General features: G+C 34.1%; 12 protein-coding genes and 1 long non-coding RNA gene across 17 annotated transcripts; 6 read left to right on the top strand and 7 right to left on the bottom strand.

The window, feature by feature from the left end:
- The first annotated feature begins 3,856 nt into the window (after window positions 1–3,856).
- Window positions 3,857–7,221, top strand: LOC147411321 (protochlorophyllide reductase, chloroplastic-like). Its single transcript, XM_086447301.1, has 5 exons — window positions 3,857–4,012; window positions 4,178–4,276; window positions 5,211–5,748; window positions 6,469–6,827; window positions 6,914–7,221. Exons 1-5 carry the CDS (start codon window positions 3,959–3,961, stop codon window positions 7,067–7,069), a joined length of 1,206 nt encoding a protein of 401 aa, XP_086303427.1. The 5' UTR covers window positions 3,857–3,958; the 3' UTR covers window positions 7,070–7,221.
- Window positions 7,222–8,584: 1,363 nt separating this feature from the next.
- Window positions 8,585–17,989, bottom strand: LOC147411320 (uncharacterized). The gene is made up of 18 exons (XM_086447294.1): window positions 17,630–17,989; window positions 17,405–17,530; window positions 17,193–17,318; window positions 17,041–17,103; window positions 14,297–14,404; window positions 13,648–13,725; window positions 13,207–13,299; window positions 12,888–12,974; window positions 12,287–12,388; window positions 12,072–12,191; window positions 11,907–11,969; window positions 10,414–10,547; window positions 10,233–10,314; window positions 10,042–10,100; window positions 9,877–9,922; window positions 9,156–9,256; window positions 8,999–9,068; window positions 8,585–8,889 (listed from the first exon to the last, which is right to left on the bottom strand). The coding sequence occupies exons 1-18, from the start codon at window positions 17,837–17,839 to the stop codon at window positions 8,818–8,820; spliced, it is 1,740 nt and encodes a 579-aa protein (XP_086303420.1). The 5' UTR covers window positions 17,840–17,989; the 3' UTR covers window positions 8,585–8,817.
- Window positions 17,990–23,283: 5,294 nt separating this feature from the next.
- Window positions 23,284–30,154, bottom strand: NPQ7 (antigen receptor-like protein (DUF565)). Its single transcript, XM_086447284.1, has 3 exons — window positions 29,968–30,154; window positions 24,516–24,703; window positions 23,284–23,892 (listed from the first exon to the last, which is right to left on the bottom strand). Exons 2-3 carry the CDS (start codon window positions 24,686–24,688, stop codon window positions 23,448–23,450), a joined length of 618 nt encoding a protein of 205 aa, XP_086303410.1. The 5' UTR covers window positions 24,689–24,703; window positions 29,968–30,154; the 3' UTR covers window positions 23,284–23,447.
- Window positions 30,155–32,337: 2,183 nt separating this feature from the next.
- On the top strand, window positions 32,338–33,938 carry LOC147411318 (uncharacterized protein At4g19900-like). Its single transcript, XM_086447273.1, has one exon. It carries the CDS (start codon window positions 32,493–32,495, stop codon window positions 33,834–33,836), a length of 1,344 nt encoding a protein of 447 aa, XP_086303399.1. The 5' UTR covers window positions 32,338–32,492; the 3' UTR covers window positions 33,837–33,938.
- Window positions 33,939–39,881: 5,943 nt separating this feature from the next.
- Window positions 39,882–43,979, top strand: LOC147411317 (uncharacterized). Its single transcript, XR_015179761.1, has 2 exons — window positions 39,882–42,372; window positions 42,569–43,979. It is a non-coding gene; the product is annotated as an uncharacterized LOC147411317 (long non-coding RNA).
- Window positions 43,630–45,823, bottom strand: LOC147411316 (lanC-like protein GCL2). The gene is made up of 6 exons (XM_086447257.1): window positions 45,580–45,823; window positions 45,302–45,480; window positions 45,080–45,191; window positions 44,877–44,993; window positions 44,482–44,796; window positions 43,630–44,085 (listed from the first exon to the last, which is right to left on the bottom strand). Exons 1-6 carry the CDS (start codon window positions 45,730–45,732, stop codon window positions 43,747–43,749), a joined length of 1,215 nt encoding a protein of 404 aa, XP_086303383.1. The 5' UTR covers window positions 45,733–45,823; the 3' UTR covers window positions 43,630–43,746.
- An 8,552-nt stretch (window positions 45,824–54,375) lies between these two features.
- LOC147411315 (RNA polymerase II C-terminal domain phosphatase-like 1) lies at window positions 54,376–72,031 on the top strand. Of its 3 annotated transcripts, none has more exons than XM_086447233.1 (17): window positions 54,376–55,105; window positions 56,941–57,417; window positions 59,326–59,536; window positions 59,685–59,842; window positions 59,974–60,044; window positions 60,211–60,316; window positions 60,664–60,741; window positions 61,339–61,917; window positions 62,037–62,100; window positions 62,467–62,573; window positions 62,684–62,737; window positions 65,923–66,019; window positions 69,025–69,248; window positions 69,361–69,447; window positions 70,020–70,085; window positions 70,176–70,250; window positions 71,016–72,031. In XM_086447233.1, the coding sequence occupies exons 1-17, from the start codon at window positions 54,851–54,853 to the stop codon at window positions 71,037–71,039; spliced, it is 2,733 nt and encodes a 910-aa protein (XP_086303359.1). In that variant the 5' UTR covers window positions 54,376–54,850; the 3' UTR covers window positions 71,040–72,031. The 3 variants fall into 3 exon arrangements, with proteins under 3 accessions (XP_086303359.1, XP_086303369.1, XP_086303356.1); XM_086447230.1 differs by having other exon boundaries at window positions 54,377–55,105; window positions 62,440–62,573; XM_086447243.1 differs by lacking the exon at window positions 60,664–60,741 and having other exon boundaries at window positions 62,440–62,573.
- Window positions 72,032–73,018: 987 nt separating this feature from the next.
- Window positions 73,019–76,800, top strand: LOC147411314 (clathrin light chain 1-like). The gene is made up of 3 exons (XM_086447199.1): window positions 73,019–73,678; window positions 75,808–75,961; window positions 76,044–76,800. Exons 1-3 carry the CDS (start codon window positions 73,182–73,184, stop codon window positions 76,545–76,547), a joined length of 1,155 nt encoding a protein of 384 aa, XP_086303325.1. The 5' UTR covers window positions 73,019–73,181; the 3' UTR covers window positions 76,548–76,800.
- A 695-nt stretch (window positions 76,801–77,495) lies between these two features.
- LOC147411313 (cold-responsive protein kinase 1-like) lies at window positions 77,496–86,925 on the bottom strand. Of its 2 annotated transcripts, none has more exons than XM_086447222.1 (7): window positions 86,730–86,925; window positions 83,045–83,139; window positions 81,669–81,781; window positions 81,102–81,312; window positions 80,766–81,003; window positions 78,992–79,142; window positions 77,496–78,176 (listed from the first exon to the last, which is right to left on the bottom strand). In XM_086447222.1, the coding sequence occupies exons 1-7, from the start codon at window positions 86,789–86,791 to the stop codon at window positions 77,844–77,846; spliced, it is 1,203 nt and encodes a 400-aa protein (XP_086303348.1). In that variant the 5' UTR covers window positions 86,792–86,925; the 3' UTR covers window positions 77,496–77,843. The 2 variants fall into 2 exon arrangements, with proteins under 2 accessions (XP_086303348.1, XP_086303341.1); XM_086447215.1 differs by having other exon boundaries at window positions 83,045–83,171; window positions 86,730–86,889.
- A 22,772-nt stretch (window positions 86,926–109,697) lies between these two features.
- LOC147411312 (CBS domain-containing protein CBSX5-like) lies at window positions 109,698–111,872 on the top strand. The gene is made up of 2 exons (XM_086447186.1): window positions 109,698–110,163; window positions 110,659–111,872. The coding sequence occupies exons 1-2, from the start codon at window positions 109,817–109,819 to the stop codon at window positions 111,497–111,499; spliced, it is 1,188 nt and encodes a 395-aa protein (XP_086303312.1). The 5' UTR covers window positions 109,698–109,816; the 3' UTR covers window positions 111,500–111,872.
- Window positions 111,873–118,034: 6,162 nt separating this feature from the next.
- Window positions 118,035–127,144, bottom strand: LOC147411311 (glycerol-3-phosphate dehydrogenase SDP6, mitochondrial-like). 2 transcript variants are annotated; one of them, XM_086447175.1, is made up of 7 exons: window positions 125,875–127,144; window positions 121,129–121,602; window positions 120,307–120,638; window positions 120,004–120,164; window positions 118,834–119,092; window positions 118,316–118,619; window positions 118,035–118,225 (listed from the first exon to the last, which is right to left on the bottom strand). In XM_086447175.1, exons 1-6 carry the CDS (start codon window positions 126,209–126,211, stop codon window positions 118,317–118,319), a joined length of 1,866 nt encoding a protein of 621 aa, XP_086303301.1. In that variant the 5' UTR covers window positions 126,212–127,144; the 3' UTR covers window positions 118,035–118,225; window position 118,316. The 2 variants fall into 2 exon arrangements, with proteins under 2 accessions (XP_086303301.1, XP_086303295.1); XM_086447169.1 differs by having other exon boundaries at window positions 118,035–118,619; window positions 125,875–126,301; window positions 126,621–127,141.
- Window positions 127,145–129,017: 1,873 nt separating this feature from the next.
- Window positions 129,018–132,822, bottom strand: LOC147411310 (uncharacterized). Its single transcript, XM_086447158.1, has 3 exons — window positions 130,748–132,822; window positions 129,617–129,707; window positions 129,018–129,390 (listed from the first exon to the last, which is right to left on the bottom strand). The coding sequence occupies exons 1-3, from the start codon at window positions 132,593–132,595 to the stop codon at window positions 129,200–129,202; spliced, it is 2,130 nt and encodes a 709-aa protein (XP_086303284.1). The 5' UTR covers window positions 132,596–132,822; the 3' UTR covers window positions 129,018–129,199.
- A 5,890-nt stretch (window positions 132,823–138,712) lies between these two features.
- Window positions 138,713–142,528, bottom strand: LOC147411309 (expansin-B3-like). The gene is made up of 4 exons (XM_086447147.1): window positions 142,209–142,528; window positions 141,811–142,117; window positions 140,092–140,221; window positions 138,713–139,354 (listed from the first exon to the last, which is right to left on the bottom strand). The coding sequence occupies exons 1-4, from the start codon at window positions 142,369–142,371 to the stop codon at window positions 139,160–139,162; spliced, it is 795 nt and encodes a 264-aa protein (XP_086303273.1). The 5' UTR covers window positions 142,372–142,528; the 3' UTR covers window positions 138,713–139,159.
- Window positions 142,529–143,184: the final 656 nt, after the last annotated feature.

Genomic DNA, 143,184 nt, shown 5'->3' with positions numbered 1-143,184 from the left:
AACAAGTGCTAGAAGGGTTATTTTTTGAATTTTTTTCAAAATAAAGAATATTATTTTCATATAAATTAAAAAAACAAAATCATTATTGGTCTTACACATATATGTCATCAATTTAGCTTGCCCAAACTTTAGTTTCTATTGTGGGTTAAATTAAAACTCAAGGATTCTAATTTTATATAGAGAGAGTATACATCCCTCTCCCACGCAATTAATTTTCTATAGTCATGTAATTCAACTGTCTGTCGAATTTTGAATAATGATCACTTATTTTATGCATGTGATCAGCATTGGGGATGTTGACGCCAAAATTATTCATTGTCGAGCTTAATACAATTGTTTTGCATTTAAAAGGGATGTGAAGTTATTCATCATGTTCATAATTTATTTGATTATCAAATGAAATTCTAGATCTTATTATTTCTTGATTGGGACAGAATCCTAAAAGATTATACTAAGAGAAATGGTCCAATAACTGAATGATTCTTGAACAATGAGTTGATTGGCCTGTCGGGGCTGGCTGGGGTCCATTGCCTCAATAATTCAATGGAGCCTACCCCCCAACATGATACACATAGCTCACCAAACTTATGTCTCCAATGGTTAGACTTTGAAAATAAGCTCTAACAGTTCCCAATATATCATATGATTAGACTTTCCAGTTAAATTATTTGATTTTGGTGGAAACTTTGGTTGGTGTGTGATATTGGAAATCTTAGAGGAGAACACATGCAATCCAATGTGATCCAACATTAGGCATTTTTGTAATCTTGTGAGTTGGATTGCGATTTTTATTTTATTTTTTAGGATAGTAATCAGGGTTAGGCGAACCCCAACAAAATTTAAAAGGAAAAAAAAAAAATAATAAAGGATTACAACCTAACATCCTCCCTTACAATGTCAATCAATTATCTTGGAAGGGAACTTGGATTTAGCTCAATCTCGCTTACACCATTAAGCACATTAGGAAGAAAAATTGGCTGACCATACTCTCATTTTCCAGACATTTAATTTGGATATTTTTATTGAGTTTAATTAATTAACTCGAAGAATTATGCTAGATGAGTTTTAGTACCAAGACACCTTGACATTCATAAAGAGCTAAAACATAACTTTACAATTTTCAAGATAATTTACATTTCTTAGAAGAAAAATTATACCCCTTTGGTTTCGAGGGACAAAGGAGGCAAAGTTAACTGAAAGATGATTATCGGTTCAATGACAATATACAACCTTACTTTTTCAAGGTAAGAAAGGTAGATGAAATGTCTCGATCCAATGTTCCTAGTGCCCAATGTTCCCAGTCCCCGGACTCAACTCCACTTGGGAAACTGTGGGATTGCTTCCATATATGTTGAGGATTGATGAATTTGGGGGTCCAACTCAAAATCAATTGGCAATTAGTGGAGATGCCCAGGGGCTTATAAGGAGTCCGATGTGGGACTAAACTCAACATCCCCCCGCACATGTGGGCCGGACTGAGCCAAAGCACGTAGACACATAAACTAGGTGATGTGGAGGAGAGAAAGACCCGTTCTAATACCATGATAAATTTAAGAGTCTGACTCAAAATCAATTGGCAATGAGTGGAGAGGCCCAAGAGCTTATAAGGAGAGAGTCAAAGCAATGAGTGTTCGATGTGGGACTAGACTCAACATGGATGTAACTAGGAACCATGGACGACAAAACCATGATCAGGATGCAAATCCAACAAGTAAAACAGAATCAAGGGCACCTTTTCCCCGAACCGGAGTGGGCTCAGCTTGAAGGGGCCATGTGTATGTGTGTGTTTGTTTTTGGGGTTAGGGTTTTTAATGATTTTGCTATGAGGTTCCTTACAACTGAAAGAGTGGCAGAGGTCAAAGAGTTTGTAATCTTTATCATTAATAGTGGATTTTTTCTCTCTCCTCGTGAGTGTAGGCAAATAGTGGATTTTTTCTCTCTCCTCTGTGAATGTAGGCAATTTGCCGAATCACATAAATCTTGTGTTCTTTGTGCCATTGTTTTTTGTCCTTATTTTCGTTGCTCATGTTACACTTCTGCACAACATTTAAGTCAAGATTGATGATTTCTGCATCATATATAGGGTGGGCACTTAATAGGCCAGGTTTTGTCCTGGCCCATCATGGATCAGGTTTGGGTAGTGTTACAAAGGTCCTTTACTAAATGGGTCAGACTCAGTCCAATTCATGTTTAGGACCAGGTAGTTCTTGGACATAGATATTGTTAATTGTGGACCAGGCGTAGGCCTTGGAAGAGAATATTGATGTACGATTACCATCAGGCTTTTGGCAGTCGGACCTAACCCACTGATAGTCCTATGTATTGGGCTCTATGCAACCCACAGTTAAGACTCTCTTACCATCAATGTACATCTGATAAAGCTTATGTGAAGGTTGTCAAAAAGAGAGGTACTAGTGAATCTATGAAACTTGTCCCAATTTCTGAATTTGGATCACAATTATTGTGAAATAATTTTTAATGAAGTTTCTAATGGGTCGGGACCAGTAGACATATGGAAAGGGAACTCATATGTTCACTCACAATCCTCACTGTGTACATGACATGTGAAATCCAAGGATCGGGATAGTAAAAAAAAGTATCCAGAGAATATAACTTGAATCTCAAACATAAATTCCAACGGTTGGATTTAGTGTTTACATGGTTGGGATTGTGTGTGAATGAATAAATGAGCTCACTTTCGCGAGTCTATGGATATTTGGACAATTTTTACATGATTACATGGCATTTCAAAGGAGGTAATCTAAATATTGACGAAAATGTAGGGGGTCTTAAATTAATACAAATTGCCACGTGGCTTATAATAAAGAGGTCCTTCGAAATTTGAAGTGGGCGGTCACTTCAAAGTCGGACTCCGAATCTTCCGTCTTTAATTGGTCTCATGTTTGTTCTAAATTTGGAATTCTCTATCTTTTTTTCTTATCGATACAATATTTTTCCTGATTGGAGAGAAATTGATTTCGAGATAGAATTCCACCTTTTTTCTAAGTTCTAACGTCCTTGTCGTGACTCATTAAAAAGCACATTATCTTGACTGTTAATATAAAAAATCCAATGGTTGGAATTTATATGTATCCCGAAAATGAACGAAATGTTGATACTCATTCCAATGATCTTACATTACACTAAATGAACATCACATTGTGATTCAATAGAGAGTTGATAAACTAACTCAGAAAAAACCGCTCAAAATTCACTCACTGATGTGGCATGTGTACAGAACCATAGATCTTTTTCTTGGGGATACACACGGAAAAAATATCTATGGTTCGATCCACACATCAACGTAAGCGAGTGGTTTTTTTTGAGTCAGCTTATCATTAATCTTCAATAAAAGACCTGAATATTGAAAAGGCTAAAAGATGGAGAAAAAAAAAATCCTTAAGAGAATTATTGGTGGAAGACCCTTTCCAAATGATCATTTTCATATAATATATTATCCTATATTGAACTGGACCACAATCATGACACAAAGCCCAAGCCCGGCCCATCAACACCCACTACTTATATACGATTGAACAAGATATGGGTCTCCATCTCAACCCATAACTGTTTGAGACAGACACTACAACGCTTTGGGTTACGAGCCTCTAAATATCTAAGACGAAATCCAAACAACCAAATCCTAGCCCAAGCCCGGCCCATCAACACCCACTAATTATATACGATTGAACAAGATATGGGTCTCCATCTCAACCCATAACTGTTTGAGACAGACACTACAACGCTTTGGGTTACGAGCCTCTAAATATCTAAGACGAAATCCAAACAACCAAATCCTATTGGTTGATAAAGTTGACGTGGCAGCTTCCCTAACCAAGAATTATCTTATCCTCTTCTGCTCTAGATATCCAAACAGCAGACTACTTTGTCCCATATTACCCCAACCCACCTTATATAAACAAAACAAAGATCAAACTCTTAATTTTAACTTGTACACATGGCTCTCCAAGCGTCCTCCATCCTTCCTTCTGCTCTCTCCATCATCAATGAGGTTTGTTCAAACTTCAAAGATCCCATTTTGTCAAAGAAACTTGTGTGTTTTGTTTTTGTTTGGTGGTTTAGTTCAATTCTTACTAATGGGTTAGCCTTTTTTTGTAATACAATTGTTATTTTTCAATAATGTTGATTTGGTATTAAAAAAAAATTATGTTTGCAGGGGAAATCGAATTTGTCTCTAAAGGAAAATGGGTTCTTTGGGATTCCAGTCAATGACCATCTGAGGTCTGAATTCAATCCCCCTATTTTAAAGAACAAGGTACATTTATCTCTTCTTCTTCTGTTTCTTTGTGTAGAAGAACCATTAGTATTTTTTTTTAATTCTTGAAGAAGAACAATGTGTTAGGCTCTGGCAGTAACAAATTTTAGTCTACTTATCCTGAATTGGTTTTTTCTTGATCCAATAAGGATAAATCCCTTTCATGTTGTTTGTATGACAATCTGTTTATTGTTTGTCTTAAAGCATTGAAAGTTTATTATGTTGTAATAAATAATTCGAATCCAAATTTTACATAATATTTTAATCCAAAAACTTACATACTATTTTCTTTAAAAGGTTCCACATTACCTTTATAATTGATATTGGAAATCTTTCAGTTAGTTACAATGTTCTTTATTTTCAAAAAAAAAAAAAAATTCTTTTTACTAAGGAAAGATACTTCAGGTTTCAAACTCATAGTAATTATTCATACTTTGGTTCCGTCGGTGCAGTTTGCTATTATCATCATGATTTCAAATGTCGGGAGTTGTCTCAGACCAATCAACTCATCTCGGATGAGATAAACCATTTAGCTCGGTATACAATTATTTATTCAAATATATTTATATGAAAATAATTATATATTTTTATAAAATAAGATAGATTAGAAGATGTTTAGTCATAAAATCATATTTTATTAAGATGATATATACTTCAATTCTATAAAAAGTATCATTTTTTCCTGTATAAATTGGCCAAGTTTTACTGACTCGTCCGAGTCATCTCGTTTATCTCGGAGATTCCGCATAGTTGAGACACCGTGTCTATCCGTCTCGGCCTTGGATGATATTTGAAACCATGATTTAGTAAGTTAATATGCTTAGAACGATCACAATTCAGATGATTTTGTGTAATTCAGTATCAAGGTCTCACGAAACAATCAACCCACTATTCCCTATTAGTGTTCATCTCACTTGGAATGTGCTATGTGCAGAGGGAATTTAACCAAAGAAACATATCGGTTGTAGCCATCAGGGCCCAAACAATGATTACAACTCCATCAGTCAATCGATCTGCCCCAGAAGGGAAGAAAACACTTAGGAAGGGCAGTGTGGTAATTACTGGAGCATCGTCGGGACTGGGTCTAGCCACAGCGAAGGCTCTAGCTGAAACGGGAAAATGGCATGTAATAATGGCGTGCAGAGATTTCCTAAAGGCCGAGAGGGCAGCCAAGTCGGTTGGCATGACGAAGGAGAACTACACTGTAATGCACTTAGACCTTGCTTCACTTGACAGTGTCAGGCAGTTTGTAGACAACTTCAGGAGGTCGGGTAGGCCACTCGATGTGCTGGTGTGCAATGCAGCCGTGTACCAGCCAACCGCCAAAGAACCTACATTTAGTGCCGATGGGTTTGAATTGAGCGTGGGAACTAACCACCTTGGACACTTTCTTCTATCTCGATTGCTGCTCGATGACCTGAAGAATTCTGACTATCCATCGAAGCGTCTCATCATTGTCGGCTCAATTACAGGTCCTCATTTCTTCAAAAATCCTAAAACCCATATGAGGGCAATTATGGGAAATGGATGTCGCCAACCTCTAATACCATATATATATGGATCGTGTTCAGGAGACATTTACAAGTGACAACTAATTTTACATCTCTCAGATGCCATCCATTTTAGAAGATCCAAGGATGGCATCTGGCGGTGTTGTAGAAAATTTTTGAAAAAATGGACAGCATCCGAGTGATGTAAAAATAGTTGTCAGTTTTAGATGTCCTCCGAACACATCCCTATATATATATAGGGTAGCGTTCAATGGCCAACTTTTTGGCAAAACATTTTTCAAAACATGGGTTAGAAGTTTTGGAATGGGCTGATTTTTGGGGAGGATGATCTCCTCACCAAAAATCAGCCCATTCCAAAACTTCTAACCCATGTTTACAAGTTGAAAAATCGTGGACCGTCCATTTTTTGTAAACTGTTTTTGACGGGGTTAGAAGTTTTGGAATGGGCTGATTTTTGGTGATGATGATCTCCTCACCGTAGAGATCATCCTCACCAAAAATCAGCCAATTCCAAAACTTCTAACTCATGTTTTGAAAAATGTTTTGCCAAAAAGTTTGCTAAAAAGTTTGCCATTGAACGTGACCCATATATATATATATATAAAGATTTCTAGCATTCCCTCGAGTATATAACAAACATAGTAAATGTAAAGTATTTCTTTTCTATTGGTGGTATTTTAGGGAACACAAACACCTTGGCGGGAAACGTGCCTCCAAAAGCAAATCTCGGTGACCTACGGGGGCTCGCAGGTGGTTTGAATGGGTTGAACAGTTCGTCCATGATTGATGGAGGGAACTTCGATGGTGCTAAGGCCTACAAAGACAGCAAGGTCTGCAATATGCTTACCATGCAGGAATTCCACAGGCGTTACCACGAGGAAACAGGGATTACCTTTGCTTCTCTCTACCCAGGTTGCATTGCTACCACGGGCTTGTTTAGGGAGCACATCCCATTGTTCAGACTCCTGTTCCCTCCATTCCAAAAGTACATCACCAAGGGCTATGTCTCCGAAGAAGATTCTGGCAAAAGACTTGCACAGGTAAGTAAAAAAGGTGGTGAAAATTGAAGACTACTTGCATGATTATGTATATTACATGAGCTAAATTGCCGTGGTTTTTGGTTCAGGTGGTTAGTGATCCAAGCTTGACAAAGTCCGGAGTTTATTGGAGCTGGAACAAGGATTCAGCCTCTTTTGAAAACCAGTTATCCCAAGAAGCTAGCAATGCAGATAAGGCACGAAAGGTGTGGGAGATCAGTGAGAAACTTGTTGGGTTGGCTTGAAGAAGCACCGAGACACGGTTCAACAACACACAACATCTGGGTCTAGAGGAGTTTCTGCCCACCCTACATTATGTAGGGCTTGTATGGAGTTTTCAGTTGTAAAAGTGGAGAATTTCCGGTTAGTTCAGATAATAAAATCCCTTTTGCAAATATGTGATATATCATGACAATTTAAACTAGAAGAAAATAACACCACAAATTGCTCTATTTTGACTTTATTAATTAAAACCCAAAAATAACCAGATTCAATTTGAAGATATATCAATCTTTATATGTCACACGGTTAACCATTACACTCTAGATTTTTCATAAAGAAAGAGAAGAGCCACCTAGTTAATCATAAAGAAAGAGAAGAACCACTTAGTTAAGTGGTCATAACTTGAAGAGGTTGTGTTCTTATACTAAACGCTAACCGTTAACCACCAACCCCACCCACCAAGCCAAAACAAAAAAGAGTTAGGATCAAAGGAAGCACTACAATGCCAGTTTAACCGACTACTAATTTGCAATAAATTGGTTAGAATAGCTACTGCAATTCAAAATGGATCCTAGTAATGCAGAACCCACGAGAAATGTGACAATCAAAGTGCGTTTCAGTGACCTCAATTAAGGGAAATTTTTAATTTTTTAAGGGCTTCTATGGAACTATGGGTAAAGAATTTTAAGCTTCTCTTCTTCATGTTAAAGAAGCATTTGTTAATGCGTTTTGATCACACTTGTATCTTCAGCAAGACGACAAGGAGTTTCTGCCTTCGGAAATTTTAATAATTATAATTATACTCATAAAATTTAAATAATTATAACTATACCATCATATTTATTATTCATACAATAATCCAAATTTTCACAAAACGCAGATCCTCTCCAACATGATTACCAAGTGATAATTTGTCCAAACTAGTGTTTCTAACCTTCCCAGTCACATAATCCAATAGTAATTCCATATAGGATGAGGATCCCACGTGAAGAAAATGCTTTCCATGAATCCTTATGATCATATTAACATTTGCTCAATATCCGTCCACTATGACAATCGTCAAACCAACTTTCCATCAGATAAAAGAATTTAACACTGCTGTTGGACAAAACCATTACAAATCTTTGCTTCGGAGAAAACCAACCATTCACAATTTTCCAAATGGCTTAGCTATTGTGCTTCTAAAAGGTCTAACAAACCATGCAAGTAGCTAGCAGTAGTAAACCCACCAACCCCCAAAAGACCATCAATATGAGGTTCAACAGTGTCAGCAGTTTCACTTCTCATCCCTGGAGTTCACCCCAAAGATTGGATACCACATAACAAGTTGTTCATGACCTCACAACTTTATCAACACATCTTAACAAGGCAACTTTATAATATCTTCGCACGGCCACCAAATTCAGGCAACAGTACCTTTAATTTAAAACATGGAGTAACAATACTTGATGACGGTTTCACTCTGGCTCTTCAAGTCAAATATATAATTCACCATATTTATGTTTGGAAAGTAGAGAAAAACCATAAAACCAACAATATGACACAAGTCAAAAGGTATTTTTAGATAGAGATCGAGAATGTTTCATTACTTAATGATACAGTAGTAGACAATCAGTCTGAATTCTCTCAAGAAATTTAAGTTGGTAGAATAGAATAGCTAGGCATTAACAAAAGCCAATGCCAGTAAGATATGCTGAGAAAAGCAGACACCAAGGAGAATGGATCCATACATGACTGCGTGGCAGCATGGGCAATAAATATACCACAACTCCTAAAACTTGAAATCCTTCTTCTTTGATTTCCCATCCTTCTCCTGCATCTTCCGTTTCCTCTTCTTCTCATTCTGCATCAATCCCATCTCAATTATAATTTACTCAGTGAAATAAAACAATAAATAAAGCCTGTTGAAAAATAAAAATAAATAAACCAATAAAAAAAGGGCAGAAGTGCACCTCTGCAACCATGTCACTGAAATCCTCCCTCTGGCTACGCAGCTTCTCCTCCTCTCTTGCTTCCTCGTATCTGCAATTATAGTCAAATATTAGACACCAGTTGCTCTACAGAAAATACTAGGTAGTTGAAAACAATCCACATCAGCATCGCTCTTACTTTGCAGCCAAAACGTTGTCAAGATTCTCCACGCCTTCCAACTCTTCTGGTTTAAGAGTGACATCCACTTTATCTGACTTCTGGCCTCGAAGAAGATCAACCTGCGCAAGAAATATCATGTGGAGAAGAAATTAAACAAAAGAACACAAAAAAGATTCTAGGCATGCAATTTGTGAATGATCAATCCCACTTATAAACCCACAAATAAAACTCGTAGTCAAAATTGGGAAGGATAATTGGATTTAACATAAAAAAGTAGTTGGCAGAACCTCAGATTATTTTGTTCACATTGTGCATTTTACTAAGAATTTCCTTTCTGAAGATGCTTACACTCCTGAATCCCAACAACTAGCCTAGTTAAAAAAAAAATTGCACATATGGTGTAATGCCACCACACATGGAATAGCAGGATATGAGCCACATTTAAAATGCTGTCATCTAGCACTATAGTAATATATGCAATATGATTTATATCAAGCATGTCAATTATCTAGTCAGCAAACTGTCACTGAATCATCATTTAATAGTCGGGAAATTCATCATTCAATGCTAATGACCACAGCCAATATGGCTTCTTATAACAGCCAGTATCAAATGCCTCATTAGACCTGTTGGAACTGGTTTGGAATATCCTTAACACAAGGTGATATTGGCTCAATAATTATAAATTATCATGGTTAAAATAAGCAATTTTCTTTAAAATACTGTCAAAATTCCTTACCCTTTTGGCAGCTGTCTTGTCCTGGGCACCACTGCCAACCACATACCTGTAAATCCAGGAAAAGGCGTCAGACATATTTGAGCCCCACAAGCATTCTAAGAAGATCGTATAACAGATAAATCTACTCTAAAAATAAGTTTGGAGTCAAATAAATGGAATACATACGTGTGAGTTGTTCCAAGTAAGGTCCCGGGAGCAATCTTTTCTTCTTTTTCTTCAAGTACCTACATAAGAAGAATAAGCATAAATATATGTAAAAAAAGAAGAAAAAAACTATCAATATGCAAATGAAAAGAAGTACAAATCATAGAGATTGAGATGCATAATGGCACAATGACGGTAAATGATGTGCTTACTTGATAAAGAGGCCTATCAGGCTCCTTTCTCTGTTGCTTTCGGAGGTCAATGACATCTGGTGTCTCGACACCAGTCGGAGTGCTGAATAAAGAAAACAGTCAATAAATAAATAATAATTATTACAGTCCAATGGAAGTGATGGAGAACACCCCAAGAAAAGAAAGAAAAAAAATCCAGGACCTTGAAAGACTATCTACAGATTGAATGCCAGCCTCCAACTCTTCTTCCTCGATCTGTTCTTCCTCTTCCTCTTCTTCCTCTTCCTCTTCTTCCTCCAAATCACCCCAATGCTTGCTCCTATCAATAGGTTCTTCCTGAAATTGACAGCCAAAAAACCAAAAGGTCGTGTTTAACGAATAAGAAGAATACTGAATTGCCGATTGTTCTCTCATGCACCCCAATTCAAGAATACAACAGCAGCTAATTATGCATCTACTAAGGAGGACCTGTCATGTTTAACAATCTTTCTTCATAATATATCATCCCACCATGGTATTGAATTTCAAATATATCCACAAAATATTTCCATTTCCATGGGATTCGAGAGGAAATTGTATGGAAATCACTATTCATTTGGCAAAATATTGTTTTTAAAATTTTTAATAAAAAATATATTCTAAAAAAGTAAAAAAAATTTTGTTAAGTATAGATAAAATTTATTAGAATAGCAAAATATAAACTTCTTGTTGAAAAATACAAAGCTAATTCCTATCACTATGAATAAACATTCGTTTTGCTTTTTTTTTAACTTATCTTCAACAGTCTAGTTCCTTTCCACGATTTTTTTTCCTCTAATGAGCTCTTGTACAGTACATCACCATCCTAACACAAAGTTTCATTATGTGTGTATTTTTTTTCCATAGACTCGGAGCTCTTTCGCTATTCATCCCACATTGTTGTACTATCTGCCTATAAATTCCACCTTTCTTCCTTTATCAATTTGTTTGCAAAAGCCAACGTCTTTTCTCCTTATAGGTTCCACCACCTTATTCTTCAACATCCATTATTTCCAACTCTCTTCCATCTTTTAATGTGAACATCTCACATTTCTTGCCTGTATTAGGTTGTTAAACTCTCTCCATGGAATAACCCTACAATGTCTATGTATTGATCATTCATTTATCCTATATATAACTTTTAATGAAGGCAGGTTTTGAACCTTGGTTGGGATATCAAACTCACAAATTTTAACCAGCTTGTCAAGTTGGCACCTTCTTTTTGAAATGTGTCAGCTATTGTAAGGTGATATGCTGATGTGAATTTAAGTATCGCATTTTCTATCTCATTTATTTCTTCAAGAAACCTTTAAAAAATTAATTACAAAATCGAAGGAAAAAAAATCCCACCCATTCATTTAAGTGTTTTACAAGGTAATGTCATAGAAACATGCACCAACGTGCATGGGAATACAAATTGATCTATGGTAATTTGATGACTTACGCATATTTTTCATATATGTTTCATCATTTTCTATGGTTTCAATTAAAAGCACCCCAATGTTTCCATCATTTCAACAATATTTTCATCTTTTCCATGATATTGTATTAATTTTCAAACTAACAGAAATATTTCTATTTCCAAGCTTTTAAAAAAGGCATCAAAATCATATCATGAGGTCCAGAAAAGTTAAAAAATTTCAAAATACAAGTAGGAGAAAAGATACGAGATAATACCTCATAGTTAAGCGGTTCTTGTTGTTGAAGCCCGAAAACATCACCATATAAAGGGCGCCCATACTATTAAAAAAACATAAACATCAAAATGTTAAAACAAAAATTCTTTGAACAGTAACAAAAATGATAATACAGTCAAATTCACAAGAGAGTAGGAAAACTGACTTCATCAACGGGAGGTTTACCCCAACCTCCAGGATGAAAACCAAAGCTAGCTCCAGGAGGAATGGGAGCATTCAATCCAGGAATTTTAAGGTGCGGATAAGACGGGGGAGGACCATATCTCTTTTGACAGAAAAAAAAAAGAAATTAGTTAATATAAAACTGAAGTTGGAAAAGCACAAAAAAGATGACAGCATACACAAGCTAGTTAAATTCACCTGCATATTGATGAGCCATGGGGGAGGAGAACCCTCTGGCATACCAAGGGCGTCTTTTAGTTCCTGTGACAAAACACCAGGCTTCATCTCCCTTAGCTTCACCTGTACATCCAACAAAAAGAATTGTATGGATTACTAATAATAATAAAACATGTTTCTTCCCCTAATAATATTGCTACATCTCCTTGATGACACACTAAGGTAGTCGAAAATATTCCATGAGATAAGGCAAAGGAAGCTAAAAACTACTTATTCTACAGAGGATTTATAAGTTCCATTCAAAATCTGTCATCATAAATACCCAGCGATCCTTCTACATTTGGCAGAAGGCACAAACAAACCCTGAGATGGCAGTAAAACTGCACGACCATAAACAGCTATGGATAAACTGCGGTAAAAGAATTGAAGCAATCCTTTGAAGACACATTTTCCAATCAATGGTTAGCTAAGAAAAAAATGCAACTGCCTTCCACAAGAAATGACAAGTAAAAGGATGGTTGAGGGTGTTCTAATAACTGGATTTTGCGACAGAATTAGGATATCAAAGGACTTTCAACTTATACACTTGATCAAGATTGAAATGCAAATATAAAAATTATACCTCAAATTCTTTCCCTTCGTGATACAGGTCACCGTGAGTGGTCAGCTTTGGCTTAGTCTGATATTTAAAGAAGGCATCATGGAGAACCTGCAAATGGGAACCACAACCTTGAATAAGAAAATGAGTTGATTACAGTTCCAGCACATGCATTCCTAGTGATTAATTAGATGGAAAACTACTGAAAAGTGGAAGTATGAAATTGCTAGCATTCTAGGAAGGAGAGAACATTCCTCGAAGGTAACACCCAAACAGAAAACCAGTAAAATCATGAGAAAAGTAAACAATAACAAAAAGAATGAATCAAGAGAGAGCCACAAACCTGATAATCAATATCCATCTTTCCCATCTTCGGTTGCATACGCTCACGCTGTTTCTGTTTCAACTTCTTACTGTCCTCTTTTTCAATGTATGCCTACAAGACATAATGAAAACAATGAAAAGAGATTGCAGTAATCATCATTGACAATAGGTGAACTCAAGGCAAAATTAACAGAATCTAGCTAAAAGAAGATATAAAGAATTGATTTAAATGTTCTGAGACAAACTCAAGGTGATACAAGTTCAGCGCAGGATGCTAACATAGTCACCAAATTCTCCAACTTATTGAAAAATTCGCAATTAAACAAGGGGAAGGAAGATATGGATTTTAATGTATGATAATGAAGACGACATTGTGGATTTATTGGGGAAGCATGAAGATGAGAATGACAAATAACTAATATCTACATGTAATTAGACAACTTATGGAATTAAATTGTACCTGTCTTATTTTCTCAATTCCAGTTGCAGCAATGAAGTCAGGAAGTTGAAAAGGCTGTTTCTCAATACCACGCTTTCCCTGCAAAGTAAAAAAAACAGATGAGGTACAAGACTTTCAAAATACAGTTCTTTATTCAATTCTAACCAGCCCATTTATGAGACTAAGAATTTTAATGCACTGTAACGGCCCAGAATATCTGCAATAAAAAGAATTGATTTAGTCCAACCATTATGAGAGCTCCACGGAAAGTTGCATAGAAAAATCATTAGAACCCCCAGTCATCCAATAATCCTTCAATTTCTAGCAAGGAAGGTGATCCAATCTAACCTAAGGCACCTTACATTTTACATTTTACATTTTTTAGCTTAAGTGGCAATATATGCACAGCTAACTACACCCCCACCCACCCTAGAAATTATGTCAAAAGAGAAACCATTCAACGGTCCCCTTCAGTAAACACCACAAGTCCTGGCTCCATGAGTGTTACAGCCGGTCCCCTGCAAGAACCACATATACATATAAGAGGAGTGAACTTATCGACTTTATCTTCTCCCAACCTCTTATATGAACCCCACACACTATATATGCCCATCAAGAATGCATGCAAATGCAATCCCACATTGTATTTATGTCAGAAGCAATGACTCACCTGTAAGAACTTCCTCTTTTGAGACCAATGTCTCGGCACAGGAACAGTATTCCGGTATGATTTCAGAAACACAAGCAACTTTGGGTCCGCCGCTGTTGCATCCCATACCTAGAAACAAATCAGGAAAGCGTTGTCAATGTCAGAAGATATAAAATAGACAAACCAACCAATAAGAATATACCCAATAAATACATGAAAAACGCACACAGCCCCATATATCTACCTCATAAAGTTAAAATAAAATAAAAAAAACTTGAACAGAACCTACAACTGCAAGTAATTGAATTGAATTTACACGATTGTGCCCAGCAAGAGTCAAAAATGTATATCACCTGGAACACAGCATTTTGAAATGATAATTGAAAGAGGAATTTTAACATATGGTTAACAAACAAGTATTACTAAAATTCGAGGGTATGGAGTTTTCCCTTCCAAGATGTAATTGTATCTATCATGGGTCTTTTGTTCTTTTGGTGTAAGGTATTTAAAAAGTTTAGGGGGGTCTTTTTGAGAATCTTATGGGCAAATGGGGTTGTGTGTGTAGAATTGCCCCCATGTAATTTTGGCTGTCAGTCCCTTATTGGTGTTTCTCTTTTGATCACCTTGACTACTTTTCTGTCAGATTGTTTTATAAGTCTTTGATCCCACTCAACCAAAGCAGTTTTTGGAGTCCGCCATCTAGGCCCAAAAGTCCCTTCCATGATCTCCTTTTTTATTTGGTCACTTCCCTTGAAAAAATTTAACTTTGGATAAGCTCATGGTAAGGGGATTCTCTTTTATTAATCTTTGTTATTTCAGTAAATCGAATGGGGAATTGTCTAACCACATCCTTATTCATTGCTCCTTTCCTGGAGAGGTATGGTCCCATTTCCTTTCTCTTTTCTGAATGTCTTTTGAGTCCCCCCTCCCCCTCCCCCCTCCCCCTCCCTCTCCCTCTTAGCCTTATTTCAAAGTTGGCACCTAAGGATTCATCGCATAAGAGAAGAATCCTTTGGTCTCTAACCCCTCATGACGTTTGTTGGGAGCAGTTCGTTGGAACGGAATAGCAAAATCTTCAAAGGAAAGGAACACCCTAAGCATGAAGTTCTCGTTTCCATTATGGATCTTTAAGGATTTTAGAGGAGTCTTCTTTGAAGATTTTTTGTTTAAATGGGACTCTCTTTGTGATTTGTGAGGCTTCTTCTTGTTGTTGGTTTTTTTTTCCTTTGTGCTTTTTCCCTTTGTATCTTGGAGGGCAGCTGCCTTGGCCACTTTCCCCTTCTCTCTTTTTTTTAAGTAAATTTGCTTTTGCCTATCCAAAAAAAAGGTATTACTTAATCCTACTACTTAAGATTTAAATCATTCAATTAGAATCAATTCTTAATCACAGCTGGTCCTACTTCCATAAACATGATGCTTCTTGAACCCAACATTCAGCCCCATAAATCATAGCCGGTTTTCCTGTCGTCTAACAAAATTTTCCTTTAAATCTAATTGGTATGCGTCCAAAAATGCATTCTGAAATATTGAGAAACTGTTGATGAGAAATGGAAACTAGTTTAATTTATTGATGAAGTGATCCACCCAATGGCAAGGATCTTCTCAATTGTTTTTTATCCTTTTTAATGTGAATGTTTAAACCAGATTTTGATTCATTTTTTAGAAAAGATTTTTGTTTGCATAACTATTAGTTTAGAAAAAATGTGTCCATGTTGCATATTAAGATTGCAAGGTAGCTTGTATCGTCATGGTCTGTAACTGTCCACCTAAAAACTTTTCTTATATGATGAGTTACAGAGTAGTTAGGCATATTCTATATTCATTATTTTTCTCCATTGAAATACTTTTCATTATATGATGAGTAATGTAGTTGTTTATTATACATTTTAAATTTCTTAGATATTATTCTGCATATTTTTAACTCATAATGAAAAATCATTATGAATCTTATGATCCAACAATTTCAATCCTACTCCTTACAATTTCTAATGTGATTCAATCCTAACCAAGCTGAAATAAACATTGACAAGTTGCTATAAATATTTCTTTTCATTTATATTAATTATTTTAAGAAGAGAAAGACGTCAAGAACGAGCATTCCCTACCTATAGAAATTTTCCCTAACCATTATTTTTAGTCAAGAAATCCATCTTATCCTTGGTGTAATGAAAACATTGTTGTAGAAAATCTAGAGTCAACCACCAAATCCGTCATGTGATTGACAATAACTATGAGTATCCAAGGTCCCACCATAACCATATACTAAATTAAATTTCCTCAATCCCAAAGTCTTCATATTTTGAATTGACAATTGTGCTGCTTCCCATTTATCTTATAAGTGTTTTTTGCAACCCTACTTCTTTTGGAGATAAAAGTCCCAAGGTCACTTAAGAGGGACGAGAAAGCTTCATGGGTATTTCCACTAAAAGGGCTAATAACAGCAACCACTAATGAAAATTACAACAGTACTTATGCTGCTAAAAGAACTCCAAGATGCAAACTCTCACATATGCTCAACAATGAGACTAATCTACAAATATGTATCTCACTTCAATCTTGGAGATTTAACCATAAGTTCATATCCACTACATATGTGAAAACAACTTACTAAGGTCCAAAAGAACCCAAAGATTTATATAGGCTGACACTTCAAGATCAAAAACCATTGTTACACTCAAGATTACAATAGATGAAAGACGTGTCACATTACATAACAGATAAAAGGAACATATAACAATTAAAGAAAAATCACCAATCAACCATACCTCAACTACGTCTGGCCTCGAACATATTTGTTTCAGTTCAGCAATCTTCATTCGACGTTGAAGCTACAACACATCCCCAAAAAATTGTGTCTTAAATACAAACACAATAAACCGAAAACAACCTAAATTCGATAAATAACAAAAACTCATACCTTTTTCTTCTTATTCGAGACTCCTTTCTCTTTCTGCTGCACATCTTGTTCTTCCTCTTCTGAATCAGAATCTGCCTTCTTGTTCGATATGGCAGTTTGAGCTGCTCCATCCTTCTTATCATTCTCCTGAATACCAATAAAAAAGACCCTAATTTAACCAAAAAGAATCGACATTCAAACATCAATGAAATCCACCTCTTTAAAATCCTCACCTCTAAACCAACACCAGCACTGTCACTGAAGCTGAATTTCTCGAACACCTTTTTGAAATCTTCGAGCAGATTGTCCTCTAAATCCGCTTTTTCGGGGATGTATTCAACTTCAACGTGATCCAATGGCTGTTAATTTCACGCATCAAAGAAGACTCAACAATAAAACAGAGATCAAAAGAACAATTAACCATTAAAAAACCCTAAAAATATAAGAAACGAACGAACCTGTTGTGGATCAGAGTTCTCCTTGGCATCATCGCTCTCATCGTCTTCAGTTTCGGTTCTTGAGAGAGAACTAGAGTTGCTGTGATTCTTCTTCTTCGGCTTTCTTCTCCTTCTACGCCTCTCGCTCTCTCGAGATTTCTTCTTGTTGTTCATCAGTTGGCGAACATCGCCATTAGAGAGCACATTAGGGTTTGCGAGCTCCGCTGTCATCCTTAACCGTACTCCCGAAATTATGATATCTGTAAGAAGTGAGAAGAGATCAAAAAGAGATGAATCGAAGACTGGGGTACCCTTCTCTCTGTCCTCCCAAATCCAATACAGACTCTGAGAACCTGTTTAGGGTAACTGCTCTATCAGATGATAAGTAAGATATAGAATAGACATATAGATATTTATATGGTTTTTAAATACGGTTCAGCGTAGGAAACGACCGAACCCGGTTTGGACCGACCCATCTTTACTTTTTAGGGAAAATTACGAAAAGAGAGTTAAATATTTTAATATTTACAGAATAAAAGAATCTATTTTATTAAAAATTACCAAAAACGAATTAAATGTAATTATACAAACACCCCATAAATTGATAAAAGTAACCCACACCATAGCCAAATTGTTTTATCTTATATGGGTTAAAAGTTTCGGAATGAGGTGATTTTTGGTGAGGATGATCTTTATGATGAGGAGATCATCCTCACCAAATATCAGTCATTCTAAATTTTTAACCCCATCAAAATTGATTTATAAAAAAATTGATTATTTACAATTCTTGAACTTGTTTGAAGTTAAAAGTTTTGTAATGAGCTGATTTTTTGTGAGGATGATCAGCTCATTCCAAAACTTTTAAACCGTATAAAATGTAATAATAACATAAAATAAAATTTGATTATAGTGTGGGTTGCCCTTATTAATTCATGGGGTGTTTATATAATTATCCATTAAAGCTAGTTATTAAAATGTTGGACAGTCCAGTTTTTTAACTATTCCAGAGGCATTTTTGGTAAAGCGACAGTCCAACGACTTAATTCGTTTCTGGTAATTTTTGAAAAAAATATATTCTTTATTGTAGATATTAAACTATTCAACCCTCTTTTAGTAATTTTCCCTACTTTTTAAGAGTTTAGACTTTAGGCATTCCTCTTGCTATCGTGTTTTTAAACTACGAAATATCCCTTGATAATGGCCTTCTATGAGAGACTTACAAAAATGACCAAAACACCCTCTCCTTTAACCTCTTGTCAAAAATCTCTTTTTGGGTGATTTTGACATACCCCTCCAAGTTTTAGTAAATATTTGGGGTATAGCCATATGTTTTCAAACCTATGACATCCCTTTATCCTTAGTCTACTAAGTAAAAGACATTAATGTTACCCTCATTAAACCTTTCTTAATAAACATTTAATCTTTTTTCTCTCTAAAAAAATCCTTCATTTGTAGGCTCTTCAACTTCAAGGGAAAATTTATTTTTTTCAATTCAACCTTGATTTTTTTTTTTTTTATTTTTTATTTTTTATAGACATAAGATTAGTGGTTTAATAAGTGAAATTGGACTAAGGGAGTTTGAACCTAGAATGTAAGAACAACACCCTACACAACTTACCAACTTAGTTAAGTTGACACTTTTGTTCAATCTTGACTTCCATCCATTACCTTTAACCTCATGAAGAAAATCCTTCATTTTTTACCCAAAACCTTTCATCTTTTGAAGATGACAAATTTTGGGAGAAACATCAAGGATTTTTGGCTAGAGTTTTAACTGAGCATTTTGGATGTTAGTCTTTCAAATAACCCAAGGCCAAGGAGTATATATATGTATATGTAAAAGTTGGGAATTTCATTTTTTTATTAGATTTTTGTTTTTGGGTTTTAAGATTTTATATGAGCTTAAGAGTAACTAACTGTAAGCAACCATTGAAATTGTTTGAACGAGTGTTATAATGTTTTTTAATGTTGAGATAATAAGTTGAGTCAAACCTTTGTAATGATTGAATGATGTGTTTTAATCTGCAATTGGGGTGAATAACAATTTAAAATTTTGGGGTATAATATGTAAAAGTTGGGGTGCCAATAACAACTCTCTAAAATAATTGTTTACAAATGGATTTATAGCATTTGAATAAAGATGATCATAGTATTAAATTTTGACATATTTCCACAAAATATATCTAAATATTTCATTTTCACAAGTTCCGACACAAAATTTCATCGACAATTTCTTTTTTTATATATTTCGATGGAAATCATTATTCATTTCATGAAATATTTTGATGAATAGTAAATTTTGACCGAAATTATCTAATCTTAGATATAAAAATGCAATAATTCGATGGAAATATTTCAATGAATAGTAAAATTCGATAGAAATATTCTTTTTTGAAAAAACTTATTATGGTTTTTAAAAAGGACTTATAAATTACACATAGTATTTATTGATAAAAAAAATTGCAAATATCATTCATCCATTGAATTAAATGAATTATGATTAAGCACGCATACAATCAAACATGTTTCAATTAGTTTGATACATTAGCAATTTATTTATATAATTATTCAAAAAACAAGAGAAATATAATAATGCATGAATGTAATACTTAATAGTTTATTCATTTTAATGTCTTACATATTAAGTTGCATGTAGGTAATGTAACATTATTATTCTTATTTCCATTGTTAACCTCTTAATACATGTGAGTATGTGTAATAAAATGTTGTTGATATTCAATTTCACGCTTTACATGGTAGTTTATTGTATTTTAATGATTTGGTGAGTGTGTTTTAATGTCTATTTTATCATTTCCTACGGATTTAATGAAAATTTCTTCAATATTTCGATCATTTCTAATAAATTGTGTTCATTTCTACACTGATTGAAATATTTTCATAAAATATTTTCATTTCTAGACTAATCGAAATAGACACCAAAATCAAAATTTAATACCTTGGAGATGACTTTGTGGGCTTTGAAGATATACATTGTGGGCTAGCTCACAAGTGATTGGCAGTCATTGCCTTGCTCTTCTCAAAACGCACCCAATCAATTACAGGTTATTGGAAAAAAATAAAAGAAAAATTACTTAGAGGACCTTAGTAGAAGGGTTTTTTTTTCTCTAAATAGCCCATAAGTTTTGCATGGTAACTTGATAGGACATTTAGTAAACTTTTTCTTTCTTAATGGTCCCTCGTTACCGTTTTTTTATTTACTCTCGAGTTCACCACTTTTTATTACTGTCGAAGTCGACGCTTTTTTATTTAGTGTCGAGTTCACTAGGAACTTGAGATAACAACTCGTTTAGATGATTTCTATAGAATAATGAGATATTATTAATTCTCTAATATGATAATTACAACAACCCTAATAGGATTTTATAGAAACCAGATCATATTTAGAAATAAACTATATTCCTAATAAATCTCAATTAAATCAATCTAACCTTATCTTAATCTCGATAGATATGATATAGTATACTATAATACACTATATTACAATGTAACATAACTAATTACTCCAATAATTTCAACTAAAAAAAATAATTCTTGATCAATTTTTATCAAAAAATTAAGAAAAAAAAAATGAAAAAATACTAATTTTTTACGTAGATCTTTAAAATGTTTGAAAAATCTCTTGAAAATGACTTTTTTTTTTTCTTAAATCCTTTCCGACGGAGTGGAGCCTCCGAAACTTGATTGATATGTCAAAAATCCAAATTTTGGATGAAAAATAGAAGTTCAAATGGTTAGGGTATTCAATCGTGAAAAATGTGGGAGTTGAGGTCCAGGGATCATTTAAAAAGAAAAAAGTTTACAAACTGTCCTACCAAGCTATTGTCGAAAACTTAGTGAAGCTATTTTTATATCCTTATCCAACTCTATATCCAATTATCCATATCCGATTTTTTACCCACTTATTCTAAGGATATCCATATTCGATTATTCATCCACTTTTTTAAAGCATATATGTATCCGACTTTTACCCAAAGTTGAAGCGGATATCCAAATCGGATATATATACCTCATTATGATGATAATAGAAAAAGCCTTAATTTTAGGTTATACATATATTTGATTGTAAATTTACCGTACTAAACTCTGATAAACATATATTCGATTGGATAAGACGTATATCCATAGCCAACCGTAAAAATGTTCGGATAGAAATAATTACAGTAAATTTTCCCGAATTCTTAATCGGATAAAAAATTTGTACCCATACCCAAACATCTCGAATAAGATGAGTTGGGTGAGCGGATATTATCCAACCCATTGCCAGCCCTACCTATTATCGCTTTGTTATAAATGGTCTCAGTAAGAGGTCAAGAAATGGACCCATTCGGTATTTTTCTTTTAAACTGGCTGCATTTAGCAAATTTCCCCAGGGTGAGCAACAAGCGAGTCTTCATAAATACATATGGAAGTCAAGGGTACGTTGCGAGTATTACAAACTTACCTCGTTATATTTTTTTTTATCGAAGTTTCATTATGTTAGATTACTAGTTTTCTACACAAGATTCTAAATTAATAAAAATTTCATTCCTTAATGATTGAGAACATGACAATTTGGTTTTTATTGAAATTAGAAATTATGGTGGGAACAAAGTATTATGGATGCTTTTGATTCAGATGAGCAATATCAGTTCCTCATCGCCTTCTATGTTTAATTTTGTTTCACTTTTGTAAATTATATTTTCTTCAAAATTGATGGCATTTTCGAAATGTTTTGATAGAACATCCTAATATATACCGAGTTGGCCTAAATGAAACTCATGTAGCGATTGTGTGGGAAAAGGGAGAAGGTTTCTTCAAGCAGAAAATACCATTGATTCACAAAGAGAGAGGGAAATCACAAACTGACTGCAATTGAAATCAATCATGGTTTATGGATAATATGAACACTTATTTATGGACCCCAAACTCATAAAAATAGTAAAAATTATAATTTGACTAAACCTTCCCAACTACCTTAGAATAACTAATAACAATTTTATAGTCTGACTTTGGGTTTTTTTTTTTAATTTTTAAAGTCTGGTTTAAAATGCGTTTTGCAGGTTCAACAATAAACAAAAAAAAAATGTCTTTTTCAAAGATCGCATTTTTCCGTTTTAAACACATTTTTGTTAAAAGATAAAACTCATTAGTTGTACGCCTATGATTTATTTCTTTAGTCTTATGGTTTTTTGTGATTTGATTCATAAAAGTTGTTTTACACGAGATTTGAGGATAACGTCTTAATGTTATTTTTTCTCAATAATATCTTATTCTGCTCAAAAGTTTCATTTATTTATTTATTTTTTTGATAGGTGTTCTGCCCAAAAGATTCACTGATGGTTAAAAAAAAAAATTAGCATCATAGAATGTACAATTATGTGAGAAAACCTTGTCATGCATAGAGGATTCAGTAGTATTTTTTTTCCTCAAAAATATATTGAAACTTTAGAATAAATGTCTAATGTATTCTATGTAATATCATTTTTTATAAGTTCTAATATATATTTTTATCTGTTTTATTTATCATTTTTTCTCTGTTTTGTTCTTGTTTTTTTTAAAACCCGTATTCTGATTTGTTGACTATGCTTCCAATCACAACTATCTCAATCTTTGCTGACCCTTTTCTCAAACCCCTCATGTTGCACGCTCGGTACTCGAATTTTTCTAAACATAATAATATAAATTTTTATAACAATAATCGCATGTAGATTTTACTAATCTATGAAAATCTGGGGGAGAATTTAGTATTAATAGAAACAACAGCACTCATCACCAGCAATGCCAAATAGTAAGAGACGAGACCTTATTAAATAAAGGATTTGTTAGAAGGATCACTATTTCAACTCCCCAATTTGAAAGCATCTACAAAGAGACCTAAACAAACACCAGCTTTCCAGTAATTGACCATAACCACTAAGGACTTAAACCTCCCATTAGACACAGAGGAGGGCTTTCTATACATGAGCATCCCAATCCCCTCGATGGCAGCAACCACAACACCAGCCACCAATACATCCCAATCACCAGTTTGTCCAAGAATAGTTGCTAGTGCATTCGCCGTGTAGAAACCCAGTAGAAGAAGAAAGATTTTCATGGGAAAGTTCTTTCTAGCTGCGTTCAGCTTTTCCAATAACTGTCTCCCACCAGCACCCACTATCCTGCCCAATCGAGTCTGGCCTAGACCAGCATTGTCGCCGTTGAGGCTGTCTTGGCCTCCACCATCAGGAGTTCCTCCTGTGTCTAATGCAAAGGCTATGCTCCAACCGTGTCTTCTTGTCTGACATCTGTTCCAAGGCACAATCAGGAGTCAACGTTATTACTTGGACGATTCTAAGTACCCAGTCTATCACATTAGGGTCAGATGAAAAAAAGTCTATGCAATTGGGCTTAGACCCATAGTTCGGTTTGTTTGACACATTGCAAAGCAACTTTGAGGTCATGGGTTACCCATCAACAAAAAAAAAGGCAAAAAAAGAGGTTAATGCAATTCATATCACATGGACAGTCCTGAGCCATTCCAGCATTAGTGAAATGTTGTACCAAAGTCTTCCTATATTTCATGTTTCGAAAGAAAAATATTAAGAACATGAAATTATGTTTATATTAGCTGGAAGAATCCCAGTTAATCAAATTTCATGTTCAGGATGATTTGATTGATTTGTTTCGGATAAGAATCATATTTAGGTGGGCCTGCATCCATTCACTACCTCAATCCTCATATCAATGTGAGATCGAGTAATCGACCATCCAATATGTGGTCTTATCTTGACAACTGTGTATGAAATTCTACCGTCCCAACCTACCCACTCATACATTCAGTGATCAACCATCTAACGAGAGCATCTAATTACCAAAGGTCCAATAGAAGGTCTGACAATCTAAATGTTCGGAAAATGAGAAACAAAACCTTTTTCTGGGAATTGGTGCGGGCTTTATGCCAAGCTTAGAAATTTGTCCACTGAAACATGGTTTGAGGTTCCAGCTTCGCATTATGCAACATGTCGTAAGAGAGGTGCATGGCCTTTCAAAGCTTTCATCCTCCATTATTGACATGGTTGATTGCACTATAATTGCCCCCATTCTACAGTCCACAAACTACAAAAAGAAATGAAGGTCAAGCTCTGATATGCACATTAAGCAGTAGTTCAAAATCTAAAATTTGGTAGATGTATCAGTTTTGTGGGGAAATCTTTTATTGCATAGCTGACTTTCCAAGCCCCAGGTACTCAAGATCAAAAAGAATTCCCAAGTACTCAGCTGGTGTTCAGAAAAAGTCAGCTAAGTTGACTCAGAAATCCATTCATGAGTCCTGCTCTAATTCCAAACTGTAAGCCAACTAGATGAATCTTTGCAAAAAACAATCAACAGATTACATATGATCTGGCTGACCCACAGTGCTCAGCCCAAGCAAAAATGGGTAAACTAGTTAAAGCCTAACGGAGGATATGGGGACCCACATATTAAAATCAGGCCTCATACAGCATTGAGTTTCTGTAAGCACACAACAGAACACATGAAAGTAAGCAATTCTTCCCAAGGTGTTGCTAAAGGATTGTGATTCAAGGAGTTTTGAGTCAGAAACTGCATAGCAAGGCAATAGAGAAAGGATTAAGTATGGTTCCTTACTATTGTTAAGACAGACTTTTCAAAACTCTTAATCTTGGACAACCTAACATGCAAGAACATCTATTTCTTATAAACCAGATAATTAACAATTCCCATCTAGACATCAAAAACTGACTTTGACCGTTCAGATGCCTCATTTTTTGTGCCATAATAATGAATCATTGAACCATGGACCTCTTCACAATGAGATGAGCATGTTAAGCAGGCTTACAAACCCAAGTGAGCACGAATTGTCTAATTTTGCTCTCTTGATTGGATTGGATATTCCAAAGGAACAGGAACTTCCTTCATTTTGGGGAGAGAAGAAGCTCCTGAAACTGCAATTCTTCAGAAGACAACCCTGTGGTATTTTCTCGGTGAAATGCTAGTGTAATTGATCAAAAACAATGGCCGATTCTATAGCAAATTTATTTTGCTCATGAAAAACTAATATTTTAAGTGAGAGTTTTATGTGAGAGATTACTTACCTTCTATGTTATAGGATTAATTTCACAATCAGTTGAAAGCAGATGGTACATTGCAGTAGATCTTCCTTATTTGAGCGCGAGTTTCAATTAAATTTTTAGACAATGTATTGATTACATTTTTGAACCCTAATGTTTTTGGGGGTAAATTTTATTGAACGACCATGTATAGCCATCGTATTGGTTATTGATAGCGATATATGCTATCGGAAATACTTGAACACTTCTTTTATTATTTTTGACAAACCGGTTATGAACAGTAATACATGGAACAACCTTCAAGAAACAAAGAAACTCCTATTTGCAAGAATGACCACTCAAGAAATCACCAAAATGGATCAGACCCACAAAACACTTTATAGAGTGTGTTTGGAAATGGGAATTGAAGTTACAACTCCCACCTAAAAATTCTAATTGGTTATTTGGTTCACCAATTCCATGGAGTTGCAACTCCAAGAAGGTCCTCAACTCCCATTTTTAAAGGAGTTACAACTCCCACCTATGTGGGTGGGATTAACAACTCCTAGTAAAAATCTTTAATCCCAAAAATCAAGTTGACAAACCTGAGTCATCTATTATATAAATCATTCAACTCACTTTACATTATTTATAATCTAGATTCCTTTTTAAATAATTATAATTTTTTAATAAAATAAGGTGATTAGAATAGGGTATAAAATGGATCGGATTTCATCCGAAATTCGCGTGATCCAAATCCAAATTTAACAGGTTTGGACCCTTGGAGAAGATCCGAAGAAAAATATGGGTTGATGTCCCTTAACCCGAGTCGGATCTGGGTCAGATATGGATCCATTCCTATATCCACCTAGATCGAAATGATATATTGCTTTGAAAATTATCTTTTTACTTTTCAAAATATCTTTTATCTACTACTTTAATATAACATGAATTCTTATAAAATAAATAAATTATTATAGTAAAATAAAAAAATACAACAAATAGAATAAAAAATATATAGCAAAAAAAATGTTGAACAGTCCAAAATTATTAGAACCGAATCAAGTAATTCAGTCGGGTTGGATCCAAATCCAGATTTAAGGTAATCAATATGGTTTGGATATGATTTTAGCTAATAAAATCCAGATCGGATTCGGATACTGATCCGAATAAAAAATGGGTTAGAATATGGATATACTCAAATCTAACACGAAACCAACCCATTTTAAGCCCTAGATTAGAATATGTTTCATCACAAAAATATATTTATTTAAGATAATAAATATTTAAATTACCAAAAATTAATTATTTTATCAAAATATATAAAACCAACCGACTCGGTTGAATTTTATTGACTATGACAATATTTTCCAAGTAATAGAGGAGTCATATCGGATCTCAGTCGAAAGCGAGAACAATTCATTGATTGAATTCCTACAAGAAACCAAACACTGGAGTTCATTTAAGGAATTAGAATGAACTCCAACTCCAACTCCAACTCCAAATCCAAGTAACTACTGTTTCCAAACACACCCTTAATGACATATGCAAATGACATGGTCGCAAATCTAGCAGACTAGCACCCAAGAGGGCTATGGGCTTTGGGGAGACAAACTGCAGTCTCAAAGGCATGTAAATATAAATTATTACCCGAAGATTTTTCCATTATTAACTAATATATTTTATTAGAATGTACATAGATTGCATAAAAGGGAAAGGCATTCCAATGGTGCAAAAGAAACCAAAATATCCAAAAGAAACAAACTAGCCGATTGGAAGCACATAAGTGTCCAAAACTGAAAGATTGGGAATTACAAACAAAGTTGGCTATCTCGATTCCAAAACCCTTTTCAAAATAGACAACCATTCTATTAAGAACGGCACAATAGCCATGCATACTTAAGTCAAAGGTCTACGTTACACATAAAAAATCCAACTCATACCAATAAAAATCTGATTGTTGCACTCTTTACAAACACCCATATATCAAGCAAAAGAGACTATATTCCAAAAAATTCCCCCCACATTAAACAGATCACTTACCCAAGACCAGCACATATCTCCAATATCTCTAGGGAGAATCCATATGATGCTAAACAACAAGAGAAAGATACTCCAAACCTCCAAAGAAAACTTACTCTAACTAAATTAACGACTGATTCACTCCAAGTGGACTTTACACATAAATCAATGGTTGAAAATCATCGCTCTATGGTGGATATGGTGATCCATGAATGGGATTTTGTCCAGTAACACGGTCCAAATGAAGGCCTTTCCATGTGTTTGCTTGTATTTTTCTAGGAAAAATGGACTTCCACCACCGTCCAAAAATCCAATGCATGTTGGATTTCATTTTCCCACCTAAACCCACGGAAAAAATGAAATCATCTCCAAATTAAAACCTTAATCTTTCTCCTCTTCTTCTTCCCCTCAACCACCACCACTGTCATCATCTCTGCCATCGAAGACCGTCACGATCGTCTTCACTGCCTCTCTCTTCTTCTTCCTCCATCACCATTGCCGCCACCTCTCTCTCTCTCTCCTTCTTCTTTCTCTTCTCCTCCTCCTCCTCCCTCAGTCCCACCTCTACTCTCCCCCCCCCCCTCTCTCCCTCCCTCTTCTTATATTTGAAGATGTGGATAGTGAAATAGAGGGGGGTATCTTAAAAAATGGAGATGGTTGGATTTTGGTTCAAACTTCGAAGGCCTCTATTTCTATATTTAGAGATATGAAGACCAATTGGAGTTGCTCATCTCCAACTAGTCTCTAAAACACTAAATATAGAAGAGAAGTTGTCTAAACCTAACTCCAACTGGTATCTATTTTAGAGAAACCTTTTGACATCTTTAAATATAGAGATCTAGAGAAATTTTGAAGGGCTCTCTAAATAACTATTCACCTTTTTAAAATACCTATTTTACTCCCACTTTCCCACAAATGTTTAAATACCATTTTTGTCCCTTTCTCTTTTTAACTTTTTCAAGTGAATGAATAGTGTTTTAAAGGATGAATAGTGTTTAAAGAAGGGGCCGGTTAGAGTTCAAACTGGTAAAAGCATCTCCAACTCATGTCTCTAAATTTTTCTTCAAATTTGAAGAAGATGCTATCCTTCAAACCAATTTGAAATTCAACTGATTCCTCCTCTAAATCACTATTCATTCTCCAAATCAGGTATTAAATGAAAAGAATTGAAAATAAGTAGGGAGAAAAGTTATATTTAAAATGTTTTATGAAAAAAAAAAGTCAAAATGGCATATATGTATAAAAAAAATGGGGACAAAATGGATTTTTAAAATTCATGAATAGTGATTTAGAGACGGGTTCTAAAAATTCTCAATGTCTCTAGAGTTTAAGTCGTGAAGCAACTGCAACTGGTCTCTGTATCTCTAAATTTAGAGATAGAGACATCCAAATCTAGCTCCAATCAGTCTTTAAATCACTATTCACGACTTTAAATTTAGAGACTCTAGGAATTTTTAAAATCCATCTCTAAATCATTGTTCATCACTATAAATACCCATTTTATCCTCACTTTTTTACAAAAATGTCATCTTGACTTCCATCTTTTCATAAAACATGTTCTAAATATAATTTTTGCTCATTATGTATTTTCAATTCTTTTTATTCAATCCCAGATTTTGATAATGAATAGTGATTTAGAGGAGCAACTGGTTGAAGTTCAAATTAGTTCAAAGGAGAGCATCTTCTCTAAATTCAGAGAAGATGCCAATTTTAAGCCAAATTTTAGAGATGTAGGTTGGAGTTGCTCTAAGGCATCATAAAAAGATACATAAACTGGAAATTTTCTCCAGCAAGCAGATCTCCTTTCCACCCTCAAACAATAAATCCCAAATAATTCTAGAAATGCAATGAGCCTCAAATATAGGCCAAAGTAGAAACTGATATATCTCTCTAGCATCTAAAGCAATTTTCGGCGAAAAAAAAAACAAAACCCTCAGAAATACGATGGTTATGAGCACCCAATGGTTACCCAAGATAGAAAATGAGAAATCTCAATGTCTAGAACCCATAAAGCTTCCAAAGAAGACTTCTAGAGACAAAAGTGACGAAATAAACCCTCAAAATGCAGACCCAAATACATCCATCCCACATCAAAGTACTTTAGGGTTCAAGGAGCCCCAATGACGCCAATGCGGCCTTCTTGCGCCTGAAGCGCAATGCAAGGTGCGAGCCTCAATGAATCAAAGGCACAATATATACTAATAAACATAGGAATTTGAGAAACAATGACACTTAGAAGTGAAATAGCAACACAAGTGAAGATCAATAGCAGAAGAAACAAAAGAAAACCTGCTAGCGATGAAAACTGTCGAAGATCGCTTAGTGTTCTCCTCCCAAGCTTCCAACTTTGCTAGGGTTTAGGTGTTTTTGCCAACTTCATGGCGGAGTTCAATTGTGCAGACAGAGAGATGTTAGTGAGGAGAGAAAACCCAAATTTTCTAGCTAACAGGCCCAATTAACAGCAGCCCTACTTACTCATTGCGTCCACATAGTTCAGATGTACAAAACTACCCTTGAAAACTAGTAAAATTGTCAGAAGGCTATTATAGTAATTTGAAAAAATTGCTACGAAGACAATTGGTCCAGAACAAAATGTACCGACAGGTCAATGGTGATAGATCGAACGTGTCCATTATGGAGGATAACGCGAGACTTTATTGAGCCAAAAATTATAGAAAATGACGCTAAAGCAATTCTTTTCTGCCCCCACGTTCTCCATTTTAAAAGCACTTTACTCACTCTCACCCTCTTAGATCTGACGGTTAACAAAGCTAGGCGGGAGTGGGGTCTCAAGAATTTTCAAATCTTTTTCTTTTCTTCGTCAAACCCTCTATTCGGCTCGGCTCGGCTCGTTGCAGGAATGGTCTCGCTCGTGTTAAAGTGCTAAATTTTATGGCACATTAAATTAAAATTTGAATGAAGAGGGCATTAATATTCTTCATATAACCTTGGAGCGGGAATTTAGTTATAAATTTAAATAATGATGAATGCACACGGGGCTGATGTAGTAAGTTCACAAAATCACAAATCTTTTTTCATGTGTATCTCGAAGAAAAATATCTATGATTTTGCACCCTTGCCATGTATGATTTACTGGATGCATTCATCACAATTCTATAAATTTCTGTTTCTTATGTTGTAAAATATAATTGGTGTAAATAATGCAAAAAAGATAATTTATGTTGCCACACCAACACTTATTTTGCAACACACTACTTGAGAAAATTATCTATATGCATACAAAACATGTGAAAGTAAAAAAAAAAATAGAGCCATTGCTCCCGTGAATCCAATTATAGCTAAATGTCACTATCTTTCTTTATCATTCTCTCACTCTTATAATCAATATGTTTTAGAAATTTTTTTTTTTTTCTTGTTAGAGTAGAAATCCAAATCAAAGAACTTGTATAAACAAGAAGAAATTTGAAAAAAAAAAAAAAGGTAAGCCCAATTTTTGGGGAAACACAGGGAGTATCCCTACCTTTGGTGAGACTAATCTCTCTGAGGCCGTACACACTTTCCCACCCAATCACATGTTGTGACAAGTAAGTAACCATATTTACTATAAAAGGATGTATAAAGATTTGAAGTCACGACCTAAGGAGCAAATCCAATTGCTTTATAGCATCTCAACTAACTCTTGATAGGTAAATGACTATCTTTACTTTGGACACCATATTTAAATTCATCGTTTGATGTGCAAATGTCACAACATGAATTTTTTGATATAATGAGTGAATGGTGTACATAAATTAGAGTCTAAATTATTTGATACCAAGTTTGAGTCAAGCAAGGTGAAGGTTGATTTAGAGTATAAAATATAAGTTGAACGTTGAGTCAAAGACAAGTTAACGTTGAGTCGAAAAAAGGAAAATCTCATTATCAAGTTGGCTTGCTTGAATAATTATAGTTTGAACATATTTTAATTTTTCATTACAAAATTTGTTTAAACACATGCTAAGATAAAATATATAAAAAATAACAAATGTCTTGTTATTATTATTAGGTTAATTTATCAAAATATGTGTTGAAAATTGTGAAATTCTCATTTCAAGTCACTATTTATTTTAATTTCAAAAATGTAAATTACCTTTTCAATTATTAGCAGTTAATTGAAGACAAATGTCTCGATTTCTATTTAAATGAAATCTAAAACTTCAATTTCGAGACAAACAAGTTCAATTTTAAATTAGCTTTTTTTAATTTAGAATTGTGATTTTTCAACTTAAAAACTTTCACTCGGTCCGTAAGTAATTGACGTGACAAGGGTACAGAACCATAGATCTTTTCTTTCGGGATGCATAAGAAAAATTAGTAATGATTTTGTGCCCTTACCATGTCAATCAAGTACTCACTAAGTGAAAAAAATTTAATCAAAAAATCATTAGCATTTAATGTAGAGCGTTGGTATTGTCACATCAACTTTTATTAATGCCTCACCAAATCCTATGTAGAGCACCAAAGGATTGCACATAGTTGGTTCAGCGTTACTAACTCTCTTAATTTATTATTATTTATTATAATTTAATATATTTTACCATTTCTGAGCCGATAAGCCGAAGAAACAAAGCCAAGCCGAATAAATCTCTCGCTCTCGCCTTCGCAGCCTTTACTCTTTAGATTAGATTATATATTATAAAAAGCAAGTTTTCTTTTAAATTTCTTATAACATTTTCGTTCCAAAAATATAAAAAGTTTTTGATTTTTTTACCGCGTCAGCCATTAAAATGGTTTTCGAGCTTCTCTGCAACACTCTGCCAATGAAACTGCTCCACAAGGACCAAAATCTAATCTAGAGTAGCTTTGGTTCGGCCATGAACGACCGCACCACTTCTCTTCTTCTTTATTTGCGGAAGATAAAGAGATCTCTTCTCACTCGCGTCTTTTGCTTCCCCACTTCTCTCCTCTCTCTCCTTCTCCTTCTATTCGTCCTCCTCTCCTACACTGTCGCCACCACTTTTTACCTACACGCCCCTTTTCCGAACAAAACTTCACTGGAATTTGACGCATTCTCCCCGGAAAATTTAGTCAGAGAAACATCACGAAGATGGTCTACTTCTTCGTCTTCTTCAGTCATGTACGCAGTCGAAGAAAAAATCCCACCTTTGAAGCTGAAGACCCATTTGCCCCTTTTGCAGAAATCAAACCCTTTGAACTCTTCTTCGACTCAGAACCCTAAATTACTGAGTGATAACCGGTCCGTGTTAAAGACTTTGCAGCCCACACCCCTTTCAAGACAATTTTCTACGAGAGTGAAGAAGTTCTTTAATGGGTCTTCTTCAAATTCTAACAATTCTTCTTGTAAGGTTCGTTTCTTCATGACTTGGATTTCTTCTTTGGATTCATTTGATTTTCGGGAACTATTCACCATCGAAAGCGTTTTTAAATCACACCCCAATGCTTGTTTGGTAATAATTTCGAGTTCCATGGATTCTAGAAGAGGATCCCAATTGTTAAAACCATTTCAGGATCAAGGATTTAGGGTCTCTGCAATTTCCCCAAATTTCGATTATATGTTCAAGAACACATTTGCAGAAGCTTGGTTTGATCGATTGAGGAAGGGAAATGTGGATCCTGGTGAGGTTTCTCTGGGTCAGAACCTCTCCAATTTGCTTAGACTTGCTGTTCTGTACAAATTTGGAGGAATTTACATAGACACAGATGTTATAGTTTTGAAGAGCTTTAGCAATTTGAGAAACACAATTGGAGCTCAAACAATTGATCTTGAGACGGGAAATTGGAGTAGATTGAACAATGCAGTTATGATCTTCGACAAGATGCATCCTCTCCTATTCAAATTTATAGAGGAATTTGCACTCACTTTCGATGGAAACAAATGGGGTCACAATGGGCCTTATTTGGTTTCAAGGGTTGTTTCGAGGGTGAGGGGAAGACCTGGATTTAATTTCACAGTGTTGCCACCACCAGCATTTTATCCGGTCGATTGGAGTAGAGTTCAGAGCCTATTTCATGGACCAAGAAATGAGACCCAATCGAAATGGATATCAGCGAAGGTCAGGCAAATTCATAGCGAGAGTTTTGCAGTTCACTTATGGAACAAACAGAGTAGAAAGATGAAGGTAGAAGAAGGAAGCATCATCGATCGTATAATGTTGGATTGCTGCATTTTTTGCAATTCTTCTGTGTCAGCCTTGTAAGTATGGGAGGGAGTAATCTCTCTTTTTTATCTCTGTCTTTGATTATGGACCATCTCAGTCCATCCCTGATTTAGAAAAAAAAAAGCAACTTTTTTAAATATCATTTGAGTTTCTCTTATTTAGTTTCTTCTACTTATACTTCTTGCATGATCTAATTAGATTTATATAAATAGGAAGATTACCTCACTGTTTCCAATTTCTCTATATAGTCTATTTAAATAACCTGAGTTTGTGGGATTATCTCTTGTATGATCATCGTAAGGAGGAGAATTAATGGATCATTTATACATAAGGAAGACAACAGGAGGGAAAAAAACCAAACTCATCATCTCTATCTTTGAAATTTTGGAACCCTTTGGGTCCATTCTGAAAAATTAGCAATTTTGACATATTATATATATTTTTTGCCTTTTACCATAGCCCTGACGAATTAATTGTTGGGTTAGATGTCTTGAATTAAGGTTCTGGTGGGTATAGATCATCAAACACCCAACCAGGTGGTCCCAACGAAACTCCAATACAGATATTTCATGTAAGGGCTAATATGGAATTTTGGGTTTCAAGAGGAGAAGCCAACGTGTTTTTAAGTCAGGGTTGTAATCATTCTCTCAAATATAATGAAACTCTCTCATCTCTCATCTGTGAATGTAGGCTTAGTCAAACCATGTAAATCTTGTGTTTCTTGATTGTTTTCTTAGTTTTCGTCACATAAATCTCTATATCTAGGGATCCATGCTCAGGTTAACCATTCCTGTAACAATGCACTACTTGTGTAATTTTTTACACAGGTGTACGATTATGGTGTTGCAGTAGTATGACACTATAACTTACATGCATAAGCGGCTTAAATGATTCAATTTCATTTTCTGTAATTTGTATATCATCCTCATACCTTTATTTTGATTGGTAAAGATGGGTTAGTGGTTAGCATAAGAAGTATGGGTTCAAGGGGATTTGAACCTGGGTTGTGGGAACAACTTTCCACACATCTTACCACTTAGCTAAGTGCCACACTTTCTTAAATGATTACTAGATTAAGTAACATCGACCACAAACGTCTCTTTCCCCGTATATATGAAATAGATCAACAATTCGCTCATATATTTTTTTTGTTGAATTTCTCTAATTTCTTATATTTATCCTGCTATGAAGTTATTTTTACTTGTTTACTATTCATTTAGAAAACCATACTTAAGATGCTTACACCATGCCTCACCTCAAGAATTTGCGCATAAAAGCATTATTCTTATTTTTGGATTTGCTTGTAAAGCTAAATTATTTGTCTTCCTTTGGCTTGTTCCATGACTTTGAAGAACAAAAAGAAAAATGTCTTTCTAACTAATTAAAGGGGAGTGGTAACTCATTTGGATTTATTTCTTACATATGGATAAAAAACAAATAAGTTTACTTAGAAAATCCAATTTGTCCAATTTGATATTTGAACTTTGCTTGCATTGGATGTGTATCAGTCTGGTTTAAATTTATAATGGGTTTTAGGAAAATTTAGATCAACCTCAGCCTTGCTTCTCAGATCTGAAGAAACAAACATTTATTTGCTTCTAAATACTTGTTATAAATTTAAAACTAAGGAAAGTCAGGTCAAAAGAGTTGTGACTTTTCTTTTTTTTGGTTGTTTGTTTACGATGATTTTATGGTTTTGTTCTCAGTGATAGAATATGCATAGTTGTTTCGACAGATGAAGCTTTTTTTTTTCTTTAAATTTTATAATTTGTTTGGATATATATTTTTTTATAAATGATTGTCAAGTTGATAGCATGGTTTGAATTTAAAACTCACCTTCACCTGCTAATTACTGACCATTAATCTCGCTTATATTTAAAAAAAATAAAATTGAACTTTTGTTAGATTAATATCTAAATAATCCCCAAGTTTTGTGCAGTAGTTTGATAGGATATTTAGTAAAATTTTTATTTCTTAATGGTCCCTCATTATTGGCATACTCACTGTTTTTTTGGTGAGTTCATCAATTTTTATTTATTGAACTCGATGCCTTTTTATTTAGGGTATGTTTGATTGCATGGAAAGTCACTTTCCATGGAATTTGAAATCCTTGGAAAATTAGTTGTGGAAAATAGGTAGGGTTGGAAAATCAAATTCCATTATTTGATTTCACTTGGATAAAATCATGGAAAAATATGAGAAAAAAGAAGAAGAGGAGAAGGAGGAAAAAGATGACGAGGAAGAGGGAGGGGGGAGGATGTGGTGGCGGCGGCGACGGAGGTAAGTGAGGCAGATGGGGAGAGAACGTGGTGGTGGTGGTGGCGGAAGAGGTGAGGGATGGAGAAGAATGAGAAGAAGAGAGAGAGAGAAGGTGGTCGAAGACGGAGCCAACAGCGACGGCGATGGTAATGACGACGACGGCGAGGTTAGTGTAATGGTGGTGGTGGTGGTGGTAGGGAAGAATTGGGGATGGAAAAACCCACCCATATGGGTGGGAAAGTGAAATCCATGATTTAGTGGATTTTTTGAATGGGGTGGAAAATGAATTTCCATTTCCATGTGCAATCAAACACTTGAAAAATGTCATTTTCCACCCTATTTTTCATGTGCAATCAAACATACCCTTAGTGTCAAGTTCACAATTTTTACTATCGAACCCAACATTGGTAAAACTCACCCATTTTCAATTTTCGAGTTTTTTCGACTAAAATAAATGAAAAGATCATTTAAAAATTGGAGATAACGATTTGTTTGGATGATTTCAACCCATGAAAATGGTTTCTTCTTCCTTCTTAAATCCTTTTCGATAGAATGGAGTCTCCAAAATTCAATTGAGATGTTAAAATTTTAATTTTTTTGGATGAAAACAATGAATTCGAATGATTAGAACATTCAATCGTGAGAAATGTAGGAGATGAGATCTAGGGACTGTAAGAAAAGAAAAGTTTACTAAATGGTCTTTTAAGAGACCACTCAAAACTTAGGAATTATTTTTAAAAAATCCCTCTATCAAGGTCTTTTAAGTAATTTTCATGATAAGTTAAATTTTATTGATGTGAAACAACTATCTTTGGTTATTAACAATATCCCACCTAAACAGAAAGAAAACAAAAAAATCTTAAAAAAAGATTATGTAATTTTTCGACATACCACCCTAGGCTTTGCTGTATATTTGATACTCCTTGGGTTTCAGACTTGTGACCTATCTCTTAACCATGGTTTTCTGTGAGAGACTTGTAAATTTGACCAAAATACCCTTGCATTTATCCTATTGAAATAAAAAAACAAAAAACAAAAAAAACCTTCTATTTCCCACCTCAATAATCAACCCAGAGGTTCAAAACTAGACGACTCTTTCAATATTACTGGGGTATTCAGACTCTGAGCAAAGGTTAGAGACTGTCAAATAAATTAATGAGAAGAAATTAAATATGATTTTTACCACAAAGAACTTTGCCAATAATTCAAACTGTTAAACGTAACGGGTTCTTTGAGAAAAAAATAAATAACCCAAAATAGCCAAATGGATCAAAAATTTCATTCTTAAGTTTCAAGATGAAGGATTTTTTTTTCTTGGTTGTGTGTATGGGGAAAGACCAGGGTATTTCAATCATTTTACATTAATCTCTCATTAAAAAAAAAAAACTATGATTGAGGGGTTATAAATATGTCAAAATTATCAAGAAAGATTTAAATGATGGAGAGATAAACCTAAAGATGAAAAATTTTAAATGATGTTATGGATCTAAGAATTAGATCCGAAATGGGTGAATCAGTGAGTGTGATCTCAATGCCATTCCATTTATATTCTGCACCTAAAAGGGACCCAATCTGATAAGAGAAACCATTCCATTTACAAGTGTTGTTGGTTTCCCCCAACCAACCTGAGGCCACCTATCATTAATGCTAAAAATGAGGAGTATTTTTGTCTTTTAAATCTCATTTGAGCGACCTACCAACTTTATTTATTTCGACCTATTAAAAGGGTGTTGATCAAGGGGTTATCATTTTTCAATAATATTCACTAGAAGTTGACATGTGCTCAAGGAGTTATTTGTAATTTAAAATATTAATTAAAAGGTGATTTTGAAGATTACATAGTAAAAAAGGATATTTTATAATTTTTTAAATTAAACCAACATTATTTTAGAGACGTGAGAGTGCAATTTTCTTGATTTTTTACCAAAATGACTCTGATTATAAATGGGGGCATTTATGACCACTCAAATTTTGTTGTTGAACCACTCTCATTATGATAATAAATATATAAACTAATAATACAATAATATTTATTTATTTTTGGCACTGAGGTGTTTGGGCCTCCTAAAACACCTCGGGGAACGTGCAATCCCCCCACCCCCTCCCCACTAAGTAATTTCTTGGATAAAACCTCGAGGATGACTCCTAAACTGGAATTCAAATTCATGACCTCCACTTCTTGAGGCATGGTCTTGGCCATCTCACCAACCCTTAAATGGTTATTACAACAATATTTTACTCACAAACCAAAGAAGTGGACCCATCCGTGGTCATAACTTATTATTTCAACTTGATTCAAGTTAATAGGATTTTGAGGTGATTCAACCCAAAATTTACTGAAACTAGCTTTTTGAATCATTTTGTCAACTCAATTAAGTCAATCTAAATGGACCAAGTTGAGTCGGAAACTTGACTAAGTTATTCGACTATGTATTATTTATGCGAAGAACAATTTATTATTATTATTTATTTTAATATATATTAGGGGTGTCAATGGTTTGGTTCCTATGAAAATTAGAACCATAATCACTATATTTTTTTTGTTCCAATTTTAAAATAAGTGGACTCGGAATAGGAACCATCAAAAATCACGGGTACCTGTCGGTTCAGGTCTCAAAAATTGAATGGGAAAAAATATTTCAAAACCATTATATAAAAAAAAAAATTCCTTTTAAAAATTAACAAATTATTTGCAAAGATCAACTTAATAATAATTTGTTGCACTAAATAGATGGTTTAATGAGTTCTATTTTCAAAAATTAAAATTTATCACTTTAATAAGTAATAACTTTAAGTTTATATGAAATTTGAAAAACTTTATATGATATGTGTTTATTTTAAAACATAGGAAAACCTCCAACCACGTATAATGTAAAAATAAATCGGTTCTAAGAACCCGCAAGTACCTATCGGATAGAACCTAATGGTTAAGGTTCTTATCGGTTTGATTTCATATTAGACCTGACTCCAATCGGTTCCAATAAAAAGGGAATCAGAACAGGGGTTTTCGATTTCGGTTCCAGGTAAATGGGTACCTATTAACAACCCTAATATATATATATACTTTTTAAAATAATTATAAATTTAATATTTTTATTTGACTCGTTCAAGTTGACTCACAAGTTGTTGACTTGCCTCGATAGACATCCAACTGAGTTGGATGAGTTTGAAAATTATGACTTTTTGAGTTTGGGATTAGGGGTGTCAATGAGTACCTAGTTAAATGGAACCAAACTGAAATCAAAACCAAAAAATCCCGATTATGGTTATCTTTTTATTGGATTCGAACTAATAAGAAGTGGAACCGTTAGGTTCTATCTGATGGGTATAGTCAATTTATTTTATTAGTTCTATTTATACTAAGTACCTTAGGAACCAAACCGGAACTGACCCATTGACATCCCTAATTGGAAGGATGGTTATTTTTCTAACCCAAGTGGGATGAGAATCCATCTTTTCTAAGGTTGAAGATTGTTCAAGATGAAAAACTGAATATTGAGAAAAATATGCAATCAAATGCCTAAAAATTATATTTTTAATTTTTAATTTTTTGAAGCGAAGTTTTTTTTTTATTTCTTATTATTATAGTATATTTACCCAAGAGGTCCGTTTTGAGAGGAAAATGAAGTTTTTTTTTAAAAAAAAAAAACATTTTAAAGATGAGGGCCTTTAGGTCATTTTACTTGTCAAAAAGGTCAAAGGGGTAATACATTCAATTGGTTAAAAAATACAAGGGCAACTCAAATATTCATCAAGAACGTGGAGGATGTGGTTATAAATTTTAAACTAATAAGTTGAAACATCAAACACGTGTGTGGCATCATCTAGTGCGCAAGTCGTTCCCTGGTAAAATTAAAATCCATTCTGTGCAGCAGACTGTGATCTTCATCGAGGAGCTCGAAGAAATCAAGCACTCTCTCTCTTTCTTTTTAAATTTTAGAGAGAAATTTTCTTAGACCTCATCTCCGTTTCTCTCTAAAATTTAATGGAGCTAGGTTTGAGTATGAGACAACGTAAAGTTAGGGTTTTTAACCATTTTTATTTAGGTTTAGGGTTGATTTGTTCTTGTCTGTTTCATTGAAATTTATTTAGTCATTCGGATCTATATCTTCATATTCATCTGTTAATACAGTGGATTTTAAATTTTTTGTTCCTTATTCTTTATTTTGCAAATTTGATATTTAATGAAAAAGTGTGTTTTTTCTTCTGTAAAGCTTTGGTCACCTTTAATTTAGGGCTTTGGGTTATATAGTTTGTTATTATGTAGGAATGCTTGCCTCTTGTAAGTTTGGGATTATGTGATATGGTACAAAAGAAGGTTATTTGTTAATTGGATGGTTTGTATTGATGGGTATATCTATTATCTTTATGTGACACCATCATTGAAGTTAAATTCTTGATTTTTTGCTTACATTGAAATGCTTAATTTTTGTTCCAGAGAGTCTTTTCACCTTGAAATACTTGGATGTTAACTCCAAAACTAATTTTGTCTTCAAAATAATGCTTGATGGTTTAGGATTTGTTATTAGCTTATCTTATGAAATCTTTGATTGTTTCACAATAATTCTAAATTTATGAAAGTTGGTTTAAAGGCTTTTTTTTCTTCTTCTTTTTTTCCACTTTTGATTTACCCTCCATCTTTATATTACACATTTGGTGTAACAGGTTTAGTTTAGGGATTGTTTCATCATAGTTTATTGCCTGAAAATAATTGTGAGTCAGTCTTTCTTGATTTCTTATTGTTTCTCAGTTCTGACATGGCACTCCTTGTTTAATTATTTTGGTGTAGTCTTTTCAACTCTAGTCATGGATAGATCTTTTAGAAATGAAGAACATTAGAGATGAAGAACAACTATTGGTTCTACAATGGCTTCCTTACTTGATTAGAGCCTTCATTAGAACCCATAATGTCATTTTATCCATCATTATAGCCCTCACAAAATGATTGGGAGAACAGCTTACGCTGCGAGTCCACTTTTTTCTCCTTTTTTTTAAACATTTGTTGGACTTTCCCCCACTTTGTCTTGGCTTTGTTTGCTGGTTGGTCGTGTTATGCCATTAGACCTAAAGGTATTCTTCGGAGAATGCAGCCTTTGTTGTGTGTTGGAGTATTTGAAAAGAGTGTAACAAAAGATCCTTTGGGGGCCTTGAGACAAGCTACCCAAAATCACGCTTGAGGTTAAGTTGAGTCTTTGTCACTGGTCCAAGTTGCATTAGGAATTCAAGGGGATCGATGGTCATAGACCGTTGCTCATGCCTTAAAATCCTTATGTATTTTGTCAGCTTTTTCCCTTTTCTTTTTTTTAGGCCTTTCTCTAGTAGGTTTCCCCACCCCCACCTCCATTTTGTACTTCTAACAATTAAACCAATAAAAAATGCGACTATTTAAAGAAAGTTAAAAACATTTTAAACACTTAAAAAAAAAAAAAAAAAAAACATTTTAGACACAATTTCTGACACATTTTAAACACTTATAATGGTGTTATAACAATTTTTGTCCGCTTCATGGTTCAAAGTTTCGTGTGCCATTTTGAAATATTTTGGCAGCACGTCCTCTCTGTTGAGATCGGAACTAAACGTTGAAGTTCGGTCAAAGACCGTTTTGGTTTTCTTTCAACTGAAATTTTGCATTGAAATGAGATTTTAAAATTTGGTAGAAACTCGTATGATTGGTTTTTGAAAATAAATGACAGAATGAAGGGGAAGAAATCCAAGGAGCAGAGAGAGCAGCAAAGGAGTTGGAACAGAGTATCCACATGGTCAAAGTGCCAACTGACCTCCAACAGGAACCATCTCTTACCCTTCCAAAGATCAGAGTCAAGATTTCCCACCAGCAAGCCGAGGAGAATCGCCAAATGGAAGAGTGATGACGATCATCATGTCTACATCACTGCTTCAAATCTCCCTCCAAATTGTTTTAAAGTTGAATGAGTGTTAAATTCCTCCCCTTTACTACATTGAGCAAATGTGTCCGAGTTCCATTTCCATGTCCATTCTAGGAGAAAATCGGGATAAGGGGAGCAAGGATTTGGTGGACGTTCATGCTTCTCTACTACCCTTTTTCAAAGAGGACCATCTTGAGATAAGTAGCACTTTGAATTGATTTGTTGTCGAGAAGCTGTAAACCTATTTCTATATATCATCCTGTATAGCAGCTTGGGATCCTTCTTTCCTTCAAGGACATTATTAAGATATTCTTCTTCCAGACTTCATATGGAGCATTGAATGAAGAGTTCAGCTCAACAAATTCTAAAGTTCAAGTTCCAGCCTTGGTTTTAAATCTCGTATGTATGAGACTCAAGACAAGTTGGGCAAGGTTTGAGAGGATTCCCTACAAGATATTCCACTGGTTTGCATGTCACACAGACTCATCCAATATTATGAAAACTTCATTAAAATCAACTCTTTCAAAACTGTCTTTGTTAATGCTTCTACATTCACCAGCCTCACCGAGTATTTGCAGACCCATCCAATGCATCTATTGTCATAATCTGCTGTCTTTGTTTATGCAGAGCCCCAGCTCAGATTGTCTGTGTCTTTGTTGACTCATCCGAGCCATCTTGGTCAGAGATATATTTTTGAGTAAACCAATTTGACTCATCCAAGTCATCTCAGGATGCCAAATTCAAGTCATTTCAGTCAGCTCTGTAATCTGAGACCACAACCACCATGGCGTGCTAGAAAAATACTACCCTTTACACATATTGAACGAAGCTGTGACACAAGGCGATCCAAGCTTGTGCTTCTGAAGAATATCAACTTGGGAGAGGAATCTGTTTTTGAGAGCACTACATTAATAGCAGTTTCTGTGGTTTTTTCTTCTGCGTAAGTGTTGTACAATACAATTGGCCAGCTCATGTTTGTGTCTAAAACAAAACACCCTTTTGACCACTAATGGATGCCCAAGCAAGTGGAGAAGAGAATTGGAGCAAATTGAAGATATTGAGAGAGAAATTCAGAAGAAAAACAAGGAAAGATATTGCTCTGATTGCTTTAAAGATAGAGAGATCGCTCTGATCAGAGCGGGCAATTTGATGTCTTTTTTGATTTTTTTGGTCTTTTCCTGAACTTAGACCTCCCCTGTGAGTTTATAAATAGGGTAGGATCAAAAGGAAGAGGAGAACTTTTTGGTAAGGGAAAACTCCATCAAATTTGTCCCAAAATATCGAAGAAATCGTTGGATCTCCTCTAATCCTTCTATCTCTTAGTAAGGTTCCATTCATTTTGTTTCTTTAATTTAATTTCCAGCAAGTTAATGGAGTTAAATTCACTAGAACTTCAAAATGGAGCTTTAAAATTCTACAAGAGAATTCAAGAGCTACCCCATCACTTATCCATTATCCTTGTGATGGGAACATGGGGAAAAGATCTCAACCGCTATCTCCCTCTCAAATTTCCCTCAATTTGTTGCCTAGATAGCCCTGAAAAGAAAGAAATGCCCCACACCTCCAATGGTCACAACACCATGGAAGGATCCAAAAAGAGGGATAACAATAAGATGGAGACACGAAACAGCCAACCCAATTACGCATCAAAAGAAGGCGATACCTAGGCAACATAGTACACAATAACGTACAATATATAAGAGTCACACAAGTGATGTTTATTTCTCATATTCATCTACAAGCCAAGTTTTATAGTGCACGAGTATTCACATATATGTCATTTCTCTTTTACATGATGCTGAGTTTCAAAGTTCATAAGCCGGAAACCTGGCCTGAGAAGGCTCGATCATGTCCAATAAGAGATAATCCATACCTCCAACCCCTTCAAACAGTGAGAATGGATGATCGCCTCCATGCATTGTTCCCTCCGATATCAGCTTGTCAGCTCTATCAAGTAGGAAGCAAGTAAAGGCTTTTGCCTGGTACAAAAACTTCATGTTACCTGTCAGTCGATAAAGTGCGAGGAACACATACGTATTTCCACTCACACCGTGGCAAATCCCAACTCGCTTTAACAGTCCTCGGTTCCAAACTACATCTCCAGCATCAATAGCTGCCTGCAGAAACACCTCGTCTCCAAAGACCTGATGATGATAGATCATTTTTTGGTCAATTTGTAGCAACACAATTACTAAAATAGTAAGAGAATTTAATACATCTCTGACTAAGAAGACTCAAAGCAGGGCTTGTGTGCTCATCAATGTCATGGCCTCTCCTTAGAAAGGACATAGGAGCAAAATTACACTTATCAATCCTAACTATTTTCTCAAGAGCTTAACCATAATCGTATTAAACATTGAGGTATTGTCCAGTACTCCGGTCCATTAAAGTCTCAATGCTGAGGCTCATCCAACGGATAGCTTAAACATCAAAATGGGTTACTTTAATAAAAGCATTGGAAGATACCCATTCTTCTTTTTTCAATAAACCAGGATTTTCTTACTTTGTACTCAACTTGGTATGAGGAAAAAAAGGGTTACCTCAGCAGCTTTGACAAGGGTCAGGGCGACCCCAGGGGCACCATGACACCAATGTACAAGGCGATCATTCATGCTTCCCTCACTCGAGGGGTAATTCCCACTTGGTAAGTGATTCTGAATCATGTAACGAAGAATACCCTTGACGTCTTCAACCTCATCTGGTTTCAAATCCATATCCATCAAAACATGAACAATCCCCGCAAGTCCGTGTGCCGCACCCCAATACCTCTTTCCATGCCATTCGTACATCAGCGGGCATCTACCCTTGTTAGATAATCGCCTTCCTTCCTTAATCATTTCTTTTACTACTACACCCTACACAATTTTCATCCAAACCCTATTATCAAATCAACCCATTTATCATCAAGAAACAATTAAATCGAAACAAAGCTTACGGTATAGGAAGAAGGGATCATGCCCTTCCCGATATGATGGTTTAAGAAAGAACATGACCATAAGAACCCAGCTCTCCCATATAACAACTCATTAGGAACATCTTTAGGTAGCTTAATCTGCAAAGAAAAGTAAAACAAACAAAATTTGAATGGAATAAATCTAATTCCCATATTTTTTTTTCCCGAAAAACATACTCAGATACCTCTCTAAATTGTGTTAAATAGTGGTTGAGCAATCGTTCATCACCAGCATGTTTTGCTGCCACAGCACCAAGTGCACAAACACCAGCTCTCCCACATATAAATGTCACATAACTTCCATCCAGAAACCATATAAGAACAAACCCAATTGAGCTAACTTGTTTATACAAGAGAGAGAGAGAGAGAGAGAGAGAGAGAGAGAGAGAGAGAGAGAGAGAGAGTACCCAGAACCACGGGAAGCAAAGTCGCAAGCTTGAACAATGTCAGAACAGAGATTGAGGTCGTTTTTGTTGTTGGTGACTTGGTAGGATTTAAAGAGTAAGTAAGCAGTCCCAAGAGAGCCAGTGTAGAGTGTGAAGTCCCTTACACGTCGCCCACTATGCTCCCATGTCTCCTTCACAATCTAAAACAACAAAAAAACATTGATTGAAAAAAAAAAACACAAACACTTGGTGGCGAACCAAAAAGGAGGATTTTTTTTTTTATGGTTGAGAAGATGTACAGTTTGTTTAAGATCCAAAGCTGCTCGTTTGAATTTCTCTGAGATTGATGGGTAGGGTAGAGAGAGGATCTTCAAGAGAGAATCTCCACTAATTTCTTCTGAGGTTTCTTCGATGAAATCTGGCATTTTGTTGGGGAAGAAACGGTCTGTCATCTTTCTGTTCTGGCGGTTGCTTTTCCTTCTCAATTCTCTTCTCTGTAAAAGAGGTGATTCTCGGACGAGAGAGAGAGAGAGAGAGAGAAGTGGAATAGTGCAAAATGACAGATACGACCCTGAAGTCGAGAAGTGTTTCATCCTTCGCCTGCCACGTGGTTTCAATTGGCTTTTAATTTTTGTTTAAAGGGTGACAAGTGGGCTTGGGCCGATATTTAGTCAGCAATTGTTCTCTAATGAAGCTCTCTAGCAAAAGACCTGGACCTCAACCTCAAGTTTAATGTCCTCCTCTCGGAGGAAAGTCTCATTTTCAGTCGTTGACGCTCAAGTTCACCTAAAAGAGAAGGACATTTTGCAATAAAAATTCCATACATTTATTGCAATGGCTTAGAAAATGTCAATTTTTTTAATACTTAAAATAGGATTATTTGCTATTATAATTTATATTTTTGGATAAAAATGCTCTTTCCTATAATTTCTCTTATAAATCCTTGAAAATAATCTTCTAAATTTTAATTTCGTTCTTTCCAACATTTAATAGAGAGAGAGATCCATTCTCTCTACTAAAACCTACCAAAAAGTCATTGGAGTTCACTAAAGAGACTCTAGATTTGAGAAACAATGGTGAATCTTGTAGATCTACGCATTCTCGTATTCAATCCAAGATTTATTGAAGATTTCCACCAAGATTATTGATATATCCTCTATTTCCTTTATTTATTTATTTTAAATCGTTTATGTATTCTTATAATTTTGATATACTATTCATCCATAATTATATGAATGAAAAATGATAGTAAAAAAATATTAATTTCACAAAATTTTTACGATTTTATTCATACAATTTATCCAACGTCAAACCTTGATGCTAGAATGTATTATAGCATTGAGGCTCAACGGTACCTATTGTTGAACCTCGACGAAATTGTCTACCAGAAGTTTATGCAAGTAAAAAAATATCTACATCACTGAACCTCGACAATAGGTACCATTGAGGCTCGACGGTATAATACATTTCAACGTAGGTTCGACATTGGATAAATTGTAGGAATCGTAAAAATTCTATGAAATCAAACTTTTTTCCTACCATTTTCTATTTATATAACTATGGATGAGAAATATAATATGGTTAAAAGAATATTTGAACAATTAAAAAAAAAATTGACAATATTTGGTGGAAATCTTCAATAGATCATGGATCGAAGATGAAAATGCATAGATTTACAAGGTTCACCAGTTTTTCTCAAATCTAGAGTCTCTTAAATTAACTCCAATGACTTTTTGGTAGATATTAGTAGAGAGAATGAATCTCTCTTTTTCGAAAGTATAAAATGTTGGAAGGGAGGAAATTACAATTTAAAAGATTATTTTTTAAGGGTTTATTAGATAAATTATAGGTGAGGGCATTTCTATCTAAAAATTTGAATTACTGGAATAAATAGCCCTATTTTGAGTATTTAAAAAAAAAAAAAAAAAGTGACCCTTTTTGCCATTACCTTATACCTATGGAATTTTATGCTCAAAGTCCAAAATAAAAACCTCTAAACACATCTTAAGAGGATCAAGTTTACAATCCCTTCTCTACAAACAAAACCTCATTCTTAAATAATCAATTTAGATTGACTACAATCTAAAATCATTCTCTCCAATCAAGCTAGAGACCGGATAGAAGGGAAGTTGTGCCCACCTTTTTTACTTTTCTTTTTTAATAGTAAAATGGACCTATAGATGGCCCTTGTCTACTTTTCCAAAGCTCGGTTGTTAATTAGAGAACATTTTAGTGCACTAATATAAACTTAGATTTGTATCATCCCATCATTATAATCAACACAAATTGCTTGTCATCTTATTTTGTGTATCCCAAGGTACAAATGTCAACTTTGATGTCGATAATGGTGAGAATGAGTATGAGAATTGTAATGAATTCGTTATTTGATGCTAGATTTTTCATATGATTAATAATGTCAGAATATATTGCCAATTGACGATTTTGATAAAAACAACGAGAATCCATCTAGCCTGCCAATGATACTAAGCGATGAGAGAGAACGAGTTCAAATATTTGCTTATGTGATAGTAACAAGAAACTAATGATCAAATTCATGTAAAGATGACAATGTTGGTTTCCTATATCGGGCATTTACGCTATATTTGGTTGAGAGAAATGGAGAGAATAGAAGAGAAAAAAACAAGGTGAGTTTTATCTTTCCAAAAGTGGAGAAAGACCCTTTTAAAATATTTTATAATTCTAATTCTGCCCCTAGATCTCTTTTAAGATATTTTCATAGTTGATCAAATTTCTCTTATGTTAATCAAAACATGGTAGAGAGAAATTGAGTTTTTATTCTCTTTTCTTAGGGTTTCTATTATCGACACTTATCTCAATTGAGTACCAAATGTAGGCACTTTGAGATGGGTGATGGTATGATAAAGACAAACATATAAAATTGACGATATTTGATAATATTGCGGATACGTGATAAATTTAGAGAAGACCAGTGTCAAGAGTATCCTTTAAAAATATAAGGAGGCATCTCAAATGTAACGTCATGAAAATTTATTATGTATATCGAGAAATTAAGTCAATTATATTGATCTGTTTTCCAATTTAGTTTAGAATAAGAATATTAAAATAAATTATAATATTGTCGATCTAAAATAATGATTCGTTAAAAGGAGAATTTGATAAATGAAATGTACAATTTGTGGAATTTTATCATGAATATGATTGAAGAATTAGAACATTTAATTAAACTAAATAAAATTTAAAATTTAATAAGAAACTCTTTTTGTCAAATGGATGCTACCATTAAGTTGAAAAGCATCGAAAAACATAATATAGACTGTTAGCATGTTTAAATCCGAATTTAATAGAATAAGTTACGAAAATATTAATTTTATAAGAAAATTTTATGGCATAAGAGATATTTTGATCGATAGAAAAGATTAATTAGGAATTTTGAAAATTCAAGATACACAATTCAAATTGGTCTAATGTAACAAACATAATGAAGAAAAAAATATATATGAAAAAAATATTATTTAATTTTTTTTATATTATTAAAATATTAAAATAAATTATTGTTATAAAAATTAAATTAAATTATAATTATTTATATAAGAGGGATAGATTTGAAATTATTAAAGTATTAAAGGGGTGAGGTGTAATTAATATAAATAAATTTACTATTATATTATATATATTATGATATAATATTATAATATGTTATAAGTTATAAATCTGTTAACAGATTAGATACTTAGATGTATTCCTTTTATATATTATAATATAATATGTTATGTTATTATATATTATAATATGAGTTGATGTTCATTCATACATACGAGAAGAGAAAAAAAAATAGAAACGAATAGATTTTGATAATAAGTTAATGTACGTTATCTTTTATCGAGATTTAAATATATTTTTGATGTGAATTAGTATTTGCTACTGAATAATAAAACATCTACGACATCGAGATTTACTTAGTCACCAAAATATTTTGTCGAATCGTCAAGGAGATTAGTTAGAAAAATTATTTGAATGTCGTAAGGACAAGTAAAATCTAACTACGAAGGTAAAAAACTTATAATTTCGAATTCGTAGTATAATTTTCAATGAAATATGTTTTATTTCAATTTTGATAATTAGTTTCAAATTTATTACAATTTAAATTCAAAATTTACACATCGAATTGTAAAACAACTTGTTTTATATCTTTTCTTTGATATTTTAATATCGTGAAATAGAATAAATGAATTTGAGTGAGTGTAATCATAAAATAAATTTGTTTAACAATTTGATTTTCATAGAATTTTCATAGTGTTAATTTAAAAAAAAATTTAAGACGTCCTGTATTTGAAAGTGTATTTTCATTGAGTGATAATTTATTAAAAAAATAAAATGTTTAAGTTTAAATTTGAAATCGATAACGAAAATTTCAATTGTTTATAATCGAGAATGGGATTCTCAATTGTTTATAATCGAAAATGAGATTCTCGATTGACTGGAATCGAGAATGAGATTCTAAACTATATGTGTTTGTGTTGAAAAATTTTCAAGTTTATAATGTTTTTGAACACTATGTAATAAAATATAAGATGCAATTAGAATAGTAACCGTGAGACGGTATACCTGCATGTTTACCGTTTTATGATTTACTACTTTCAAAATACTATTGTATGTTTATAATTCTAAAATACCTAGAAAGGTCATTACACTTGTAATTTTATTTTTAATTATTTTAAAATATATATTATTTTTATTGTCCATTAAAGGGACAATGAATGCCTATATAATTAATCGGTAGTTCTTTTTAAAAGCAACCAGTTAATTTAAAATAATAGAGATTTGATATTCTTTCAAGTATTATGGGATATCATTTGAGAATATCAGTATACTTACTATTCGAGAAATTCTTAATTTATTTTTATTGAAAAATAATAAATTATAATATAAATATGGTTTGTAAATAATTAAATTGATTGAGTACACATGCATACCACATATATACGATGAAGCTGATTTATCAAATAATAATTTACAGTTTATAATAGTCAAACAATTGATCTCCATTAGGGATCAATAGCCAACCTGAGTTGAAAAATACAGTCTATCAATTATGGTAAATTGTCAAATTGACCATAAAATTAGAAACTAACGATGAGATCCACACTGGTTAAGTACTGAAGCATTGATATATAGATTTATACTTTTGTATTGATCATGTACCTCGTCATTCTTATCAAATATATCGTCAAGATTGATATTCTTATGACATATTTATGTTTCTTTTGTTTTATTATGAGATTGAAATATTTTGTTATTATTTTATTAAAGATTAGTCTATTTCGAATGTTATTCATTTTTGTTTATTTATTTAAAAATCTGCATTATTTATAATAAATTAGTTTGTTTATCCATTCATATTAGGATTTTTAATTTGAAATGGGAGTTTACTATTGAGTAACTTCCCTGTTACTCACCTTACCAACAAAATATTTCAGATGTCCCAACTATCTAGATGCTTATTTCTGATGAGAAATATTATATAAAGGGATAATATGATTAGAATGATGAACACTATTTCTATTATATGTGGACTGAAATTGGAGTTTAATGGAACTAGTTTTATGTACTTTTTGGACTTTCTTATATTTATTAGCATCATGTGTGTTATGTATTATTGTATATATATGTCTAGAGTGTGAGAGTTAATGTTTATGACATGGACAACTGTCGATCGATATGCGATGTATAGTTGATATATGTACACTTTTGAGTTATAATTATAGTTATATATTTTTTAAGTGATTTATATTTGTTATGATGTGGTGATTGGAATGCAATGAATATATAAATTTTGATTATACATGTATATTTCTACATGTGAAAATTTTTCATTAATCCAATTTTTAAGAAAATTTTTGTTAGAATTATTTGAAAAAAAATCACATCGTATTTTAACTTTGAAGATCTTGATCTTGATAGTTTTTTTTGTTCTACCATCGAGAGTTGGAAAAATCTAGATCGTAAATCAAGGGCGTGACATCAAATGTTCTCAAAAAACACATGACATGTCAAAGTGAGTTATAGCCACACTTTTGAATCCTTATGAAATAAGAATGCTAGCCCCAATTGGAAACATTCTTCAAGGTCAACGTACATCACATACAAACATGGATTTTATCCTAATCGTGCAACTTTATAAATATTATAGATACCCCTTTTAAGTTTTTTGATAGAATTTTAGTAAATTTAAAATTTGATTAAACATCATTGGTCCCACATGAATTGTCACGTTGGAAAAATAATGTCACAATCGTCTACACTTCATGGGGTGTCTTGAGTGCAATTTCGGGGACCCGCACTTTGGGGACCTTGAAAATCCCACAATTTCACTGGATCATGTTGCACTCTCTCTCTTTTCCCTTTCTCATGCGTATGTTTTCTGTTTTTCAAAAATAATCTTATCTCATTTAATAAAAGAAAAAAATAATATCTTCATGTAGCTTCTCTCTCCTTGTGACTTAATTAAGTTAGTCTAACTTAGTAAGATTTCACATCTTACTAAGGGTTATTGAATCCATATGCATCCCCACATTGGCATTCCAACATCACAACAACCCTATATATTTAATGGAAAAACTCCTTAATTTTTTTTTCTTCAAAATCCAAATATTTTTGGCTTGATCAAAGGTTTTGAGAATGGATGTTTACCGAACACCCAAACTTTAAATTAAAATTCAACTGTGAAAAATAAGCAATTTTTTTTTTTTTTTTAATTTTTTCTTTCAAAGTTATTAGAATTTCATTTTCTACAATTCTGTTGCATCAAATCATGTTTTTGGATGTCATAAGGTGATGCGGTTATGAAAGTATTTTTGGTTTGTAAAAGAGTAACGCTAGCTTGGGTAAGTAAGATTTCAAATCCTACTAAATTCATTACTACTACTACTAATAATAATAATAATAGTATTCGGCATGATCCAATGTGTTTAAAATGGCCACTTATTGAGCTTTTAAATTTAAAAATTAAAATTCAACATTGAAAAATAACTAATCTTACTCAGTAGGATTTCAAATCCTACAAAAGGTCCTTGAGCTCACCTTGTGACATACAAAAACACAATCCGATGCTACATGATTGTAGATGATAAAATTCTATGAAATTTTAGAAGGAATATTTTGTACCGTTGAATTTTAATTTTAAATTTGGAGTTCAGTGAAAGTATAATAGCCGTCAATTTTCAAAACATTAGATCAAGCCTAAAAAATTGTTTCTTTCGATTTTTTTTATTTAATTTTTTTTTTTCGTGAAATCTAGGGGTTTGGGTGTTAGATTGTCAATGTGGTGATCTGTTTGAGCTCAAAGACCTTTTTGAAAATATTTACTAAGTTAGTAAGGAATATTTTTTTAATTTAAAAAAATATGAATATTCTCTAATGTATGTGTGAGAGGAGTTTTTTTTTATTATTCACAAAGTCTATTTTAAGGGAAAAAAACAAATGTGAGGAGGTTACTTTAGAAAGAAAGAAAAAAAAAACATGTGAGAGAGGGAAAAGAAAGGAGGGTGCAACGTGATCCAATGAAAATGTGGATTTTCTAAGGGTCGGATTGCACTCCCATGTATCAGGTTTAAATAAATAAAAAAATAAGAAAGTATTACAACTTCAAAAATGGACAATCACTAATCTTCAAATTAAAATTTATTGTAACTATTTTTTTTAATTCTTATCTTTTAAAGTTTTTTAAAATTTTGTTTTCAACATTCCAGTGACATTTATATAATAAAGAGTTGTGATAATTTGACTCCCCCAAGTGACATATTCAATCGACTCCCCTGACGTGAGGTGTGTCAGAACCATAGATTTTCTTTCATCGGGATACACAATCTCACAGATTTATAGGATGTGTGATTGTGTATCCCAAGGCATTAAAGTCAATGATTTTGGCACACCCCGCATTAGGGGAGTCTATTGAGTATGCCATGTAGGAGAGTCATATTGTCACTATTTTATAATAAAATATAATTGTGGGTCCCACTTTAAAATGTTTAATCCAACTACAGCAGAATGAGGTCCAAAGTCTATGATTTTGACACACCGCATTAGGGGAGTCTATTGAGTATGCCATGTAATAAAATATAATTGTGGATCCCACTTTAAAATGTCTAATCCAACTACAGTAGAGTGGGGTCCATTATATTGTGACGTGTCTTCAATCTTAAGAGTGTTATTTCCCCATTGGATAATGGATTTGTTGGTCACAATCCTTCAAAAATAATTATTGCAAAAAGATTTTTTTTTTACTGGTGCAATAATGTTGGATAGAGAGTGTCCAACAAACGGCTTAGATGGAACAAATTTCTTAGAGATAAATACAAAATTCTAAGGATAAGTTATCTTAGGCAATCCCGAAATATTTTCCCATCTCACCCTTTCAATGCTGGATACCTTAATTGTTTTATTTCCAAAACTAATTATCCTCGACCTCTTTAATAAGAAGATATCTAAAATTGGGTTGGGAAAGGAAAAAAAAGGGTTTGTAGATCAATTTTCGTTAATCTAATTAGGTTAAAGGACCATTTACTAGTTTGAAAAATAATAGGAGACACCTACAATAATTAAAAACAAATCTAACTAAAACTATGTTTGAAAATTTAAAGGGGTATCTATAATATCTACTAAATTGTAGGGATGAAAAAAAAAATTACATTGCCTTAAATCTTGAAGAGCGTTACTGCCACACCCACACTGGGATCGAGAATTTGTGGCCGCAATCCTCCAAAAATAATTATTGTAAATGGACTTTTTAGAGCGCAGCGACGTTGGACTGAGAGTGTCCAACAAACGTCCTAGATGTAACAGATTTCTTAGAGATAAATATAAATTCCAAAGGATGGTTATCTAGGGCAATCCCTAAGAAACATTTTGCCATCTCACCCGTTCAATGCTGATGCCATCCATTAATCCCTAGGAAATCTTTATATGATGAAATCAATCAACCGAGTCAACTCGCCGAGTTTTAAATTGTTAGATTCGAAATCTATTACTCATGTAGTACTTACGTCGTATTTGTTTTAGGACTCATGACTCATGACTCGAGTACTATTTTGACTGTTGACCTATATCTTTCTCCTTCTTCCGTTTTCTAGGGTTTTATTTTTATTATATTTATTATTTGCTCTGTTTCCGTCATTCTTCAAATCAAACCCTAAATCATCAAGAGACAGATTCGATCGTCGACAACCAACATCGATAAATTTTCGTACCTGTGGATCGTCATCTCAGACCTAAAATCTCTGAAACACAAAGCAAAAGAATACAAATTTCTTGCTAAAACTGCGTGAAATCGGTTTTAGCTCTGCAGAAAAACGCATGAAAATCGAAACCCTAGATGAAATCAAGGATAATCTAAAGGATCCATGATGATTTGCATCTCAGATGAGAGATAAAACCCTCTTCTTGGACTCTTGAATTATTAACCCATATTTTTCCATCCCTAATTTTGAATCCAGAACGAACTTCAGTTTTTACTGGACAGAAGGACCATCGCAGGAGAGAAACCAAAATTTCAGTCTTGATTTCGACTTTGGAGAAGAAATTGTTTAAAAAATGTTCAAATCGGTGGTTTATTGGGGAAATTCTCTACTTGGAGAAGTAGAGATTTACCCTCAGAACCAGAAAATCGACATGTCGAACAAGCAAATCAGGATCTCTCACTTCTCACAACCGAGTGAGAGATGTCCACCTCTCGCAGTCCTTCACACCATTGCCCGCAGCGGCGTTTGCTTCAAAATGGAGTCCAAGTCGCAGTTGGAAGATTCGCCATTGTTTTCTTTGCACTCCTCTTGTCTCAGAGAGAAGAAGGTATCAAACCTAACTCAAAACGGGGAAAAAAAAAAAAAACCCTAATTCATGCTGAAGGAACCTAGATTAAAATGACATCTGGCATGCATCAAAGATACGTGGACCAATTTACAAGGATCCCCTCAATTTTAATAAGTGAAATTTTCTTCTTTTCATCTTGTCTTAAAAATTAAAAATTGTCTGAAGGGCTTAATTCAATCCAAACAGTACCTGAAGAAAGCCAATAATTCTCAGTTCATACTGTACTTGATAATCAAAGGTTGTTTAAATTATAGTTGTTCTATGGATCTTAGTTAAAGTGAGATTAATTTGCTGAAACTTCAACTTATTCTTGATGCTAGGGAGATGCACAATGGTGTTTATGGAAGTTATTTCTTGTTAATCTCGTTATGGATGTGTTTGTAGGAATTTCCTTATTGTGTTTTTCTAAAAACAATTCTAAACTAAGACGGCATATTTCAATTTAAATTTCATTGTGTCAATGATTGCTGGACCTTTACAAACTTCCAATTTAACAGATTATTGTTACTATTGGGGATATTACTCTAATTTATCTAAGAGAAACAAGGTCGATTACGGATCCAATTAAGAGAAATAGTCAAGTTTTAGGTTTTGAAAGAGGGAGAAAGATCCAAAAGAACGTGGATGAAGAGTGAGAGTGTAGATTAACAATCCTTAAATAACATAAGATGTAGCTATGGACAGAATGGAGTGAAGTAACAAGATTCGTGTAACCGACCACAGATCTTCGGGATAAGGCTTTGAGGATAATGGACTAATTATTGTTACTCATGCTTTATTCTTATTAGGGAAAAGAGTCTAATGAACTGGTTTACTGAGATGATTTATTGTTCGTTTCAAACTTTGTGTTTAACTTATACATGTATGAATATGAATACATACAAGTATAAATGTACACTATCAATATGTAGTCCGTGGAAGTTATTCTTGACAATGTCCTTCTCGCTATAGTTGAAAGAGAGCATATTTGGATTTTTATGAGTCTAAATTGATTAGGAGCTATCATAATTGTCATTTCTGCTTGTGGGAGACAGTTGAAATGACCCTAATATATATATTTTTTTGATAATTGTCACCTATGCCTTACTCTGATATTTTTGTTGACAGGAAAAAATTTCCATTATATAATTTATCTTTCATATTCTGTTACCCGAGTTTATTGAAGTACTAGTGTGCGGCACGTGTGATACACATGATGCTCAAGTAATTATATTTCCGTCCGAGAAATGCTAGAGAGTAACATTGAGAAGTATATTACTTTTTCTATTTTGGTTTCAGTCATAATAATTAAGTTATTAATGTTATTATAGAAACTTTAAATTGAAATTAATATACAAATTTCTAGCTAGATAGAATTTGTTATAGTAGGCATACTTGGAAAGATGTTGGCAAGAGTTCTCTACTGTATCGATTTTTACTGCACTGCATGCTTGTTAAAAGAAGAAAAAATACCAGAAGCACCACAGATTGGGGACCTTCTGTTTAGAGGTTTAAGTGTAGTGGAGCGTTAATGGATTCCAAACTCGTTTATCTTCTTTAATTTTTTTAATGGATTTTATACCCTTGTGATTTGCAGGATTGTTAGATATAGAGGGGGTATTGTTTGCAAGAAAAACGGTTAGCTTCAATAATCGTTTGGAGGATAATTTTGCTATATATATTAGTATAGATAGCTGTCTATCTGTATATCTGTGTGTGCACCGTGCTGCATGTATATACACACAAAAACATACATACATGTATACATATATATGACGTGCGTGCACCCATATACATGAATATTGAATATTAGTGGATGCTTTTTGTGCTTGCAGACTGCGGTTATGCAACTAGGAGAAGAGGAACTCCATTTGGTGGCCATGTCTTCTAGAAAGAGCCCCATGCAATATCCATGTTTTTGGGGTTTTAATCTTGCACCAGGCCTTTATAAATCTTGTCTCATCTTGCTGAATCTTAGATGTCTCGGCATCGTATTTGATCTCGATGAGACACTTGTAGTAGCGAATACAATACGCTCCTTTGAGGACCGAATCGATGCCTTACAACGGAAAGTAAACACTGAGATGGATCCCGTGCGCATTTCTGGCATGTTAGCAGAGATCAAGCGGTATCAGGATGACAGGAATATCTTGAAGCAATATGTGGAAAGCGATCAAGTTGTTGAAAATGGGAAGGTCATTAAAGTTCAGTCTGAGGTTGTTCCAGCTTTGTCTGACTACCATCAATCAATTGTTCGCCCGATTATAAGGTTACAAGAGAAGAACATTATACTTACTCGCATCAATCCAATGGTATGTATTCATTCTAAATCTATACGACATCAGGCCTATAACTATTTGGACAATGCTTTACGTTGCAATCATGAAATCATGGACCATCACAACCACCACACAAAGAAGACATGCACACCGATGTAGAGTGTTTGGCACACATGATAATTTTAGAACTATTGGGAGGTGCATGAGGAATGTATGCTATTCCCAAGTAATGGCTCTGCTTAAGTTGCTTTTATGAATTGGCTTCAAGTAATAAATGGTCTTTCAAGTATTGCTAAATGGGAGTTTAACTAAAAAAGAATTGCTATATGGCTGACTTAAGGCAACTATATTACCTTTTTTTGTGATAACAATAGTGATAATAAATTAAGTTATCAGTGATGTCATAAGTTTTAAAATAGAATAAATATAAATTTAGTAGTTAAATAAAATTATATAATAATGGATATCATTGAAAACGTCTATGCGAGAACTCTCTAATGCATCTATTTTTATTTTTTACTACAAATCGACTTATGGATTAAAATTTATGAGCTTTTAAAAAATTTGAGAGAAAAAAGAACTTCCTTACAAGGATGCTAATACAATTTTAAGAAAGAGAAAAAAATAGTAAGCATTATACATTCCCGCTCTTAATATGAAAAACTATTTAACCCCCTTTAAAGGAATGACGTCTTTCCAGTTATATTTTGTAGCTCATCCTGGCCTTTTGTTTTTTTCCAAAAACGGTCCTTAGCTTTTAAGATGTTTACTTATGTTGCTGTAAGTGTTTTATACACATTTTCGTTGTAAATGTTATAACGCATTTAAAGGGTAAATTAATCTCTAACTATCACTAAATTGCAAGTACGATAATAGAGAGAACATGTAGTATTCCCTACTCTTTATCTCCTTTTGAAATCCTAATTAGCATCTTTTGAAGAAAGTTTTTCTCTCTCTCAAATTTTCAAAAGCTCAGCTTTTAATCCATTTGTCAGTTTGTGATAAATATGATCTGTTAAGAGAGCTCTTACCAAGATCATTTTAATGTAGGGGCTTGTTCCATGAGGCTCCACGAGTCATGGATAGAATACTAAGATAGTTCCCCCATTGGATACTTCTCTTTGAGCAGGCAAACAAAAGCTTCTGTGGCCGAAACAAAACAGTAGGGGAAATGGGACAACCTTACCGAACCAACCTCAAAAAAGGATCTAATTTAAGTATTTTTATTTATCTAACCATTAATTTATGTTTATTTTAGTTTAAACATCTATAGTATCCTTAATAACTTGATTTATTATTACTAACTGGATGGTGAGAAAAGTAATTAGATATTTTAAGTTACTCCTAGTAACGTATCAAAAATTTAAGTTATTCAGTATTTCTTTTCTTCCTTTTTCTCCACCAATTTAGCATGTCTCTTTATGACTTGTGAATTATTCATAAAATCACCCTAAGCAATGCCATTGCTTGAGCATCGTGTTTAAGTGCTATTTCTTTAAAAATAAGGACAAATGGAAGACTACTTATGGAATAATCGTCATGACCCCATCGTCGCCTCATTTAGTATTGATTAGGACATTAGTGATTGATGCTTCATTCAAGTGGAAAGTTCTCTTTCGGTTTGCTTTGCTTGCTTATTTATATAGGACATATTATCTTGGTGTTAAAAGGACAATACTACAGGTTTTACCATACAATGGATGTTCATCTTCCGATCAGTGGGATATGATTCTGTGATTTCTTTCATTCAACAAATCATTTTTGTTTTTTATTTGTTTTATTATTTTCTTGCGTCCAAAATATAGCCATTGCTCAGATGTCTAATTAGGATATTTTTGTCCAGTATTGATACAGTCGTATCCATTCTCCTTGTATATGTTATTTTACATTGACCTGGATAAGTAGCCTTGTATGATAATACAAAGTATTCTGTATTTTTAGATTCGTGATACGAGTGTTCTTGTAAGGCTGAGACCTGCTTGGGAGGATCTCCGGACCTACATAACTGCAAAAGGCCGCAAGCGTTTTGAGGTTTATGTTTGCACGATGGCTGAAAAAGATTATGCTCTAGAAATGTGGAGGCTTCTCGATCCGGATTCAAATTTAATCAACTCAAAGGAACTACCGGATCGCATTGTCAGTGTCAAGGCCGGTGAGTTGCGTAAATATTTTTCTGCTTGTATGTTTTGTACATGCATCTTATAGATGGTTTTCAGAGATGATCATACTTTTTTGTTCTTCTCCTGCTTTGTATACTCACGCACCTACGCTCTATAATTCTCTCTGTGATGTTTTAATAGGCTCAAAGAAGTCCTTGCTTAATGTTTTTCATGATGGCACCTGCCATCCTAAGATGGCATTGGTGATTGATGATCGTGTGAATGTGTGGGAAGAGATAGATCAACCACGGGTGCATATTGTTCCAGCTTTTGCTCCTTACTATTCTCCTCAAGCTGAGGTATATTATACACTGCTAGATGCTGAACACCATAGTAATACATGAATTTCTTGATGTTTTTTTTCGTTAGCCAATTGTTGTGTGTCATAACTCTCTTCTTTGTGTTGCACATTATAATCTCTTCTTTGTAGGCAAACAATGCAGTCCCAGTTCTCTGTGTTGCAAGAAATGTTGCATGCAATGTCAGGGGAGGTTTTTTCAAGTAAGAAAATATATCTGAGTCACAGTGTCTAGGTTTTAAGGATTTGCGTTCTTTTCTGGTCAATGTTGGGGTTGATACTGTACTATGTAATTTCTAGGCTCACTAGCATGTTGGTTTGTGGCATTCCTTTTTCTTGTTATGACTTTGTTTAATTTATAACTGACAGAGAATTTGACGAGGATCTCTTACAACGGATTTTGGGTGTCTTCTACGAAGATGATATCTGCAGTATTCCTTCTCCTCCTGACGTGAGCAACTATTTGAGCTCAGAGGTAAACCACGACGGGGAATCAATCAAGCATAAATATTGACTGCCAATTGCATAGGCAAACATGTAATGTTTTTACTGGGTTTGCAACTCACCATTCAACCTCTATGCCAAAGTTGACCCGATTTGATGATTATAACCATTTGGTGCATCTCCCTACTGTGAAAGCCCTAAATTATGGTCAACAATCAAGAAAAAAAAGCCTCTCCTTTGGAATCAGATTGGGTTCATCTACTATGCCCTGCACCATGTATATATGACTATGCAATTGGTATATGGTCTTTATGGCTATCAAACATTTAATTAATTTTTTTTTTCCTTATCTATTTAAAATAATGACTTGCTGTCTAGGATGATGTTTCTACTTCGAACAAAGATCCACTTCATTTTGAAGGCATCACAGATGTTGAAGTTGAAAGGAGATTAAAGGTTATTTATTATCTTGTAGCTATTCGTATACTTTTTCTTTTGATGTTGTATTTGGATGCTCCCACAGCTCTGCCATGTATAGACTAAATCCAGGCTAAGAGCTACCTGCAGTTTGACTTGCAGGGAATATAGATGTAAACATATTCTTGAAAAGGCACATTTTTTGTATGTTTTCCTGCTTTCATTGTGGACAAGCTACTCTTCTACTAAGATTTTTTTAATTTTCCAGATAGGTGAAGATAGTTGAATTTAGAGGGCAAATCCAAGGAGACATACTGGACAAACCCCCCTTCAGATGTCTGCCAAAAGAAAAAAAACAAAAAGAAAATTAGGGGGATAAGATACAACAGACTCCCCCACCTAAAAAAAATTCTTTTCAAAAACAACCTTTACAATCTTGTTCCACTACAAAGATATGCTGCAATCTTCTGCAGATATATTTTCCATATCGCAAATATGAGTTTATTCATCATTTTAAACTTTGCATAATGAATCCAGTGTCATCACATATCTTCTTCTTCTTCTTCTTCTTTTTTTTTTTTTTTTTTTTTTAAATTTTAAATTTCTTATTTTTTATGAATGTTTTCTTTCCGTTAGGATGCAATTCTTTCCTCTTCTATGGTCAAAAATCTAGACCCAAGATTTGTTCCTCTCCAGCTTTCAACGGCTACTTCATCAAGCACTGTTTCCCAGTTTACTTCTCAAGGCTCAATAGTATCTTTACATGATAAGCAGTTGCCTCAAGCAGCTTCGTCAGTTAACTCATTGGGTTATGGTGGCCCTTTAGAACCCAGCTTACAGAGTTCTCCTGGTAGAGAAGAGGGTGAGGTCCCTGAATCTGAATTAGATCCAGATACAAGGAGAAGACTTCTCATTTTGCAACATGGACAAGACATGAGGGAACAAACCTCAAGTGAACCAATTTCATTACGTCCTCTAAAAGTTTCAGCCCCTCCAGTGCAATCACATGGACGCTGGTTTCCATTGGAGGAAGAGATGAGCCCAAGGCAACTGAATCTAGCAGTACCCAAGCCAGTAACCAAGGAAATTCATGTAGAATCAGAGGCCTTGCTTTTTGATAATCGTCGACCTCCTCGTCCTTCATTTTTTCATGGTGTGAAAAGTTATGGCCCGTTTGATAGAACTCTTCATAATAATCGAAGATTCCATAAAGAGGTAATTGGTGGTGGTCTAACCATCTAACTTTCTTAGTCTTCCGGTTATAATGCATGATTTATAAACACAGATATAATAAGAAAACTGTGACTGATGAAAAAAAGATTGTTCACCTGTAGGCGCATCATGGCGATGATTGGTTGAGATCAAAAAATTCATTTCCGAAGTATCATCCATTTTCAGGTAGGCTTTGACTTGAACACAGTTAGGTGTGCAAATAACACGACCATATTTGGAAAAAAATTGTCTTGAAAATTTGAAACTATATCAATTGCTTATTTTGATGGATTCTTTCATTATGAATCATGTTGCATGGATATGGGTACAAGTGTCAGAGTTCAGCATAGGGTGTTATAGATTCAGCATCTTATGATATCTGCAAGTACCTTTAAACAAGTGCATGCATGTATTTATTGTTATATTCTCAACTAAATGCCAAGCTGGTTTCTTGGACCAATTCTTTTTTCTTGGAACATTTCTGCGAGTCCTCAATATTCTTATGTTATCTCCTCACCTTAAAAGGTGAGGAAATGCCTTTGGCCTTATCAGATTCCAGCAAAAGGGATCTTCATTTTGAATTGGAGCGAGGTAGTCCACCATATGCAGAAACTCCTGCTGGGGTTCTACAAGATATTGCAGTGAGGTGTGGAGCAAAGGTATTAACAAAGAACCCATTGTAACAAAAATTAGAATCGAACTTTGTTTGCTTTTTAATTTCTCTTATGATGTCTAAGCCCCTTCTTTTCCCTTTTATGATTACTTGTAGGTGGAATTCAGGCCAGCTTTGCTTGCTAGCACGGAATTGCAGTTCTCCATTGAGGTTATTTCTTTAGCTCTTAAACCAAAATTTTAAATTCCACAAAATGATTGTAATGTAGAATAAATATGCAGCTGCTTCTAAGCATTGTAGAAAGTAAAGTTACCTTCAGCAAACAGGACACAGGACAATAGGATATGTGCCACATGTGCAGTAGTTGGGAACCGTTATCTGATAGTCAAAACCTTGGAGATTGGCCATGTCAAAATTCAACCTGATTAGGTACTCTGAGACTTCATTTTGACTGCTCTCTTGATTGGTTTCAACATTCTGAAGAGATGTGATGGTTCAGATGTTGATCCGATCCCCAGGTTTGACTTCCGATACTTATCCTTACTAGGTGATAAATGGGTCTGGACAATCATAGATCAAGATCCATCCTTGAGAGACTTCCATATCCAAATACAATCCGACCAAAATCCATGTCCTTCAAGCAGATACAACCTATTCTCTGTATCATATAATTCATATTCGGCCCTATAAAAAATTTGTGGTTTGCATCCAGGTTGGTCCTTGAAGAATTATATAAGGAATTGTATAGGATCCATATGAATGGATAAAAAAAAATGTAGTATCCATACTAGATTCAAGAACCAGACCTGGTAGTTCCACATTCCATATCCAACCCAAATCTTATTTTGATCCACTACCTAGAACCATATCCGACCTATATCTAATCTAGATCATGCATTTTTTACCCAAATACAGTAAATACTGGTTCAGATTGCTTTCAATCTTGGGTTAAAACTCACTATTTATGTCCTAATGCTTATCCAATATGAGCTAGACTAGAAGTTTTAATTCCAAAATTTATTTGTTTCAAATGTTCAGAAGTCATGGGCACTTTTATTATTCTCCATTTGTTCACCCAGGTTAGACTAGACAAAACTCAGATTATGAAGCTCCTATCTTTTTCTTCTCTCGTTTTGCTTTTGAAAATTCAATCTATTTCTATAGTTGTTATCTCCCCGTTTCCATGAGAACATCGAGTAAAAAAAAAATCCAAACTGAGTATATTACTCTTTTGCTGGTTTTTTGTTATTGAGTTTATCTTTTTGTTCTCCATTAGTTTGTCCACATATTTTTTCATTCTGGGTTTTGGGAATTTTTTTTTTGGATAGATATATAGCTTTATTAGGGAAAAAGAGGTGGTTGAGAAGACCTATCGATACAAGGACAAAGGATGAGACAAAACTTACCTGTTCTCTTTACAAACCATATGAGCAGGGTGGGGAACTTCAGTTGCATGATTGCATCAACTACATTTTTTTTGATAGATATATAGCTTTATTAGGGAAAAAGAGGTGGTTGAGAAGACCTATCGATACAAGGACAAAGGATGAGACAAAACTTACCTGTTCTCTTTACAAACCATACGAGCAGGGTGGGGAACTTCAGTTGCATGATTGCATCAACTACTTATTTTCTGATTTAAACTTTAATTATATTATATATCGTTGTGGTTATAGTCATGTTTTTTAAGACTTGTTCGAGACCAAACGAATTGGGTGAGCCATCTTGGTCTTGGAAGCAACCGTGCGAGATATCTACTGTGAATGACCCGTCTCATCCAAGATTTAGATGTATTCGAATCTTTGCCACCGTAGAGCTTCATTGTCCTTGCTTTTGAGAATCCTTTGAAGATTCCCTTACCTTTTCCTTTTAGATTTGATTCCATTATCTCTCTTCGAAGGAGCTTCATCTTCGTCTTCTTATTCTCCATCTCTTTGTTCTTCTTTGCCATATTTTTATGGTAGAGATCCTTTTTGATCTTCACCATTTTTGTGAACTTTCAATGATTGCAGGGCCAATCAAAAGAAAGGCGCTCAGCACAATAATGTGTCTGTGGCCATTGAGATTCTCACTGGTTTTGGATTCTAGGAGGTCCCTTTCCTCAAGAATTTGAACAAAATTGGATCTATGAAGGGAAAAAAACATATTTTGGTTTTAGCTTTTAAGGTTTTTTTTGTGTTGTGTGTGGAGCTTGTATATCCTTTTGATGGAGAGAAAAAAGAAAGTGAAATTTCTTTTAGGGTTCTTCAGAAATAACAGGCTGTTGTAGCAGAGATGGAGAGAGGTGAGCGTTTTAGGATCTACGATGAAGAAGAGTTTGTTGTGTTGCAAAGAAAGGCCTGAACTGTCCCACACCACACACACTAAGTCGATCTTCTTCCCATAACATATCAGTGTGTCTGCCCCGCTGCTTCTTCCCTTTGAAAAATAAATTCAATACTTAGATATCTCATTTTGTCACAGAACGAATAGTTCGATACAATAAAAATAGTCCGAGTCATCTTGATCTTGGTGGTACAAGACAGAGAAACAAGACTAAAGCCATGGTTGTATTTGTCCATTTTATTTTTGAGATATTTATATGAAGTTGTTTTCCAAGGTATCTATTATTTCCTGGAGTTTGAGTCTATAACTGTTGTTCAACCTTGGATTGATACTTAATTAGATATTAGCTCAATGGGTTCAAACAGGTAATTTTAAATTAGGCGAAGTATTCTTGTGGCATTCAAACACTACGGGGATTCTTGTGCAACACTTTTGCATTTCATTTATTTCCGTTTCTTTCAAGATACCAATCACCTTGTATTATGGATTATGAGTTCTAGCTTTACTAGTTGAATTTTCTATATGGAAAATGTCGCATTACATGTATGTAATCTTGTCTATAGGTATGTCATGCAAATAAGGGAGTGATTCTTGTATGTATCCTTCTTTGAGGACTCCTTGTCCTCTTTCAATAAAATTTAACTTATAATAAAAAATATAAAAAATAATAGGTACCTTATAACATAAGTCATCAATATCCTTATTATTATGTAAAATCATCGTCATCGAATCCCTATATCTGGGGTTTCTTTTTATATAAAAGAATTACTTATTTCATTATTTATAATATACCAGTAGAGTTCACAAATCCTATAATCAGGGTTTCTCAACTTCATCACTCCATGCCCATGTTGGACTTTTCTACCAATACCATATAAAAGAGACAGGCAGTTCAATTTATAATTCAATTTTTTCTTCTTCTCTCTGTTCAATTGTTTTCATGACTTTTTAAGTTTATTTGGTGGTTGTTAGGAATGGTGTTGTTTAGGTGACTTATAATGACTTGAATTCTCTATTTTTTCTTGTGAAAACACACTCTGTTCCTTAAGGCTATTTGTTTTTTTTTGTAGGTTTGGTTTGCTGGAGAAAAAATAAGTGAAGGAATTGGTAAAACAAGGAAGGAAGCACAACATCAAGCTTCTGAGCGTTGTATTAAGAATTTGGCTGGTAAGAAACAATCTGCTCTTTTATTGTGTTTGTTAGTTTATACTGATTGCTTGGCATCCTGCTGTCATTACTTCTGATTCATGACTCCAGAATACTCCACTATGTCATACAATAAAGTAAAATTTATTAAGGTTGGTCGTGTTAACCAACCAACTACTCCAAAAGACCGATCTGTTGGAGAGGGAGAGAACTATGAATAGAAGAGGGTCACGGGGCTTAACTGGGGTATGACACACCCGAGAGTGGAGGAAAATATACACTCAACACTCCCCCTCACCCATAAGGGTGGAAAGAATTGAACCTGTGACCTCTATGAGCCTGGCACTTTGATACCATGTTGACCAACCAACTACTCCAAAAGACTGATTTGTTGGAGAGGGGGAGAACTATGCATATAAGAGGGTCACGGGGCTTAACTGGGTTATGACACTCCTGAGAGTGGAGGGAAATATACACTCAACAGGTTGGGCATGTACAATGAAGACCAAAGATAGCTCTAGTGAGGAAGAGGTCACCAATGCAAGTCAAAGGTTATAAGATTGTGAGAGGAAGGCCATGAATGAAGTGGATGTGGAGGTAATGAGAAATTTTATGAAGACACATGTCTTGCCTAAAGATATGGTTCATGATAAATTTGATTGATAAATATGATTCGTATTGATGACTCTTATATTTGGAATAAGGCGTAGATGGTGCTTACAATGACGAGGACTTTTTCAGTGGATCTTATATTTGTGTTAATGTGTTGTCTCATTAGCATTAGTTTTCTTTGTGTCGTTCTATCTTACTCTACGAATCCTAAAACCTCTTTACAAGGGTCATTGTCAACCACTAACCACGCGGTGTCAAATGCGTTTGCTTGTGATTGTTGGAAGTTTGATGATATCATGATGTCTGAGTGTGGGGTTCAGAAGAAACTTCAATGAATGGGAAATTTATAATCTAGGGAGTCTATCAAAGTTTCTTCATGGGAGAAGAGTGGGTAATGTCAGGGAGGATAAAAGGATTTGAAGATGGAGTGTCAATGGTGCTTTCTTGGTTCAATTCTTATTTCACAAAATTAGTGAGATGGGGGGAAGAGGGGTTGGGAGCCCATTTCTAGCTAAGGCAATGTGGAGTGCGTTGGTACTCTTTGAAGTAGCATTCTTCTTGTGGACTACAGTTTTAGGGAAGATTTTCAGTGGATAATATGATAAGCATCAAGAATAACACAATACTTGATATGTGTATCATGTGTAAGAATGATGTGGAATCAAAGACTTGGATATTCCAAGATTTTAACTTGATAGAGTGGAAGATTAGATTGAATAGGTGAAGGAGAGAGCTCTTGAGAGATTGACTCGCATTGTGGTTTGTTGGACAATTTGGAAGGGGATAAGATAAACCAAAGAGTTTCTTATGTCGAGGTAGTCCTTTTAGCTACAACTACTCTTATTTTTGTTGGTTTGCTTCTTGTCTGGATTGTAAGGGCCCTTGATTTGATGATCCTATCTTTAGATGGGATGAGACTGTTCATGTGTCCTATTAGTAACAAGTGAGTAAGGGCCTTGCTCACCCTTCAATCTCTTTGTATACCCCTCCTCTTTTTCTTTTAATGATTTTCAAAAAAAAAAATGAAAACGTTCATTGTCAAGCTAAATTTAAGTGACTTCCTCACTTTGGTATCTACCTCCAATGGTGCATCTATGCCTTGAAGTGGTATTAGGCATGAGCCTCAAATTTTTTCTAGAAAAAAAAAAGATTTAGCAAATTCAAAAAAATATGTAAAAATTGGTAAGTGAATAAACTACATAAATATAAGTAAGAAAAATAAGTTAGGAGCTCTTTTTTTATGATTTACTATAAAGTCACTTATCTTGAGTTAGAATTTCATTACATAAGCTAATTATTATGTGATTTCCACGAAGTGAAAAATTCTCCTATTCTTTCTTGTCTGAAGGCTTTTTGATTACAGTTCATGTACCATATCCCATGTATTAACTTCAACCTAGTAATGTAATTGCCATTGTAGTGTTTTCCATCAATTTGGTCAAAATAACAAGCAAGCAATGTATAATTTTAGCATGCATGATGACATTCTCGATAATGGGATATCAATATCACTAATCATAGCCCTTCTCACATAAAGCTTAAGTTTTATTAGTTTGGTATCCATGGGCTATCAATCTCAAGAATCATAGCCTTTCTCACATAAAGCTTAAGTTTTATTAGTTTGGTATCCTAGCATTGTTGGTTTCTCCATTAATATATGGATTTTTCAGTCACATGGAAATATTTCAAGTCAATGTACCTAGACCATGTTTGTCAGATGTATGAATGGCTTAAATTATCTTTTTTTGTGTTGCTTCACACTTTCACTTTTAGGACAAAAGAAAAATAAGAGGGGTATTTTGGGATAGAACATGAAAATTTTAAAACTAAGTTTTACATGTTCTGCCCTTGCAATAGCCTGCGGAGTTGAGGCTCACGCCTTGAGGCTTAAGCTTCAGTATAGTGAGGCATAGTCCTCCTATGAACTAATCGAGGCTTTTTCCTCGAGTATGTACTCTCGCCTCAAGGTATAATAATCACTGCTCTCAAGGTGGGATTTTTTAAATAATGCTCTATAAAATTCCTTTTTTACTTGTATAATTTTACTTCTCTTTTATTTATGTTAAGCTTATCAATATCTGCAATATACCATGTCCAAGACCTTATCCATGACTGATGCTTAGTAAAGCATCCCTGTCTAGTTACCTAGTTTTTTATCCAATAATTATATTTTGAGTTGGAGATTCCAATGCAAGCACAAATACCTTGTTTTGCTTCTTGTTGGCCCTCCTCCAATGGAAGGTAGTATTTTTGTGCTAATTGTGAAGTTTATCAGAGTTTTTTCTTTAATTTAATTTAATTTTTAAGGTTCACAACAATATTCTACCCGTTGGATTTTATTGTTTCTCTTATTTATGCCTTTTTTCTGGGTAATTCTGAGTTTTTTGCTTCCCCCATGGACCTTCGTTTTGCAGATAAGTATCTGTCAATTACTATGCCTGATCATAGTGCTGTGCTTGAGGACCTGAGTAAGCTTTCTCATGAGAATGAGAATTATTCAAATTCTTTTGGGCATCAGCCATTCCCGAAGGAGGAACCTATGCCGATTTCAATTACATCAGAGCTCTCCAGGTTAATGGACCCAAGGTTAGAGGGATCCAAGAAATCAGTTGGTGCTGTTTCTGCCCTGACAGAATTAGTGAGTCAAAAACTTACTCTTATGTTTAGTATTCAATGCTCCCTTATGTTGTGCCCTAACCTTTAGATTGGCAATGTATTGATCTGTGACCTGACAAGGATTTATATTTCAGTGCATCATGGAAGGACTTACTCTAGGTTTTCAATCTCAGCCTTCACTTTCAACCAGTTCAATCCATAAAGGGGAAGCACGTGTACAGGTCAGCTTTTTTAAAATCCTCAATTCAACATTCATGGAGAAGCACATTGTTCAAATAGTCAGTTGACTGTTTAAGAAACTTTCTAAGGGGCCCAAGTTGGCTAAAATGTTAGATTCAGAGAAAACTCGATATTTACTCATAAAACTCGAATTATGTAATAAATATTCAAAAGGCAGAGTGTAGAACAAGCTTTTCGTACTTGAGAGTTGGGACATCCAACCAACCTTTGAACAAGTTTCAAGTTTGTTCAAAATCAGTCTATTCTCGTTAGAGTTGGTTTTGAGTTTTTAGAACCCTGTTTTATCATAATCTTTTTGCCTTATTGGAATGGACAAGGGATTATATTTTTTGTGAAAGTGATGGACGCAACTTTCTGCCCTGGATTCTATGTTGTACCTGTTGATTTAATTTGACCATTTAGTTGGTGGGTTCTCTATGAATTGCTTGGAAGATTAAAACACAAAACACTCTGTATATGGGCCATTTATATGGATGTGTAATGCTACCTTTGGTCAGTAATATATTTTCTGACTTCAGTAATTGTTTGTTTCTGGTTGGGGACTGTGCTTTAGGCTGAAATTGGCGGAAAGATCTTAGGGAAGGGAATTGGGTTAACATGGGATGAAGCTAAGATACGGGTATAATGCGTTTTCTGTTTTCTTCTTACTTGCATAAACTCTATTCTTTTCATGTTCATAATCTGAAATCTTGGGCATCCTTTTCTGCAGGCTGCTGAAGAGGCCCTTGGGAATCTTAAGTCCATGCTTGATCAGGGCACTCATAAACGTCTGGGGTTCTCCAAGGTGAGTGAATTTGCTCTGTTTGATGTTCTGCTAATTTTGGTGGTTAATTTGTATTCCTTCTTTCATTGAAGGTTTTTTATTTTATTTTAAACTTTAGTTGGCAATTGTAAGGAGAGACCATACTGCCATTAGAAAAGCCATCCATTGGGATAATTATTCGAAAGCTTAGAATCAAAGTTGGAAGGTAGAGTATGTCCCTAGGAATATCCTGTACTTTCAACTTCATGGTTGTGCCAGACCGAGAACGATACCCTCGAGCATACATTTCACATTTAGGTGTATTTGTGGTTGTTAACTCGATTTCAGCATTTACTTGGCCGAGTCAAATGAAACTAAACGTGCATGAGATTAGATATGCTGGATTCATGAGTTTGTTCTTTGGTCCATACTATTAAAATCATCTCACTGATGTTTGCTTGGTTAAGGACATGGATGCCAATTTTGGACTGGGATGTGACCGACTGATCCCAGAAGACTTGAAATTCTGACACTCAGTACCTTACAAAAATAATATTGATAAACAATCATAAATAAAGAAAAAACAGCATATAATTGATAAATGGAACGGCTCATCACTGCCGAGAATCGGACAGACCGTATACTTCTAACTTGACATAACAATGTTTTCCCAACTATTAACATCGTTGTTCTAGCCATTTCTTGGATTGAATGAAGTGTGCACCATATATCCCCTGTTGTCATTGTTGTTATTTGCAGGCGTTATCCATGTTCACTCTTTTCACCAGATCTTTAATTGTGGTATAGGTTGTTACAAGAACTCCCAAGTAAACAGCTGAAACCAGACTTCTCCCGAGTATTGCACCCGATGCCTCCAGCTGTCAGATATTCTGATAAGGCCTCTCCCATCGTTCCCTGAAAAGAATGCACCACCGTTTTTCTCTGTCTAGGTGTAGCGATCATTGTTTATGTAGCACACAAAGTCAATGGGCTATGAAGATCCAGGGCTACCAATTTGATTCTTGATCTTTGAGGCTTCTTCATGCATGACATGAAGTGGTTCCAAAGTCATTCGTTATTGATGGATCTTCATAAGGTTTTGATCCATTGAAGTCTTTGAAAAGCGAGGGGAGAGACCTTACAATCTAAAAGGAATTGATCTTTGTAGTACAGTTTTCATTGTCATCCATTGGATGGGTTTTTGTGGATGGGAGAAGGAATAATAAATGGTTTTGATACTTCAAACGAAAATTTCTGAAGATGGGTCACCATTGGTTGGTTTCTCTATAAGATGCAGTTGGGTTGTGGATCCTTCCCTCCCTAACAATATTCATCTCATCAGTTTCAGTGACACAGGCTGGCTACTAGAGAGCTGATGACTTGGGTTTACAATTTTGTTTTTCCTGATTTTTATCTATTTATGGAGCTGGCTTTGAATCGGTCCAATCCGGCCAATTTCAAGTGCGAGTCCTCTGGTGGGCATTTCAGGAGATGGTGAGGAATCTAATGCAATCCATTGTTGAGCTTAACTTTTCATATGTCATCAAATGTTTGAAATGGGTATCTAGGCTTCGATTCACAAGTGTTATATTGAATGAAAGTAGTCACAGATGCTGCAGCTCAATGTGATGGATGATGAGGTTCCCCATCAGAAGAAGAAGAGGAAGAAGAAAGAAGAAAGGGTCGGAGAGTTCATTATTTTTGTTTCTTTAAACTTGTGTGTGTGTGTGCAACCAAACATTAAAGGGCGTGAGTCGGGAAATTGTTGAACATATGAAACATGTTCTGATTTTAATACAGAGAGAGCTCTTGCACATGATCTATTATGTTGTTGGAATTGTCTTCCTAAGAATACGATTACGGATTGCACAGATGGGTCTCATCTCTCACTCAATTTTGCACCATCTGTGCTGTGGTGGTTGCTTCGAGGTCAAGCATCTCATGAGTTGCACTGTTAAAAAAAAAAGACGAATAGAGATTTGTTGTCTATTTCTGCATCTCTTACGTGCAAAATCGTCAAACTCGATCCGGTTGGTACTTACGTAGGGTTGAACAATTCCCACCAGAGAGAAAAAAGCTTCGCTCTATGTTGGTGAGTATCATGATCGATCTCACCTTCTTTGCCACTGACACGTGTATCAATGTGTGCGTCAGCAGGAAAGGGATGGAAATCGTGGTTTTAAATTCTTCTTCCGATATTTTTAAAATATTGTCCAGTCAATCGCTTTTTTCCTCCATAAAAGTAGTTTCTTTTTAATTGCACCCCCAACTTTTACTTATTAAAGTTGGAGTGTCAATAGAAGTTCTCTCATTTTTTATTATTAGATTTAAAATTTCATATGAGCCTAATAATAATTGCAAATAACTGTTAAAAATTCTGACTGGGTGTCGTGAAGTGGATATTATAATTTGAGCCAAATCTTTTGAAGAATATGCTTTAACCTATTATTTGAGTGGGATGAAAAATTTAGGACATTGGAGTGTAATAAATAAAAGTTGAATTGTCAAATAATAGCTCTAATGATTTACTCATTTGATATAAGATATAGAGGAGTCAACGCGAATACACGGTTTACAATGGAAGAGAAAACATAGTATTGAGGTTTAAAATTAAAATCATTATGGATTCACGATTTTTTAAACCACAATCCATAATAGTAATTGTATCTCGAGGAAAATCCAACGGCGCTGCAGTTGGAAATGAACTGCGTGATATTCTCTTTGGCGGATGTCAACATGTTTTTGTTTTTTGGGTTCATTGTTGTACTGATTTCACACTACATTTTGTGATTTACAAACTATTAAGAGGTCATTTTCGTCATTCTACAAAAACCCACAACTTTATTTATAAAACACGTTTGAAAGCCAATTCTTAACTTTCTTTCTGTTATAACAAGGTCATAGCTTCTGCTCCCTCTTCTCTTCCATTCTCTTCTAGACACGGAGAAAAGATCCATTGTTTCGCGTGCAGAAATGTCATCGTTCGACACATTCAGCAACGACGGAGATGACATGAGAGGTTCGTCTCGCCCCTTTGATGATGATGGCTACATAGGCTACGATCCTCGTCTCCCATCTCAACGCTTCGAATCCTATTCGAATTTCGCCACTGATGAAGAAGATACCACCAAGGTGGACCACCCTACCATTGATGTATCTGATCATCATCCTACACCGTCTGATTATCAAGATGGGTTTCCCACAGAAGATGAGATCACAGTCCACCACCAAGTGTCCCACACCACCACCAACAGTGCTCCTCCATCTCCAGAAATCTACGGTTTCAGCTCCTCCAATGTTGATGGCTACTCACCATCTCCATTCTCTTCCATGCCCGAATCCAACGGTCATGGGAAGCCCTACGATATAGGTGAAGACATGGACGGTGTTTTCTCATCTGATGGACCAATGCTTCCACCTCCCACAGAGATGCAACCTGAAGAAGGTTTTGCTCTTCGTGAATGGCGAAGGTGAGAGTACGTTTTCATAAATTTTGATTTGATTTGGTTGCTTTTGTTTGATTTTATTATTATATCTCAATTGTTATGATCTGTTAAAAATACTTGAAATCCAGATGTGAATTTGTCTCTCAATGTGCTTAGATCTGAATTTTTTTTATTTATTATGTTTTTTTATCCTAGATCTGTGGTTGTTAATGTTTCGGATAGGAAATTATTTAGCGTTATTGATTGTGAAATTAGCTATGATTTGATCAAACCTATAACGAAAATTATATGTATAATTATAATCATTAGTTGATCTGGGACTAATTTCAAGCATGATTGACATCACATATTAAAATCGTATAATATTTGAAAATAACCAATGCCCCTTCAAATTTTGAAATTAGATGAACAGTTTGCATTGTGCGACATAAATGCTATAATATTTGAATTCTTACTTTTTTTTGGTAGTAATTGCTTCCTTTCTCCCATGCTTCCCAAACCTACTACACTTTGTGCACCGAAAGTTGGACTGTTTGAGGAATCCTTCATCATCAGTTGTGTAGGAGGAAATTGGAAAGATTGAGAAATAGAACCATGGAGGTATGTAAATTGACCTCTATATGGGATTGGTTGAATACCTACCCTTGTTTCATGGGACACTCCTTCTAACCTTGTGTCTCGATTTGTTGTGTCGTGCTTCATCGATCGTTCCGTGTTATCCAAATATGGTTTTTAGTGATTTTTTAAATGCCAAGTAACAGTGGATGATTCCTAGACTGAGGCTATATGGGAGCTTGGATAATTTTTCTTTAGATTTTTTTCCTTTAAAAAATTATACTGTTTTGCCAATTCAGCATAGTATAATTTTCCTTTTAAGGAAATATTTCTAGGAAATTTTCCATACATCCTAAGATTTTTCCTTAATGTTATGGGATTTTGAGTTTTGAGGAAGGAGAGCAGTTCTTGATTTCATAATAAATTTTCTCACTAGTTTCTCATGATGAGTTCACCTTCTTTATGCCTTGTTATTTATGGTACTACGTTAATAAATTACATGTATTTACTCTTTATTGTGTAGCTTGCTTGTTTTTCTTCTCTCTCTCTCTCTCTCTCTACAAGGTGTTGTCATTTTCAGTTTTTGCGAGACACTTTCACTGAATTATGATGGCCCTCGCCACCAATTTTAGGATTACGGAGCCGTGCATCAGGACTGGTCATGACCATTGTAACAAGAACTAGATTACAGCTACGCAAGTTCATTTAATTTAACCCCATCTTACATTTTTTTCTCTTTCTGAAAATTTCACACCTGTGGGTTTTTTCTCTTACAAAGAATCTAGAACTATGAAGCAATATCATATTTTGCTTTGTTTTAAATTGGGTATATACAATGTCTCACACCTGAGAGAACAAATATATTATATGACCAAGCAATTGCTCTCTTTATATGTTTTATTGCAAATTGTAAAATGTGGCCACCATGCAAGACAGAATCCTTTATATGTTCTTTTTCCAATCCTCTATATTTTGCTTATGAGGAAAGACTTGAGCAAAATCATGACTACATCCTCCTATTGTTGTTTTATGTTAAGAAGAAAGACGAGAAGCTAATATTCAAGAATGATTCATGTAAACCATCTCCAGCCAAAGAATTGGCCATTTCTAGCCATTTGTGATGTGCACCAATGTAGCAAGTCTTCTAAATCATATTGCTGACGATCAAAGATAAAGAGGGTTTGAAGTCACAATGAGAATGGATGCCTGAAAAGGGTTCCAAGATATATCAATTGTATTGTGCCCAAAGACAATTATGTTCTAAGTGACATTATTTTATTTAACAAGATTCTTATTCAAGATCTGCAATAGTTATTTTATAACTTCAAATTAGGTATTGGTTTTATTTTCTTGGAAATAGGTGTTAAAATTTACTAAACATTTGTAAATGAGAGACTCGATTATTGAATGAGATTTTTTTCCTTCGGATTTCTTTAGTTCCTTAATGAACATTTGATTTTACTTGGTTAAAAAGGAGGTTTTCCTTGGACAAATCTTGAATTTGACCACCATGGTTAATTTGTTATGCAATATTTGAGATTTGCTCAACCTTCCAATTTATAAATTATTAGAGAAATTTTGGTTGTTTGCTAATGCAGACTAAATGGCATTCACCTAGAGGAGAAGGAGAAAAGGGAGAAGGAGATGCGCAACCAGATTATCGATGAAGCTGACGAATATAAACGAGCTTTCTATGAGAAAAGGAAACTTAACTGTGAGACTAACAAGACTAATAACAGAGAAAGAGAGAAAGTAAACATCATTTCACCCAGTATTTGCATCTCTCTGTTTTCTATATACACTCATTTAAATTATTGTGTTTGTTTGCCCACAGCTATACTTGGCTAATCAAGAGAAGTTCCACAAAGATGCAGACAAACAGTACTGGAAAGCAATAGCGGAGCTTATCCCCCATGAGATCCCTAATATTGAGAAGAAGAGAGGGAGGAGAGATCCAGACCAGAAGCCATCAATCGTTGTCATTCAGGGCCCAAAGCCCGGGAAGCCCACTGATCTTTCAAGGATGCGACAAGTAATCCTGAAACTGAAGCACACACCCCCACCACACATGATACCTCCACCTCCACCTCCTGCACCTGCACCTACCAAGGATGGAAAAGATGCCAAGGATGCTAAGGACGGAAAGGATGCCAAAGATGGCAAAGATGTGGCATCGACTGCAACCAAAGCCACAGAAGCAGATGCACCGGCTGTATCTCCTGCTAAAGATGCTGAAGCTAATGGTGCTCCTGATGACTCATCCAAACAAGAGATGACTCCTGTGGTAGTGGAGGAACAACCGGCTACAGAGCCCGAGCCAGCCGCATCGGCTGAGTGATTGCATACAGTTAACGGTTCTTTTTATTTTTTTGATTTCTTTAATATTTTTCTTCTCCGTGAGTTCAACCTCCTATTGCTTCCTACCACATGGCGGTCACGTTATTCATTATTGAGAATAAAACAACTAGGTCTATTTCTTTACATGGTCTTTATATTGTGAACTGCAGAGGAGAGCTATACTTCTTTTGCTCAAGAATTTTTTGTGGGACTACCATGTTTGAAATTGATTATTACTTGTTCATTCTGAGATTTATTTTTTTATTATTATTGGAGCTAGAATTTGTTTCTAATGTTTGTTTTTACCGGATTGATTTTGCTATTTTAGTTGCATCAGATACATATAGGAGATTCAGCAGTGAGATCAATCCCTCTTTTTGGGAGTGGTAGGAATGGTGTTACTTTTATCTGTTTGTTGTGATGCGGATTTGCAGTTTATATGGAGAGGGTATTTTTCCATGCCAACCTTTTTAATAGCATAGCGAACAGTGGAGTTAAATAAGTTGAGGTGCAAAAAATCGTTCAGAATTGCTTTTAATTAGAACATGCCTTTCCCTTTCTTGTCTGAATAAGCTCTTCGATTTGGTTTCTAGGAAAGCTCTTTGAGCGCTCAAGGGCTAGGAAAGTAACAGTGCTTGAGGAAGAAATCAAAAGATTGACGATAGAAATTTAAGACATCGGGATGCTGGACATTAATTGCAGAGATGCGCTCAAAATTGAACCAGACGTATCGTGGGCCACCTATTCAATTGAGATACCAATCAGAAAGTAAAATATCTAATGGACTGGATTATTTGATCTTGTAGCCTAATTGTTCATGTAATATTTATTTATTTATCTATTTTCTGCCGAGGTTCTCAGTCCAGATGGTCGTCCGGATAGCCATGTTTACGATATCAACAATTAATAATGAAGCATAGCAAATAATGAAACGTTTGCTAGGATACTGTTACAGAGTAAAAGAGCCTGTCCATGGCTGCAATGGATCCTATAAATTTGAAAGCTTATCGTTTTAATTTTAATCTTTAATTATAAGAATATAACATTATCCCATTTGGGAATGTTGGCTAGTTAAATCAAACACCTTAACTATTTACCAGAAACTATTTGACATTTATGACTGCATCAACAACAACAACTAACTCACAGAGCTTCCATATAACATTGGGAAGAAGTTGGTGACAAAACATACAAATCCCAAAGGGGAAATAAGCGAAGATTTTTTCAACTACATGTAGCTTCACCTTACTCTTTTATGTGAAATCAAATCATGTTGCGGGTTTCACTGTTTCGACACTCATCGAGGTGTTACCTGAGTGATAGAAACTGGAAAAGAGGTGATTTGTTGGTTTGTAACGTTGGAAATCAACTTTTTATTTGATGAACTGGGGGTCTCACTGCTGCCCACATCATCTTGGAAGAAATCGGGAGGTTTAAGTTCTTTCTCATTTAACCGGATGTCTTTAGATAGCATGACAACAACCTGAGTCATCGATGGCCTTCGGCTCGCTGCTGCTTGGGTGCAAAAAAGAGCTACCTTCATGTACCTGCCCACTTCGTCCTCCGGGTATTCTTCTAGATCTGGATCCACCAATTCTAACAGTTTCCCTTCTACGTAAAGCTGCCATGTCTGTACATGCAAACCTTAAAAGAGTACATCATTTGTCTTTAGAATTGTGCAAGAGAAAGTAGCCTTAGAATTAGAAGGTTAAACGGCATGCGGTGTGGTGTGTTTTGTATTTTAGACATCCCTTCTCTCAAGGTATTAACTTTCGATTTCAGTGTCTATTTCGCTGAGTCTGGAAATAGAAATATTTCGGTGTCAAATTTTTATTAGTAAATACTGTGTAATTTACAAGTTCTTTCCAAAAGCAACTACAAGTATTTTCAACCAAAAAAAAAAAAAAATTCAGTTGAAGTTTACTTGTCATCAAAATATTTCCATCGAAATATTGAATTTTTATACCTAAAATTTGATAATTTCAGTTGAAATTCAATGTTTATCTAAATATTTCGTGAAATGAATACTGATTTTCACCGAAATATCTACAAAAAAAAGCTATCGGTTAAATTTCGTGTCAGAACTTGTGAAAATGGAAATATAGCGAAATTTAATACTATGCGTTCTCTGAAGATTATATTTTATTTTAACTTGGCGTGTTCCATAAATAAGCAATTATTCAACAAAAATGCATATAAGCATGTGTTATCCTCATACAATCATATTTTATTAATAGAAATAATTTTGAGAAGTTCAGCATCTGGAACACTCGTGGAAAAAGACCCAAAAAACAGTTGTGATGTAAGATGTAAGAACCAAACACCTGATGTCAAAATCTAAAACAAATCAAAATTGCAAAACTACAACAGAGGAGAAACCACTTAAGACTTCTTGTTGCCACGGAAAAAAGTTGACAAAACTTCGAAAGGGAAAAAGTAACTTACCCATTCGAGGATAAACTTTTGCATCCCTCCCCAGTTTTCCTTTGCACTGTTTCTACCACTAACTATTTCAAGTACAAGGACCCCAAAACTGTACACATCGGCCTTCTTGGTCAACTGACCTCGCCTTGCATACTCAGGTGCCAAATAACCACTGCAAGAAACAAGATCAAATTACTGGTTGGAATGAGTAACAATTAAAAAAGCGGAGCATGCAGACCATGATTCTATGTACAACAACACTTGGCTTGAACAAAAAATTAAAGTAAATAAATTGAAAATCAACAAAGAAAGCAGCCCAGCTGAGATAGAGGAGAGGTTCTGTCTGTGTGCTACGTGATACAATAATTCATTTAACCCCCAAGAGCATAATGAAATTTTTGGGGAAAGTGTAATCTATATTGACTAGAAGAGCATTTTCAAGCCATATCTGATATATTTCCATTTTAACGATGCCATCAGTAAATAAATGAAGGAACAAGGAAAGACAAAATAATTCCTTCAAGCATAACTAAAAGCATTTTTACGTTTACGGAGATGTATAGAATTTAAGAAATTGTTGGCTCAAAAGGCTTGTCAAATGGTTTCCAGAGCAGCAATAATTTATTTACAGCAGATCAAGGCCAAAATCATGCATATTACATAGTAAAGTACATCTTGGGACCATCTTGTAACTGCTTGCTCACAATTTCTATGAAAATCTTTCTGCATGCAAGGAACTAAGACCTTAATGACTATTTAAAGATTTACCTTGAGATTCCTAAATCTAGTGTTTTGGTCCTTCCACAGTTGGCTTCCTTTTTATAGGGGCTAAAAATTCATGTCATTACCAGACCTATGATACCTACACTAACCATCAGCTCTCACTATACTGGTCTTAAGTTTATTTCTTTGTGGAACTCTCTTCTTTAATCAACTGGATTCCCTAAAGTGAAAATTACTTCCTTGTTTTAGAGTGAGGATGGATAATCTCCAAGCATTCAAAATCTTTTGTTCCATGCTTCATTCATTTTGAAAGGAGATTCTAGTAGCATCATTGCCTTCATCGGATCCTCATGGGTCCAATTGGCAAATATTGTGGATGGTGTTAGGAAGGTATCCTTTGGTTGAGAGGCTTTGCATTTTCGATATTGGGACTTGATTACACTAAAAAAGAGTTAACTAAGAAAGCTTCAAAAATAGTTCCATTATTTTCCACAACAAGAAAGAGTTGCAATGGGCTTAGACCCATAGCTCCGTTGGTTTGATACTTTGCAAAGCAACTTGGAGGTCATGGGTTCCAGACCAGCTTACCCATCAAAAAAAGCAAAAGGCAAAAAAGAAAGAGTAACAATGATATCAAATTTATAAAGCTTGGGACAAATAGGTCTGCATGAAACTTCTAACCACATATATTCCATTTCAAAATAACCAAACTAAGCCACAAGGAACACTTCAATAATGGTCACTATTGAGAGAAAATATTTCTTTTTCGAGTCTGATGGTCATATAATTGATCACTGCAGGAGACATTCCATGTATAAGTTTCCAGCATGATCAGTTTTAGGGACTAAAACATAGATCTAAGAACAGGTCAAATCCCATTTAAAACTTTTATACTTCACACCATTAATTATAAGTACAGTATTTGTAATGGCCACTGAGGTAACTACAATTTCCAACTAGAACTTAACCAACAAGTATATTCCATGTTTTAATGTTGAATGAAAGTAAGGAAGATATGCAATATTATAAATACAGAAATGTCCAATTTCCTTAAATATGAAAGATAGCTTACGTTGTTCCAGCCACTCGTGTACTAATGTGAGTAATATTTTCTGGGAAAAATTTTGCCAATCCAAAATCTCCAATTTTTGGGACCAGGTCCTTGTCAAGAAGTATATTACTAGCTTTGATGTCTCTATGCACGATGGGAGACTCAAGTTCTTCATGAAGGAATGCAAGGCCCCTGGCAGTGCCCAAGCATATAGCAGATCTTCCGACCCAGTCTAGCTTAATGGTTTTACTCTTTGGACCTAAAGCACAAGGAAAACAAAATATTCTTCTAGTGCCTATGGCAAAAAGAACTTTAGAGAAAATTCACTGTTCACACTACAGTTTTCTGAAGAGTTACCTAATAATGCACGATCAAGGCTGTTATTTTCCATATATTCATAGACCAAAATCCGGTTACTTCCTTCAACACAACATCCAATTAACTCAACAAGATTTGGATGCCTGACATTGGTGACCACATCAATCTCAGTCAAAAATTCATGCACCCCTTGCTTTGATTCAGCAGAAAGCGCCTTTACAGCAACTTGTGTCCCATTTCTAAGGATTCCCTAGCAAAATAGAATAAGATAATGAACTATAATATGAATATGAGAACGGGGAAAACAATCTCTACATGTCTTATTAATTTCCAAGGTAAATGTAATGCCAAAGTTTGTGAACATTGAAAATATAAGGCATTCCACAAAGCATGAAAGTCCATACACAACTGAGCAGTCATGAAATAGAAAGTTCTCTAGAAAAAATTTCTTCTGTTTTGTCTGGAATATGAGTGTGAAACCATTTATGCAGTTAAATAACTATTTTCAAAGCATTTTCAACAAAGTATAACTCTTCAGAAGGACTAATTCTCTTAATCTTAATGTAAATTAGACGGGCAGAAACCTTTTTGCAAACTTGCACATACCTTGTAAACGGTTCCAAAACCTCCTCGGCCAAGCTTATTGGTAGAATGAAAATTGTTTGTTGCAGAACTCAGTTCGTTGTAAGTGAAAAGTTTGATGTTCCCAGGCAAAGACCCTGGACAAGAAGTAAAATAAAAGCAGCTATAAAGAAGGAAAAAACAGTAGTAGCTGAAATTGTTGCCACATAATCTAACTTATAATCACATGGGTTAAAAGAATCATCACAGAAGGAATCAAAAGAACTTTTTAAATCCCAGTGGTCCTTTCTACCAGCGATGATGCCGATGTAACTCGATCACTGATCATTGAATAATCTATTTTACTGCTCAAGCTCAGGTTATGCTCAGTATACAATTATCTACACAGATGCTTGGGAAGAAGCTATAATTATTTTTTCCGAATCCTGGTGGGCTACATGTTAACAGTTTGATGGATATGCATATGGCATTTGGATCCATTCATAGCAATGCAACAAAGACACAGATACTCCAAAACATGTGCACAAAATGTCAACACACTGATCCGATAAACCCAAATCGTTGACGTGTCTGTGCAGTTCATTCCTCATGTCAAGAGAGAGATTTCGTAAAATATTTTGCTTAATGTAATGTATACTATATAGAAAAATGTATTTAGATAAGATGACATAATACATTATATATTAGAAGTGTGTTGGAAAGTGTCTGACACATGGGTACAACATGGTGTCTAACTAGACAATTTCTTAGAGAATAGAGTGTCATTATCAGATAAATTCAAAGGAATTCTATTCCCACATAAACACCATATATAACTTGTTTGAATGAATTAGTATGTTATTGTGTAAACTCAGTGATTGGGTGCTGACTCAATGCCCTATACGAAACAAGTAACAGTTTATGGCATCATGTGGAACACATGTTTAAATAAAAGTTTCAAACTAACAAATTTTCTTAGACAAAACAATGACTGTAAGGGGTCACAAGTATTGTATTCTCATACTTTTTTCTTATTTTTCTTCCATGAATGACATTCTAATTCTAAGTACCTAAAACCCATGATTATAATGGCATGAGACTACAAAGACATCATCACTATCACCAAGATGAGTTTCCCTAGTGTTTGCTTTAGTGAACCCAGAGTATGCACTTTGTGGATGTTATGCTTCATGTCAAACCTCTCAGTTAAACAACATTTCTAATTTTTCTTGGGTGGAGGGAGGGAATGCGTAAGAAAACCTAGCACAGCATGTGCAACAGGGTTCGTCTTGAATTGAGGTGGGTCAGATGACACAAGACTATGTTACAATCATGATACTAAGGACAGGTAGATGTGTATATAGCATCATAAATATATGCATACAAAAATAATTCTAAATGTGAACTGAAAATTTACTCACCGTTTGCACCAAGAAGATTATCAGAAGGATCCTTCTTTTTTTCTATGATGGCGACACCAAAGCAACTACAACTCATATCTGCTTGTTGTCTTTGACTGCAATTTGAATTATGGAATCAACTTTCAAACTGCAAAGTGCACTCCCAAGTGTGAGTTTTCTAGCATATTCACCCCTAAATAATGAATATAACAGTAGTGAACAATAGCGGGTGCCAGCTAGCTTAGTTGGTAAAGTCTTTGGGTGATGATAACTGGGAGGGATTCGAAACAGGCCTACCATACTACTACCCCCCCCCCCCCCCCCCCAAAAAAAAAAAAAAAAAAAAAAAAAAAAAAACATAGAATATCCGATCAATGGGAGGGATTAGGCAGTTTCTAGTAGATTCAGAGCCCTTCCAGAGTCTCTCTCCACTCGAGAAGTGACCTGAGTGGATGAATGAATACCTGCACAATGCGTATGAGTCAACTGTGATTTCACCTTGGGTTGAGTTATGGTTAGCTCATATGCCGGATTCCTGATCCAAGATCTAGAGGGCAGTAGTCCATGGTTGGAAAACTAATGAACAATAGTAACAAATAATAACGAAACACCCCCTTTGTAAGTGACATTGGCTCTCTTTGCCACAATTCATTCACAAAACGTATTTATACTATCAACTTATAATGCGTACTTTATTATTCATAATTTCTACATAGTTGAGATACTTCTGTAATTTCAATGAAAGAAAAACACTTCCATGCCTCATCTCCTCTCCCCTTATATAATTAATAACATCATATCTTTTTCTCTGCCCCTTCAAAGGAGTTTTAAAATTATCCAAAATCACATTAGTTCCAGTTGGTAACTCGGTTTGCATTAAAAATGGAAACGCTAGAAAGCTCAGCTGAGATCTTTACAGTGACAACCATTACTTTTTTTTTTTTTTTACTCATTGTAAAATTTACATTTACTGTAATTCCAAATTCCTATAGTATCCTTACAATTCTGATATTTTATGACTAAAAACATGGCAAGGAATATAATAGGAATTCCAGTTGTCCACTTACCCTTTCAATAAATTTGTTATTACGTTTAAAACTCTCCCCTCCGCCCACCCACCCACCCCCACCATCACCCACCACTCCAAAATAAATAAATAAACTTTGTTATTCACAAAAACAAGTCGTGCAACATCATTACTTAACCACCACATGCATTGCAATAATTATCTATACTATGCCCTTATCTTTTCCTCCAAAAAAGTATTTATCCTTAAAAAAAAAAACCTACAAATTCATGTGTATCTTTATTGTACGATACATATAACGGATAAAAAAATCTTTTACATTATTAAAGAGAACAAGAAGAACATGTGATGCTTCCCATTTTCTCTACTTTGAGGGGGGGAAATTTCTCTCTTAAATTCTTTAAAAGCCTCGTATCAAATTTTAATTTTTAAAGCTCATTACTTTGAATCCACATGTTGGTAAGAAGTAAAATGGATCCATTAAAGAGATCTTGCCAAGATATTTCCAATGATATCCATTACTAACTACTTCTTAACAATTAAATATTTACTTATTTTAATTTTAATTTTCTATAATACCCTTAAAACTTAGTTTAATATTAGAATTAAGTCCCATTATGGTACAATAAAAATTGTATTTGAATGTCATTTTTTTCCCCTCAATAAGTAGTTATGTTAATTTTTTTTGAAGGATATTTGTATTGGGTCAAGCATTTATTTATAAAAACAAGTAAAACAACGGCATCATTAGAGTATCATGTGTCCCTTCCCCAGAAATGGTGATGATGACGAAAAAAATAACAACAATAATAAGAACACAATAAAAATAGTAACAACATAGTTGTCCAAATTATTCCATATATTTTCTTGATGACAACCCCAGATCTTTAGGATAATTCTATGTCCCTTCCTTCCAACGTTCTCAAACTTTAGACCATTCAAGTTCAAATAAAGACAGGAAATTGTGCACAAGTCTACTTTTATGTCTCCAAATTGTCATCTAACACCAATTAAACTTTTCATTGGAATGTTCAACGAAGAGCAATGGGAAAGGCAAACATGTGCTACCCCATCCAAGCCATGACTTATATGTTATGCTTTCCATTCTTGTAAGAACTTTAAGGTTGTCCAAAAAAACCATTTCTCATTTTTTCAGAAATCATGTTAAACCTCTGCAAACATCAATTGCCACATAGAGCACATGGGCAATTTCCCACAAAAACGAAGTCATGTTATGTACCCGAAACTCTCGACTTCCAATCTAGAGTAGTGCTTTTTGTCAGAGGATAAATTGTACTAGTTCACATTTGATCCATTTTTTTTTTTTAATTTACAGTCCAAACCACATTTCAAATGACATGTGAACTAACCCATAATGATTTGAAATAGCTCAACTCCAGCGAATTAATCAAACGAAAACACTTGAAGAACTTGCTCGTCATATATCTGGTTAAAGGCATGTTAGATCACAGGTTCAGTCATGTTTGCTCTCAAGTTCACCTTGTCATATTTTATGAAGCTCAATGATACTGATCTACAAGGAAGTACTGTTAGTCGAACCACAACTTTTGAAGGGAAAATTTCTACTTTTATGTTGGTAGGATGCTAAAACTAATTCGTTAAGGGTATTTATAGTTGTTTTCTGCAGGAGAAAGATTGTAATTCTTTTTTGTCCTTTTGAGCATTGTGAAATTGGTGTTGATCTGTGGACATACGCCAATTCTGAGGGAACCATGTAAGTCTTTGTGCTGTGTGCTTGCATCTTTGATTTTTTTATTTTTTTCCCCTTTTCCTTCGATGATTGCCGTGGTTTCTTTTACTCTTTGCGATCACTTTGTTACACACTTTTCCCAACTAAATAACTTTATGTACCCAAACCCCCATCACTTAACAGACTTTTCCATTAAAAAAAATATATGAATTAAGAGGAATCTGATATAGCTCAATACTTCAAGGGTCCCTTTCAGCAACAAACATTTTGGCAAAACATTTTTCAAAACATGGGTTAGAGGTTTTGGAATGGGCTGATTTTTGGTGGGGATGATCTCCTCGGTGTAGAGATCATCCTCACCAAAAATCAGCCCATTCCAAACCTTCTAGCCCCATGTTTACAAGTTGAAAAATCGTGAACCGTCCATTTTTTGTAAACCATTTTTGATGGGTTAGAAGTTTTGGAATGGGCTGATTTTTGGTGATGATGATCTCCTCACCGTAGAGATCATCCTCAACAAAAATCAGCCCATTCCAAAACCTCTAACCCATATTTTGAAAAATGTTTTGCCAAAATGTTTATCAAAATGTTTGTTGTTGAACATTTCCCATACTTCAATGATCAAATATTTTATAAAAATAAAAACTAAAAGGGGAAAATTAGCCCGATTTCATTTCATTGTGCTCCTAAAATTAGTGAAAATCTGTTTTTCCTGAATCTCTCAGACTAGGGTATCATCTCAATGGATCACTAACAGTTTTCTCTCTAAATACCTTTAATTTCCGACTAAAACGCCAACTTTACAAAATATAAAATCCGAATTTCAGAATCTAAATCGAAATCTAAACGTCTATATCAATAACAAAGGAGATTTGCATTCAATAGATAAAGAAATCAATATAAGTAAAACCAGATTGAACGAAGAAAATGGAAATATAAATCAAAATTAAAAAAAAACAAAAAAAAACCTTGAAATTAAACCGATGTCGAGCTCACGAAATCCTAGAGTGGCACCTTGGGTGGGTCTCATAACCCTATAAATCTCTGTTAGTTTTGTTTTAATCTTCTTTCTTCTTCTTCTGCTTCGAAGGTGAGGAGGAAGAAACAATCGCCAGTCACGACTCGTTCTCCAAACAGTAAAGCTTTCAGACAAACCCACCTCAGAAAACGACCGTTAACAAAGTGTATTTAACGCGCCAAACAAAAGGACCTTTTTCTGTATCACGCGCGTCACCATATTAAATAGCCCCTCTCATTCTGACACCACAAAAAGTATAAAGAGAGACCCGTTCCTCGAGATATGTGAACAAGATCATAAGATTTTTGTAAATCTCAAGGAATTTTTGCATATCTCAAGGTCTTTTATTTTATTTTATTTTATTTTTTATATGATGGATGAGGGTTAGTAAAGCCTTTTCACCTCACTATTATAGTAACGCTAGTCGGACTAAAAAATAAATGATGTAGGTAGTGGGGTCCATTTAAATCAAATCAGAATCCAAAATATTGGATCCGGATCTCCTTTTTATTACTTGATAAGAATCAGGTTTAAAAAGAATTGAATAGTTTAGGTTTAATTAATGGGTACTCTTAATGTTTGAACTCAATTTATTTTTATATTATAGATGGGTGAAAAGTATCATATAATTTATGGAAAATGCTGAAATGACAAAAAGATTTTACTGCAATTCTAATAGGTCTGACGTGAGATGTGCACGTAACCATAGATGTATTTTTTAGCAATACGAGTAAAAATTATCTACGATTACGTATGGATGCTCATGTCAGAAATGTGAGAATCACAGTAAAACCTGTGTCACCCTAGCACGATTCATAATTTTTTTCAAATTTGTATTTATTATCTATTCATGAAAGTCTGTTTATGACGAAAAATATGTTTAACTCCAAAAGTTTCTTCAACCTAAGAAAAAGTTGTATCTTGTCTTGAAAATCTATTTGAAAAAAGTAAAAGTTGCGTCTTGTCCCAAAAGTCTGTTCGACACATGTAAAAGTAACTTGTTTGAAAGGAAGATATATATATATATATATATATATATATAAAATTTAGTATTACTCGACTTATTTTTGTCTCATTCAATTCTCGAGAATCAAATTGATAAGAAAATTATATCCAAAAAAATTTCCACGTAGTGGACATTTTGGGCCCACTGAATCGTGAATTTGTTCCATCAAATTAGCGGCTTGGGTATGAATCCAGATTGGAATCAGACTTTTCTTTGTTTGGTTGGCACGCACCATAGAGCCGTATAATTAAAGTCTTCAAGGCAAGGAGTGGAAAAGTCGTTAAAGATTTTAGTGGGATAGAGCAAGTCAACCGTTCCTATGATTTCTTATCATGCCACGCTCAAGGGATGATAGAAGCTAAAAAGTTGAAGTAGGAAGTTAAAGACTAGATTTGGGGATTCAACACTGATTTTGAGGAAACATTTGAGATGAAGACTTTTTGATGATGCATCCTATCTCTTATATGCTATTTATATAAGAGAGCACTAAAACTAAATCCATGCATTTTGTCGTATATGGATTAGAAGTTTTGAAATGAGTTGATTTTTTATGAGAATCTGTTCCAATTTACAAGTAGAAGAATCATAGACCGTTCACTTTTTTGTTAATCATTTTTTATAAAGTTAGAAATTTCGAAACATGTTGATTTTTAAATCCTCACAAAAAATCAACTCATTCCAAAACTTTTAACCCATATAAGATAAAAAGTTTTGATTTTTTTGTTGGTTGGCTATCCTTTTCACACACACACACACACACATATATATATATATATATATATATCATTGATGAATACATTTTCAAAGCTTTGATTATTTTATCTTTATATATAATCTAAGGCATGAGTCCTAGAAGCCTAAGGTATCATCTACGGTAGGACAAGATAATGTGGTAGTCCACACATGATTCAAATGAGATGAGATTGGATTGCATGGATTGAAAAACACTTATATATATATATGGGCCCAATGTAACTTGGCACCCAAATCTATTGGACTGCACGACCAGTCAACCCGAGCCAAGATATAAGAGTGCTCGGTAGGTCTGGGAAACAAAAATTAAGAATCGCACACTACAGGCCCAAAAAGAAAACATCATGTGTAATACCTTTTTGTTTTTCTCACACATCCAACTTGCATTTTCTATAAATTAAAATTATATATTTATTATAATAATTAAATATGATGAGTGATGCATGTGATCAGGGGTGGAGCCAGGATTTTGCCATGTGGAGGCAATTAAGAGTAGAAACTTTTAAGAGTGAAAAAAATATAAAAATAATTGTGGGGGTAATATTAGTAGATTTTTTTATCTTTCGTTAAAATCTATTGTAATAACTCACTAATCCATAGACTTTGAAAATTGACAGCCCCCACTATAAATCCATCTCTACACGTTATTATCATAGTATAATACTTGTTTTAACGATATAAATGCTGCAAAGAATTATGGATTTTCGATTTGGGTGTGTCAACCAAACGTAGATTGACCAAGTTGAATCCATACAAGACAAACTAAACAGTTAGATCGACAGTGGATAGATCATGAAATACATGTGTTCACATACCATTAATGTGAATTAAATCTCTTTTTCGAGATTCTCATAATTACACTTTTATTCACAATTCATTAAAAGTCTCAACAGTTGAATCTTGGGGTTGGAAAGAAGAGGAACCAACGTGTGGTGGAGTTTTATGTTCTTCAAAGACAGACAAGTCTCGTAAATAAGTCTTTGATGTTCTTTTGATCAACAAAATCATGATTGGATGTCATAGAGAGGTCCACTATAAAATTGTAACTTAACAGTCTATGTGGCTCAAATGAGGACACATGTCTTTGTCATTATTTTCTTATTTCAAGGTCCATATTACTTGTCCAGATCATTTATATGTATTATATACTTAGAAAGGGATGGCTTGACATATAAAAGAGGGCACCGTACCATATGAAAGGTGTGGTTCATCAAATCCTCCAGGGTTAGTTGGGTGGTGGGTGATTGACCAATCAAGCGTATGATGATTTTCTAATCCTTAGCCAGTTAGGATGGGTTGTCCACCAAAAATTCCGCCCTATCAAGCTCAAATGTTTTCTTTTTAAGGATAAATATAAAAGCTTCTCACAAATTAATATGGACAACCCACACCATACACTATAGTCGAATTATTTTATCTTATATGAATTAAAAATTTTAAAATGAGTTAATTTTTTATGAGACCATCCTCATCAAAAATCAACTCATTTGAAAATTTCTTACCTTATCAAATCAAGTTTAAGAATGGTAAATTATTCTTTTTTTCTTTTTAAACACGTTTTGATGGGATTAAAAGTTTTAGAATGGGCCGATTTTTTATAAGGATGATCTTCTCATAAAAAATCAGTTAATTCCAAAACTTTTAACCTATGGGTTGCCCTTATTAATTCATGGGTAGCTTTTATCATTACTTTTTTTTTTTTTTCTATTGTAAATTATACTTAAAGAGTTAAAATGCATGCAATCCTTTTCTATAATCTATCCAACATTTCATCATTTCTCCATCAAAATTAATGGATATTTACTATGAGGATGTTAGAGTGATTTTTTCTTTTATACACTAAATATTCAAATAAATAAAATGATTTTCTTCAAAAAGGCAGCCATATGACTGAATTTATTTTATATGCTTAATTTCAACAATTAATAAACCCTCCATATATTTCTGATTTTTTTCATAATTTTGTAAAAAAAAGAAAAAAGATCAAAGGTATTTTATTGGAGGTTCACAACAAAGCTAAAAAGGTAGTTTAATACATTTAAAAAAAAAATGCTTCAAAAGATCGTTATTGCACTAAGACAATCAGGGGCAGATTTAGAGTGGGGGCACTTGTCCCCTCAAGAATATTCAAAGTTTATGAATTAGTGGGCTATTGCGATAGATTTTAGTGGCGGATAAAAAAATTTGTCACTATTGCCCCCACACAAAAAAAAAAAAAATTCCACTCTTAGTTGTTCCCACAAAAAAATTTCTACTCTTGGTTGCTTACACATGGGCAAAATCTTGGCTTCGCCAACGAGGACAATAGGTGATTTTGATGGTTCCTAGCCAATTTAATATGTTTGGCCACGTAAAAAAATTTATGGCCATATCTTGTATCTTAGCCAAAATATTATCATCTTAAAAGTTTTGATTTGAGTAAATGAATAGGATTCCTCTATTCCATTCTATCTACAATTATCTGATGTTAATTCAAGAATATTCATATCTGTTCTTAATATCTTAATCCATAATTTTTGTAGTTTTCGTCTCGAAAATGTGTATATCATTAACCAATACTGCCTTTGACATGGTTAAAAATTAAATCAAATGGATTGTGTAATTTCTAGCCTCTCCATCGAAGGAATGGTTGAGATGAGAGGAAAAAAACGCCGATTGTCTAAAAATTTGTGAAAGTTTTTACCTGGACGAGCACAATTTTCTTGGGATACAATCAAATATAAACATACTTTTAGTAACGAACAATGTGGCTTTGGCCAAAATTGAAGGAACATGATTAACCCTAAATTTTTGTGTAAGGCTTCTATGGTAATGATGCACTGACTGATGAATTATAGGTACCACAAGCAACAACCACTTACATTTTAAATTATATGGCCAAGTTTCCATTTTGAAGAATAGCCTAATCCCTAAAGATTTGAGGTCGGTTAGAAAAAATCTTATTCCACCTGTTCAAAGTCAAGTATTGACAAAAAATTTCACAATTTACCTCGAGATGCTTGAAACAAGATCACAAATGATTTTATTGATTTTGATTAAAATAGTACATATCTAAGTAAACTCTATCAACATAGTGTTCTCCTTCGATTAATAGTCAAATAGAATGAAAATAGTGATGTAAAGCTTTCTTCTCTCTAGATTTTGCATTTGATCAGTTGCGAATGATTTTTGTGCTTGCAGAGAAGGACTTTAGGTTTGTTTTTCTCTAGAGGCTTTATAAACGTTTGTTGTAGATTTTCTTCTCCCCGGACTTCATGTTTGATTCGCTGAAAATGATTTCTTTACTTCTAGAGAAAATTTTTAGGTTTGTTGTAAATTTTCTTCTCTCTGAATTTCACACTTTATTGATTGAGAATGGTTTCTTTTAGAGAAGAATTTTTAGACTTGATCTTCTCTTAAATCAAAGTCCAAGTCTATCTTAAAGAATCTTACTTTATTTTTAGAGGAGGACTTGAGAGCTTCTTCTTTAGAGGGAGAACCTTTGTTTTTTGAGAGAGAGTGATTTTCGGATCCCCCCAAATGAGGAAAACTTTGGTATATGTAGACTTAGGATAAATTAATTTTCCAATTATGGCCCACACTTAATAGGGTTTTGATTAGTTGGTTTAACAAACAAGTTTGTTCAATTCCAAGGAATTTTTGAAGGGCTTTACTTATCTGTTCAAGTGTATAGTCCTTTAATGTGGATCACTTGGACTTTCTTGGATCATGGGCTTTATGTGTGAAAACCCAAAACTCAATCTTTAAAAGGCTCAGCCCTATCAACAAGTCCAATTTGAATTTTAGCAACTTTCAATTAATTTGTGAAATTTGTGGGGTTCTTCTCAAAACTTCAATGCCTACACCAAGTCTTTTGTTATGAAGGTGAGTTCAAATCTACTCTCACTATCTCCATCTTTGAAGAATACAGAAATAAGAAAAATAACTTATGTTAGAATAAGTAGAAATTGAAAGCTTATTTATTTATTTATTTATTTATATTTTTTTATTCATGAGTCATTAATCAATGTAGCGAACATATCCTCAACCTTGGAACTCGAATGTGAACATACCACAGGCCGGATCTCTAAGATGGGCTAAAAATTTATTATCATGTACCCAAAAAGGGATTTGGTGAGCCTAACGAACGAGATCTAGTCATGGATCTACAACTTAGGGCCATAGTGTGGGCTTTGGCCCATGGACCATATATAAGCATCCTATAAAATAGAATAGAGAGAGAGAGAGAGAGAAAAGAAAGAGTGGAGGGAAAGGTGGTTGACTTCTGCTCTAGGGCAGTCAAAGAGTCGGATTGAATCCATTGGGACCAATCTAATAAGAATTGAATCTAATGATACTTGATGAATTGGGATTTTAATTTATATCAATTTTGGGATCCAAATTCGATCCAATGACACTTGGATCAGATCCGAATTGGATGAACAGTGAATTTGATATGTAACATATAAATCTAAGTAGTGTGCCCAAGATACGTATATATAGTAATAGCCAAAATGGATGTCTAAATCAAAAGTAACTCCACTTTTCAGAAGTAATTACTTTGTCACTTGAGGTTACTTAGCAACGAAATTACTATTAGTTCACGATTGAGCTAGTTCAACATTAAGAATGACATATTTTTATAAAATATAAATGATAAGTGACTTACCTTTTGGGATAACAAGAGGTCATGTTTCATTATGGAAGACTAAATTCACTGTTACAAAACTTCGGAGTGTTATAACGATAGCTAGGGGGAAAGCCATGATTTTCTTGTGGTGGGGGAAAATCATAGTTGTCCGATAAGGTTGAAGAACATGAAGATGAACCGTTTTGAGGTAAAAATTCATTAGTTTTTTGTTAGAGGTTCTAGAAAAGGGTATTTGGGTTATTTCTTATTAATCTATGAGAGAAGACCTAAGTCAAAAGACAATGTCATCAATAGGGAAACTCTCAAATATTAATCAAATAAAAAGATTTTAATAAGAATAATGTTGAAGTGACTTCAGGATGGAACCTCATATCGCACTTCTTGATGTGAAAGTGACTGGGAACCATGGATGTTTTTCATCGAGATACAAGTGAAAAAGCATATATGGTTCCTATCCACTTTCACGTCAATGAAGTACGATATGAGGTTCCAGGTTGAGGCAACTCCAGCACGACTCTTTTAATAAATCCAAAAACTTGAGTGAGGTGGAGGCAACTACCAAAAGTTTATTTAAGAGGGGGAGGGGGAGGGGGAGGGGGAGGGGGCGAGGAGTTGGGTCAAGTATTCAAAACCCCACATAGCTATGAATCAAATGTGGATAATTAACTTTAACAAGAAAATCATTTTCTTTTATGGATTAGATTTATGTTGAAAAATAGTTTTTCATCCTATAGAACCTAATCATTGCAATGTGGAAATACCCTTGGATGGATTATATATAGCATTATGATTAGAATTTCGCCCTTTTTAGGCAAGAGAAAGACCCAAAAAGAACTTGGATGGAGACGGTGAGAAAGCATATGTAAACTCATTCAATAAGATTAACCTTTGAACCAATAAACATTTGTTGGTTCAACTTGGTTTGACCAATTTACATTTACTTTTTCTTAAATATATATATATAACATGATTTTTAAAAGTTGCATGATCCTTTTATCAACAGTAACATTAAATATGTCTTATTAGATTTTGATTATTAAAGAATCTTTCAATAATAAAAATTTTAGTCTTTCTTGAAAATACAATCTTGAATATGGTTAAAAAAATTGATGGTTCAATAAATTGGATGGTTGAATAACCAATTTTGTAAAAATTGACAAATTCTTTCAAAAACCTCTTTCGTTTGTATTTTTTTTGGTAAGCATCTTTGAAACCCAAGTCGACTATTGGTTTTATAAAGATTGGCAAGGAAATGTATCACACAATCAGGGCAGAGCTAGGATTTTGCCTACGAGGGGGCAACTTAAGAGTGATATATATATATATATATATATGGGGGGCGTTCAATGACAAATTTTTTAGCAAACTTTTTGGCAAAACATTTTTCAAAACATGAGTTAGAGGTTTTGGAATGGGTTGATTTTGGTGAGGATGATCTCTACGGTGAGGAGATCATCATCACCAAAAATCAGCCCATTCCAAAACTTCTAACCCCATCAAAAATGGTTTACAAGAAATGGACGGTCCACGATTTTTTAACTGGTAAACAGGGGTTAGAAGTTTTGGAATGGGCTGATTTTTGGTGAGGATGATCTCCTCATCGTAAAGATCATCCTCACCAAAAATCAGCCAATTCTAAAACCTCTAACCCATGTTTTGAAAAATGTTTTGCCAAAAAATTTGCCCTTGAACGCTACCCTCTATATATATATATATAGGGAAATGTTCAGCAACAAACATTTTTCAAAACATGGGTAAGAGGTTTTGGAATGGGCTGATTTTTGGTGAGGATGATCTCTACAGTGAGGAGATCATCATCACCAAAAATCAGCCCATTCCAAAACTTTTAACCCCATCAAAAATGATTTACAAAAAATGGACGGTCCATGATTTTTCAACTTGTAAACTGGGGCTAGAAGTTTTGGAATGGGCTGATTTTTGGTGAGGATGATCTCCTCACCGTAGAGATCATCCTCACCAAAAATCAGCCCATTCCAAAACCTCTAACCCATGTTTTGAAAAATGTTTGTTGCTGAACGGGAACATATATGTATATTGAGAGAGTGGAGGGAGGGAGCAGAGGGGGCAAATATTTTTTTTATGGGAGCAATAGCGATCGATTTTTCCATCTGCTATTGTTATTGATCGCAATAGCTCAGAACACTTTATAAACTTTGAAAATTCTTATGAGAACAAGTGCCCCATTGTAAATTCGCCCCTGACCACATTTATGACCAAACCTTTGAACTGATAAATTGAAAACTAACTTGCCAAGTAATTGGCCACGACTAAAGAAAAGTTCACAATTATGAGCAACTTATCACTAGGGCTATCAATGGATCAAATTCAGATCGGATCAATTTGGGAGCAATCCGATAAGGATGGGAATTTCGATTTTACTAAAAATACCTATAATACATTAATACTCTCCAAAGGTAAATGTCAAAAATACGAATGATGTTAAAATAATAATAAAAAATTAAAATGGACCTGACCAAAATGTAGAGTTTGTCATTATTAAAGAGCTTCAATTGGTACCCCAACTTTTACCTATTACACCCCAATATCTTAAATTATTTATCACACCCTAATTAAAAATTAAAACACACCATTTGAACATTACAAAAAATTTGGTTCAAGTTATTACCTCAAAATTACAAACTACAAACCATTATAGCACATTCAAACAACTTCACTAGTTGTTTACAATTAGGATTAAGTTCATATAAAATCCTAAATCTAAGAAATGGAGCTCTAACAAAAAGGGTTGAATGATTTTCCATTGGCACCCCAACTTTTACTTATTCTTAGTCATTGCCTTTTTTTTAATTGGTGTGTAATGAGAAAATGTTGAGATGCCTATAACAACTCTCTTACTAAATCTATGGTTTTCTTCACATTTTCTCCATGGAAACCTTGAAGAATCATGTAAAATAAAACTCAAATATTCTCATTTTATTTAATAAGTGACACTAAAAGGTTTATGATTAAGTTTCTACACATATTTTCAATTCAATATCTTCAAATCACCGTACCAAAAACATTAAAAAAGAAATTAATGTTTTCATTTCTAAGTGGGGGTATAACAGTAATTTTATATTTATAGGAGACAAACAGGGGCAGATTTAGAGTGGGGGCACTTGCCCCCACAAGAGTTTTCAAATTCTATGGATTAATGTGCTATTACGACAGATTTTAGCAACGGATAAAAAAATTTACCACTATTACCCCTACAAATTTTGTCTCTACTCTTAGGTGAACTCACAACTACTTTTTTTTCAATCTTAATTGTCCCCACAATTTTTGTTCTACTCTTGATTGCCCCCACATGAGCAAAATCATGGCTCCGTCCCTAACCGACAAATGATACAAATTTTGTTTTGATACCAAACTGTGACAAAGAAATAAAGGTAAAAAATTATCTATAATTTATATAAGTGTTATCGAATTTGATGATATATTGCCGAATCATGTTTTTTGATGCCAAGATGAGAGCCCACAACCCTTACAAATATTTAAGTAGATTTAATAAATATTTATTTATAAAATAAAATAATCTGAAATATTAAAAATAGAGAAAAGGGCCAGAGTCGTGTTTGGCTGGGATCAAATTTTAAATATTACACTAGCTATTATTATTTTTATTTATTTTTGTTACTTTTTAACAAAAGATGCTATTTATTTTTAAAGAGCATATTTTGGAGATGCTTTTATCCAATACTGACAGACACAAGCCTACAACATAAGTGAGTGTACAGCTCACTAGAGAGGTCCACTTCTGTGTACTTATCTGCCACATGAGAGACGTACGGTGCGTGACAGCCCACCAAACGCATAAGCTGACGTAGCATCAGATCGTGTGCGCATCTGTCCACGTTTGAGTCTTCATAAGTCGATATGAAATGGATTGTTGACAAAAGCACAAGTGTTATAATCTTATATTTGTCTTCATTTGTCTCTTATTTGTATTTATTAATCCAAAAACTTGTTTAGAAATTAGAAATGACATTACCAGACTACCAGTTACATTAATTACAATGTTAGTTTGAATGATTTAATGTCATTTAAGTTTTATGGGTGCGTGGTTTGGACATAGGCCTTTGTGGTGAATATTTGAGGTACCCCTAAATAAATATGTTACATTATAGTTATTGCGGTAATTGTGCCGTACATTTTGTTCGTAAAATCAAAATGGCAAAATGGATAGCATATCACGAGCGATCTCATGAACTATAAATTAACTTATCTTATGATTTGTACGTAAAGGAGATTTTGATTTTTCTGAGAAGAAGTGAAATTGAGAGATTGTAATAATGATTTTCATGAAAAATAGTACAATAATCTCATCATTGCTTATAAATGTATATATATATATATATATATATATATATATATATATATATATATATATATATATATATATATATATATTATATATATATATATATATATATGAGTTGCGTTATTACGACCCCCTTTGCGACCCCCTTTGCGACACACCTTTTGTCTTATATGGGCAAAAATGTTTGGAATGGGCTGATTTTTTGTGAGGATGATCTCTATGGTGAGGGGATCATCCTGGCAAAAAATCAGCCCATTCCAAAACTTCTAGACCGTCCGATTTTTGTTGAAAAATTATAGACCGTCCAATTTTTGTAAATCAATTTTGATGGGGTTAGAAGTTTTGGAATGGGATGATTTTTTGCCAGGATGATCCCCTCACCATAGAGATCATCCTCACAAAAAATCAGCTCATTCCAAACATTTTTGCCCATATAAGACAAAAAGGTGTGTCGCAAAGGGGGTCGCAAAGGGGGTCGTAATAACGTGACCCTATATATATATATATATATATAGGGAAATGTTCAGCACCCTAAGTTTTACCACACACTTTAACAAATGTTTTTTGTCCTACATGGGTTAGAAGTTTTGGAATGAGCTGATTTTTGGTGAGGATGATCTCTATGATTAGAAGATCATCCTCCCCAAAAATCAGCCCATTCCGAAATGTTTAGCCCCATGTTTACACGTTGAAAAATCGTGGACCGTCCATTTTTTGTAAATCAATTTTGATGGGGTTAGAAGTTTTGGAATGAGCTGATTTTTGGTGAGGATGATCTCCTCACCATAGAGATCATCCTCACCAAAAATCAGCTCATTCCGAAACTTCTAACTCATGTAAGACAAAACGCGTTTGTTAAAGTGTGTGGTAAAACTAAGGGTGGCGAACGGGACCCTATATATATATATATATATATTAATTCTCATCTTTTGGTGAGATTAATACACCTGGGCGTATGCACCATCCAACACCCTATCATGTGTTATGACATTTAAGTAGTCACATTTCTGTGGACAGGAACGGAGTTAATAAGGAGCTGGTGGGGGCAATTGCCCCCACAGAACTTTGAGACACTCCTATATTTTCAACTAATTACATTTCCCATTTGTCCCCACTCCCTCACCTCTCTCCCCATTTGCCCCCTCACCCTTTTCTCCCTCCAACTTTTGCCCCCACACCCTCACCTCCCTCCATTCAAGTTCTTCAATCATACAACTAATCATAGTTTGCCCCCACTACAAGAAAATCTTGGCTCTGCCCCTGTTTGTGGATGAATGTGTAGAGATTCAAAAATACAACTTGTGGAGCAAATCCAACCTCTCCTTACCATCTCAACTAACCCTTAGTGAATAATGTAGATAGTTATTTCGAATAATATAAAGTATATATTATATGTTTTCTTTATATTTGATATATATTTTATTTTGATTGTTATCGATATTTCTCTTATCTATTTGAGATACACAAGGACAGATCTTTATAATTTTGTACGATTCTATATAAAAAAATGTATAAATAAATAAGTCAAATTATCAAGACTCATAAAATTATGCCTAACCGTAGGCCTTTTCATTAATTTTTCTCTTAATAGTGGCTTTGCATGAAGGACACAATTTCAAATCCTTCTTCTAGGTGTCCTTTATGGTCAAAACATGTGGGCAATTTTGTCTGTATTTATGTGTGATGGTGACTTATATCAACCATGGACCTAAATAGATAATTAATTATCAATAAATTTTAAAAAAAAATGACTTTTATGCTTGAAAACTGCCCCTGATCCGTTCACATGGATATTATTGTATTAAATTCCAGTGATGAGTTGGTAAGATGTCAGTATCATTTTTTTATGACTTAAAAAGATTAGAATATAGTCGTTGATGGTTCTAGATGGTCTCCCACGATTAGAAATATTTAAAAGAGAATCCTAAGATCGAAATTTATATTAAATTATATTTCAAGAATATGGATTGAACTGACGAATGATCTAACCACGTGGACGACAGTATTGGTTTAAACGATTTTTCATTACGGCCAACTTTCTTGTTGTTTTAGGGTAAAAATAGGGATCCAGAATAGTGTCCCGTACCCAACCAAGGTTAGGTGACACTTATTTTATACGATGTGGTAGTTTTTGGGATTCACTGACCGTTTGGATATGTGATTTATCTCTTGATGAATCTACACACAAAAGATTAGTTTGATTGGTGATGTGAATCCATTGATATAACATTGCCTTAAATAATGATTTCTAATAATTGGATTTAAATTCTTTTTCAATAACTTAGATCTAGGGATGGAACACATATTTATATGGTTAGTGGGTCTCAAAAATTCAACATGGCATAAAATAGGGTGCCACCTAACTTTGGTTAGGTATGGGACACCCTTTTGGATCCCTACTATTTGTAAATGAAAATAGTGCTTCTGCAACCTATTTATAATTGATTAGTGCTTTTGGGTCAATGCGAAGTCTTGATAGAGTTCGCAATTTGACCCCAAGTTTTGGGGGCCTTAATCAAGTTAGGGCCTAACAACTTGACCTAGATTTTAAAAAAAATATATCTAAAGTATATTATAAAAAATAAATTTATCATCATTATTGACTTTTTTTTTTTTTTTTTTAAATTATGATGGAATCGAATCTCTCTATAATCTTTACTATTATAATGAGAGAAGGCCAAATAGGTGTTTGTTGACACCAAAACTTGGAAGGCCAAAAAATGCTCACTTTTATATTTTAATTTAATATTATGTTATTTTTGTCAAAAAAAATTATAATGTCACAGTGCTATAATCATGTTTATTAGTTTTTCAAAATTTACAAAAAATTTCATATTACTATATTATCTTCAAATTTCTCGTAATTAATTATCTTAAATTATAATTGAGACTTATAATACATGCCACTCGCTAGCATTTCTCAGAGGAAAAAGTTGAGTGACATTAAAATTAACATCGATTCACACATTGTTGATGTGGATGTGTATATGGAACCATAGATGATTTTCATTAAGATACGAATGAAAAGCATCTACGACTATGTGTGCACCTCCAAATCAGCAATGTGTGAATCAATGTCAAATTTAATGTCAACCCAACTCCACTCCTTAAAACTAGATTAGAAGTCTTGATAGAGCTGTCAATTTGGCCCACAGGTTTGGGGCCTTAATCAATCTAGGGCTTAATGATGCCAACCTGACTCAGCTTAAATTAGAAAAAAATAATTAAAGTATACTGTAAAAAAACTAAATTTACCATCATTATTAACTTTTTTTAAGAGTCGATGATTTTCTTACGCCCTAACATGACATGGGCTAGAAACACATATTTTTCCTCAAGACATACAACTACATATCTCCATAAATATATGTAATTGTGTATCCCGAGAAAATGATTTGTGGTTCTAGCCCATCCCATATTAGGGGGGGCGTCAAAAAATCATTTTCTCTCTCTTTCTCAAAAAAAAATTGCGTTGGAGATCGAATCTCTCCCTATTATGATGAAAAGTAGCAGCAAATGACTTTAACATTTGTATAAAACCCAAAATCAATATGAGTCCATTAGGGTCAAGTTTAGACTAGTCGACTTATGTCCCATGAGGATTTATGATTGGTCTAAGGTACAGTCCATTTGAATTATTTATTAATATGTTTATCTAAAAAATTGTTTTATTGTAAATTGGATTAATAGATACCATTACCTAAATTCAAAATCCACCTTCATCTACAAATTAATGTCCTCTAATTAATAATATATAACAAGTATTTCTTTATCTTTACTATTGTAATGAGACAAGGCAGAGTAGAAGTGATTCAACAGAAAAAAAAAAAGAATTTGAAAAGAGAAACAAAAGAAAAGCCCATTCTTTTTTTATTTAAACTTTATTATTTTAATATATTTTTTTTTTTTCAAAAAGCAATAAAAATACAATCCCGTGAATGTGGTTTAGTTTTCTAAAATTAGAAAAAGTAATTTTTTAAGAAAAATATTGAAATGACACAAAGTATTTATTGTGATTCTCACAAGTTTGACGTGGGATGTACACATAACCATAGATGTGTTTCCTCGCGATACGAGTAAAAATCAACAACGGTTATGTATGCATGTCCACGTCAGAATTGTGAGAATCACAGTAAATCCTGTGTCACCCCAGCACGACTCATTTTTTTATTATATAGATTTACAAAATCACCTAAATAGCTATTTTAAAATTATAAAAAGTCTTACAATATATTTAAAAATGATAATGATGATATGGGATAAAATTATCTATTCAAAAAATTTTAAATAATTATAAAAAAAATTAATTAGGCATAAACAGTAAAAATTTTCCTTTTCAGGGGACTGTTTGGAAGTAAAAAACGATTCTTTTAGCTTTCGTTTCACTAAGCGAAATCCATAACAGTTAGCCGTACGATATTATTCTATTGTACGAGAGTACATAAACACTATTAGGGACGGAGGTCCATCTCACCCTAGCTGTTACATTCTATTTAAATCCGCTATCACGTGGTGGGACCCACAATCACGTGGGTTCAGTTTAAGTTTCTCTCTCCTTCCTCGAATATTTCATCCAGTCCGATTAGACTTACTAACATGACTAACGATAACAGGACGCGCTAAATTTAACGTGGTCAGTACGCGGTTGTTGACATTTGTATCCCGAAGAAAAAGATTCATGATTTTGTATACTTGCCACATCAACAGCGTATAGATCACGTAGATTTATCCGGGTCCATTTATCATTACTTTACTAATATAGTAAGGAAAAAAGGCCTTATCAAGTCCCGTCAACATTAGGTTAATTCGTTCCTTAAAAAGATTTCGAGATTCATAAAATAAGTCATCAAAATTCATAATAAATCTCGAGGTCTTTTTGACGGTGATGAGATTTTTTCCTCACTATGTGTTAGTCTATTTCATACGATCTGCTAACTTGCACTAGGGTAGTTTTCAACTAGGTGATTTAAAATCTCCTTGTTTTGATCAATTAGATAAACCCTTGTGTTTTAAAAGAAAGTTTGTCCGCTTTAAGATCTTTTTAGGTTAAACTATTTTTAATCTATTTAATCTTATCTTCAATTCTTCGAATTCAATATTTTATTAGAAATCTTTGATTTTCATCCAATATATATTCCGTCGTTCTCCAAAAAAATTATATATAATAATTGAATATTTATTTTTTTTGATTGATGAGGTATATCTTATAATTGAAATTGAGTTTATCTTAAAAGTCTATCATCTTCAAGTTATCAATATTTGAAATAAATTATTTTTTTAACTTGTTCGACCACTTCACCAATCCATCTTCTTTAGTGTATTGTTGGAATCATTGATTTTCCATCTAAAAATCCATCAATTTCTTTATCGAAATTCCCATATTCAAAGGTTCGAAAATTAAAAGATAGATTCTTATAATTGAAAAAAATGGTAAAAAAATAAATTAGAAGATTACCAATTTAGTAAGAAAATCCAAGGATTTGGATTAGAAGTTGTTGATGAGGGCATATATGTTAGTCTCAAAAGCAAAAGACTTAGATGAAGTGGCAATGTCATCATTTTAGAAATAGAGGGGTATCTCTAATATATACTAAATGTGGAGGGGCATGTAAAAAAAATGGTGCCCTAATGATAATATAATGAACGGCTGTGATCATTAGATTGACCAATCAGAATAAAGTCTAAAACATAATGTCATGGAACACAAAAAAGAGTTGATGTGATGTTCAACATTTTGGATTTTGTTTTTAGGGATAATTATCAAAAAAATACAAAAAAAAAAAATTATTTATCAAAATAAATCGAATTTTTAAAATATTTTAAAAAAGATACAAAACCGGTCTTTAAAAGACCGGTTTTTCTCTCTCCTCAAATTTTCTCAACATATTCTCTCTCCTCTAATATTTTTAAAAAAAAATTGAAATTTTTTGTAAAACCGATCTTTGAAAGACCGGTTTTTATCTCTCTTCATTAATTTCTCTCATCATTTCTCTCTCTTCAATTATTTTAAAAAAACAAACGAATTTTTTTTTAAAAGCTTTTCTCTCTCTTCATTCATTTCTCTCTCCTTAAAAAAAACGAATTTATTTTTTAAAATTTTTCTCTCTCTTCATTCATTTATTTCACCCCTTTCTCTCTCCTATTATTTAAAAAAAAATGAATTTTTTTTAAAAAAATTTTTCTCTCTTCATTAATTTCTCTCACCCCTTCCTCTCTCCTATTATTTAAAAAAAATCAAATTTTAAAAAAAAAAAAATTTTAAGTAAAGAGAGAAATTTTTTTTAAAAAAAATTTGTTTTTTTTTTTTTTTAAAATAATAGGAGAGAGAAAAAATTTTAAAAAATAAATTCGTTTTTTTTAAGGAGAGAGAAAAGAGAGAGAAATGAATGAAGAGAGATAAAAGCTTTTAAAAAAAATTCGTTTGTTTTTTTTTAAATAATTGAAGAGAGAGAAATTAATGAAGAGAGATAAAAACCGGTCTTTCAAAGACCGGTTTTACAAAAAATTTCAATTTTTTTTTAAATATTAGAGGAGAGAGAATATGTTGAGAAAATTTGAGGAGAGAGAAAAACCGATCTTTTAAAGACCGATTTTGTATCTTTTTTAAAATATTTTAAAAATTCGATTTATTTTGATAAATACTTTTTTTTTTGTATTTTTTTGATAATTATCCCTTGTTTTTATGGTAAAAGAGAAATGTTAAAAGTGCCGTGCTTCATTTTCTCTCTGTTAATTTTTTGAGAATTTTATTACCCATCAACTTTTCATTTTCAAAGATGAATTATAGAGTTAAATCGATCATTAAGATAACTATTATTTCTTTTTGGATAATGTTGAAGTAACATTAAAATGTACATTCTAATGCGGTGGTGCACACATAATCATAGATGCTTTTCATCTAGATACGTGTGAAAATCATCTATGGTTATGTGTGCACCACCGCATCAAATGTCATAATCAATGTACATTTCAATGTTACTCTAGCATGATTCTTTGTTTTTATCTTTACGACTTCACACTCAATATTTTGAAGAAAAGCTCTAAACCAGTAATATTATTAAGAATAATGATGAATGCACGTAGATGGATACGTGGCTGACGTGACAAGGGCATATGAATCTTTTTCCTGTGTCCCAATGAAAAAGATTTATGCTTCTGTGCTCTTGCCATGTCAGCCGCTACGTACCAAAATTACGTGCATTCATCACGATTCTATTGTTTATTAGTTTCTCAATGCCTGACTAACACTTTTGGACTGTACAGTAGGAAAGACATCGAGAAAAGAAAATCTATTTTCAAGAAGAAATCGTAGAAAAAAGAAAAAAAATGGACTTTGAGGATTTTAAGAAATGAATAAATATAGGAGTGATCATCAAAGAGAAAATATTTTCTTTAAAGACGATAAAAATAGGTTTTAACAATTTTAAAAGGGCAAAAACGAGAGAAAAGAGGATGGTGAGAAATTTCTCTCTAAAATGAAAAAAAAAATTGATTAAGAGATGACATAAATGTTCATTTATTCTTATCTATTTTTTTTTTCTATTTAATTGTATGTTAGAATGCAAAATTGGAGTGAAAATAAAGTTCACTTTCCTTCGCCCATTGACTAATGATAAACTGACACGGTAAAGTGTATACGGTGATGATGCGGTTAGCATGGCAAGTGCATAGAATTGTAGATCTTTTTCCTTATATATCCTGAAGAAAAAGATCTATGGTTTTGTGCACTTGCCACATCAACTGTGTACGTTTTAGCACATCAGTTTATCATGATTCTTTCTCCTTCGGTTCATTTTTTAATTTTTAATTTTTTTTCGTTTTCTATCTCAACAATGATACTAAAAAAAGTAAGAGTTTCCTCCACACTTTAAGAGACTTTTGCCCCCCCCCCCCCCCCCCCCCAAGCAGTAGGTCAAGATATGTAGAATTTTTTCCTACAAATTTAATTAACTATTAGAACGATTTGGGTAAAGTTCATTTAAAGGATATTAAAAAGAATTCTTTTTCATCTTTCTTTTTAAAGATGTTTTACTTGAAAAATATTACATCATTTACTAGTAATGGTGATACATTCCACTCATCATGCATTGAAGACTTGAATTTAGAGATTTTCTTCATTTGCTAAAGTTCATTTGCATGCTTTGAGACAAGTCTAGCTTACTTTAAAGAATTAATTCTATACTACCACAAAAATTTTGAATGGAGTAGTACATTTAATTTCCTATTCAAGCTTTACAATCAAACTTCTCCAAAGTATACCCCTACTAAGTTCCCAAGTTAGAAATGATGTTTACAAATTGAGCACAAAAGAGACGAGGATGTTAAGTTCGATGACTGAAAAAGGCTAGGAAAGATAGAATTAGAAATGATTAATGGATTCTTAAAAAAAATAAAAAATTGTAGGAGTAACTTTACTATGGATAAAGTAGAGTGAGATGATTTGTACATATTTAATGAAGATCAATTACAATCTTAATTAGAATAATATTCAAGTTGAAGGTCCTAAAAGAATGAAAGGAAGATTGAAAAGAAAAATCTTGAATGTAGAAATGAAAGTAAACATGAACTCACTCTTAATAATGGAAGACTTGTTTTTAGAAAAAATGGAATAGAAGAAAATTTTGATTAGCCAATTAATTACCTATGGGATAATGGTTAGAATTCATTATTTATCAAGGCATCCATATATTGTTTCTTTTCTAGGTTTACTTTAACATTTTGATGAATCTATCAGATCCAGAGGAAAATTTTGAAAAAAAAAAAAAAAAAACAATTTTCTAGACTTTATCCTTACTTGTTGGTAGCTTACTAGAAAATACTATATCAATTTTTTTATTATTGTGTTTTGAAGTCGTTTGATAAATTTTTTAAGTTTAAAAAGTAATTTTATAATTTCTTTGGAGAATTAGTTTTTGTATTTTATCCATTTGTATTAGTTTCACAATAAGCTAGCTTGTATTACTCTATTGAAACAAGAGTTGTGATTTACAAACGCCCCTTTAACAAACACTCTCTGATGTGACATGGGCTAGAATCATATATTTTTCCTCAAGATACACAATAGTTAATTTCTCTCTTAATAGTGGTTAACTATTGTTAGTTGTTGAGATTACGTGTTGAATTCTAATTGTTGAGACGATAACAATAGTATCTTGTACTGAATTAGTCGCTCTCTTTTCTAAGTAGCAGGGAAGAGGATTGAAACATACCCGCCTAATAAATTAGTGGATATTCATATTCTATTCCATGTTTCGCTCGATCGAAATTGAAAATATGGGATATACAACATACACTTGAGGGTGTCCATTAATAAATGACTTATAGATTTTATGCCTAAAAGATGTATCTATGGTGTTGTAGTTTTGATAATATCCTGTCACCTCAAAATCAGCCCATTTTTAAATTCCTAGTCCATGTAGGACAATACACATTGAATAACCTCCCCCCTCCCCCCCCCTAAAAAAAAAAAAAAAGCTTTATATTTAAATATAAAGTCAGCTAAGTTGGCAAATCTTGAGGAGTGTTGATATCATGGCCTAGTTTCAAATCCCATGTACCCACCATCACTTTTGTTGACTACTAACTCCTTGCTTGCTCAACCCCCTCTCTCTCTCTCTCCCTCAACATATATATATATATATATATATATATATATATATATTATATATAATATATATATATATAGGGTCCCTATCCGTGGCCAACAGTTTGGCAAACATTTTGGCAAACACTTTTTCAAAACATGGGTTAGAGGTCTTGGAATGGGCTGATTTTTGGTGAGGATGATCTCTACGGTGAGGAGATCATCCTCACCAAAAATCAGCTCATTCCAAAACTTCTAGCCCCATTTTACAAGTTGAAAAATCGTGAACCGTCCATTTTTTGTAAACCATTTTTGATGAGGTTAGAAGTTTTGGAATGAGCTGATTTTTGGTGAGGATGATCTCCTCACCGTAGAGATCATCCTCACCAAAAATCAGCCCATTCCAAGACCTCTAACCCATGTTTTGAAAAATGTGTTTGCCAAAATGTTTGCCAAACTGTTGGCCATGGATCGCTACCCATATATATATATAGGGAAATGTTCAGCACCCTAAGTTTTACCACACACTTTAACAAATGTTTTTTGTCCTACATGGGTTAGAAGTTTTGGAATGGGCTGATTTTTCGTGAGGATGATCTCTATGATTAAAAGATCATCCTCCCCAAAAATCAGCCCATTCCGAAATGTTTAGCCCCATGTTTACAAGTTGAATAATCGTTGACCGTCCATTTTTTGTAAATCATTTTTGATGGGGTTAGAAGTTTTGGAATGAGCTGATTTTTGGTGAGGATGATCTCCTCACCATAGAGATCATCCTCACCAAAAATCACCCCATTCCGAAACTTCTAACCCATGTAGGACAAAACACGTTTGTTAAAGTGTGTGGTAAAACTTAGGGTGCCAAACGGGACCCATATATATATATATATATATAATTATATAACCAAAAATCAGCCCATTCCGAAACTTCTAACCCATGTAGGACAAAACGCGTTTGTTAAAGTGTGTGGTAAAACTTAGGGTGCCGAACAGGACCCATATATATATATATAAACATTTAGTAATTAACATATTAATAAAGATGTTGAATATAGCTCTTTATTAGACCAATAGTAGATTAGGGATCAATTCCAATGTTTATCTTATTTAATTTGCTATACAATTAGGTTAATCGGCAACAAATAATAAGTGAAGGTAGGTTCTGAACCCAAGTGTAACAATACTTACAAACTTTAACATCTTAGCTGGGTTAATATATAAAAAATTGAAGGGGTATTATTGAAAAATAGTGTAAAAGAAAAAATACAATAAAATTAGAGGGATATTCTTGAAAAGGTGAAGAAGAGAAAAGATAATAAAATATAAAAAAATTCTCGAGATACATTATAAGGTTAAATCTCAATCACTCTTGAAAAAATTAAAGCAAAAGAGGTTGCAACGGTTGTGAGATTCACACACATTCAACTCCAACCCCAAGAAGATAATTTAGGCATATCCCTCTAGGTTTAACTAATATTTATTATACTCTTAAGTTTTTGAATTGATGGCATACCCTTCGACTATGATCTTCTATGAGAAAACAACAAAACAAATTACCAAACTACCTCCAACTCTTGCAAAAAAAATCAACCCATGATTTTTTCTTCAAAAATCTCTCATCTTCAATCTTGGACTTGTGTGACAAGATCACCACTTCATCTCCTCGTGATTTGTTTAGTTATTCAATTTTCTTCTTTTAAAAATATATATATATATATATATATATATATATATATGGATGGCGTTCTTACGACCCCTATTACGACTCATATTGTGACTCACCGTTTGTCTTGTATGGGCAAAAATATTAGGAATGGGCTGATTTTTTGTGAGGATGATCTTTGTGATGAGGGGATCATTCTGACAAAAAATCATCCCATTCCAAAACTTCTAACCCCATCAAAATTGATTTACCAAAATTGGACGGTCTAAAATTTTTCAACTTGTAAACATGGAGCTAGAAATTTCATAATGAGCTGATTTTTGGCAAGGATGATCTCATCACCATAGAGATCATCCTCACAAAAAATCAGCCCATTCCAAACATTTTTGTCCATATAAGACAAAATGGTGTATCGCAATGTGAGTCGTAATAGGGGTATACGGAACCCGACCCTATATATATATTTTATGTTTTTAAGTCGAAAAGATCAAAATAAATAAAATATTAATTTTTTAAAAACTTTAGTTCACTTTGCCAAAGAAATCAAGAGTTTTGGAGAAAATCAAGGATTACCAAAAAAAATCAATGTTATTATTCTAAATATTGAAGAGGTTGAAGATGATGAAGTTTTGGGAGAAAGATCAGAGGGGGGCGGGGGGGTTTTGCGTTTCAAGAGGTTGAAGATGTAATTTTCTTGTAGTTTCTCATAGAGACCCCAGTCAAGGTATGCACATCCAAATTAATAAGTTACAAAAATGAAAATTTTATGACACTTCAACAAAACTAAAAAAACCCTGGAGAGGTAATCTTTTGTAACAGCCTTACCACTATTAACAGTAAAAAACAACTCAACTAGAAAGTGGAAACACCTGTAAGCCTCGTATATCATCTTCAACCACACTTTTTTTGTCCTTCACTTACCGGTTATATCTGGTATCCGGTAACCACCTTCTATAAATAACCCTAAGTTCCCCCATTAGAGACTCCCGGTTCTTCATCTCTCTCTGCAATTTCTAGGGTTTAGTTTCTGCGAATTTTTAAGGGTTTCTTCTTCTCTTGCATGGCAGTAAGCTTGTTGTCTCATGAGGTATCCGACCTCTGCCTTGGAAAGCCAGGTTTGAGGTCGCTTTCAATCTCTGCAACAATTGGAGACGCTTTATCTGCGTTGAAGATCACTGGAGAGAATTATCTAAGCGTATGGAACTGTGATCATCACTGTTCGTCTTCTTCGAAGATCGTTTTTGATGATTGTTGCTGCGTTGGGAAGATTTGTATGGTTGATGTTGTTTGTTATCTCTGCAGAGAGGAGAATCTCTTGAATCCTTCTTCCGCGCTTGAATCACCGATCTCTGTGATTCTTCCGAAGGTTTCTTCTGGACTTGTACGACACGTGGAACCGCATTCGAGGTTCGGATTTTAGGTTTAATTGTTTTTTTTTTTTTTGTTTTGTTGGGGTTTGTTGATATTTTTTATTTGGTTGTAGTTTCGTTTTTTTTTTTTTTTTGGACTCTTCTTTATTGTGATCTTGTTTTATTTATTTGACTCGATTGACTATTTTTTTCTGGGAATTTTGCATGGAAATGTTCCGGCAATGTCGAAGATTTGCCGGATTTCCTGATTTCTGGAGTAAAAATACGAGCTTGAGAGGTCTCTCTTTTCCTTTCTTGATATCTCTCTTGATCTACTTGACATTACAGTTGAATTAGAGAGGGATTCTGTAATTTGAAAGATTTCTCTTTTTTTTTTTTTTTTGGATTTATTCCATAATCTCTGGAAGAAATGGGTTTAACAACATTTTCTGTCATTTCCCCCAAATTTGTAAAAAAAAAAAAAAATCCTTGAATTTAATCTCAACATTTACAACCTTCCTAATTTAAATCTCTCTGTTTTTCTGGTCTCCAGTTTGTTGGAAGCAATTGATCTCATCCTCGAAGGTGCTCAAAACCTCGTCGTTCCGATAAAAAGCACCAATTCAAGAAAAAAGCTCCTCCAAAAATCCTCATTCGGTCCCACTCTTCACAACGGTTGTGAATTCTGCTGGCTCACACAAGAAGACGTAATTCGATATCTCCTCAATTTAATCGGTTTATTTTCCCCAATTCCTGCATTCTCCATTGAATCCCTTGGCATTATTGGAACCGACGTTGAAGAAATTGGGTACCACGACCCGGCCGCCTCTGCCATCCACGCCATTTCTCGTGCCCAAAATCGACAAACATCAGTCGCAGTAGTTGACGAAGAAGGGAAATTAATTGGGGAGATCTCCCCATTTACTCTCGCTAGCTGTGACGAGACGGCCGCAGCTGCCATCACCACTCTCTCTGCTGGTGATCTAATGTCTTATATAGATTGTGGTGGCCCACCAGATGATATAATCCGAGTGGTGAAGAGTAGATTGAAAGAGAGGAATTTAGATGGAATGTTGGAATTATTAGAGGAATTATCAATTTCTTCTTCATCGTCATCTTCTTGTTCTTCATCAGATGAGGATTTTTTTTCTTCTTCAAGTCGATGGGGCAGCAGGTATAGTCGGTCGGGCAGCTATTCTGCCCGGATAATGAGGAGGTCTGAGGCGATTGTGTGTCATCCGGGCAGCTCACTTGTTGCTGTGATGATTCAGGCATTAGCACACCGTGTAAATTATGTGTGGGTCATAGAAGACGACTATAGTTTGGCTGGAATTGTCACATTTTCAGATATGTTTAAGGTTTTCCGGGAACATTTAGAGTCCATCCGTGAGTAGTGGAGAGTTGGAATCTAGATGGTTCTTTGGGAAATGTGTTTGTTTTTTTAATTTTATTAATGGGTTTTTAATGAGAAAGTGCAGATTGCATAATGGATCAGAGCTTTTCAGAGTCAATTGTCCTTTTCTGCAATGGTGGTTGTTGAAATTTCCATTGTTGATAGAACGGGCAAGTGTGCCATTTTAGATTGAACGTGGCATTTAGTTTCCTTCCTAAAATACAATGTGGCATTGTATTTTCTTTATGTTACTTTTAAGTTTTGTTTTGGGAGAAATTTGTCGGGTAGATAAAAGGCAATCCTGTGCTTTTGAATGCATGGGACACTTGTATTGAAGGTATCTATGAAATATTGGTTGACTTTTTTATTTATTATTTATTATTATCATTAAAGAAAAAGAAAATATTTTTTACAAGTTAACATGATTTTAAAAGTCCTCATCTTGCTCATGTCAGATATGGAATCGTCTTGGATGAGTTTTTTTTTATATGATTGAGATATTTTGTTCAAAAATGAGAAAAATAAATGTGAGATTTTAAATTTCTTCCAAAAAATTGACCTTGTCCATCCGTCTCGACTATGTCTAATATCGAGATGACTTGGGTGATACTACCAAGTTTTGAAATCATGCATGTTAATGGGATCCAATCAAACTTAGTTCATCTTTTGATCATGATTCGTGAAGAGTTACAATTGAGAAATCAAAGAAAAAAAAGTATAAAATTGAATTGCTAGTTATCACTCACGAACGCTCAAAGGATTAACAATCATTTTTTTTATGGCAAGAGAGGCATGGTTTTAAATCTTGGATTCCCATGTGAGTTGTGCTCAAGTGACCACAAGATTGTATCTTATATCGCACATCTTGACATGAAAATGTAGGAATCATAGATGCTTTTTATTGAGATACGAGTCAAAAAGCATCTATAATTCCTACCCACTTTGACGTCAAAATGTGTGATGTGAGGTACAATCTTGAGGTCACTTCAGCATTATTCTTCCCATATTGTAAGTTCTTAAACAATACCAAAATGACTTGGAACTTCTTTTGAAGGAATCAACTTTTTATCTTGAACAAGACGATTATTAATTAGTCTTCGTGAGTAGGTGCAAGAAACATCTTAGGTTTTGCATTTGGTATTGCTCATGAATGATACTGAGATGACTTGTTTGAGTCATTTTCGTCTTGGATAATATTTAAGAGTCATAACAATCTAGCACTCCTTTTTTGCACGTTCTTTATATGCTCCCTTCCTAGAATCGTATAAAACCATAAATATTTGTCTATGAGTATCTTGAAGTAATAGATCTACGAGACCATACAAGAAAGGGGGGTAAGATTACTATGATTTAATATTTAATTAAGACTGTCAAAGAGGTGGGCCGCGAGTTTATGGGGTTGGTGATATTTGGATGGGTGAGTTCACGTGGGCTGTCATTTGGCACAAATGACACATCAATCTTTTATGATTCATATTAGGTTTTAAGAAAAAAATTCAAAAGAAAAGAAAATTTGTTGTCATTTCAAGCATTCAAAAATGGATGGTCACTGAACTCCTAAACATAGAGTGCATGATCAATTATGGAAAAGTATCTTTCTTCATATTAGAGTAAGTCTAGGCTTACAATCGTAGTAAGATTTTAAAATCTTACTAAGGATTGTTGAGCTCACCTTGTGACATCCAAAAGCATGATCTGATGTCACAAGGATGTAGAGGACAAAATTCCATGAACACTTCAAAAAGATTATTTTAACAGTTATATTTGGGAGTTTACTAGTCATCCATTTTCAAAACCTTGAATGAAGTCCAAACAGTATTATTTTTTTTTAGAAAGAAAAATTTTGGATCTGAGTTTTTCCATGAAATCTACAAGGCTGTTGTGTTGGTTTGGATCTGAGTTTTTCCATGAAATCTACAAGGCTGTTGTGTTGGATTGCCAATTTGGTAATCCATTTGAGCTCAACGATGCTTAGTAAGATTTGAAATCTCACTAAGTTAGTAAGGAGAGTGTTTGTATTCTTATTTTTAAAGTTCTTATAATTTTGCTGCAATAATTAATTAGGTCCCCAAGAAAGGAGGGAGACTGGTCTTCTCTTATTTATTCTAGAATAATGCTGAAGTGACTTCAGGCCAGAACCTCATATCGCACTTCCTGACATGAAAGTGATAGGGAGCCATAGATGCTTTTCATTGAGATACGAGTGAAAAAGCTTCTATGATTCCTATCCACTTGCACGTCAAGAAGTGCGATATGATATGAAGCTCCAACTTGAGGTCACTCCAGCATGACTCTTTATTCAACGTTTCAATTCGTATGAGGGACTATCGAACTGGGAATTAAGAAACGTTTTATTAACAGAAGAAAAATGAAATATTGTGGTGATGAATGGTGAATGTGAATGCAACTTAAAACTTACAAGAAATTAAGAAGAGAAGAGGGATTTCCGTTTTGTAAAATTTTAACATCAAACTTGCATGAATCATTTCAGCTACCAATTAAAACAAACCCAAAAAACAGGAGAATGTTTTTTCATTCTTTCGGATTGACAGGGACATAAACTTGAGAAGAAGATGCGTAGTGGATACAACGTGGATTTGATGTAAATTGTTATAAGAATAATGCTGAAAAGCATCTATGGTTCCTACATACTTTCACGTCAGGATGTGTGATATGAGGTACAATCTTAAGGTCACTGCAGCACGACTCTTGTTATAAAGCTTCGCTTTCATATCTCTCACATGAATCCATTTGTTTGAATTCTCGCAAATGGTTGATAGAGACTCCATTTGTCCAAATCCAAATTGATGGAAATCCTTATGTTTGAAGCAGAGAAAATTAAGAAGACCATTTCAAACTATTTTTGAGGAACATTCTAGTTTCGAGACATGGAAAATAACAATGAGTGTTTTGAATTGTCTGGAATGTTACGTTATCAACTGTCTCGACTTTTCTCTTGAAGATGAGATTTTAAATCATGATACATTATCTCAAAAGCATTAAATAAACCAAATTAGTTTTTGAAATAAATCCCATTCACTATCATATCATCAATGCCATAAATCTCAAATATTTGGGATCAGATGTAACAAATTCAAGAATGCGAAAAAAAAACATAAAAATGAACCATGTGATAGTGGTAAAATGTCAACCAGCTTTATGTCATGTGTGGCTTTCTTTTTTTTTTTAAAAAAAACTTTGACAGGTCGCACGTACCAACCACTCTAGCACTTGTTTAGCATTTAAATGTAACTACTTTTATGTGGAGGGGCATATAGAGATTCAAATGTGTGACTTGGGAAGCAAATCTAGTCGCCCTCTGACCATCTCAGTAAGTCAAGTCCATTAATTAATCACAACCAATATATATGTATATAATCAAGAGTAAGGTAAGCCATTAAGATCAAAATCTTTCTAAAAGGTTACAATAATCGACCCATAACACAAGAAAAATATGTGATATGTGCCTCACATGAGCAAGATCACAGCAGAGATTGTTTATTATAATCAATAGTTAAAGCATGTGCTCAAGATTGTACCCTTCCTGACATTATCAACCTATAATATATGAAGAACATGTTTGATATACCTCATAGAATCAAATTAGGATATGGGTTAATCCACAGATATATCATATCAGAGTGTTTAAATTAGGGCTGCAATTGGGCAGGCTAGACCGGACTCAACCCGATTGATGGGCTAGCTTGGGCCAAGTTATGTAGAAGATGACTTGAGCCTGGGTTAGAATATCTCAATCTGATTTCAATTCGGGTTTAGGGTATGAGCAACTCGACTCAACTAGAATCTGATATTATATACTAATATATAAATATTTTCATATTAACTATAGTTCTTTATGTAGTTTTTTTTATTCCATCTTATTATTTTGACATGTGGACAATTGGTTATTATTAATATGAACTTTGGTTTAGTATGGTTTGTCTAATTACTAGTAGTTTTGTTTTTAATGTTATATATATTTTTTTTTAAAGTATAAAATTTATTTGCTAATCAAAATGAAATTAGGGTTATTCAACGAGTCCAACCTGATCAAATCCCTCAAAATTACCTAACTCAGGCTAATCCGAACTCATCCTGACTTTAGAAGATCAAGCTCGGATTAGTGAGCCTAGGCCCATTGATCGGGTTGAGTTGAGTTCAGGTTGAGGGTTCTACTATTGGGGTTGAGCTTGGGCCCAGGTTGCAGTCCTAGTTTAAATATATAAAATTGAGAAGAATGGACAAATTGGTGAAACATGGTGATACTATTTACAACCACAGATAGGTGGAACCTTAAACCCAAGAACTCCTAAACAGGGTATCTATTCATGAACCACATGCCCAAATGTGGAAATATTGTCCATGTTTCTAACCCCATCAAAATTGATTTACAAAAAATGGACGGTCCACGATTTTTCAACGTGTAAACAGGGGCTAAACATTTCGGAATGGGCTGATTTTTGGGGAGGATGATCTTCTATCATAGAGATATCCTCACCAAAAATCAGCTCATTCCAAAACTTCTAACCCATGTAGGACAAAAAACGTTTGTTAAAGTGTGTGGTAAAACTTAGGGTGCTGAACATTTCCCATATATATATATATATATATATATATATGAAAGAATAAGAAATTAAATAGGGAGCAACTTGTAATTAGTTTAATTTTTAACTTTAAAACCATGTTTTCTATCCGAACCGTCGGATGCCACTCGATCTAACACCCAAAAAACTTGGCAAGAAGCTGGTTAAAGTTTAGGGCTGCCGACCGCTCCCTATATATATATAAAGAGAGAGAGAGAGAGAGAGAGGAGAGAGAGATTCCAAGGAAGAACTTTTATCTTCACCAATTGTACAAAAGATTGTAACAATGTAATTATTTGGTAGGGTTCAATTTGATTTATTCAAGAAAGTTTTGTAAAAGTAAATGAGAATTTTGGGAAATATACCAATGATGATTTTGGATTTCTCGTGAAAATCCATCATCTTAAACCTCCTTAAAATATCTATCTTATTCTTGATATTTAAATGTCAAAGAAGAATAAAAAAAATCACCATATTCCATGATTTATCAATAAATCACAAATAAATTCACTGATTTAGCCAGTTAGTCCCTTATAAAATTTTTGTGACTGTAGTGAGCCCCGCCAAATCATACTTTGGTCTAATTCCCCTAACATGAAGAAGTCCCCAATTTACTTTAGTCAAAAAGGTTGGTGTTACCGCTCGTACATGTACTTACTTCACACTAATCACATGAACATCAATGATACTTGATTCCCATTTTGACTAGTGTGAGTTGAGTACATGAATCCTTATTCATAGAATTATGAAGACTCAACAACCCTTACTCATATAATTGTCTTTACTGTTATAATCAGAGAAAGTCAAGTGAAAGTGATTAGACACTAAAATTTCAATCCCTCGAATGCCCTAACCTTTGCATTTAAACTAAAGGTATCAATGGGCATCCAATTACCCATCATTTCTTGGCTAGTCATCTTAAGGATCCAATAAGAATTAGCTTTTGTTTGGATACCTGACAAATAAATTTATTTTATTTATTATAAAATCAATAGTAAAATAAAATACTAGCCAAGAAAAATCTTTTAGGTAAATGTACTTAAATTAAAAGATAATGCTAAATCTTTCATTTTTACCTTCTCTCCTACTGAGCATTCATTCACTTTCCACATTATTATTATTTAATTTCAACAACAAATAAATAATGCATGGTAATTTTCTAAAATTTTATTATCAAAAGTTTGATTTTCTTGAAAAATTTATTGTTGATCTCAAAAGTCTTAATTGAGGAATTACAAGTTAGATTATCATATTTATAAATAAATGTCTATTTCATCATATATTCATCTTCTTTTTTCATTTGAAAAAACATTAATAACTATCTTAATGAGTATCCGAGATTTGTAGGGTAGATTCTGGTTTCAATGATCTCATACTCAAAAATTAAATCGAGAATAATCAGAATCAAGGTTTTATTTTGGTTTTAGGTATACGTGGAACAAATAAGCTTAATATAATCAAAGGTCATTTTAGTCAGAAATTAAGAAAATACAAAAAATATCCCTTTTATTATGTAATATTCGAAAACCCTTTAATCACTATTTTAAATTACAAATAAGCTTTTTTTGATTCATGTGACTTTGCACAAGCCTCCTACTATTTAATAGGAAAAATGCTGATTGAGAATCTCCATCAACATGACCTTTAAGATGTTAGGGATTCCCATAAAAAATGTAACCCTATGAAAAAAGTGAACTAATCCCTAAGAGACCAGAGGGGATCTCATGAAAATCTGCCTTTTTTCTCTTAACCTAACAGTCATGTTGATGGAGAGTCAACCCCAAAGTCCATTTAATATACGAGGTAAATATTCTCAGCCAAATTTTGAATCCCCAAACTCCATTATTAAATAAGCAGTAATCCAATCCATCTTTCAAAAGATGGTTCTTATAAATGAAAGTAATACAAAGATGAAAAGTATAAATCAACATTATTTGAAACAGAAATCCAACAGATTCAATCGTAAACTTTCCTTTGTAAAGAAATTGCCTGGTTTTGCATCCAGTATTATTTCCAACCAACCAAATGATATAAGAGAAATACAGCCTTCTCCTCTGTTTTTTCTTCCTAACCAACATTTTATTCTTGTTTTTCTTTTAAATTATTCTCTTTTTAACCCACGCCTTCCTCGTCAGTCAATATATCTGTTAAAAAAATGGTCATAAAGGTGTCGAACCGTAGTGAGTTTTATCAATTTATAAGTAAATCTGCCTGCCACCTACCCAAATATTTACCTTAATTATGTCCTTGCTGCATCAACAATGTTTCTGTCACAGTGGTTTTGAAGGTTCTTAGAAAGGTTTCAGCGCTCTGATGCTCCTGATTCTGCCTCTCTTTGTCCCATCCATGCTCAACTGCGAGTATCTCGATTACTCGTGGGAGGGCTTGTGCAGCTGCATTGGTATCGAGAAATGCAAGCCTTGTCCTCCGGGCAATGAAATCAGTAGCGGTCTCACAGTACTCGTTCCTGGCACAGTAGGCAACCTCTGCTTCCAAGTAGGGGTAACCATGAGCAAGCCTCCTCCCTAGATTTTCATCCTGCATTTGAAGAGACCATCATCTTAGCTTAAAAAAATATTAGCACGTAGAGATATGTATGGGCATGAGTCGGAACAACCCAGAAAATGCACTATAATGCAATACTGAAAAGTGTTACCCCCCTCCCCCAAAACCATTACCACCAAAAAAAAGAAAATATGTTATATTTACTAAACAGCGACTTTTCAGTTGAGATTGAGTTACTGCTTCTAACCTGTGCAATAGTGGCGACATGTTTCGCCATGGTTCCATATGAACATGAGAGGTGCTTGGCAATTGTAGCATCCATTGCCCCAGGTACTACCTTCCCACCCCTGGTCTTCTTCATAGGCACATAAGACTGAGCCAACATCACAAAAAGAGAAGGATCCCATCCATAAGCACCCATGAGCGGGAGGTCAGCTGTAGCACAACCACTTGAAGGGTTCAGCTCCCCATGCTTGATGGCAGCATCAATTACATCTTCTGCCATGCTGAAAATAAGATTACCAGAAATTAACTTATTCTGAAATCAAAGCTAAGTTAAAAAAGAGTTTTTGGTTCAGATAGGATATTAGGTGTATAGAGATGTTTCCTCAACATCACTTCATGTGTCCCAAATATCATAGATCAGTTTTTCTTGGGACTAATATAGGGCATTTAGTGTTAGTGAGTTGTGTTTTGAACATGGATGTGTGGCAAGTCATGTCATAAAGCATGAGGCCTCTATACATTAACATTAAAATGTACAAGTATTCAAAAACTTGACATTGTCCAGCACAGTGGATGTGTATCCGCATGTAGATACATATTTACACGGCTTATACATATATATATGGGTTGGGATTGGTAGACTCATGGAAAGGAAATTCATAAGTTCACTCACAATCCCAAACATGTAAACATGAAATCCAATGGTCATGACAAGATATGTATCTCGAGAATCCATCACATATCCTTAAGATTTATCTCGACAGTTGGATTCCATGTTTACATGGTCAAGATTGTGAATGAACATATGAGTTCATTTTCCATGAGTCCACAGAATCCTATTGTGATAGATACTTGAGCTTCTAATTCAAAATATAAAGTCATTGGTTATCAGAATATCCTAGAAAATTATTTTTGATGTGGTTCAGTATTAATAGATAAATACGAAGTAAATAGGAGCAATAATCTTCAACAGATCATCCTGTTAACATACTGCTATGTACTTCAGTAACCTTAGATAGCAATCCCCCGAAAAGTGAAAATATTGCCTCTTCAGAATTTTCAAAAGATAGCTGCTTGATTCAGTATTTATTTTTAACTCAATAACTGAAATATGACTGAATCAAACTCAAAAAGTGATTCCACAGTAGTTGCTGACGTCAAGTGAATCACATAAGCAAAGAGAATCAAGTACCTTCGGTAAGTAGTCCATTTCCCACCAGTGATTGTGATCAAGCCAGGGCAATCAACTTGTACAATGTGATCCCTGGAAATGCTAGCAGTGTCCTTCACAGAAGGATCTGTTGCCAATGGACGTATTCCACTCCATGTGGAGAGAATATCAGAGGATCTAACCTGAAATTTAATCAATTATGAGTAACCAACCATTGCTTATTAAGTTTGATGGACTCATTGAATGGGAACAAAAAGAAGAAATTTAGGGCAACTAGTATCTACAAATGGTGTTATAGAAGATTGACACAAATATAGTATGTACCTTGAAGTTGAGGTAATTACCAATGGCATGCAAGATAAATTTTATCTCCTCTTCACGTGGTTGTGGCAAGTTGGTTATAGCAGTGCTGGAATCTGTAGTTCCAGCCAAAGTTTTACCTCGCCAAGGTAGCATAAACACCACACGACCATCTTTGGTTTTAGGAATGATTAAGCCCATGTCTTCCGGAGTGTAATAATCTGGAAGTACAACATGAGCCCCACTGCTTGGACAGATAATATTTGCAGCACCATTGTCTGCCATCTTTCTTAAAGCATCACAAAAAGGCCCAGCTGCGTTCACAACCACCTTTGCATATACATCAAACTCCTTTTCTGCATCACAAACACAAATCAAACAAAAAATCAGAGAAATGCGGAGACTATCAAGTGGAACTGTACAATCTGCATCCTGTGGAGTGTAATATGTTGGGATCTGTCATTTGATGGCTCCCACACAAATCTACTAGACAAAAATCATATGATTGGATACTTTGAGTCAATAGGAAAAAAAATGGTGAACTGTCCAGGTAAAGAGTTTGCACATTGGGCGGTCAGAGAGTCATCCAATTTGAATATATTTTGACTTTGAGATATTCTAGGTGGGAATTTTGTTACAGGTTAAAAGACTCCAGAGTGTAGTAGTTCAATCTACACTGCTGGTTGATTAATATTCTCCCATGATAAAGGACTGGATAATGTATTTTTAGGTATTTAAATGATTCAATATTATTGCTAGGTTTAAATTTGGGACACCGCATAACTGAGATAAAGAATCATTATCAAACATGGATCCCAAGTACTACTAAGAACAAGACTCCCCCACCTGTCAAATTGTCTCGAACGCGGGCACCAATAACACGGCCAGAATTATTATCTTTGAGGAAAGAGATTACTTCTGTATGATTCAGCACTGCAGCGCCCGCCAAGGCAGCAGTGCATGCTAATCCAATATTTAGGCGTGAATCATCCATCTGCCCATCATAATAAACAACTGCACCTCTCAGCTTCCTGCCATCACATTCTTTTGCAAGAGTTGGAAAAACATTAACAGCCATTTGTGCTGTGTAATATCGTGATAACCGCAAGATCCCAGACCCAGCAACCAGATCATAAGCCTTCAATCCTACCCAGTAGTACAGAACTTCAAACCAACTAAAACATGGAGTCATGGTTGGCAGAGCACGGCATATGTGTGGAGCATTTTGGATAACACGATTACGCTCTTCTAGTGCATTGAAAACTAACTTCAGCTGACCGTAATCAAGATTGAACACAGCTTTCTCCAAATATCGTACTCCTGTTTTGAACACAAGATGGACAATAGAATAGATCATGTTAAATGAGAGAGAAACAAAACAGAGAGACAACAACATTCCCTAAGAATGTAAATTATGAAAATGTTACCAATTATACAAGTATTTATTTATTTATTTTTTGACTTTTTTATGCAACGAATGCCACCATAGAAACCATACTGCGACACTCATTTATTTAATTGCTTTAATGTGTGTGTGTGCTGCCATGCACATTTATCTAGAAAGAACAAATAAATATTAGCATCAACATAACAACTGAAAAGGCAAATAAGCAACTAAAAATGATCCTTATAACTTGTCTCATATATTTTTTCTTTTTCAATCAGTAAAAAGAAGATTTTATCATTATGAAAAAATGGACTTACAAAGAAATGACAATGAGGTGAGAAAGATTCTCACAAAAGCCAGTCAACAGAATGAACAACCACCAAAAAACAGACAAACAGTAAATTTAATAAATTATAAGTAGGTGATGATCTCCCTCCAATAAAGGGAAAAAAATCAGAACAGATGCCCATCATGCCTCGATCGGTTGACACACAGTAAAATAAAGTTTTCACTTTCAAAAAAATGTCCTCCAAAATTATTTCTTTTTGGCTTAAAAAATGTGGCTATTTTGTTCCCTCCATAGGCAGCAAATCACGATGCCATCCAATTTCCATTGCAATTGAAGACATAAGAAGATAACACTTTCAAAAACCACTTAGCTGTTAAGTCCAATAGTCCTTTGGGAACCACCTATCTTTTCCCAAAGGATTGGAGAAAGGCCTCTCACACTTCTCTAGACAAAGGGCAGTGAATAAGAAGGTGATCAACTGTCTATTTATTTTGCCAAAAACATCCCAATATTTGGGGTGACCACCGCCTAATTCTGAAGTGGTCAACTATCAAGATTCTACCAAGTTTCACTGTTCACATGAATAAAGCAACTTTGGAGGGAATAGGCTGATTTCACACTGCTTTAACTGGAAATTAAACTCGGTCTTCTCGTCAGTTATCCCACACAATGAAGAGACGATCAGACAGCATGATGGAGATGAGAAACGCCCACTAGAAGTCCATGTTCTACTATTCTCTCATGATTGAACTTTGCTCTAGACAAACAACCCGAGTGAGAAGCAGTAACTTCTATTTCCCAATCACTGATGTTTCTTTTAACATTCAGATTCCAATAAATGCCATTCCCCTCTCTAACCATGCTCGCCCTCTGAAACTTCACCTTATCTCTTGAACCCCATGTTGAAGAAAATTCTTCATTTAAAAAACCCATGCACGACAATGGTGTGTGAATTGCCACATATCCACCTAGTAGGGCCATTTAAAGGCCATGTAGTCACCACATAAATCAAGTGATCCAAGAATTATTATACACTATGGAGTGTGCCGCATATTACGATATAATGCAACTCCAGTCGATTTCCACATCATGGGCCCCGTGAACCACAGTCACAATTCTGCAAATTTTTCCAAAAAATAAGAAAATTTGGCAAAACGGATACAAACATTTGGTGGCTTGTTTAATCACTCCCCTTCCTATTTAAGGGTTCAATTGTGTTACATTTTTTTTAGGATTTTCCGAAACCATCTGAAGTTCGAACTCTGAACTCTGACTCTTCGCATCTCTTGACCCTACCTAACTACTAATGAATCTCCAACAAGTGCCGACCTTCCTGCAAACGGAAAATCAAGGTAAATTGTTTTGAACACCTGAGTTTTGAACACCATAAGAAGCTGGTATCACCTCCCTATGCATATCCTCCCCAAATCTCCAAAGCCACTTCCCTAGCAATGTTACATTCATATATTTTAAGTGTCCAAATCCAAGGCCTCTCATCTTCTTTTGAAGGCATGCATTATTCCAAATTTCAATTAACAAGGTGGAATTTGGATCTCTCTCCCCCATCCATCATAATAAGTCCCTCACAACTTTCTCTATCCTATTAGCCACACTCATAGGAATAGACAAACTATAAGTGATATATAGGCAGCCACTAGTTAATATTGAAAATACTAGAGAATATTGATAAGAGCTCGTCCTCTGTTTGAAAAGTAAATCCTCTTCCATAAAACCAATCTCCAATTAAACCTCTCCACCAGTGGTTCGAAATCCTGTCAAATTTATAGCTTTCCCCCAATAGAAACCTAGGACATGAGAAACTGCAATTATTTACATCCAAAATTAGTTGCTGACATCCCAATATCCAGCATCTCCCCTACCCCAATCATTTGGCGTTTGCCAAATTAACTTGGATCCTTAAGACTAGCTCAAGACATAAAAGAATACACTTAAACATATTAAGGTACTCAAAGTCAAAAGTGGTGCAAACGAAGAAAATATTATCATCTATAGTTGTAATGAAATGGGGGTGGGGGTGGCAGGTGGATTACAAATTTCGACATCTATTTTATATGTGAAAGATGGTTGTGGGTCATATTTTTCAGGTCAGCAGTGGAGTTCGGAGTTTTGTGGTTGATGGTTAGTGCGGAGACTATTAGGACTATATATGCCAAACTTTGAATTGTTTATCAAGAATATTATATTGATATGATGGGAAGACATACTGTTCCTAAGTAATGGGTTGTGCAGGGACTAGTTCATGTTGTTTCTTAATCTTCTTGGTGCGACAAAGGACCAAGTAGAGAAAAGTGTTTTAACAAGTAGTCAAAAGAGCTGGTATGGATATGAAGGTCTAATTGAGTGTTGAAGGTTTAGATGAGAAAGTAAAAAAAAATTATACTCCCACCTCCAAAACAACAGAATCCATTGTGAAGCTCATTTGGAAAGTTCAGACTTCGAAGTATGAACCTCTCTTTTAGCAGGAATTGGGATGCAACACTCAATCTCAAGGTATGAGCATGAGCACCCTTGAATGGAGATTTAAAACTTTAATGGTTCCTATATGGGTAATCTTGAGCTCATCCTAGTGTTTATCATTTTTTTAAGAGATAATAAGCTCAAGGTTTCTTTGGTACTATCAACATCAAACTCCAACGAAGCAATGTTGAATGTTCACCTTCAAAGATTAAAATCTACCATTATTTCTTTGTTGCTACTTAGGTTTTGTTTAACACCATTGCTTGGGCATCAAGAGGTCCTGGAAGACTTGCTAACATACTAGAAATACTAAGGATTTATGTTTTGGCCAATATATTTTATATTGTCATATTCATAGAAGTGTCAAGGTGTTTTGGTTAACACCTTCCAAAATATGCCAACAAATACGACATCTCCCGAACTCTCCTAAGACATGGAGAGGTGACTCCTCAATACTATATCTAGAGCTAATCATGGTTTCAAAACTCGTCCGAGACTGAGACGTATTGCCCGAGTCGTCTTGGTATCGGGCATGGACAAGACAAACGGACAAGTCAATTTTTTGGACAAAATTTAAAATCCCACGTTCATTTTTCTCATTTTTGAATGAGACGTCTCAAACGTATCGGAAAACTCATCCGAGACAACTCGGTATCTGGCATGGAAAAGACGAGACGAGACGCGAAACTGAGTTTTAAAACCATGGAGCTAATAACTAATAAAGAGGTCCCTTGGTAGTTGGGGGAGGTTTCAGATATTTCACAAAGTCGTAAAGCAAACTCTTTGACTAATATATTAGGTTAACAAAAGAATTGAGCTTCCCAATTGCAACATTTGATGGTCAAGACCTATAGATTGGCTCAAGGCTCTTTCTCTTCCAAAATGTTCATGTGACGAATTTGGATTTATATTAGTTAGAAAACTAATTATGACTGAAATAGTAAGCAAATAATTGAATACAAAATTGTTAAACACATATGGATACGTCTTCTATCCATGGTTTTAAATCTTGTCCAAGACCAAGATGACTCGTCAGTATCATCCATGAACAAGACGGATAGACATGGCGTCTCGCATCGGAGAATCTCACGAGATAAACTAATTGACTCAGACGACATTTTGAAAATCTCGGCCAAGTCAGTAAAACTCATCCGAGTCAACTGGGATTTTGTACATTTTATTGAAAATAATTAATATTTTTTTAGAATTTAAACATTTATTGTCTAAATAAAATATGATTTTATAACAAAACATCTTCTAATCTATAGTATTTTATAAAGAAAAAAAATTATAATTATTTTTATATAAATATATATGAATAAATAATTATAAAGCGAATTAATGATTTATCTCATCCGAGACACAATTGGACTAAACGAGACATCAAACCAAGATTTGAAAGCATGCTATCAGAATAATTCATACAATAATATTTTACCTCCATGAAGAAGCTTGGTGGACCTTGACGATGAACCTGATGAGAAATCATCCCTCTCCACAAGCCCTACATGTAATCCTCTGGTGACAGCATCAAGCGCAACACCTGATCCAGTTGCTCCTCCTCCAATCACCAGAACATCAAAAGGCCTATTCAAACTGCTTCCGGACAGCTTTGTTTCCTGATCTTCTCTGCTTGGAACAATTCCATTGCTCAATAAGATTTTCTCCTTTGCCAATTCAACCCCGGAACTTTCTCTTGCAAACACTTTTCCTTCATAAAATCCCAATTTCACTGCAATTACTGCAACTGAAGCTTCCAATATGATTCGACGCATCCGACTCTCGGATCAGCCACTATCAGAGTAGGGATCAACTGGTTGCTAATGAAATCTTAAAAATTCACCTTACTATAATATAGGAAAAAACTGAAAACAAAAATAATGTTATCTAAATTAGATAATGTTGGAAAATAGAGAGCAAGATCTGATCATCGAGAGATGAAAACAAAAATAATAAAGTAATTGGTAACAGAGACATCAATTTTTGTTCGCTTAAGTTAAGAAACTAGGAAAATATGAGATAAATTGGACCAAATGTACATCAAAGGAGAATGAAAACAGCAATTATCTAACTCAACTGTTTCGATCCTGAAATTTATCTTAAAATGGAAGTATTCAGACACACAAACTCGATCAAATAAAAATAAAAATAAAAAGCAGAATTCAGATACTAAAAAAGATCAACCTGACATCCAATCCGAGATGAAGAAGTAAAAAAGATCTGCAACTACTCTGCCAATGAGATTAAAAAACCAATCGGAAACAGCAAGAAAAGACCTCAATCGAAGAAATGAAGTAGAATAATAAGCAAATCAAAGAACAGAGCTAGATCTATATCTGATGTTGAAGATGCCGACGTACGAACAGGTATAAAATAACGTCAGTTCTTCGATTTTTCCTTCGTTTCTGTCCAGAAATCTCCTGATTCCAAATATAGAAGGCTAGAACACGGAAAGACCGTGAAGAGAGAGAGAGAGAGATTTAAGGTTATTTCTATGTCCGTAATCTCCATGTTTGGAGAGACAAAAGATATAGATAGGGTTCGAAGAAAAGTAATCGGAGGGCTGCAATTGGGAGATTTTCGTCATTTTGCCGCAAATTCTGGGGTTTTGCACTCTCTACAGACAAAGAGATGAGATCAGATTACAGAAACCAAACGAACTGTAATTATTACCGGGAAACCCACAACGCATTTGAATCTTCAATTAATACTTTCAAGGAAAATTCTAGTCTACAATGACGTTGGACACTCGAGTATCCAACGAAACGTAAAGATGGGAAGATATTCCCTGACCGATAAGTGATCTCTGTAAGACATCTGTAATTAGTAACAAATCGATTCGGTAATTATTCAGGGAGGGTTCAATTCGGAAAAGTTTCATTTAAAAAAAAAAAATCGTCAAACTTTTGGAGATTATACAAAATATTTTATTGATTTATTACCAAGACCTACTATATACAACCTCTTTCCAAATCCTCTCTTCTCCTCGATGTTTGAATGATAAAAAAAAATTAAAATTTTGGAGGGTGAAAGATAAAAATATTATCAAATTCTGGATTATCGATTAATTTGTCAAATTAATTGGCTTACTCTTAATTTGAAGAATTTTTGAAATTTTTGAAAAATTCAGAGAATTTTGTGACTATAGTAATTTCTGAAGTTAGTCGGACACTGTGAATCAGGCGTGTCGAACTTTTATGTATGAATTTTTTATACTGTCCTGACGTTGGACAGCAAGTATTAATGAACGGCTGAGATTTGTAAGAGAAATACAAGTTTCTATTACCAGAACCGATTTTTAGAATCTGTTTTGCTCCCACGCTCTCTGTTTTCACCTAATATGTTCACATGATATCTCCAAAATGCTACATGGCACGTGGATTTGATCATGTTTTAGCGTTTTAGATTTTGATTTTTAATGATCGAATCAGATAGTAGAATTGATTTTCAGAATCCAAATCACGGTTTCCAAAATCTAATCTCAAATCTTGAATTGCATCTTCAACCTCATTGAATTTGATTATAGTGCACAATGGCTTCCATGGATGATTCTCAGTAAATATCTTTTACCTTTCTTTACAATGGGATTAATAAATAGGTTGACAGCGTGGATTCCTTGAAGTATAATCCAAAATAATTTAATTCAGAGATTAAAAATCACTAATCATGCTAAATTTTGTCAGAAATGGACAACACATACCTGAAGGGGTGAGCAATGCAGCATTTTGTAGGGGTGGTACGTCTAATTTTACTCCTCCATTAGTGTAGGAAATTTTACTTTCATGTATACTCTTCAATTATTGGGTATTTAGAGTTACAAAACATAGTATAAGATTAAAATTAATTTAAGATATTATTTAAAAAATAATAATAATAAATAATCTAACTTGGTATCTATAATATGGTGCAAAGGTAATTTCATAATTAAAAAAATTTAATACTCTACATTTGTTTAAAAAAAAAGAAGTGTCATTATGTCATGCCCCTTCATCCCTTGACATCAGTCTTCTTTGAGAGACCAATGGAAAATGACGTAAATACTTTCATCTTCAACATCTAGCCGAAGTCCTTGGTTTTCATCCCAAAAATCTTGTCATCTTCAAGATTTGAACAATACATGAAGTGCGGAGAACTTTTCTTTTAAGGACTTTGTTTCTAAATGGGAAATCTCATGGTAGAAGAGAGATGCAAATCTTTCACACCAATATCAAGTAAAATTTTATTTATTTCATCTCTATTGAAAACCCTATACCGATTAATTTAAATTGATCCAAAGCAGATGGCCCAAGTTCAAATGAGGTAAGAGGACTCATGCACATATAAATCTGAGAATTATCTCATTCGTTACCAAACCATGGGTAAATTTTCATTTCTTACATTTTTAGCTTCCACCAAATTATAAGAGTATGAAATGTCTTCAGTAAATTTTTTGATTGTCAGGATTCGACAAAGATCGTTCTGAAATATAGAATGCAACGCCTATGATCTTCACCACATAATCTTTTAGTTATTTCAGTCATAAGCTGTGTTAGACATGAATACTTCAATGATAATAATTAATAAAATATAAACAGTAAAAAATTGCTTAAATAAAATAAATTCATTAGATCTACAACATTTTTATATGCTAGTGTTCCAAATGTTTATTAACTTGCGTATAAATGCCCACCCCCAACCCCAAAACACAAATTGAGGAGAAAAAATAATATAGAAGCATGAAGTACTGGACCAAAAACTTGTTATAATGATATAGTTATAAACAACTAGTATCGCCTATTGTTGAGCTCAGACATACAAGATGACAGAGCTTCTCTTACTTGAACATTGTTAGAGTCCATGCAGAGTGCATCTTCAAGAAGCCTCTTTGCCTGATGGAGCAGCTTCACCTTCTCCTTACTATTGCTTGGCCGCAGGCGAGATCGTTGCTGCAGTGCAACACCCCATCTGAATAAAGCTGCAATCCACACAAATGTTTAAAGGGAATTTTTTATTAATCGTTCATTTAAAAAACACTAATTTTAATGAAGGTTTCGTCATTTTCCCTAGTTATTATACATTTCATTTTCTTATGTCTATCCTTATTCTTGGAATTTCAGTTTTATGCAATTTTATGGACTGGGTGGTATATTATTCATCATGAAGTTGCGTATTCTGATTTACATGGGGTAACTGAATCATACCATCAGGTGCATAAGCATTGCTTCTGGACATCATAGCATCAAATTTATCAATCGACGCCAAATACAACTTGTCCGCATCAAAAGCAGCTCCCTGAAAATAGTAGAAGTAATAATAAGAACTACTAAAGAGAAGCGATGTGACAGCTCGCTCTATGATCATGTGGTTCACATGTTTATTGATCCAAACAATCCAATCAAGGGGCCAATCATATGATGTAGGCTAGAAAGCACACTAATAAGATATCTCAATCATCCAATTAAGTTCCACCATTAACTGATCACTTCAGTAGTGGGAAATGGTCCAAAAAAGAAGTCTGTTTGATTGGAATCATCTCATTCATGTGAGTTGTCCATTTGCAAGACAAGAAGTGGTTATTGCTGACATGTATGGTAGGGTACACACAACAGAAAATTCATCATCGCCATCAAAGCCTTATCCCAAATATGTAGGATCGGCTCTTGTTCCTACTTTCACTTCTAAAATAAAGACAATTACTATAAGTTACAAAATTTGGACTTTCTTCAGAAATTATTCATCCAATTCCCTATTCTGATTCAGCTGAATCTGCAAAAACCTCCATTATTCTCGAAGAAATTTTGAGTGTATGCTGTGATGCAGGCAAGCAATTTTGATTTTGAGTGTAATCAAAATAGAACAACACTGTATAAGGGCATATTGATTATGTATACATGTGTTCATGTTAGGTTTTTTTACATGGCAAGTTTTGGTTGGTGTTTAATGCACACAGGGCTCCTAAACAACCCATTCTCTATATGGCATGCACCACCCTAAGTGTTCTAAAGGCCAACCAAACATGCCACATAGACACCGTATGTTGCTATAGGAACGGGACACCATTCTGGATCGCGACTCTATCTTATGACATTGAAAGGTATCAAAGTGATATCCATTGTGAAAGTTTATTGACTGGCATACATAAGCATTACAATCAAAAATATGCTTTTAGGTTTTTGCAAAAACATTTTGGCCACTTCAGTGTGTATCATATCATATTTGTGGTCGGTGCACATGTCATTCACAATATTAAACCATTATGGAGTTCTAAATCAAAAAAAAAAAAATTCAATCATTGACCAAAATTAAGTAGGAAGTGTCAAAAAAATCCTTACCGGTCCAATATCTGCAATCAATTGAGCACGGTAGGAAAGTGCAAGTCCCCAATTGTATAGAGCTTTCAAGTCACTCCCATCGATTGATAAGGCCATTCTGTACTTTGTTCCTGCCTTAACAAGGAGTTCTTCGCACTCTTCACACACATCAACAAGAACAGATGCAATTCTATCTTTGCTCATGACTTGATCATCTAACCCCTTGAGTGGCACTCTACGCCTTCTTTCCTTTGATAAGAAATCACTTTTAGAGAGAAGCGTTCTCAACTCACGGCTTATCCTCAATTTGAGTTCTCCATGAAGAAGGAAAGTGTTTCCCAATTGACCCATAGCCACTAAGCTCATCGGCTTCATGGCTATGGCTCTGGAAAGTAATCTAGCAGATTTGTGCAAAACGACCTCTGCCCTTTCTTCATCAACTTTACCCTTCAAACACTCCCGGGCTTGTTTCAGAAGGCCAGTTGCCTCTGTCAGATGTTTATCAAATATTACATCCTCCGAAACCATGCCCAATTCGGGTTCATCTCCTGACTTTCCCCTCCCGTCCCTAAAGTCAAATCTATAACTCCCATTTTGGCCTTTCTTCCTGCCATAAGAAGGTTCATAAGCTCCATTGGATGCCTTGAGAGTCTGCTCTTGTTGCAAGGAAGCCGTGTCTTCCACAATAAATGGCCCGAGCTCAATTTCCCTATTGTTTGTATCGACACCAAGATCCAATTGATCACGGGACATCTTCATGAACTTTCCATGGTTGTTCATGAATTGTGAACCATTATTATTTTGACTAAACTCTTCATCCCCAAGTAATGTCTCAATATTACTTACCGTCTCCATGGAATTCTCTTCCACAGATCCTTGAATTACTTCCATTTTTCCAGCTTCATCACCTAATATTTCAGTTCCATGTTGATTCAAAGTTGGATTATTCGAGGCCTCTATCAAAGAAGAGACCACTTTCGTATTTTCTACGTTATCATCAAACACTTGATTTAATACCATTTTGTGTTCAACTCTGTCAACTAAACTACTACCATTGATTTGATTATTCACAACTTCTGAATTCAATGGCTCCATTACTTCTTGTTTCGCAATATCTTTCACTTTATTAGGTTTTCCCACAATTGAGTTTTCTTGAAACAATCCCCCGAAAAATTGGAAAAAATTAAAATTGTTTGTACCCAGCTGTCTTTTTCTCCTGCTTGACTTCTGATTCAAAATTTTCCCAACTTTTTGATCCTCAGCTGAATCACCCACACTACTAGAAGAACCCATTTCAATGATTGAAGTTTCAACGAGATTCTTCACATCTAAGATATCTAAGCTAATAGATTTGATAACATTACGATAATTTTCTAGTTCACTAACTTGGATTCGATTCGAACCCAAAGCTCCTTTTATCTCTTTTTCCAAATTAGCTATCTTAACATCCACCTCACCGAGAACTTCTACCAAGTTCCTTGATTTCTCCGCAGAAACCCTAGAATTCTCCTCTTTAGAGGTTTTCTTATTTCCATTTCTACTTATTTCTTTCATCGAAAGACCGATACCACCTCCACGAACAAACCCCAATGAAAACCCCACAGCGAACACCAACACAGAAGCTGGAAAGACTAATATTGATGAAACTTTAACCCTAGAAATAGCCAAAGCTGACACAAACCCTAGAATAAACATGAAAACGTGCTTTCTATCATCGATTCCCAAAGAAACTAGAAAATTGCGTATCTGATCGAACTTACCAAATTGGTTTGAATCTTCGATAGTTTCAGATTGTCCCATCCACCGTAATTCTCGGGATTCGAAGCAGGGATAGAACAAAAAATCGGTTTTTTGGAATTGAAGCTCCATTTTCGATTGGAAAATTGGAGAAAAAATCGAGTTTTTAAGGCAGTAGATTTGTAGTGGAATTGAGAGAGAGATGATGAGAATTGAGGATTTATATGGAAAAGAAACGTCTCGGAGATTAGGGTTTCCATGAGAGTTCGACTGGGACGATTGGAACGATGGAGGACCTCTGTTACTGTTACCGTGTTACATGCTTAAACTTCCAGTCGGTTCGCTCAACTCAACCGCTCAACACCTGTCACTCAGTGATTTTTTTTTTCTTTTTGTAAAAAAGATATTTTTGTCAATAAAAAAATATATTACAGGTAAAATGGATAGATTTACCCGACAAACCTAAGTGTTGCACTTTTATTAAAAAAACTCCTTTGAACTTCTGAGAACTCCAAGAGAATATTTATTTATGAAGTTTTTTATCCACCAGAACCTCACTTTGTCAAGTTCAACCTGTTTGGATTGACTTCTCCAAGTGATTCCGACTCTTACAAGGAGTCAAAAGTACTTATACAAATATTTGAATTAATTTTCACGATTGAATTTTAAGTCATATGGGACAAATTTTATCTTCCAACATTATCCTCTTAATGAGACTATTTATATATATAACAATTTACAATATACACAATTAGAAAACCTCAAAATAATTCTTTTTTTATTACAAAAACTCCTTTAAACTTCTGAGAACTCCAAGAGAATATTTATTTATGAAGTTTTTTACCCACCAGAACCTCACTTTGTCAAGTTCAACCTGTTTGGATTGACTTCTCCAAGTGATTCCGACTCTTGTAGGGAGTCAAAAGCACTTATGCGAATATTTGAATTAATTTTCACAATTGAATTTTAAGTCATATAGGACAAATTTTATCTTCCAATATTATCCTCTTAACGAGACTCTTTATATATATAACAATTTACAATATACACAATTAGAAAACCTCAGAATAATTCTATTTTTTCATTAAAATTTCGACAATTCTTATTAGATGATCTCGATGATTTTAATTTTTTGTGTCTTCCAATTTTTCAAACTCAACACTTGATAAATCTTCTTGAAATATCCAAAATACAAAACATATACTCGGATCAAATGTTAGGATTAAATTTTCAAAACTTTATTCTCAATTCCACTCCTTGAAAAAATCTAAATTTTCAAAATCATTAAAGACTATTCTTAACTCCGCTCAGTGCATTATTCATCCTCACAAATCCTTAAAATAGATCGAAAGTTACATATATTGTCCCTATAAAATCATTGAAATGGATCATAATCGCTTCAAAGGGGGCAAACCTCCTAATTTATTAAATAGGATCTTAGTTTTCACTTAATAGTTGTAGTGATGCATTGGGTTTGGGTTTACACTTTTAGGACCCACAACTCACTTGAAAAAAGGGGTTCCACTAGTCCTTGCCAGGCATCACGGAAAATTGTAGCATAAAATAATAAATAAATAAAATAACACATCCCTTAAGGTGGCATGTACTAGAATCATAGATTTTCCTCGGGATACACAATAGATTTTATGAAACACATCCTCTAAGTGTTGAAATTACATTGATACTATAACTCACCTCCTTTCAAAGATTAAAAGTGCTCTAAATCATAATTTTTCCATTGCTTATGTTATGAATTCTATAATATCCAATTACCCAAAGCACCATTGACCCAAGAATCTCTGAATCCGTTGCGATTAAGCTCTCTATCAAATAGTCTTCAAATCCTAAAGATCAAGCTCATCTTGACTTAAAGAGACTCTGAATGCATTTTGATCAAGATCCAATTCTTTGAGCCTCTAAGTCTTTATCTTGACCCATAGAGGTCCAATCTCATTTTAAGATAATCTGTCAAGTTTAGGTCTGATCTAAATCGATCATGGTCCAATTGTGGTCGATCCGAGTTGAGTGATTCATTCTTCTCCTTCTACACGTTGGACATGTGATTCAACATCTCTCTACAATCATCTACTGTGCAAATATCATTTCATTTGACAGAATTGGTACATTGATTTTGGTTCAAGAAGTTACTTTTAATTTTCAATTTATAGGTAACACGAATTTGGCAAAGGAGGTTTTTAGATTATAAGATGGAGAAGCAAATTCAAGAGTTCATATTTTATCAAACTCACATCGATTTTCAATCACCATAAGTGTGAGAGGGATTGTTAGAGTATTAGATAGGGAGCAATGTAATAAAGTATATTGTAACACAAAATCATATTTTAAGATCAGATCAAATAGTTAAAAAATTAGTTTTAGATTTTGTTGTAGGATAGGATTAGTGGGTTAGGATTTGTTTTGTTTTTGATGTAAACCCTATTAGGGACATTATGATTATCATCCAAGAATAAATCAATTTCAGTTCTTCACACCTACCATTACCAATGCCAAATTCAACTCTCTAACCTACCTTATTGGACTTACAAATTAGATTTTAGTTCAATTTAAGAGAAGTAACTTGGCCAAAATAAAATTATACAAACTATTCTTTGTTGTTTCTATCAATAATAATAAATAATTTTTGTGTCTATTAAAGATAAATTCTCTCTCTAAACCCCAAGGGTTTGGCCTAGTGGCAAGTGTCGAGCCTTGATAAGCTCCTCAGGAAGGGTAGGTCAACTATTTAAAACTCCCATGAAGTAATGAATTCCTTGGGGCCACCCTCTAAGGTCCGGTTGACCCTCGACTCAACCAGTTGCACCTAGGATTTTCCAAGGGGGCGGTGCATGTAATCATGAGATTTATCTCACCTGAAGGGTGGGGATACCCACGATAAGTCAAAAAAAAAAAAAAAAAGGTAAACTATCTCTAAATGCATTCAATGATAGTTGTTAGAATAATTGCACTTGATATGAGCCAATTAAACTAGTAGAAAATAGAAAACTCCAATATCCAACAAATGACTAATATGGAAGAGAATATATATATATATATATATGTGGGGCGTTCAATGGCTAACTTTTTGGCAAAACATTTTTCAAAACATGAGTTAGAGGTTTTGGAATGGGCTGATTTTTTTGTGAGGATGATCTCTACGGTGAGGAGATCATCATCACCAAAAATCAGCCCATTCCAAAACTTCTAACCCCATCAAAAACAGTTTACAAAAAATGGACGGTCCACGATTTTTCAGCTTGTAAACATGGGTTAGAAGTTTTGGAATGGGCTGATTTTTGGTGAGGATGATCTCTTCACCGTAGAGATCATCCTCACCAAAAATCAGCCCATTCCAAAACTTCTAACTCATGTTTTGAAAAATGTTTTGCCAAAAAGTTTGCCATTGAACGCTACCCTATATATATATATATATATATATAATATATATATATATATATATATATATTTTGCTAAGCAAGCTATTTTTCTTTTTTGATATAAGAAGAGGTTCAAGGGATTTGAACCTAAGACCTTGAGAACATCCTCCCAAGGTCTTACCACTTAGCTAAGTGATTCTTCTTCAAGAAGAGAAATATAGATTGTTTAGGGATCAGTATTGAAAAATCTTACCAAATATCTTCTCATTCAACCATTCGTTGGCCCTAGAGAAGTTCCTTGAAAGTGTATTTGGTGTGAAAATCAACTACATTCTCACACTTCTCTTACTTCTATAGAAAATTGCACTTTTTCTGACAAACCGACCTCGACACTACTCACTTTTTTCATGAATTCTAGCTTATAAATTATTAAGTTAAATGTAACTCAGTATGCGTGAACGAGATAATTGTTTAGCATTTATTTTTTATTTACATTTTTTTCTTCCCAAATGTGTTTCTTAAAATATTATGAAAATTTATATATCATGAACATTTTTTTCTTTCTTATTAATAAGAATATGCATTAACTAATCAAATGTGTTGTTAAAAAAAAAAAAAATGGTGTTTTTATAAATAAATATCATTCATTTCGTAATTGATATTTTTTATTTTTTTATTTAGATTTAATCCATTTCAACATCTATTTCACATCGCAAAAGAAAATTTGACTTGAAAATAGTGCATATGAGAAAGAGTGTGAAAGGAAAGAAATTTAATACATGATCAAACGACTGAATTATTGGAGGAAATTGAATGAGAAAGGGTGAGTTAATCAATTGTATTTATTTCCTTTTCAATATAAAACAACTTATATTTTAACAATTGTTTTATTAGAGATGTTTAAAATAATAAAAAATTAGATTGGTATTTTAAATATGAACTGCACTTAACACAAGGAAAAAAGAGCTGTGGTATGATTTGATTGGAGAATATAGAGTAAGCTTATATTTCTTCAATTGAGATTTAGGTAAAATTACAGTGGTGTTTATTGACTTTAATTAGTGTATTATTATTACCTCTTTTTTTTTGTTTTCTTTATTGCTAAGGTATTATAATCATTCTTACTAGTCTTCATGTTCCATGTTGTTTCTGGATGCAGGGTGTCAAACATGACTGGTAATATTAAAAACAATTATGGTTGTCAAACATGACTGGTAATATTAAAAACAATTATTAGTTTTCAATAAAACAAGGACTAAGGCTAATCTTACATTTTCGATGTGGTGTTGGATTGTCATTTGAGCCAATGAAACTTATTAAGATTTTAAAATCTTACAAAGTTGTAAATAATAAAAAAATTGTTTTACAAAAAGAAATACAAAAGCAAGGTTCAATTACTAGTAAGGATGTTCATTTTGTTTATGACTAGACATTGGTCGGGTGCTCTAATCATGGTTAAACTGTAAACAAATTAAGTTTTGAATTGTTGGTGGTTGCACCTTTAAACAACGTAAGGGCCTGTTTAGATTAACTTCTCTAAGTGCTTCTGACTCTGGTAGAGAGTCAAAAGCACATACTCTATTGTTTGGGCATCCAATATTTTGAAAGAGCAATTTTTTAAAAGAGTAAAAACAGTACTTTTATGAGAAGTACCGAAATTGATACTTTTCAATTTCGTTTTTGCATAGAGCAATTTTTTCGTCAAAATTTTTAGTGCGATTCCAATTTTACCCTCAAGACTAAAACACTCCTTTTTATCATTTATTCCTTCCCTAAGCACATGAAACAGAAACAGAGCCAAAGGAGATCGTTCGATAGAACCCTCGAGGGAAACTCAATAGAACCTCGACAGAGAGAGAGTCGTCTCTCGTTTGAGCCCTCGACAGCTTCCTTCTGAGGTCTAACCCTAGTAAAAGCAAAAAATCTAGCAAAAGCAAATGAATCCCTTTCCTCCCTCTCCGTCATTGACGAGCGTCGATCAAGCTCCGGAGACCAGAAGGTTCTCTCTCCGTCACTGAGGTATCATCTCTCTCTCATTCTTTTGATTTTTTTCAAAAAAATCAATAGTATAAATTATCAAATGATATGGGTTCAATATATATATTTTTTGATAAGTAATATGGGTTCAATATTGTTGTTCTGGAAAAGAAGAAATTGCATGAGAATTCGACCATAATTTTTCAAAAATCATTCATAGTTGTTAGAGCTTTGACCAAAAGAGAGTAGGTAAGGTTACAAGATTTTGAGCCTTTGGATTTTTCTTTCTCCCCATTTTGATGGTCTGAGTTTACTGCATTTGCTCCTAAAAGTTTTGGAATTTAGTAATTTTCTTTAGATTTGTGTTTCTGTACCAATTGAGGTGATCTAGGTTTTTCCCAAATTTGTGTTTGGTAATCTAGATTGTACTTAAAAACATATTTGTTGATTTGGGTTTGAATTTCTTTTTTGTAGATTTTGGAGGTAAAAGTCTTCGGTCTTTTATCCAAATCCATGTTACAGAGATTTGGTTTGAATTTAGGCATTCTAAAGCTTTAAGGATATCAAAATTTATTCTTTTTGGATGCAAATTATGGTGATAACGAAGAATGAGTGGAAATTTTGGTTCAAATTTAGGAGTCCTAAGGTTTAGGGTTGTCTGAATTTATTCTTTTGGGATGCATTTATTTGAATCGAAGAATGAATAGAAGGCTGATGTAGCTAACTATATTAGTAATTATATCGCTAAATCGAGATCTTTTTTTTTCTTAATTCAGTATAAAATGTAGCTGATTGACTGTTATTAATTTGAACAGTTTATCATGGGCTGGAGGAGATCATGTCTATAAATGTCCATTGTAATTATATATATAAAAAAAAAAATTGCATGAAACCAATGTCTAGAAACCACACCAATCATGATGAAGATCACTAAAATTAGAGTGATAGTTGATTTGTATTCATCTTCCGGGAGTACAGAATCACCAAATACCCCTTAAAAAGGTCATCATCAGAACTAACACGTGGTACTGACACGTGGGGGTTCCACTTACACACTAAGACGCTCTCTCTCCCTTTGGAGAGGGCTACAGACAACATTTACACATAAAATAACACACCACAAAGTGGAAAAAAAGGAAAAAAATAAATAAAAGAGACACACAATGGAGAAAAGAAGTAGAGCATTGGATACCTTTTTGTAAGTCCCAACGGCTACTTTTTTCCTTCTAAAAACTAACCGACAACGGCTACTTTTTTTTCCTTTTCTCACTGGGCTTGGTGGGTTTGCTTTGGCTAAAAAGAAGAGGGGGTAATAAAGTCATTTTAAGCGATGGATTGAAATTAACTAGTAGAAATTAAGGCGAGAGGTGTAAGTTGCTTTAGGAGACCAATTGCTTGGAATGACCTGTCTTGCGGAGAGACTTCGACCAGTTGAAAGTGTGGTTAGTTTCACTGAAAAAGGACCCTTTAAGGGTCCACCAATAATGCACCAATTTGCACCCCACAAGTGCTTCATCTCTAACCACTCAGTGGAGCTTGCCTGCCAACATTCCAAAGCACAAAAGAATTTTAATATATAAAAAAACATCCCCCCAACCACCAAAATAATAATAATAATAATAATAATTGTTCTTTATTTTGTATTATTTGTTATTGAAATCCTATCCTAACAAAATTGGGGTCCAAGCATGTTTGCCCTCATTTATGTATAAAGCTATGTGTAATTAAAACAATTATAAATAAATATATTTGAAAAATGAATAATGATTTTCTGATGCCCCCTCTGAAATATATGCCCTCGTCACAAAATGATAGATCATTTGCCTCAATATACGTGAGACCATAAATCTTTTTCTTGTGTACTCTGATGCAAATGATTTACGGTTCTGTGATAGGGTTAGACGGGGGCATCAGATTATCATGACTCTTGAAAAAAAATGTAAAAATAACTCCAATAAACTATAAACTTAAAGAATATATATACATGATTCTAACATGTTCAACAAAGGTCAATTACAACCTTAATTAAGGAAGACACAAAAAAAAAAAAAAAAAAAAGTTGAGGGAAATAACAAATTGTAAATATGATTCATCTCCAAATCTTTGGGATACTAAAGTTTTTAATCATGAAAATTTTGCAAGAAATTATTAAGTTTAAACATGTTCTATTTTGCATATAAAATAAAATAAAAATATGCTATTTTGCCGATTAATGAGTTTTATATGATATAATAAAGATCTCGAGAATTAAAATACCAAAGGTGTTGAGATAAATACCGGTCTTATGTGCATTGAGCCTACGTCTCCATCTCCATCCTCATACTCTACTAGAAGAGAAAGCCAGTATTCAGTCGATCCTTCGTTCACATGAAATGCAATATTCTTTCCTGGATATTTGCATGGAGTCCTGGAACACAAAATTAATTAATTATATTAAACAGTTTGGTACTCATTCTCGTGATGGATTATGAGATTAATAAAGAGTTGTCGGTCCATAATTGATTATAAAGAACATTAATAATCAATTATTAATATATATATATATATATATATATATGAACAAATTTAAAGCAATTATTAGGGTGTTTACTAAAATGGTTGAGTATCTTGCCGAAAATACAAGTCTAGATAGGTTTTTAAATTATTTTTCAAAAAGGGTATATATATCCATTTTGGTATTTATTTATTTTTACCAATAGGGTATTTACTGCATGATCACTTTCATGATTTTACTTTTATGATAGATAGGTACCCATTTAAGAGAAGGGTACAGAAGTAAAGATTTCAATGCCTTCTTAGAGATCTTAAAGACAAAGGGTGTAATCTTTGACTGTCTATTTGCTCTCAAGCAATCTCCCCAAGTTTTCAATTGGGGGTCTGTTCTCACTTCTCATCGACCAATAAAAGACCCCAAGTTACTTACAATTTACAAGGGCATTTTCATCAACAAAAAGTTTTCTGGTTTGCAGAGAACTTGAAAGGAAACACCAAAGAAAAGACAAAATCATTTACATCTAAAAAGGGTACTTTCGTCAACAAAAATTGTGTCATCCAAAAAAGAACTGAGGAAATTGTATATTTTACAACCAGAGGGTATTATGGTAAATAAAATTTACAGAAAAAAAATCAAAAACTAAAAATAAAAATAAAATAAAAAACCAACAAAAGACCAAATCATTTACATTTCACAAGGAATTTATGTGATCATAATGTTGTTTTGTCTAATTTGAGAAGACTGAACAATAACTAACACCCAAAAAGATCAAGTCAAATATTTTTATATTTAATTAACAAGTGAATTTTTATTTATAAAAAAAAAAAAGAAATTGTGAAATTTGAAAGAGAGCTGAGAAAATTCCCTAAGAAAACTTTATATTTAAAGAGGTCCAGGGGTCTTCTGGTCAATATAGAATATTTAGAGTCAAAGAGTCAAACAAAACGGCACCACTCCCAAGTTTTTGTAAGAAAAAAATAAAGTTAAAAACACTGTATATTATATCAACTGGATCTTAACTGAAAAGACTGAAATACCCTCACCAAATATCAGATCTAAGAAAAACTTAAAGATACCCTTTGTGATTTACTAAGCTTTATTGGGTAAATATGGATGATAAATGAATGGCGCGAGTACTCTGGATGCATTAAGTCCAATCAGAAAAGTTAAAACCTCTGGTCCGGCGCATTATTATTATTAAATTTCAATGGAGATGGTTGTTATTCACAGAGAATGCTTTCCACGTGGTAAAAAATTCCATGAATTCCTCTATCTATCAGATGAACGATCAGGATCATCTCACTTATATACTTGTAAAAAGTTATAAATAAATATATAAAAAAACTGTTCGATTTCCCAGAAAACATGTTCTTACCGCCAGACTAGAAAACAGTTGTTTCCATAATAATTTACAAACAAAAACAAAACAGAAAAAAGACCGTTATCACGAGAGAGAAGAGAAGAGAAGAGAAGAGAAGCGAAGAAGAAGAAGAAGATTGTACCTTCTGAAAATGACTGAGATCTCGCCTCGATTCCTGAGATCACCGCTATTCCCAGTTATAGCCATCCGTCCAAAAGCAGCCCCACTAAGATCGAAGTGCGTACGCCCGGATGAACAGTATCCACCTGGACACTCATCCGTTATTATAACGGTAACGGCCCTCCTCGAACATATCTGCTTGTCTAAACACTTCACCTTGTAACATGCCCCACAACCTTCCCCATTTTTAAAAAGAATTGGACTAACGGCACCCACTCTCGCCCTTAACGGCCGTACATCCACTAACGAACCATACCCACATGCCCCACCTGCATACATACATACATACATACATACATTTAGACATACATGCATAATGTGAGCTAAACTGAGAAGAGAGAAGTGGTGGTTAGTGGTTACCGTCACTTCCGTCTCCTTCGGGGCTACCGTACCAAGTGGCGGTGGCCGGATGCCAATGTGGGTCAGATAGACGGTGGAGAGGTTGCGCGGAGACAAACAGTGAAGTAAAGACAAAACTCAAGGAGATATAGAGAAATAAGATGGGAAAGCGGTAGTGCTGCATGTTGTGGGTCAGATTCAGGCAGCAATGCTACAACTTTGCTCTTGTGTGTCAGATTTCAGACTGAAATGAGGAGAAGAAGATGGAAGTTTGGAGAGCAGAGAGCTCTGCCGACAGTTTGTTTTAGTTTTTAATGTCTTGGTTTTTTTTCTCTTTAGGTTCGAAGAGAATAAATAAGGGAAATATCGGAAACTGGGCCTACCGAAGAAAACTAAACTCTTAGTCTATGTGACTGAATTACCCCTAACTTTTTACGAAAGTATCACTTTAGCTGGGACCACCCAACGGTTAAGGCGTTGATTTCGGGTAACGGTTCGGATTCGTTAGGTTTGTAAGGTAGGAAAGTAGGGTTATTTTGGTAATTTCAATGAGAAGATCTTTCTACCGTTATTTTTGTTGTGTTCTGGTGAATATTCGAGCTACCCCTGGTTCTTCTTTTTTTTCTATGCAAATTATTGACTGTGGTTGTCAGGGAGACAAAATCAAAATGACTAAATACTCTTCTCTTTAACCTCTTGCAACTACCAAGTGTCCCGACTAACCATATGAATCAAAGTCTTGCATGTAAGAAACATGAAAAATTGCTTATAAACGAGCAGAGATCAAAGGCACATATATGAAAGATTTTGTTAGAAAACTCGTTACTTTGACAAATTGTAGATTAATTTGATCATTGAAAATGTAAATTGCTTGGTCACCACCCCCGCCAAATGGAATCTGAATCTTCTAATGATTGTGTTAGACCAAATAATGAAATGTCTATGTTCTTGCTTAGCCTGATCCATACATATTCGAGCCTATTGAGCCAACCAACAA

This window comes from Akebia trifoliata, chromosome 1, assembly GCF_017979445.1.
Source record: "Akebia trifoliata isolate Shusen 1 chromosome 1, ASM1797944v1, whole genome shotgun sequence".
Taxonomy (NCBI): Eukaryota; Viridiplantae; Streptophyta; class Magnoliopsida; order Ranunculales; family Lardizabalaceae; genus Akebia; species Akebia trifoliata.
This window is presented reverse-complemented; position numbering and strand designations above follow the sequence as displayed.

Excerpts from the sequence above, each read along its gene's own strand:
- LOC147411321 (XM_086447301.1), top strand. The coding sequence starts at position 3,959 with ATGGCTCTCCAAGCGTCCTCCATCCTTCCTTCTGCTCTCTCCATCATC. Across the intron at positions 4,277-5,210 it reads CCCCTATTTTAAAGAACAAG|AGGGAATTTAACCAAAGAAA; the intron begins GTACATTTATCT and ends TGCTATGTGCAG. Across the intron at positions 5,749-6,468 it reads CATTGTCGGCTCAATTACAG|GGAACACAAACACCTTGGCG; the intron begins GTCCTCATTTCT and ends GTGGTATTTTAG.
- LOC147411320 (XM_086447294.1), bottom strand. The coding sequence starts at position 17,839 with ATGACAGCGGAGCTCGCAAACCCTAATGTGCTCTCTAATGGCGATGTT. Across the intron at positions 17,319-17,404 it reads GTGCTGGTGTTGGTTTAGAG|GAGAATGATAAGAAGGATGG; the intron begins GTGAGGATTTTA and ends ATTGGTATTCAG. Across the intron at positions 12,975-13,206 it reads AGATGGATATTGATTATCAG|GTTCTCCATGATGCCTTCTT; the intron begins GTTTGTGGCTCT and ends TCCCATTTGCAG.
- NPQ7 (XM_086447284.1), bottom strand. The coding sequence starts at position 24,688 with ATGGGGGCAATTATAGTGCAATCAACCATGTCAATAATGGAGGATGAA. Across the intron at positions 23,893-24,515 it reads GCACCAATTCCCAGAAAAAG|ATGTCAGACAAGAAGACACG; the intron begins GTTTTGTTTCTC and ends GCCTTGGAACAG.
- LOC147411318 (XM_086447273.1), top strand. The coding sequence starts at position 32,493 with ATGAACGACCGCACCACTTCTCTTCTTCTTTATTTGCGGAAGATAAAG.
- LOC147411316 (XM_086447257.1), bottom strand. The coding sequence starts at position 45,732 with ATGACAGACCGTTTCTTCCCCAACAAAATGCCAGATTTCATCGAAGAA. Across the intron at positions 45,481-45,579 it reads CTTTGGATCTTAAACAAACT|ATTGTGAAGGAGACATGGGA; the intron begins GTACATCTTCTC and ends TTGTTGTTTTAG. Across the intron at positions 44,994-45,079 it reads ATTTAACACAATTTAGAGAG|ATTAAGCTACCTAAAGATGT; the intron begins GTATCTGAGTAT and ends TTTTCTTTGCAG.
- LOC147411315 (XM_086447230.1), top strand. The coding sequence starts at position 54,851 with ATGTTCAAATCGGTGGTTTATTGGGGAAATTCTCTACTTGGAGAAGTA. Across the intron at positions 60,045-60,210 it reads GTCAGGGGAGGTTTTTTCAA|AGAATTTGACGAGGATCTCT; the intron begins GTAAGAAAATAT and ends TATAACTGACAG. Across the intron at positions 62,738-65,922 it reads AATTGCAGTTCTCCATTGAG|GTTTGGTTTGCTGGAGAAAA; the intron begins GTTATTTCTTTA and ends TTTTTTTTGTAG.
- LOC147411314 (XM_086447199.1), top strand. The coding sequence starts at position 73,182 with ATGTCATCGTTCGACACATTCAGCAACGACGGAGATGACATGAGAGGT. Across the intron at positions 73,679-75,807 it reads GCTCTTCGTGAATGGCGAAG|ACTAAATGGCATTCACCTAG; the intron begins GTGAGAGTACGT and ends TTGCTAATGCAG. Across the intron at positions 75,962-76,043 it reads ATAACAGAGAAAGAGAGAAA|CTATACTTGGCTAATCAAGA; the intron begins GTAAACATCATT and ends GTTTGCCCACAG.
- LOC147411313 (XM_086447222.1), bottom strand. The coding sequence starts at position 86,791 with ATGAGACCCACCCAAGGTGCCACTCTAGGATTTCGTGAGCTCGACATC. Across the intron at positions 81,782-83,044 it reads TAATCTTCTTGGTGCAAACG|GGTCTTTGCCTGGGAACATC; the intron begins GTGAGTAAATTT and ends CTTCTTGTCCAG. Across the intron at positions 81,004-81,101 it reads CCTTGATCGTGCATTATTAG|GTCCAAAGAGTAAAACCATT; the intron begins GTAACTCTTCAG and ends CTTGTGCTTTAG.
- LOC147411312 (XM_086447186.1), top strand. The coding sequence starts at position 109,817 with ATGGCAGTAAGCTTGTTGTCTCATGAGGTATCCGACCTCTGCCTTGGA. Across the intron at positions 110,164-110,658 it reads CACGTGGAACCGCATTCGAG|TTTGTTGGAAGCAATTGATC; the intron begins GTTCGGATTTTA and ends TCTGGTCTCCAG.
- LOC147411311 (XM_086447175.1), bottom strand. The coding sequence starts at position 126,211 with ATGCGTCGAATCATATTGGAAGCTTCAGTTGCAGTAATTGCAGTGAAA. Across the intron at positions 120,165-120,306 it reads GTAATTACCTCAACTTCAAG|GTTAGATCCTCTGATATTCT; the intron begins GTACATACTATA and ends ATTAAATTTCAG. Across the intron at positions 119,093-120,003 it reads AAATGGACTACTTACCGAAG|CATGGCAGAAGATGTAATTG; the intron begins GTACTTGATTCT and ends TCTTATTTTCAG.
- LOC147411310 (XM_086447158.1), bottom strand. The coding sequence starts at position 132,595 with ATGGAGCTTCAATTCCAAAAAACCGATTTTTTGTTCTATCCCTGCTTC. Across the intron at positions 129,708-130,747 it reads TGATTGCAGATATTGGACCG|GGAGCTGCTTTTGATGCGGA; the intron begins GTAAGGATTTTT and ends TACTATTTTCAG. Across the intron at positions 129,391-129,616 it reads CAATGCTTATGCACCTGATG|CTTTATTCAGATGGGGTGTT; the intron begins GTATGATTCAGT and ends TGTGGATTGCAG.
- LOC147411309 (XM_086447147.1), bottom strand. The coding sequence starts at position 142,371 with ATGCAGCACTACCGCTTTCCCATCTTATTTCTCTATATCTCCTTGAGT. Across the intron at positions 142,118-142,208 it reads CGAAGGAGACGGAAGTGACG|GTGGGGCATGTGGGTATGGT; the intron begins GTAACCACTAAC and ends GTATGTATGCAG. Across the intron at positions 139,355-140,091 it reads GCTCAATGCACATAAGACCG|GCAAGCTCCACTGAGTGGTT; the intron begins GTATTTATCTCA and ends GAATGTTGGCAG.